Genomic DNA, 103,661 nt, shown 5'->3' with positions numbered 1-103,661 from the left:
TAAGGAAGCCAACCACTGTGAGCAGGGGTGCAGAGCTGGGCGCTATCATTTTGCACACAAGGATATATAATATATACCATTCGGCTCAGGGAACCCCGCTAGGCTGGGGCTGGGGATACCCATGTACTCCTAAAGCCTTGTTCCAAAGAGGCCAGCTAGGATTTTGACTCCCGCCTCAGCTGCTTGAAGTGTGGAAAGGAGGCGGTTTACACGCTTAGAACCCTGTCTGTCAGTGAGCTGTTCACACCTGCCTCTGAAGCTGGGGCTGGAGGGAGGAAATGTCTGGAATGTCCCCGGTGTGGCTTTGGGTGTGCAGTGGGCTCTCCTCAAACAAGAGCTCCTGTCCTCGTTCCAAGCAAACATCTACCCTGCCCTCGACTGGGGAGTCAAAGGGGATTTGAGTCTGTCGCCCGCCCTGCCTGGTCTTTTAGAAGGACCTGCAAGAGAGAAGAGCAGCACTTGCTGAGGGCCTGAATGGGGACCTGCATGCAGCAGGAAAATACCCAGAGGTCGCATGGTTTCTCCCTCCCCCATTTAGCAGAAGGAGCTAACAGAGAAACCGGGAGGTGGGCGGTGGGGGGGGGCTGGGAGGGGACACGAATAAGTGTTTTATACTCGGCTGCAAGCTTGTCGGGGCAGCGAATGGACTGGAACTGGAATGACATATGGAGGATGGCATGGCCCCCAAGGGTGACATGCAAATCGGTGAAGTATTTCATAGTTCTGGAATCCAGGAGACAATGGACGAACGTCGTGGACTTGCTGACAAAGCAAACAGCCCCTGCTCCACCTCTTTGAAGAAGAGATTCTTCTGAAAAGGAAGGCTAAGCAGGAGCGTTCTCACCATTTGCCGAGAGAAGCTGGAACCTGCAGACCCACACTCCAGGACCCTCGCACAAATTCTCCAGGGTGGAGGCGGGATTCCCTAGGGGAGCATGGGCTGTAGGAAGCCATGAGGATGCAGAAAAGGACACATGCTGCGTGAACAGCCAAAATATTAGCTCTGTGGAGCAATAAGGAAGGAATGCACTCTAGAAGCTGGGGTGGGGGTGGGGTCAATGGCGCCAGCAGAGGATTGATAAAACCCGGCCCTGTTCACCAAAACAGACCCCACGCTGGGCTCTCCAGCAAGTCTCAGCAGATCTCAAAGGGCTGAACTCCCACAAGAGTACGCTCAGACCACAGTGCAATTAAACAAGAAACTAATAACTGAAGGCTCATCGGAGAGTCCCCGAGGGTTCGCGAACACATTTCTGAAGAACTAGAGGAGAAACCACAATGGGAATTAGAAAAGTCTTTGGATTGAAGGGTAAAGAAAATGAACATACTGGAACTTGGCAGAGGCAGCTAAGGAAGAGCCAAGGTGGGACTTTATCTAGCAGTGTGTGCATCAGAAAATAGGGAGGTCAAGCCAGGCATGAGGACAGATGCCTGTCATCCCCCCAGCACAGGAGAGGCAGAGGCAGGAGGATGGCTACAAGTCTGAAGGAAGTCTGGTCAATATAGTGAAACTCTCCTGGGGGGGGGGCAGGGCACTTACAGACAACTTTAGGTCAATCAAAGTGACGACCTGGGCCAGACAAGATGGCTCAGTATGTAAATGTGCTTGTCACCAAGCCTGCTGACCAGAGTTGGGTCTCCAGGACCTACATGATGGAAGGAGAGAAATGACTTCCAAAATTTACCTTCTGACCTCCACACATGTGCCGTGGTACATTCACACACTGCCACACACACCCCAAGATAATTGAATAATAAAGCGGCAATCTGGAAACCTTCCTTTGTCCCCCTTGGTAATGGCCGTAGCCTAAATGACCTCTTAGCTGGCATCTACAACATCTCCTCCACAACGGGATTCCCTGTCACTTCTGCTGTCTTCATACGTAGGGACATTGCACTTCCTTCTGCTACCTACCTAAGGAATAAACCACCTGAATTACAGGTGGCTCACTGTTCCTTCACTGCTGCTTCGGCAAGGCCTTGGCCTCCCCTGGAATAGGACATTCTTACATGGTCCTGTGCACTGTGCCAGGAGCTTCCATAACCACCACCGTCTCTGTCTCCATCGCAGAGAGGCTCAGTTACTTGCTCCCATCACACAGCTTATCGGGGCAGGACCTGGTCCCCAGCATAAGTGTTTATCATCACACTTTATCCGAAATGTACATCCAGTGTTGCCAGGGAAACCACATCTCCGCCGTGCTTCAGGTTAGTCATTCTCTTCTAGCTCAACCCACAGGACTCTGGTCAGACCTTAGAAGGAACCAGCTGACTCTCTGCCTGGTTTCTATCTACCACCGAGCTCTGTCCTCAGCCCCTGGCTCCCAAGGTCCTCAGAGATGGCAAAGATTACAGCAAATGCCGATGACGTCCTGGCTAGATGAAGCCTTCTTTGTCCCATCTGCTACCTATCACTGTCATCATGAACACAGCCATCACCCCGTCTTCCTCTTCTCCAGAGAGAGATGGCTTCTGTTTGTCTTTGCTCAGTGTCTCTGTGTCCTAATGGCACCTTCCTGTTCTCCCCCACAGCCAACAGGCAAAACTGTGCGTGATGATTTAATATGACTAACAATAGGGAATCGGTGTGAACAGCCCAGGGCCAGGGACATACCAGTGGTGACAGCTGTTGGTGAACACGGCCTTTTGGTGGTTGGTGTCTTCCACTGAGGCCTTGAGGAACTGCTCCAGCCGGCCTGTGTCCTGCTGTTTCACACATGACCTCTGCTCTGGGGCTAGGGATTGCTCACTCATCAAATTCCAGTAGCAGTGTGCAAGCTGTGGTTAAAAGCAAGCCCGCGTTGGTAGTGTGGATGTGTCCTCAGAGAGACCTAGAACAGTGAACTTCTGGCAGCAGGACAGATGAATCAAAACATGGAGACTGCAGCAAAGTCCCTCTGCTGAGGAAAAAGGGGCGGAGACGAGGCCTGAACAAAATTCTGCAAAACAGGGGCTTCATAGTGGCCCACAGTCTTTAAGTCCTTTAAGACTTTATTTATATTTAGTGTGTGTGTGTGTGTGTGTGTGTGTGTGTGTGTGTGTGCATGTATGCACATGCGCATGGAGATCAGACATGTGGGACAACTTGTGGGATTAGGCTCCCTCCTACCATGTAGGTTCTGGGGATTGAACTCAGGACATTAGTCTTGGCAGCAGGCATCTTTACCAGATGAGCCATCTCCCTGGCTCCTTCTCCTTTTGTTTCTCATTAACCATCAAAAACTTGGTAAAATAGGCATGACCTAAAACTCACCTTAATACCTTCCACGAAATGTGCAGACCAGTGGCATGAAGCCTGGTCACGTTATTGGCCACCATCGCCAGGAACTCCCAGACTGCCACTTTTTCCTAAACTGATACTCCAAGCCCTCTCAACAGCTCCCCGGGCCCCCAAACACCCCCATTTTACCTTCTGTCTTTGTGAATTTGACTAATTTAAGAGCCTCATGTGGGTGGAATCACATAGGATTGGTCCTGTTTGCCTGTTAAATGCACAGTCTTCAGAGTTCATCGCTCAGGCAGCATGTATCAGAATTCCCTTTGTCATTTTTTTATTTTATTTTATTTTATTTTAAAGATTTTATTTATTTATTATGTATACAGAAGAGGGCGCCAGATCTCATTACAGATGGTTGTAAGCCACCATGTGGTTGCTGGGAATTGAACTCAGGACCTCTGGAAGAGCAGTCAGTGCTCTTAACCTCTGAGCCATCTCTCCAGCCCTGTCATTTTGTTTTTATGTGCAAGGGTGCTTTGCCTGAATGTGTGCATCATATGCATGCAGTGCCCATGGAGTCCAGAAGAGGGCACGAGATACCCTGGAACTGGAGTTAACAATAGGTTGTGAGCAGTCACGTGGGTGCTGGGAACTGAACCCAGGTCCTCTGCAAGAACAGCCAGTGCTCTTAACCATGGAGTCATCTCTCCAGCCTTTCTCTATTTTTTTTTAAAAGCTTTATTTTTATCTTTGTGTCTCTGTGAGTGTATGCCACATGCGTGCAGATACCCAAGATGGCCAGAAGAGGGACTATGGTGTCCTCTTCTATTGCTCTCTGTATTCCCTTAAGAGAAGGTCTTGCCCTGAACTGGGACTCATGTTTTCTCGGCTAGGCTAAAAGCTAGCAAACCTCAGCAATCCTTCTATCTTTGCGCACCCTTGGAACTGTGGTTACAGGTGTGTGCTAGGTGCCCAGCATGTTACATAGGTGTTGGGATCCAGGCATTAGCGCTCATGATGGCAAAGCAAGTGCTCTTAACTGCTAAGCCATCTCACCAGGCCTTTGGTTTTTGTTTTTTGTTTTTTGGTTTTTTTTTTTGAGATAGGGTTTCGATGTATAGCACTGGCTGGCCTGGAACTTGCCATGCAAATTGGATTGACCTTGAATTCACTGTGATAGTACTGCCTTTGGAGATGCTGACATTACCGGCATGAACCACCACGCCCATTTGAGTCAGGTGATTTCGATTATGATAATCCTTTTATCTCTCCCAGAAATTATTTCTAATTCATGCCTCATTTTGCAAGAAACTATGAGACATCTTTCCTTTAAAAATATGCTTTAAGACCTTGTATGATAACTCACATTTATAATCTCAGCATTTGGAAGGCTGAGGTAGCATGCTATGAGGCTAACTTGGGCTATAGAGTGAATTCTGGGCTAGCCTGGGATACAAGAGTTAGATCCTATTGTTCTGGTGGGAGCTCCACCTCAGCCCCTGGCACCCTGGCATCCACATACCCAAAGAGTCTGTAATGTTCTGAGGAAGGTCCACCTCAACTCCCCTCTCCCATCTCTTTCCCCAAACCCATTCCCTCAAAGCCCACCAAACAAGGCTCCTCCCTGAGAGATGCTCAAGACCACTCCCACAGGGTATTTAAATTGCACCCCAGAAATCAGACACGTGCTTTTTTGGATTCTCATCCCCATCTCCTCTCTGGAAATGTCACCAGGGGGGCTGGAGAGTCACCAGGGAACGCTTTACCCATTAAACTGGGGCTTTTTCTAATTTGGTCTGATTTGGTTTGATTTGGATTGCTGTGTCAGCGGAGAGGCCTATCAGGGTGCAAAAGCTTTTTATCAATTTCGAAAGTAAAAATTAAAGCCAGGTATTGTGGCTTATACCTTTAATCCCAGCACTTGAGAGGCAGAAGCTAGCAGATCTCTGAGTTCAAGGCCAGACTGGTCTAAAGAAAAAGTTGCAGAATAGCCAGGGATACACAGAGAACCACAATTAAAAAAAAAAAAGACAAAAAGAAAAAGATAAAGTGTGCTTTAGGGCTGGGGATGCAGCTCAGTGATGGAGCACTTTTCTATCATGTGTAAGACCCTGGTTTGCTTTGCTTTGTTTTTAAAGAGCTCTTGGAGGCTGGAGAGATGGCAGGATGGCTCAGTGGTTAAGAGCACTGGTTGCTCTTTCAAGGGCCCTGGGTTTGACTCCCAGTACCCACATGGTGGCTCACAACCATCTCTAACTCCAGTTCCAGGGCATCTGATGCCCTCTTCTGGCCTCTGTGCCTATTCACAGGTGCTCTGCACACAGAAGCATGAAGGCAAAATGCCCACACACATACATTTAAAAAACAACAACAAACTTTAAACAGTATGATACAGTAGGGAAATGGGGTCAGAAACAAGAGGAGAAGCAAGATTAAACTATTAGGTAGCTTTTATTCAAGTGGACATGAAGTTTAGATTTGATCTGAAGTCAAACTTTTTTTTTTTTTTTTTTTTTTTTTAAAGACAAGGTTTCTCTGTTTAGCCCTGGCTGTCTTGGAACTCTCTTTGTAGACCAGGTTGACCTTGAACTCAGAGATCTGCCTGCCTCTGCCTCCCTCTGCTGGGACTAAAGGTGTGCACCACCCACTGCCCGGCTATACTTTATATCTAATTTGAAATTAAAATGAGTTTTATCTTAAGCAGTTTGGTGCATAACTGATAAAATGATTAAAGTAAAAGTGATGGAAGCAAGCTGGGCCCAGCCGCACCGGTCTGAAACCCCAGCATCAGGAGCGCGGTCACAGGTTCAAGGCCAGCAAAGTCTCCCTAGCAAGACTGTCTCAAAACAAAGTTATTGAAAAAAAAAAAAAAAAAGGCAGGAGAACAGATCTTCAGTTTGAAGTAGACAGATGCAGCTTCCACTGGGCGGGAGGAACCCACCATTCTTCACAAACCCTTCTGATTAAGTCCCTAAAAGCATCCACTACGCTCCTTCTTCCTGTACATCTGGGGCTCCTCCATCTGAGCTATGTAGGAGACATGTAAGAACACAAGTGTATAAAATTGTTCATTTATTGGTGGTGGTGGTGGTGGTGGTGGTGGTGGTGTGTGTGTGTGTGTGTGTGTGTGTGTGTGTGTGTGTGTGTGTGTGCCTGTGGAGGTCAGAAAAGAGTGTCTGGTGTCCTCTGTCATGCTCCTCTATTCTCTTGAGGCAAGGTCTCTGGCTGGACCTGGGACTTGTGTTTTCTTTGGTAGACTGCTAGTCACCAAGTCCCAGAGATCTTGTCTCTGCCCCCTTTGAAAGCTCCAGAGATCTTGTCTCTGCCCCCTCTGGAGCTGGGGCCTAATACCTAAGTTCTTATGCAGACTGGGTGCAGGAATCTGAATTTTAGACCATCTGATTTCACACTCATGAAGGCCCAGCAAGCCTTCTTAACCACCAAGACATCTCTCTAGTGCCCCCAAAGTTAAAAAAACATGGGGATGTGCCGTGACATCCCCTGTGAAGCTACAAAAGCAGGTCCTGGGGGGAGGAAGGGGGAAGGCGGAGCAGGTGTTCGCTGAGCCCAGCCTGAGGACAGGTGCGGTGCCTGTGCCCGACGTTCCCAACCTCACCTCTTCCACACAAACAACAATCAGGGTAGTAATTATCGGGCCCATTTTGCAGATCAGAAAACTGACATGGGTGAAGAACACCCTTTGGGAGGATCTGAGAGAGAGATGCAGAGAAGTGCTGGAGTCCACACTGTGGGACCGGACCCCAGGGAGAGGTGAGGAGAGGCCTCTTTCTTAGTGATCAAATGATAACTTGCTCCTTGGGGATATGGACTGTGACCTCCCTGGTGAGGGGGCTTTAGTGCCACTGCTCAAAGCAATATGAGGCCAGCCCTGGTCTTTGTCCCTGCCTGTAGGCCTGTGTGTGTGTGTGTGTGTGTGTGTGTGTGTGTGTATGTGTGTGCGTGCAATTATAGTTCCTGATTATAATTTTCTATATGCTCAGGGATTTGAACTAACCAATGTCCTATGACTACTCCTGAGATTGAGGGGAGTATTATTTGCAGGCAAGAGCAGAGGGCCTCTGCGTAGGAAGGGCCCTGCTTTGGAGGCATCTCTGGGGCTCGTCGCTGCCCTCAGCTAAGTGGCCAGACTGACACAGATCTCAAAGTGCTGTGTTGCTGCTGCAGCACACACCCAGTTCTGGAGTTTCTCAAGGCAGCTTGTCCCGGTCCAGTGTGCAGCGACTTCCTTTCCAGCCTCTACTAGAAGTGACGCTGCTGCCCACAGGAGCCCGGAGTTCAGGTCTCTGAGCTTCTGCCGGCTGGGCTCCCTTCCCATCCCTACTCCACCATGGTTCATCCGGAACAATGAAGGACTCTTCCCCAAGTCACTGACCTTCCAGCTAGGCCACACTTCAACTGCACAGATTACCCAGAGTCCTCTACCACCCTGGCACCGTGAGCAACGGAAAGGTTGACAGGATGGCACACAGTCACGCAAACAAACAAACAAACAAACAAACTTCCTTGCATTCTCCTAAGTGAGCAAGCTCTGCTGAATTGTGTGGCACAGAAGTCTGAACTATGAAGCGCACCCTGGACTCAGAAGCACCACATCACAGGCTGAAGGCTTTTCCTTGCTCAGCAGAGATACTAACATAGCCCCATGTGTCCCGTCCACGCAGGCAGGCACCAGCATGCCGCCCTGGGGAACTCTGAAGTTTCCTTTGTTGTGATCTGGAAACAGTGTGCTGCAGTGTCCAAAGCAAGACTTCTGGAAGGTTCCAGTAGCTCCTTCTGGGAAGGCTTAGGAGAATCAGTTTCAAGCAGCAGTTCCCCTAATTTGGAGAGGTGGTGTGGAAAAAATAATATGGGGATGATTCCTTTGTGTCAAACCAAAATCTAGACTTAGCGGGGGTGGTGTGTGTGTGTGTGTGTGTGTGTGTGTGTGTGTGTGTGTCCCACTCAATGAGAAGTAGCCCTGCTGTGTATGGGGCCTAGCTCTGGCATGAAGTGACCTTACATGAAATCAGATAGGTATTGAGCCAAGATCACTCCACGCTCCACGCTGAGGTGAGGCAGCTGGGTAAGGGCCTGGTGCAGTTGACAAGGCCTTTACGGCATGACAAGGGTAAGAGTCATCTGCGGATGCTACCTTGTGTCTGGCTCCCGTGACCACTTAGACTTCCAATTTAGGCTGTGGGAACTTAATCCCGTAGAAGTCATTAACAGAGATGTTAGAGGATCCTGGGTTCCATCTCCAGGTGACTCCTTCCTTGGTCCAGTTCCGTGTCTCATGTTCCTTCCAGTTTAACCCGCCTTGACTCTTCTCCCTTCCTCCCTCTTTCCCGGTCCCTTGCTAGCGCTGGCTGGGGATGCACAGGATAGGTTGCTGGGCAATGGAGGGAGGCTCAGTGCTTCCTTGTACTAGGGCTTCCCCACTCCTGCTGAGGTTCCGAGGTGACCGGCCATAAACTGCCATCCAACTGTGCTTTGTCCCCAGGCCGGGGAAGAAGCAGAGGAAGAAAGAGTGTAACAGGAAAGGAAACAGATGTTGGCTGTCCGTGGATGGATGCTAAGCAGACAGTTACGCTAGGCTGATCCCCTCCATGCCCAACACCCTCCCAGCACCCACAGCTACACCAGATCAGAGCCTTGGGAAATCTATGTCCTATAGTGAGGCAACAGAAGGCAAGCATGGGATGAGAGGAAATTCCAAGACTCAAGTCTGTTCTGGGATCATTTCCCTGACTCGAACACGTTGTCCACCGGGGTCCAGTCCTTTGAAGATTGCCCTCCTGGGACCCCTGAGCCAATGTGTAGGTTTATGGACAATGAGGAGGCGATGGAGTGTACGTGGAAGCAAAAACCATGGGCCGTGCTTTCCAGAAACTTCAGGAAATGGACTGATCAATGCCCCGGGGAAGGCTGACTCGTTCCCACCTTGGGCTGAGGGGCCTGCTCACCCCAAGCACCCTGCAGAACCTCTGCTTTGAGCCTCTGACTTCAGCCCATGGTGTAAAAAGAAAGTGACAAGGTCTCTAGGTTCCAGCAGAGCTGTCCCCCTGAGGTCTCACGAGCATGCTAAGGCCCTCCAACACACTGGAGGCGCGTTCATGATGGGGTCTGCACAGAGGCTGCCTGGCACCTTTCCAGGGCAGTGGAAGCCTGTGCCCCCACTCCCTGTAACCACCTCCCCTGGGTGAATTACCTGCACACAATTAATTATGCAATTATCTAGATGGGGCTATGAAGAGCAAGCATCAAATTGCCAAGATGGGCTGTGGGATAAGACACTTCGACGTTGCCAAGTGGAAAACAGTCCCCACTCACTTCTGAGACTCCTGGTGGCTGCCACAGCTAGGGCCACAGTGTGGCCTTGGGGTGAACCTGGCTCGGCATGTCCTTGATGGGCTCCAAAGCCCAGCCTGTTACTCTAGGGCACTGTCATATAAACATCCTTGACCAGTGGCTCCACCTCTCCCCACCAGCCTGGCCGTTCTGATGACATGGAGAGGGTGCTATCTGGAGGGTTGCTTTTCTGGGATCAGGGTGGTTCTGGGTTTGGGGGGCCCAAGATCAGGGCCAGAGAGAATAGACCCATTGTCTGCCTGAGTTGCTGAGCACCGTCCATCTTTCAAAAAGTAGAAGGGTAAATTATGCATAGAGCTGAGAGTCAATACTTTGAGCCTGGTGTGGAGGGGACTGGAGGCTGTGTCTTTAGTTTTTAAAAATGAGCTATTTTCTGAATGAGGCTTAAAGTTATGAGAGAGGAGAGGATGCATAAGGTGGACTTGTCAGAACTCAGAATTTCTAGCAAGATGCATGAGGCTAGACTATCTGAATTGTGAGCAATGAGAAGCCGCCCCCAAAGAGCTGGAGAGAAGGCCCAGCAGTTAAGAGCACTTGCTGCTCTTGCAGAGGACCTAAGTTCAGTTCCCATGTTAGGCAGCTCCTAACTCCCTGTGACTCCAGCTCCAGGGGATCCAACACCCTCTTCTGGCCTCTTTGGGCACTCACACACATGGGGTATACACACACACATACACAGATAAATAAATATAAAACAAATGAAATAAGCCTTCCTAGAAACAGTCCTTCCTGAAAAACAGGTCCCTGCCCATGGTGTTCCTCGCCCATCAGGGGACAGATGCATAAGTGGGTATTTATAGGACAGTTACCGAGCCCCTTGGCCGTCCCCGACCTCCATTGCCTGCCCAGACTCTAATAAGCCATGTCACCTCATGGAATAAAGACCATCCCGTCCCATGCGTCTACAGTGGCCGTGCTGCCGACTGGAGACTTGTGTGCACCAGCCTTTCCGCTAAGCATTTTATGTCGTCATCTCATCCAACCACACATCCCCCTGTGAAGTCCGCATGACATTGCTGCATAGAAATCCTAGGTTCTCGGGAGCTGGAGAGATGGCTCAAAGGTTAAGAGCACTGCTTGTTCTTCCAAAGATCCTGAGTTCAATTCCCAGCAACCACATGGTGGCTCACAACCATCTGTAATGAGATCTGGTGCCCTCTTCTGGCCTGCAGGGATATGTGCAGGCAGAACACTGTATACATAATAAATCTTTAAAAAAAAAAAAAAAGAAAAAAAAGAAATCCTAGGTTCTGAAGACAAGTGTCACGAGCCCCAGGCCACAGAGCTTAAGAGTGGCTGAACTTGAACTCAAGCCTGCAAACTCCTAGGCGGTTGTTGTTCTGTGCTCTCTCACTCTGTCCTATCCTATGGCCACCTTTTCAACATGCAACTAAACCCTTAATACCCCAAGAGCAGAATCTAGGTGTGAGACGCTCTGGCACGCATGGAAAATTCTTTCAACCTTGCTGTATTGTTGCAAGAATTTTCTCTCTATGGGGCACTAAGAAAGCAACTAAGCCCCTCCTTCTAAGGTCCCCAATGACAAACCAAAGGTCCCCCAGGGGAACCGATGAGTTTACTAGGCTAACTTAATGGAGCATGGATGAGGTGTTACAGGCAAGAGTGTGGGTGACCCTCAAGCAGCCACACTGGGAGGTCTGCACCCAGCATGCATGATGACTCCCACACAGCTGCATAGACGAGGCCTCCTTCTCCGAGTACTCCTCAGACTAAACACTACACCCCCTCCCCAAGCCCCAGGGCTGCATCCAAGTAGGAGTAGAATTGAGAACTGCATACAACTGATTGGGTGGAGGGGCTGGTTACTCAGGGGAGGGTCCCACGGCCCTCTGCTTCCTCTCCTGTGAGGGAGTACCAATATTCAACAAGCCCAGCTGTGATGAACTTCTTGTAAGCAGGCCCAGCTGAACTCATGAGGCTAGCAGCTGATTAGCTCTGAGGATCGTGCCATGCAACATGCATATTTGAAAATTTAAATAAAATATTAAAAAGAAGAAAAAACCATACAGCTGATTTCAGATGTTTATTTGCTAGAGTAGACCCAAGAACCTTGCTAGGACTTGGAAAGGCGGGCTCCCCACTTTTGGTTCTGTCAACTGGGGTTGCGGGAGTGGGGGCAGAGGAGGGGTCTCTGCTTCCCTTTCCTGGTTCCTGTGTGTGTACATCAACGCTCTCAAGGACACAGCCTGGCCTGAGCATGTCTCTGCCTCATGCCACAGAGCTTCTGAGAGCAGTTGGGTAGGTTTCTTTCTGTTGGGGTTTGCCTACTAAATGTCTCTCAAAACTCCCGTGTTGAAGGCTTGGTCCTCAGTGCAGCAGGGGTCCATGGGAGGGGGGGCTTTGGGAGGTGACCGGATCATGAGGATTGTGACTTCATCAATAGACTCATCCATTGAAGGACTCATAACTTTAATGGTGTTTTGGAAGATGGCGGGGACTTTAGGGGGTGGGGTCTCGTTGGAGGAAGCAGGTCACGAGGACATGTTTTTGAGGGGGATATCTTGTTCCTTTCCATCCTTCTTTCTCTATTGCCTTCCATATGCTCTACCTTGTCACAGGCCTGGTAGCAATGGTACCAGTGGGGCACAGGTTGAAACTTCTGAAACTGGGAGCCTAGATAAATCATCCAACTGATTTCCCTATGTGCTTTATAAGAGCAACTAACTCAGTTTCCTTCAAAGCTGATAGCTTTCTATTAGATTAGGGCACCATGGCACCCCTTTCTGGAACCTTCTCTTCCAGGTCACTCTATGAGGTCAGCAAGTGATTCAGCCCGGTGTCTCTGTGTGTTCACTTTCTCGGGCTTATAAAGTACTTTCCATTTAGGAAATCTCAAATATTTAAGGAGGCAGTTAAGAGGTCTGCACCGTTGTTGGGGACCCTGACAATTTCTTTGAAGAATAAGGGTGCTTATGGGAACACCGTAAGCTCCACATAGGGTGTGGTATGAAATGTACACAGTTGGGGTTGAGTGCAATTTGCTCACCTGTCCATCATGTCTCTCATGGATGATTAAGAAATGGACACTAAGGCTGCAAAGCCACCAGGCTCCTGGAGCTCACTTATGTGGCTCCATCGCCAGTAATGCTGCTTCCCTTTGGCTCCATCATCATCACTCAGAAGGTCAAGGGAAGCAAGGTCAGACATGTGCACAGTACTTCATAGTTTGCAAAGGCCTCTGGTGTAGCCCTCTGGCACTCCTCACTGCCATCTTGGGATTAACATCTCCACTTTGACATGCAGAAACAGGCTAGGAAGACGGCAGTGACACCTGCCTGCCCCCCACCCCCCAAGTCCACCGTGGTCATCTCTGAGTCAGGTAGGGTCAGCATTCTGTTCTCTTCCATTCTGCTCTCCCACCTAGGAGCTCATAGTCCTCATCCCTCCTTTGACTGTTCTTCTGCCTCGGGGAATGAGCATTTCCCCCAGGAAGGGCCCCAGTAACATCTTGGGTCACATGCTTATCTACAAGCCAATCAGCATCAGGAGGCTTGGCTCAGTCCACCAATAGCAGCTCCCACACTAATGGCAATGGATTGAGTGAAAGTGTGGCTGGGAAGACAGCTGGGGGAAGAGTGCTTGCCATGAAAGCTTAAGGAACTGGGTTCAATCCCCAGATTCTATGTAAACATGCTGGGGGCATCCGTAATCCCAGTAATGGAGGGCACAGGCAGATCTCTGAGGCTCGCTGGCCAGCCAGTCTAGCCTATGCAGTGAGTCCCAGACAGATGAGAGATCCTGTCTCAAAAAACAAGGTGGACAGTGCCTGAGGAATGATACCCAAGTTTGTCCCTTGGCCTCATGTACATATACACATTTGTGCAATACATATATATGTATGTATACACACACACACACACATGCAGGTGCCCAAAGAGACAGAAAGACAGACACACACATACATACACACAAGCATACACACATATGCAGGTGCTCAAAGAGACAGAAAGACAAACAGATACAGAGAGAGAGAGAGAGAGAGAGAGAGAGAGAGAGAGAGAGAGAGAGAGAGAGATTGATGGAGGAGACAGAGACAAGTTCCCTTCTCTGAAACAGCCAGTGAGTCAGTCCTCTCAGCCCATTCCCACCATTCAGCCACTGGGAAGGAAGGAGAGGGCTCCCAGAATCCCCTTTGTTCAGTGTAAAAGGGCAGATTCAGTCCTCAGGCCACAGGTAACCTGCAAGGACTCACACACATCTCATATCCTACCCTTCCTCCTTAAGATTCCATTTTGTTGAAAAAGGAAAGAAAGAAAGAAAGAAAGAAAGAAAGAAAGAAAGAAAGAAAGAAAGAAAGAAAGAAAGAAAGAAAGAAAGAAAGAAAGAAAGAAAGGGAGTTTATTATTTAGTATATGAGTGAGTTTGAGTTTGAGGCCAAGCTTTCATAATGTCTCAGTGTTATTTGTGAACAGGTGGCCCAAGGAAAAATCCAACTCTCTCTCTCTCTCTCTCTCTCTCTCTCTCTCTCTCTCTCTCTCTCTCTCTCTCTCTCTCTTTCTCTCTCTCTCCCCCCCCGTCTCTCTCCATCTCTGTCTCTGTCTCTGTCTCTCTCTTTCTCTTTCTCTGTGTGTGTGTGTGTGTGTGTGTGTGTGTGTGTGTGTGTGTGTGTGTGTGCATATGCATACAAGTGCCCAAAGAAGCCAGAAGAGAGCATCAAACCCCCTGGAGCTGGAGTTACAGGCCGTTGTGGCCACCTGATGTGGGTGCTGGCGGCTGTCCTCAGTCCTCTCCGAGAGTAGGTAGTGCTCTTAACCGCTGAGTTCCAATTTCCCTTCCCCACTGAGACACTTCAGCATGAAGGAGACATTCAAATGTCCTCTGTGTAACCTGTCCCTGGACTGTCTAGTCCCACCGGGGTTATTTCCTAATCATCAGCTCAAGTTGCCTAGACATGATAAACCTTTGTGTCAGCATGGCCAGGCATGGTTTGGACAGAGCAGTGACCTAAATGACCTCAGGAACACTGTGGGTTCCCAGAGGCTGGGTCCATGTTCCTGAAAATTGAAATACCAAGTGGAATTGCCCAGACCTTCCAGCACTGGCCCCTCCAGGAAGATAAACATGGTTGTTGGCCCAGGTCTCAGTGAGGGTCAGGGCCCAGGACAAGAAGCACTGCATGTGAGAGCCTGAGACAAGATCAGAGAGCCAGTACAAAGGAGGAGCCTGACGCCGAGGCCCGGCCCAGCCCATCACTGATGCTGAGTGGTGTTTGCTCGCGGATACATTCAGCTGGCCTGGATCTGGTATTACATGGAGCTCTGGGGGCAAGAGAAGCTTTGAAATGGCCTTAGGGGAGATTTGCAGTCCTCTCGCTCTTGGAAGATCTTTGAGCTAGCAGAAGTCCCATCTGGAGAGTCTGTAACTGGAAGTCTGTCAGGAGGAGCCAAAAGCTTATTTTCTCCCTGTGAGGAATGGTGGCTGGAGGGTACACAATGCAGCCACGCCCACAGACACAATGGGATACACCAATCACCCCCACAGACACAATGGGATACACCAATCACCCCCACAGACACAATGAGATACACCAATCACCCCCATAGATACATTGGAACACATCGGCCACCCCCGTGGATACACTGGAACACACCAGCAACCCCCATGGACACACAAGGCCACACCAGACACCCCCACAAACACACTGGAACACATCAGCCACCCTCAAGGCCACACCAGGCCACACAAACCTTGAGGCTCACATCTTCACCAAGGGGTCCTCCTTCTTTGAACAAAACTGCAATCCACCTCTTAAAGTGCCCCGAGAGGCATGCTATCAGCTGCTTCTGGGGAGAATTTATTGTACATTTATTTCTGTGCCCCTCTATAGCAGCCATCAACTGGAAACACACAGAGCCTGATTTTTTTTTTTTTTAAAGTACCAAATGTCAACCCTCATTCAGTCATGGTGAGAACTAGCCACCTTTTAGCTTTCAGATGGACTGAGGCTTTCACTCTTTCCTTGGTCCTTAACAAGGCCTGGCCCACACACAGGGAAAAGGAACAAGATTCAGCCTGTGCATTAAAAAAAAAAAAAAAAAAGCAAGGATTCAACCACAGAGCTGAGCAGTTGGACTTAATGTTTAAACACCACAGTACATCAGCTGGACGTACTGATGTGGCTCAGCTTAATTCACATGGTCTTACAAATCAATATGAAACATCAAGAGATGCCCGAGGGATATAGACAGGCACCTGGCAGTCACTGGCAGCAAGGACTTGGCCAGGGGCAGGGGTGGGTGCACCCCGGGCTGTGCCGCGAACCAGCCCTTCAGAACCAGTACTCAGAGACGAAGATGTGCACATTGACGACATTCCGGTGGGAGACCACGCCCCCCAACACATAGTTCATCTCCAGCCTCAGGACGGCATAAAATGGACCCACGATGGGCCGCACTTGGCGCACGACACCTAGGGAGAGAGCAGAAGGCATGGTGTTGGATGTCAGCGGGCACAGAGCGACGTGGGTATCTGAGGAAGGGGCTTCCTCGTGAATTTCCCGACTAGAGGGGTAGCCCAAGGCAGATGCCTGGATCGCCAGGGTAACCATTCCCTTCCACCTGGTCACTCTGGGTTGTTTCCCATCACTAGGGACACGTGACAGTGAACTCACTACCTCCTTTCTGTCACGCACAGCTTGGAATGTGTGGGAAGCAGTGAGTCTGGGCTTTGGGGATCAGCAGGTCTGGGCAAGGCCAGCTCTCCTGCCCTGGTGCAGCCTGGGTTTCCTGCTCTACTACCATTTGTCCGACAGGGTTTCGAAGGCCCTAGAAAAGACCTGGCATGGAGTTGAGGCCCAACATATCCTTCCTTCCTTCCCTCTTAAATCTTAGGTGGGACCGCTGGGAAGGGGGAAAAACGGAGTAGTTCATCCCTGGGACATCTGAAGGTTACAAAGGATGAGTCCTCAACCCCCTTCTCCAGGAGGAGCAGCCCCAAGTTCCTACAGGTCTTTGGATCTCCTGCAACACATAGTCCAGATACCCCAGCACATCATCTGCCAACACTTGACCCACAGGGATTCAGGAATGGCCTCCCTCCAGATTGATTTACACACATGTACACACACACACACACACACACACACACACACACACACACACACACAGATAATTAAAAAGTTTCAAAGTGAACATACAGTGTGTAGCGTCACAATTATGTGCGGAGAAACAGCCACCAGTTGATTCTAGGCTGGTTTCTGGAAATGAGACTGCCACGGGTTTAAGAACTGTCCAAGAGGCAGCCTGTCCCAAGCCGTCGGTGTCCAGCGGGCAGCAGAGGCCTGAGGGAGAACTGAGGACCATGATGGCCTCTATCACTATGGCTAGCCATCAAGTTCATGCCCAGAAGGAGATGTTGGGCACAGCACCCTCCTTTCGCTATTCTGGGCCTCTGTTGCGGCAGCCATGGTGGAATTCCAGGCTTCTCCCTAAGCAAACCTGGTTTTAGCTTGGGAAGAGGGCAACACAGACCTCCATAGGCAGTCAGCACCCCGTTCTCATCCCCACCATGGCCATAACATTGCATCCTTGTTCCTCTGAAGGCCTATAAACAAATACGGCTCCTGTCAAAAGCTTAACCCTTTATCTGCCAATGGGCCCCAATAGCCAGAGCATTCCTGTCACCCCTCCCTGGGCTAGGTCTGCCTGTCAGGTTGGATGGGATCATAGTGCTGAGCCTATAATATTCCCAGCATGAATCCATGCATGACCCTGTTCCACTCCCTAGGTTCTAGGCCAACAGGATGTCTACCAGCCACTGTGGCTTTAGCCACCAGAGAGCAAGGGGTGTCCTTTTCACTCTGCCCATGGCTAAGAAGCCGCTGCTCAAAGAAGAGCCTGAGAAGCCAATGAGCCGGTGACCCATTACAGTGGCATCATATATGTCCGCAAGCTCAGCTCAGATCCTGCTTCGTCGTTACTAAGAAATATTTAAATATATTTTTATAGGGACTGGAGAGAGGGCTCAGTGGTTAAGAGTGCATACTGTTCTTGCAGAGGACTCAAGTTCAATTCCCAGCACCCATACTGCATGGCTCACAACAGCCTACAACTCCAGCTTCAGAGGAACCAAAGCCCCTTCTGAACTCCTGAACACATATCCACACACAGACTTATGCATATACACGAAGTTTTTAAAATAAAAAAACATATTTTATATAATACTGATATTTTATGTAATTTATATATTTTGTTCAAAATATAATTTAGATAAAGATACACTGTTGATTGTCTATAATGACATGTAAGATTTCAACACAGACATCATAAAATCTTATCTTTTTGTGGGAGTGGGGTTTGTAACAGAGTCTTCTGTAACCCAGGCTAGCTTCAAACTATGTAGTGGAGGATGACCCAAAGTTCCTGATCCTCTGGAGACCATTTTTGAGGATTATAGGCATGTACCACCATGCCCAATGTGAATAAGCTTGTAAATGCTAAGGACCATGTTATATTTACATGTTGGCATAATATTTACATGTTGATCATACCATTACATTTACATGTTGACATGCCTGTCAATCTATCTTCTTTGAGTGAGTGTTCCTGGATATTCATGGGACTCATCACAGGGTCTACAGTTCAGATACATAGTCATGTCTGGGCATGTGATAGGTGCCTGACATCCAACTACAAAAGGATGTAGAGAGGGCTGGTGAGATGGCCAGGTGGGTAAAGCTCTTGCCATACAATCTTCATCATCTGAGTTTGATACCTGGAACCCATGGTAAAGGGGGTGAGCAGACTCCTGAAAGCTGTCTTCTGTGCATCCACATGTGTGCATGCATGTGCACTAAATAAAACACAGTTTTAAAAAAGAATGTAGAGAATTCAACAGTGGTTGTGGAGGGCAGGTCTGAGTCGGAAAAGGTAAGAGAACTCATGTATGGGCATAAGGATTGAGTGTGACCAACCTGGGTTAGAGGAGTTGCTTAATGATTCTGAGTCTCATTGTCCTTTTCTGTGGGCAGAGATAAACCAGCAATCTTCAAAATCAGAAACTAAACAAACTGGTGGCACAGGCCTGCAATCTCAACTGCTTGGGAGGTGAAAGCCGGAGGTTCAAAAGCTCAAGGCCTCCTTGGCCTACAGTGTGTTCAAGGCCAAGTTGGGAACTTAATAAGATCCTGTCTCAAAACAAAGTTTTAGGAAAATGTAGCTCAGTGGCAGAGCACTTCCCAGCAAGTGTGAAGGTTAGTCTCCAGCACCACACACACACACACACACACACACTCATTCAGGAAGGACAAATAATATTTCAATGAGATTTCTGTGCTCCAATGGGTAGAAAATGTTTGCCTCTAAACCCACCCTCTGAGGAAATCCATGAAGGGTCATTTCTGTCATAGCTGAAGACTAGAACTCCATACTGTTGGCTAGTTGTTTGGTTTGTAAATGCCACACAGTGGGACAAGGCACCAAAGCACACACTGCCTCAGGGAAAAGTGGACTTCAGGGCCTCCAGGTGCCAGGCCATATCCTTGACATGAGTCACTTTCAGAGCCTGCTCAGGATCTTTGCATATAGCAAGAAAGATGAGTAAGGGTAGCCCATGATGCTGGCTGGTGTGGGTGCAGGCACAAGGAATGTGTTCCTTCCTGCTTGTCCAGAATCTTCTGATTTTTGCCCCTTTGACCTGAAGTCTGGGTGGTACCTCAGAGGTACTATCCACAGTCTCAATCAGCCCACAGCTGTCTTTAGCACACTAGACCCCTCAGAGGGCCTGGTTACCATCCTTCCAGCCCAGGCACACATTCCTGCACCTCTGTTTTCAGAGAACAGTTTCCCTCCATCTCACTAGTTCAAGCATGACCTCTGCCCTCTTGCCCTCACCTTGACTGAAACCAGGCCACAGTGTTTCATGAAAGATGACATAAATAACCCAGCTGGTCCCCAGTGCCTGGCACTCAACAGATGCCAAGTAAATGGCTGGTTCTGGTGCCAACTCTTTATCTATAGCTTCCTATCAACCATCATCCTTCTGTGTACCTACTTACCCACCAGTCAGTTGATCTATCCAGGGCCTATCCATCCATCCATCCATCCGTCCGTCCGTCCATCCATCCATCCATCCAATCTATTCATCCATCCATTCATCCACCCATCCATCTATCCCACTGACCCACTCATGCATTTATCTAACCCATCTATCTCATCCATTCCTCCAGCCATCCTTCAATCTACCCATCTATCTTATAGAGGTCAGTCTACAAAGGGAGAGTTGAGGAAGTTTCTACAGAGGTACTGATATTTAAATTGGGTACAGAGGTACTGATATTTAAATTGGGTACAGAGGTACTGATATTTAAATTGGGTACAGAGGTACTGATATTTAAATTGGGTACAGAGGTACTGATATTTAAATTGGGTACAGAGGTACTGATATTTAAATTGGGTACAGAGGTACTGATATTTAAATTGGGTACAGAGGTACTGATATTTAAAGGGGCCCAGAGAGCAGGAAGGACATGTGTTCTCAACTGTAATGCCCCACCTGCCTAGTTCAGAGGATGTTCCCACTAGCCTCCTATCAGGGCAGAGACTGCACAGTGCCCATGTCTGTTCCACCATCCCCAGGGCTTGGGCTGGCACCTGGCAGGAGTTCAGCCATAACCACTGAGGGAGATGAAGGAGAGTGGGAGGAGAGGAAATCAGTTCTTGAGGCTACACGTCGAAGAGCGCATCGCTGTCTGACCTCACAGGTAGCATTTCATTCTGTCTGTTTTAGAGACAGGGTTTCTCTGTGTAGCTCTGGCTGTCCTGGAACTCACTCTAGACCAGGTTGGCCTCGATTCAGAGATTCCCTCTGCCTCTGCCTCCCAAGTATTGGGATTAAAGGTGTGTACCATTACCACCCAGCTAGCATTTCACTCTGATTGATCTATCTAAAACTCCTGTAAATACTTTTTGAGAGCAAACAGTCTCTTCTTTTGTGGGGGCCCATAGACTATTGTGGGCTGTTTTACCCCTTGGGAGTCATGAGTTTGGCTTGTAAATTCTGGAGGCACTCTCTACAGTTTCTTCCTCCTGTTCGGCTGAGTTCAGCTCCCTTTTGTCCCACAGTCCCATCACCTTCCCATGAGGTCTGCTATGACCATCTTCTTTAACACTGTACTTCTCATTTCACGTGATTCTGTTCTGGACTTGCCCAGAGCATTTGCTTTCCTATAGCACTCTATGAAGGAGGCTAGGCTCTTCCACTGAAATGCTTTCCTGCAATGCACAGTGAGAAACCTTGGAGCAGCTAGCCCCAAATGGGATGTCTTTATCAACTCCCTCCCCTCAAGGTAAATCTAAGTAAAAGAGGAGACAGAAAGACTGTGGTGGGTAACTCCAAGGAAACAGCATCATCCAGACACAACAAGGATGATGCATGTATGAATTCACAGAGACTGTGATAGCACACACGAGACCTGTACAGATGCAAAGCAGCCAAATTCTAGCACTGAGAGGGGGAGTGGCTATGAAGTCCCACCCCTAATCAAGAACCCATTTGCAACTGATACCTTCTGTGAAAGTGAAAATCGGTTTTCTCCAATAGAATGTTACTGGGTTTATCAACTACACTCCAGGACAGGCTTCATACTCAGGAGTAGCTGACCCACACAAAACAGACTCTGTGCTTGTGTGTGTGTGTGTGTGTGTGTGTGTGTGCGCGCGCGCGCGCACGCGCGCGCGCTTTTTGTTGTTGTTGTTATCGTTTGATTTTTTTTTAGAGAGACAAAATTCACACAAAAAAAGAACATGAAGTTGGATGGGTAGGGAGGTGGGGGAGAGAATTTGGGAGGAGTTGGGGAACAGGAAAATATATGGTCAAAATACATTGTTCAAAAATTTTTAATGAAAAAACAAACAATAAATATTTGCCCTGCAAGCATTTAGGAGCTATGGAAGGCTTTGGCAAAGGGTGTCTTTGTTTGACTGACCAGTGTAGCAGTAAGTGGCCCATTTCCATCTAGTCTGACATGCCCATCCCATTGGGTGGGGTATTTCCACCTTTTCAACGGCTCTGGGAAAAAACCAAAGCGGGGCTGGGCAGGTGGTTCCCTGGTAAAGTACTTGCCTTGCAACCAAGCAGAGCTGAGTTAGGATCCTTAGCACCCACGGAAAAAGCCAGGTGTGGCGACATACATCTGTAACCTAGTAATGGCAAGATGAGGGGCAGACAGGCGGACCTCTGGAGCTCAACGGCAGCCAGCCTAGCCTACCCTGCAAAGCTCCAGGGCAAAGTTCCTGTCTCAAACAAAAGGTAGAAGGTGCCTAAGGACCAACAGAAAAGATTGCCTCTGACCTCCATATGAGCACTGTGCATGCATGCACCTGAACATCATGCATACATGCACCTGAACATCATGCATACATGCACCTGAACATCATGCATGCATGCACCTGAACATCATGCATACATGCACCTGAACATCATGCATGCATGCACCTGAACATCATGCATGCATGCATCTGTATTTGTACCCGCGCACGCGCACGCGCACACACACACACACACACACACACACACACACACACACACAGGTGGGGGTGCTGAATTCAACAGCTTTAACCTTCCAAATCTTCATCTTAGGCATTTCTGCTCCAGGTCCCAGGAGCTGCTGGTATCCCTCCTCAGCATGTCTGCACCTCTTAGAGATATAATTAAGCCTGTTTTTTTCCCCCATTGAAAAAATGTAGCCCCCTGGGGCAGTTCACCTTCATGTCTCAGCTCTGCTGTGTAACCTGAAGCTGATGTTCTGGGATCCTTAATGCTGAACACAAAATACACAGGTCCGGTAGGGGAAGTCTGTCTCTTGGGGCTGGTAGTCCACACACTTAGCCCCGGAGCCCATCTGACCTCCTTCCATGTACTGTATTCAGTTGTCTATCAACTGTTTGAAAAGACATAAACTCGTCTGGGCTCTCTGTCCACCTGACTGGCTTTCAGACATTCTGTCCAGATATCTGGGTTCCTGGGCTGGCTCTGCACTGGCCAGTTGTGTGACCTCCTGCAAGGCCTCCTTCATGTGGTCTTCAGTTCAGCTTCTGACACGAAAGTGCTGTGACTCGAACTGACAGAGTTTAATGGAGTGGACAGGGCTGTCAGAGTTTTTCAGCAAACAAGATTATGAATGCAGACATGGTGTACGGAGCTAGAGCCACAGAACAGACGGCGGCTTGAGCGGGAGAAGGGAGAGGTGACAGTCTGAAAGTTACATGTCACCACCGTGCAGAGCATAAGAAACTATCACTACCTGAAGCCAGACTAGGGGTAGGGTGCATTTTCCTCCTCACGATCAGTCTCCCCGCTCTCCCCGATGCAGAACAAAGCCAAAGCCCAGGGCAGTTTGTCTCAGCTGGTCCTGAATGCCTGGGTTGTGGGGCTCCTCTCTGCCTGATTTACTCAATGAATGGCTGCTGAATACATGAACCACACCGTCAAGCACTGGGTGTAACTTAGAAAGTTGGAAAGTATCACCCACAAGCGGAAGTATTGGGAAATAATGACCAACAGCGCACAGCATTGGCATTTCAGATGGGGACCACCTAGGAGGAGAAAGGGAAATGACAAAGAGTTGGGTTCACTGGCTGACCTCAGTGGCCACCATCCCCCGCTCCCCAGCCCCAACATGTCAGACAGACACCTGGAAAGAAGCAGTCACCAGATCTCAGCGAACCTCCCAGGATCAGAACCACAGGCTGGGGCAGGCAGCCTGAGCCAAGGATAGAGGAAAAGCCAAGGAAGGAAAGCTGTTGACTTAGGCTGAGCACTCCCACCCAGTACACCGGGACCAGAAGTGATGGGGACTTTGGGATGTTTGCAGTACACATGTCCTGTTCATCTGCTTCATATTCGCCTTCTAAACACAGTCAGGCATGCAACATCCTTCAGAATGCTACAGGTGAAAGAAGAGTTTCTCCATGCGGGATACTCTTCCCGTGGCCTTAGACACTCATTATATTTCAGCTCTTGGAGCATTTTGGAAGTAAGGAATGCTTGGCTTGAATCTACACAGCCAAGGTGCAGATGGGCTGGAAAAGAGGCCACAGGGCAAGGGTGGGGAAGATTCATTGTGACCATGCTGAATTTGGTCCCCACCACTGAGCTATGAGGATGATCATTTATCCACGAGGAGGGAGGAGCCAAAAACGAAGCTGAGGGTAAGATGTCCTAAATTCCAGCTACCAGGGCCATGGATCCCAGTCCATGGTAGGACTGGTCCTAAAGCGCAGCTGTCTGTCACCTCACAGCATGACACAACACATGGATGCTTCCAGTGTATACTGCTCTGGTCCGACTCAAAAATACTCCAGCAAGGGGCTGGGGAGATGGCTCAGGAGTTAAGAGCATTTGCTGCTCCTACAGAGGAGTGGGATTTGGTTCCCAGAAGCCATATGGTGGCTCACAACCATCAATAACTCTAGTGCCAAGACATCTAACACCCTCTTCTGACCTCTGTTGACACCAAGCATACACACAGTGCACATACATATAGGTAAGCAAAACACTCCACCACATAAAATAAATAATCCTTAAAAAAAAAGAAAAACACCATTCAGCAAACTCGGCAGAAGTTTCTGGAATTCTAGAGCCATCGCACCAGGAATTAGGGCTGTGTCTGAACTCCCCACACCCTGCCTTTCCTGCCTGCCCGAGAAACCCCATAATGGCCGGAAAGGAAGGAGGACAGGTGTCTAGGCTGCATATTTAAAATACCAAATGTCACTCAACATGTTTCAGCAAAACTCATCAGCCGTATTTTGGGATTATTATAAATGTACCCCGCCCCAAGTCTCCTGTGAGCAAAAGCAGATACATCAAGCAGACACCTGCAGGCAGTCAAGTGGAGGAGGAAAGCCCAGGGCACAGCTGCCCTGGGGAGAAACGAAGAGAAATGTGAAGAGCTCCAGCTCGGGTCTACACCTCCCCGACCCATGTCTGGAACAGGGAATCAGTATTTTCTGCAGCCTTCGGCTCCCATACAGCTCACACACTCAGTACTGCTGGTTGTGGCTGGGAACAGTACTATCGTTTTCTGTGGTTTGTTGGGGTTGGAAATAAAGCCCAGGGTGGCCGAGTGAGTCGCCAAAGATCACACAGCCAGGAAGAGGCAATCCAAGACTCTAATCGGACCCCGGGCCGCCGTGTCTTCCCCTTGTGCCGAGTGGCTTTAACATAAGAAGGGAAAGGAAAGCCTGGCGGTGGTGGCACACGCCTTTAATCCCAGCACTCGGGAGGCAGAGCCAGGCGGATCTCTGTGAGTTCGAGGCCAGCCTGGGCTACCAAGTGAGTTCCAGGAAAAGGCACAAAGCTACACAGAGAAACCCTGTCTCGAAAAACCAAAAAAAAAAAAAAAAAAAAAAAAAAAAAAAAAAAAAAAAAAAAAGGGAAAAGAAGGTAAGAAGGTTTGGGCAATGTTCTGGCAAGATGCGCTATGCGAACGAACGCAGCTCCTACTTACACTGAGTCGGTTAAAAAGTGTAACTGTGACAGAATGGGCAAGGCACTGTCTTCCCTTTTCCTGTGTCCCTGCCTTCACCCTAGCCCCACTTACCTATCTGCTGGGTCCTTTCAGCCCCAGCCCCATACACAACTACGTACAGATGGCCCTAAATGCACAGTTTAAACCCCAGCATACGGGGCCCTAACCTATCCCCTCCTAAACCTCTCTCCTCCCTCTCTGTGGTGGTCCCTCTTCACACTCGATGTAATTGATTTAGAATCACCTAGGAGACTTGAGGAGCACATCTCTAGGTTTCCCGGAGGAGGAACCGGGGTGGGGTAGGGCCGTCCATGGGACAGGGACCTCGACAGTATAAAAGGAGAAAAGGCAGCTGAGCACTGGCATCCCCTGCCCAGCCCTGCTTCCTAGCGGCCATGATGTGAGCTAACCTACCATGCCCCCTCTGTCATGGTGACCTCATATGGCCCTTGAGAACTTTGGGCTGAAAGGAACCCCCTCGTTTCTCTCAGGGATTTTGACATAACGACAAGAAAACCCTATTCCCAAGCCCTACCCAGAGCAAGGAACTTGGAGCCATTCTCAACTGACGCTGTGAGCCTCCCGGCCTTGGGGTCACCCTTCACCGAAGTTCTCTTCTCACCAGAGTTCTCTCCTCCACACAGGCCCTTGGGCCAGGACCCATCCTTTCCACTCGGGCTTGCAGCCCCTTCATCCTCACCTTCTAGAAGGTAAGTCCGGTAGGGTCCTCCAGTGTTCTGAGCACCTGATGGGTGCGAGGGCCTGGTACCTCCTAGTGTTGGTGTGTGTGTGTGCGTGTGCGTGTGCGTGTGCGTGTGTGTGTGTGTGTGTGTGTGTGTGTAGACAAGTACATATGTGTGTATGTTCAAAACACAAAGAGGGGGGCAAAAGGAGCATCACACCAGTCACCCCCTCGTCATCGATGAGAAAGGCACACAAACCCTCACCTGCTGCAACTTGTTCCTGGACCCTCCCCCACCCCCACTGTTATGTTCTGGCTGCTGGTCCCAGGACTGTGAATCCAGGCCCCAGTGGCCCCTCCAATGGGTCTGTCCTGGCTCCATGGAAACAGCCTTATTGAGGACACCAAGGCCTCAATATTGCCAACAACAACGGTGACTCCTTGGTCCTCATCTAGCCTGATTCTCAGCGGTACAGCTTAGCAGCCCTGCCTGGGTCCCAGGCCCTTCCTGTCACTCCTGCCAACTATTCCTTGTCTCTGTGACCTGTGACTGTCTTGTCTCATGTTCAGTCTTTGTCCTTCCTCTTCCCACGCTAATGAGCTCATCTCCTCTCGAGGCCCCAACTAGTATCTCTTCTGGAAAGATCCAGCCCATGATTCCAGCCACATCTCTGGGGGTGTTTGACAAGCCCCTTAAACTCAAGGACTGAATGAAAGGCTCATGACCTTATACTCTCCCGTCACCACGTCACTCCTTTGGTCACTGACAGCTTTTCAGAAGCAAATACCTGCCATCCAATGCGGAGTCCCTATCTGGGCCATCAGCAAACATGGCCTGCCTTTCCAATCAGATCCCCATCTGTCCACACCCCACCCTTCCTAATGGACCCCCAGGGTTAGAGCCACCATCAATCTTGGCCTCCTGGAGGATGGTGGCAGCCACCCCAGGAGGCACCTAGAGGAATCTCTCTCTACCTGTCATCTTCCTGCATTGCTCAGTGGAAATCCACGGCAAAGGCCTTCCCGGTGGCTTCAGGATCCCAGCTCCATTCTTTCTCTGCTCTAGCTGCCTCTCAGCACAGTGAGCACGCCTGTCTTAGGGCTTTGTGTATGCTGTTCCCTCAGCCTCCGGCGCTCCTCCTCCAGCTCGCCCGAGCCTCAGTTCCTAAGCTTCTCGGGTCTTTGCCAGTGTGCCCAGGATCCGGATTTGGAGTGGTATACCCTCCCTGCCCCCATGCCACCTCCCCTCCCTCACACTCCCTGAAGTGCCGGTCACCACTGGACTGTGTGTATCACACTGTTTGCTGCTTGCCACGGGGATCCAAAGTGGACGATGCAGGGGGCACATGGGTCCCTCTGACTGCCTTGTTCCTGAAGAACGGCCTGAGGTGGGTTGTATAAGATGGATAGTTTACTAAGAGGAAAAGGAGGTGAATGCCGTGGCTAAAGTCCAAGAGAGGAGAGAGGATGCTTTGGGGTGTGTGTGAGCATGGCTGGGGTGGGCACGACAGGCTGGAGGTGCTGGTGGGCAGCCCTGGGAATATCACAGCAGCCTGGAGCCTGGGCTTTTGGTTAGGCGCCGCTTAACTCCACAGTGATAGAAACAGACAGACTGTCCCTTCTGTTCTGTCCTGGGGAGGGAGCAGGAGGGAGCAGGTCTTGGCTGCAGATATCTCTCCAGGCAGGCAGCAGGGAGACAACGTTGACACTAGCTGTTCTCAGGGAGAGAACCACCCAGTGGGTCTCAGGTTCTGCCATGAGGGGTGGAGTCTGAGCTCTTTCCCCACGGTAGGCAAGTACAAGCCTCCAAAGGATGCTTCCTGCGCTCTGCAGTGTAGCCAGGCCAGGGTGTGACGAGGCGCAGGGGGTGTGCTGTCTGGGAGCAGCTGCCGGGCAGGAGTCTGGTCAACAGCAGCCATGAGGGCAGGAGGGGTCTGGTGCACAGGGCAGGATCTCAGGGTTCCCAGGTCTCACATCTGACCTCGTTCAGAGACTGTACAAGAGTCCGATCCCTGAACTGTGCTCACATGTCTGCTGGCTCTTCTGTCATCCACCTATGGGCATCATGGGGTCTCACCCTGGGATGGGTAAGGAGAGCACACAGCTCCTTTGCCATCACTGGTCCTTTGTACGCTCTCACTGATGCTGTGAGAGACACACCTGTGCAAGACCTATGCTTTTCATCTTTTCAGAAGGACACGCTGGCAGCTTACAGTCCCCGGGTACTTAGACACATGTCCACAGGGAACAAGTGAGCACAAAGGACGACCTCTCCAGACACTTGACAGGCCAGTCTTCCAGTCTAATCTTTTTTGTTTGTTTGTTTGTTGTTTTTGTTTTCCAAGACAAGGTTTCTCTGTGTTACAACTCTGGCTGGCCTCGAACTCAGAGACCCACCTGCCTCTGCCTCTGGGTGCTGGGATTAAAGGCGTGCACCACCACCCGGCTCTTCCGGTCTAATCTCAATGGTCACCACTGCCCAAGAGCGAGAGCGGATCAGACTGTTCCATCCTTCTTAGGGACCCAGGCAGTTCCACCCACACAGTTTCAACTGCCTGGCTCTTGTAACAGGTGATGGCCTATTTGGTGCTTAGCTTGGATGGGGCATCCCATCATATCTGTTCCTCTTTTAGGGTGGTTGCTGCAGGGGCTGCTGGCCACCAGCTAGGCTAGGCTATGGGCCTAAGGTTGGGTCCCAGAGCTGCCTCGTCAGGCAAGGCAACACTGCCATAATCGGACAAGTGCTCGGGCCACAGCAGGGTTCCAAGGGTCCCCTGGAGTCACCTAGGCAAGGGCAGGGGCTCCTGGCTGTTGCTTATGACCCTTAAGCATCACTTTAGTAGGCTCCAAGCAGAGGTCATGCCCCATTGAGATCCCCCACCCCCCCCATGCCTGTGGGTTGGGGGGGGTGTATGTCTCAGGTGTGGGAGGCCTTTGAGCTCTCCGTCTGTGAGCTTGGGGGGAGGGGTGGGCCATCTCCTAGGGTGCTCTGAGAGTCCTTAGGCTGTCAGATACATCTCATCTTTGCTCCACGGGGCCCCAACACAGGGAGCACAAAAAGTGTCTGTCCTTTTCTTACCCTTCTGTCTGGTCCCCTTTGAGAGATGTGCTCCCCCCCAGCCCCCGCCCCCGCCTGCACCTCCTGCCAGCCTCGTGGCCGTCAAGCCCTGGCCCATCCCAGACTGAGGAGGAGGAGGCTGGGCCTCTCACCGGGAAGCTAGTTGGCTGCTGGCCAGGGTGTGGCCCCGGGTGACAGGGCTGTGCCTCCCGGAGAAGAGAAGGCGCCTAATCCCTGGGATTTGCCGTGAAAGCCAGGACAGGGTCAATCACTCGTCACTGGGCAGGGATGGCTGTGCTGTTGTTTTAGGTGGAGTTTCTGAATGTCATTTGCAGTGCCCACTGATCCCAGGCCAAACCTGCCAAATTGGATTTCAGGGCAGGGTCAGTCTCCCATATTTAACCCCTTAGGAGGTGATGGTTTAGAGAGGCGGTTCAGATTCTTCTAGCTGGGCCAATGATGATGACGCGATGCCAGAGAGCCAAGGCAAGGTGAACGAGGTCAGTGTCTTCATTCCCAAGCCCCTATGCTGAAGGCCACTGCGTACAGCTGTACAGGTGTGTGCTGCATCTAGACGAAGCTAGGAACGACATAACTAGGGTTCTGTAGCGGGCAACACGTTCGACTGCCCATGGTAGTCTTGGCGCAACGCTACTCTCGCCCTCTTGAGATAATGCAGCCAACTCCTGAAAAACAAGTGCCTTCTCAGCTATGGAATCTCAATGGATGCAATGCATGTAGGGAAGCCGCCAGGCAGCACTCTGAAAGCAGGCGAGCGGCTGGCATATGCAGCTGCGTTCCCAGCGGTCAGTGCCTGGCCTGGCCCAGGGCAGGGTCCCACCTGCCCTGGTGGCATGAGTAAGATAATTCAAGACCGGCAGGACATGGGAGGCATGTCCTCTGTTTTGCTTTAAGCCAGGCCAGACTCACTGGCCCAGGCTATCGGACATGCCCGTTAAACAGTTCCCAGGCAGTGAAGTGAATTGGAGTGAACAGGCTTGCACTGTCCCATTAAAACCACTTGTGTATTGCCACCTAAGGGTGCTCTGAGCTCTCACCAGAAAGGTCCAAACTGCTTCCCCCAGGGGCTCATTTGTCTTAACAGCCCATGCAGGCAGACTGCTCTAACCTCACGTTTAAACATACACCCCACCTTGATCCTTATGGTCCCACCGGGCAAGAACTACCATGTTGAGCTTCTGAGAAGGGAGGTTGCGTAATCAGCGTGAAGCTACAAAACCGGAAGCATAGACCCCCAAATCAAGCCCAGCACAGCTTCTGATCAGGGCCTCTTGGAATCCATTGCAGATGACCCTAAAAAGGAGCATCCTAGCCCTTGGTATTTTTCCAATAGCATATTTCAGTTAATGAACCCTGTGCTCAGTGCACTCACAGATGAGACTTTAAAGGCTGGCTCAAAATGAAAAATATTTCCGTGACTTGTAAGAGGGGGGGTGTGACAGCAGGGAATAGTGGGTCGTGCCTATCATCTTAGCACTTGGGAGGCTAAGGGAGGAGGACTGTCACGAGTTCCAGGCCAGCCTTCAAAGCGAGATTCTATTTCAAAACAATAGCAATAAATAAAAAGATGGGGCGTAGGAATGTTATATGAGGGGGGTGGTGATACACTCAGGCTCAGGTGATGTCAGAAACACGGAATACTTTTTGTGTTAAAGATCAGCATCCAGTTTGAATAGCGGCTAGACCACCAATCACCAGCAGGGCTCAAATCCTTGGACACAGACTCCAGTTCTGTACTCCTCCCAAGCCTCAGTGTGGGCCACACAGGTGGGTCTCCTCTTAAGAGACACCTTCCTAGCCGGGTGGTAGTGGCACATGCCTTTAATCCCAGCACTCGGGAGGCAGAGCCAGGTAGATCTCTGTGAGTTCAAGGCCTGCCTGGTCTACAGAGTGAGATCCAGGATAGGCACCAAAAACTACACAGAGAAACGATGTCTTGAAAGAGAGAGAGAGAGAGAGAGAGAGAGAGAGAGAGAGAGAGAGAGAGAGAGAGAGAGAGAGACCTTCCTAGAAGACAGACTGCATGTACTATGCAGGGAGGCCTCAGTGATAACCCTTTAGTCACAGACTGACATCATGGAGCTCATGCCTTTTTGTTCTACATCTGCCAACGGCAGCCACGGACCTCAGAAAGCCTCTGGCCCGGGCAGCTCTCACAGCACTCTTCAGGTTAGGTGAATATGTGTGTCAGAGGCATTGCCCTGCTGCTGGTCCCACGAGACACCATCTCCTCCCTGGAGTCGGAGGAATCAACTGCACCTGCTCTTCACTGGGCTCAGTTGTGCCGCCTCCTGCGTCCCACCTGACCATGAACCTGGATCGACTTTCGGCCCAGGTAGGCATTCCCAGCCACTCTCAGATCCGACACCAGAGATCCTGGACCCCCAGCACCCGAACCGTCACTGTATTTCTGTAAGCCTCTGTGTACCTGGCCTGTGAAGGTCTCTCTCACATATCCCTTTCTGGGTCACACTGAAGGGACTGTGTAATCAGAGCGTCTCTTTCCTAACCGAACACAGCAACGGTGCCCAAGGGGAGCCAGCCCATCTGTCAGTCCTTCTTACACTCCGACTTTCCCAGCGCATGGGGCTTACCCAGCCACACCCATGCCTGGAGCTGAGGAGGCCACCCTTCTTCTTCTAGGGGTACCTAGAGACTGTGCCCCCAAAGCCATCTAGTGGGTGAGGAGCTTGAGGACAACAGAAAACAAGAGTTACAGCCCTGACTGTCAGCTGACCCGAAGACCCAGACAGACACTTCCCATTTTTCCTCTGTAAATAAGCCGTGCCAGCCAGTCCAAATGATTATCCTCCTCAAGACTGCATCTGGAACTAATGAAGGGGCTCAGTGCACAGGCTGGGTGACAGAGCAGCACCAGGGCCAGTGACTCCAGAGAAAAACTTGGCAAACTTTCCGAACCCTATTCCTTCACCTAAGGTAGCTACGATAGGGACATGAGGCCTGACCCTGATGTCGCACACCTAAATGACATGCCTTCTGCAAGCCAGAGCAGGGAACCAACCATAAATCAAGCACCATGTGCATCTACACACTCAGCCTCCTCCCCATTACCCCCTATACACACCCACAGCTGCTTTTGGTCCCCTACACTGTATCCTGTGTGCACACACACTAAGTCAGCCCTTGGGACTTGTCCAGAAATGAGCGTGAAGTGCAGAGATCACAGCAGCTTTTCCCCAGAGCTGTTTCCAGCTGGGAGGGTCCTGCTCAGCTTTTAAATAACCTCCCTGGATCATAAGTGACCCCAGGGGCCACCTGAGTTCCCCGCCCTGGAACTGCTCCGGTACTGGGGCTCTGGATGCCTGGCCTGCCAGTCCACGGGCAGATGGAGGCAGGAGGACATGACGCTGAGTGTCTTCACAAGCCCTGGGGTAGCACCTGCCAGAGCAGAGACACCGACCTGGGTACTAGCCAGGTGGAGAATTGGAATGGCTGCTCCAGAACCTTGCCCCACCCTGGTGAACCTCATCACTTGGTCACAGGGATCTGACAAGGTCTTTATTCCTAAACGTCAGCTTGGACCCAGAATCCCATGACTGTTTAATGGGACCCGGACCTACCTGCTGCTGGCAGATATCAGTGGGATGGATACCACTGGGTACATACTAGCAAGAAATGGGCTTCAGGTGGCCTCGTAAGAGTGGAGTGGGACAGCTCTGGGTCTGCCATGGTCCTCGAACACCTCCCAGCTATGCCTGCCAGCTGTGGTACCTCCTCTGAGACGCCTGCCCTGTATGCCCCACTGTCAACATCTGTACCATCACAGCTGTCACGTAGATAACTACTAGGTAATTTGTGAAGCTTCTAAGAGTCCTGCGGAGGATGATGGGGTGCAGGTCAGGATGGCAATGCGAAGTTAGGCTGCACACTCCCCTAAATCCTATCAACTGAGTGTTCTCCTCATGGCTTTGGTGAGGTTTTAGTAGAAATTTTGGCAAAGCCAACTCTCTCATTCTAGACAGATTTTTTTTTCCACTTCTAGAAAAATAGAGTTGAAAAGCTGAGTGGGCAGGGTAGAGGGGAGGCCTGGGGCCCAGGTACCCACTAAATCCCAGAGGCCTGGGGACTCGGGCTGACAGTGAGTGGTCCCACACTTGTCATGGCTAGGGCTCCCCATTAGTCACTATTCAACTTCTCAAAGCACCCTGACTGCAGCCTGGGCTCCACAGAGTGAAGTGTGAACCCAGAGCAGGCTAGGGAGGCTCTGTGGTGGCCCGAGCATGCCCCAGGCATTAAATAGAGCATTTCTCCACAGGATGGAGAAGCATTCTTCATGTCTCCCTGACAGCTGGAGAGAGAGGAATGCAAGGGGGCTTTGCAGAGGCATCAGCTCCGCCCTGGGCAGCATCTCCCTGATCCCCTAAGACCCAAGGACTACATTAGAGGAAGCCTGGCCCTTTCAGGCTTTTTTTTCTGCTCACTCAGGCACTTCATCGTCTTGTCATTTTCAAGGGCCTGAATGCCATGGCCACAGGGGCGCAAAGGTTCATCTGCTGGTTATTTTTCTGAGACTTCTAAACCTGGAGAACTTTGTCTATGCCAGCACTGGCCATCTATGGGCTCTAGCTCTGGGGAAGCCTAGGATCATGCCAGTTCTGGTCTCCATTGCCAGGTGGCCCTCTCCAGCCCTTGCTTCCCCGTCCTTGAGTGGAGATAATTTCTCCATGTTCCAGGGACTGATTGTTAGCTTCTGGTGTGTTGCAGGCTCACTGATCTGTGAGGCTCCTGCATACACGAGGAGACTCTATTTGGGCCTTGCCTCTCTAAGGAAGCCATCTGTAGGGAGTGCCCACATAGGTTATGGTCTAAACAGGAGGGTATTCAGCAAGCCTGGTGAGCAGGCAGGTGCTCTTGCATGGCCATATATAGGTTCATGTCCCTTGCCAGGGACACAGGAGCCTCCTGAGTATGGAAGGGAGCAGCAGACAGCAGGTCCGCATAGCTCGGAGCCATGCTCCTGTTGATCGCCAAGCCTTAGGGTTACTGTTCAAGGCAGGGCCTTACGTGAGTGCTGCACTGTTCAAAGTAAGTCAGAAGAGACCCACCCGGCCCTGGGTTTGGCTGTTGCACAGTCTTACGAGGTCATCTGACTCTGTGCCCCAAGGGAGATCTTCCTGTCCCGTTCCCAGCAGTCATGTTTGCAAGGACTGAACAAGAACGTGGGGGCGAGAGTGTGCAGCGGTGGCAAGAAGCCACGAGGGCTAAATCCCATTCCCAGGGTTGCCTCATGCAGGGCCGAAACTCGGGAGAAACTTCCATCCCCCAGGGGTCAGGTCTGGAGCCAGGCACAGGGTAGCATCTTAGGGGACATCCCCAGGTACCCAGAGAAGAAGCAGGCTACAGGCAACCTCAGGGAAAATGTCCCGAGCAGAGACCTGAGCCAAGAAGAGAATTCAGAGGGCGGAGCGCAACCGCAAACGCAGCCATGGTCCCCACTCCATGCAACCTGTCCCAGCGGGTGTCCTTCTCCACCTGGGAGGTGACCATGTGTACCAGATGGAACACCCTGCAAACTTACTGAGGTGTGGAAAAGCCTGGGCCACTCGGGAGGCAGGGAGATGAGCCCCAGGAATTTCTGAGAGCTGGGGGCCCAACCCCATGCCACCCAAGCCTAGAATTCCAAGGATCAGGGCACCCATGACCAAGCGCAGTGAAGGGAATGCTCATTCCCTGTGGCCTCCACTGCATTCCATTCCCAGGACGCCCACTGTCTGAAGGTTACCTGTGGTCACTCGTCACCCACCTGGGGCTACCCCATGCCCCCAAGTCACTAAGGGAAGACTGGCACCCTTGTTTCCCCTTTCGTGGACGTAGTTGGAAAGGTTGAGGCCTCCTGGCTCTAACACAACCCGAATTTTCTGGCCTAGCAGATGGGAAGCCAAAAAGCAGACACACCCAGGGTTGTTCCGTCTGGGGCGCTGCTGTAGCCCACCATGGGTGCTGGTGGTCTCGGACTCCGTTCTGCCTAACTCCCCAGCTTTGATGACTCCAGAACAGATTTAGCTGAGACTAGAAGACAGGGAAATGGCGAGGGCCAGTTCCCAAGAGGAGAGCTGGGGTGGGCCCAGGAGGCCTGCCACGGCCCCGCAGGCACAGCGTCTCGGTCTGTTGATGGGGCAGTGCTCTCCTCTGGGGGAAAGGTAAGAATGTGTGTGTGCACGTGCACATTCATAGGCGTGGGGGCCAGTAACTCAAGTGTCCAGAAAGCAAAAGAGATTGAGTCAACGGGAAGGTCCTAGGGTTGTGATCACAGGGGCCTGGGCTGTGTCACACACACACAGCAGCAGGTCACTCACAGGGCAGGCACGAGCGGGCTTCTGCAGGCCAGTGCTCACTGTCACCCACACTCAGAGCAGGACAAACCTCGAGCGCCGCCCCCTACGGCACCTCCCCTCGTCCATAGCTGGAGGTGAGGCTCCTGATGGCTGGCAGCCGGGCTGCTGCGTGCCCTCTCCTTGGAATCTCGGTGAGGGCTGCTGAACCATTAATTGTAATTAACTAATTATCCTTGCTGCCAAACAGCGGAGGAGGTGGCCGGGGGTGGTGAGCCCCCAGATGACTCAGTCGTGTTTACAACATGCAAACCCATTTAAGAGCTTGTAAAGTTGCTATAAATGGCTCTTTGGCAACAGGAGAGCAACGATTCCCTTTCTCTAGCTGCCAGGTTAGCAACTGTCAGGGTTGGGGGGGACACTGGGGATGGAGGTTCTGAGGTCCAACAGCGCCACCTGGGGACCAGGTGATCAAAGGCGCTGCTCCGCGATCCGGACCTCACAGGCTCCACAGCGTGAGCCTGGAACTCCAGGGCAACGGAGGTCCAGGGGAGAGCAGGGGCCGTCACTCAGTTTCCCAACTGTCTTAAAATGTTCAGAGTGTAAATGTAATTCAGAAATGGCAGGTGAGACTGTTTTCACGCTCCATGAATTAAAAACGACTTAAAGACAGTCCGGATGAGCGACAAAGGTCACAGGGTGGAGTGAGCCTAAAGGGCTTTTCAGGTGAGCAGGTTGTAGTCAAGGCCCACAGATGGCAACAGGAACCACAGCCCCCCACCACCTCCACCCCCACCCCCACAGAGCAAGTGCGGCTTCCTGGCTTCTCTCGCATGTCCCCTCCGGGAGTTGGCCAGCACCCGTCCCAGTGTCCGGCTCATCCTTCCCACGTCCTCTTCACCAAGCCCAGGTGCCCCCAACACACAAGGGTCCTTTGACTGTGCCTGCCTCAACCTCCTTCCTGCTTCAGAGACACTGGCCATCCTGGGAGCGAGAGCAGCAGACGCCACACACCAAAAGGCTGGGCAGTGGCAGCCTGGGTTCCTGCCCCATGATACGTGGGGAGGGGATGGCAAGTGGCTTGAGACTGCCACGGAAAGTCAAGGTCGTTCCATGGCTAGGACTAGACTGGAGGTTCGGGGGGGGGGGCGTTGGGGGGATGGGAAAGCCCGGTGTGTTTGTCTTCTCACAGCACCAAAGGGATAGCGACAGGGCAGCTCCCACCGACCAAGGCATGCTGCCTGGCCCTGGTACACTCAAAAAAGCCTTTGAAATTCAGTTACGAGATGCAGGATCTACTTAATCTACCCATTTTGTAAGTGGGGAGACTGAGGCCGACAAGGTTTACAGGAGAGTCAGGGGCATGGCCAGGGTATGCCAGGCTCCCCAGACTTGAGTAGGGGGCTGCTGGCTAGAACCTGGAGAACTGGAGTTGGGAAGGGGACTCCGAGGGGAGTGGAGAAGATGCAGAAAGGTTGTCCCCGCCTCCCCCCCCCCCCCCGTACAGATCACATGACCCTTGGCCCATGCTTTGGGCTCTGTGGAGGGGCACTCACCCACAGTCATGCTGTCCTCATAGCGTTTGACGATGTCGAAGGAGTCCCGAAAGTTCCCTTCTGTGATGTCAAAAATGATGTCGGCCTGGTTGGCAGGGTACAGTGGCGTGACAGCCCTCAGAAAGACGATCTCTGCAGCAAGTGAGAGGGTGGCACGGGGAGTCTGTAGTGCTGGTCCAGCCCTCCTCTCCCCAGAGACTTGTCCCAGCACCTAACATGCCTAAGGTGATGCCACTAAAATCACCAACCTCCTTGTGTGGAAGGGTAGAGGAGAGTCCTGACCATCAAGCCATAGCCTAGCTTTGTTTGTTTTTTGCTTATTTGTTTGTTTTGTTTTGTTTTGTTTTGTTTTGTTTTTTCGAGACAGGGTTTCTCTGTGTAGTTTTGGTGCCTGTCCTGGATCTCGCTCTGTAGCCTAGGCTGGCCTCGAACTCACAGAGATCCGCCTGGCTCTGCCTCCTGAGTGCTGGGATTAAAGGCGTGTGCCACCACCGCCCGGCCTATCTTTGTTTTTATCTGTGGGGAAACTGAGAGCTTAAGACAAAAAAAAAACCAAAATGACAATTTTTATCTGCCCCGAGGTCATGGGGCCTGTCGGCAGTGTGGGCTCAGCTGGGCAGTGAAGCTTGAGCCATGTTCCAGGCTGCCTCGTGGTAAAGCAGTCCGGGCTGCCTGAGCCTTGGAGCTGCCACACAGATTCCAGGCCGGCTCAGGGTAACCTTGGGGAAGTTCTTTTTCTGGGCCTCAGTTTCTCTATAAAGTAAGAGAAGAAGCTGGCTGATGTCCTCGGAGGCTCCTTTCGGCACTCTCTGTATCACGAACTCAAGACGTGGCCAGGTGTCTCGGCTGCACCCACGCGGGTAACCAACTCCTATGTCAGTACAGGGTAGAGCACCATAAAAATGGCTGCTGGAGGCCTGGGGATGGTGTGTATAGGTTTGCTGAAACTCCACTTTACACAAGGCAGATATCAGCTGTGAAGACTTCTGTGGAAGAGTGCGCCAGTGGGAAAGACGTGGGGGCTGGGGACTTCCCCTCAGGACAACCCTGGCCTTGTTGGGTCTCTCCTGTCTCCCCCCCCCCCACTGCTGTCTAGTGACCCCGCATGACTCTGTCACGGTGTCGGCGCAGGGGTCACCCTGGATGACTCGCTCACACATTCTCCTGGAGAGGAAGGGCCTTTCTTCTTAGTATGTTCCCAGAGCCTGGCACACGAGCTCACTGAATGTCTGCTAATAGACTTAGTCATGATGGGTCGGAGAGAGAGACTCCAAACACAAGAAAGGAGGTGACTGGGGACCCGAGAAGCCCACAGCCACACACCCCAGAGTGTGACATTAAGAGTGGTTCACCTAGAAGTATGAAACCCTAGTCTGACTCAGGAGATGTGAGGGCAGCTGCCATGTCCTTGGAGAACCGGGAAGGACAGGTGTTATGTGACTCCCGGGGTTACTGTTTCCAGTCTGTCTACTTTATCCATCTGCCCCATTCTCCAAGAAGATGCCAATCTCATCTATCAGAGCCTCCCAACAGGTCTCTGAGCCTTGGGGTGGAACCTCAGCTTGAGGCGGAGGCTCCTGCTCACCCTTCCAGCCCCATCCGTGTGTCTTGGTCCTCAATGCCCACACTGCCCCCCACTACTTCCAGACCTTACCAGCTGAGATCTGCTGGCCAGGCTCTTCTTTCTTTCTCCCACTTTGGCCAATCACCTCCTATCCACTTCCCTCAGGAAGTCCTACTCAACTCCCCGGTGTTCAGCCTTGCATCAACACTGAATGCTATTCACAGAATGAGTGTCACCCATCAGAAGGGACGGCTGGATAGAGAGAAAGGCTGTGCAGCCGAGGAACCCTGGTGGAAAAGGTAAGCATCCTGTCCCTACCACATCCTACAAGGAAGGGCTCCTGCAGGTCAGGCCCTCTGCTCACTCAGAATGAGGCTCTGAGGCATGTCCCAGGACCTTCGACTTGGTCTACTCACCCTCCGGACGGCTGAACTCTCGGAAGGTGGGCAGTGAGATGACCGTGTGGGAGACGGTGTGCACGGGGTCTCGTATGCAAGCCTCATCGGTGGGATGGCAGGACTTGATGCAGCGGACAGTGTCTGTTTTCTCTTGGCGGAAACTGCAGGAAAACAGCCCAGGGAGGTTGATGGCAAAGCCAGGACCACAACTCTCATGGGGACAGGTAGAGGGTGTGTCAGAGGCAGTCCTATCAGCGCCTAGCAGTGGCCTCTGTGGCCAGACTGTGGGGTATGGATCTGTGCATGGTCCTTCGTATGAAACGAGGTCACTATCTAGCCCAGCTGCTAATGTGCACCACTTGAAATGTGCCAGCGGCACCAAGTGGGCATGAGTCTACCACTGATGAACATGTTCATTTCTCAGTTGTTCAACAACAGGATTGAGTAGCTAAGAGTACCAGGTGCCATGGATACCAAAGTGAACAAGGGTGTCAGGGTCCTTCATCCTGGGAACCAACAACTGGGTAGCTAGCAGGGTTTGTGTGGGGGAGGGATATATAAACTGCTGATCTCAGTGTCCATCACAGAGAAGTCCATACTGTCAAGTCACAGGAAGGAAAAGGCTAACATTTACTGTAAGCTCCTGTTCCAGGCATTGTACTAAACTGTTCTTAAATACTTTACCATGAAATGAAACACAAGGTTAGAGAGATGGCTCATCAGTTAAGAGCACTGTCTGCTCTTTCAGACAAGCCACAAGGCAACTGGTTCACAGCCATCTGTAACGCCAGACTCAAGGGATCCAACACCCTCTTTGGGCCTCTGTGGGTACTGCACACACTGGTGCACAGACATACATGCAGGCAAAATACCCATATATGTAAAATTAAATTAAAACTTACAAAAATAAGAAGGTGGCCAGTGTCTGGGGAACAACACTCAAAGTTGTTCTCTGGCCTCCACAGGACACATGTGTACACATGTGTGCACAAACATACATATATATGAAATAATGAAATAAAAACAGATATGAACACAATACAAAATGAAGGTCTAGTCCAATGAGTTATTGTAAGGCAAACATCTTTATAATTATCAGCCATGTAAGGGGGTTGAGGCAGAAGGATTGTAAGTTCAAGACCAGGCTGGTCTATATAAGTGAGACCCTTTCTCAAAAAAACCCCAAAAATTCATATAAAGAAAGAAGCCTTGGCCAATGGCCTGAAGCCACCTCATGTGCACCAGACCAATATCACTTAATCTACAGCTAACCCCTAACCTGGGCCCACAGCAAGCACCTGCTGGGTTTCTTTATAGCTCCTGCCCACAGTGTATGTTTCTAGCCAATCCTGGACTTGCCCATGAATAAGTTACAGCTGTCTTTAAGTCCCTTTTGATTGAGGGTTTCCCCTCCATCCTTTCATTTTCCACCCGATCAGGTAAGGAATTTAGTGCATTTCAGCCACAGAGTCCCATAGTCAGGAGTTGGCTGCCTGCATCCATGTGGTGTGGTCCAGAGTGCTTCTCTGTCCTCTGAATTTCCCTCACACTGGCTGCTGCGTTCGGCACGGAGCCGGGTCTCATCGGTAACATGACAGAGGTGGTGTCTCCCGTCAGGTCACGTGGTTTCTGGTCTTCCTGTGACACTGAAAGCTGTTGGTGCTCAGGACCTACACCCACTGTCCTAGTTAGCTTTCATCACCTTGTCACTAGCTGGAGTCATCTGGGAAGAAGGAATCTCAATTGAGAAAATGCCCCCATCAGACTGGCAAGGTGGCAGCCCTGTGGGGCGTTTTCTTGATTAATGACTGATGTGGGAGGGACCAGCCCAACAGGAGTCTTGCCGCCCTTAGGCAAGTGGTCCTGGGTGACATACTGTTTGGGGTTTGTGTGTGTGTGTGTGTGTGTGTGTGTGTGTGTGTGTGTGTGTGTGTGTGTGTGTGCACATGTGTTTGAGACAGGTTCCCTCTACATAGTCCTGGCTATCCTGGAACTCAACACGGAGACCAGGCTGGCCTCGAACTCAGAGAGATCCACCTGCCTCTGCCTCTCGAGTTCTGGGATTAAAGGTGTGTGCTACCATGCATGGCTGGTCCTGAGTAATATAAGAAAGCAAGCCAAGCAAGCCAGAGAGAGGAGAGAGAGGGGAGAGAGAGAGAGAGAGAGAGAGAGAGAGAGAGAGAGAGAGAGAGAGAGAGAGAGAGAGAGAGAGAGAGAACCAATAAGCAGCACTCCTCCATGGCCTCTGCTTCACTCCCTGCCTCGAGCTCTTAGCATGATGGGCTGTAACCTGTAAGGTGAAATGAACCCTTTTCTCCCCACGTTACTTTTGGTCACAGTTTTTTATCACAGCAATAGAAACCCAACTAAGACACCCACTGACTGCACCTTGGGGATGGAAAGTTGCAGACACTTCACTCTCATTCAGTGGCTGGGCCTTCTGTGCAGGGAAACAGTCTCATATATGCTATTGCTATGCAGTCATGAAGAGGTACATTGGCCTGCTAGGTCCAATTCATGCTGGAAACAACCAGTGTTACAGCTTGGATAGGAAATAGTTCCCTTAGGCTCACGGGTTTGAACACTTGGTACTGAGCTGGCGGCACTGCTTTGAGAGGTTCAGAAACCTTTAGGGCACCGGGCAGTGGTGGCGCACGCCTTTAATCCCAGCACTCGGGAGGCAGAGGCAGGTGGATTTCTGTGAGTTCGAGGCCCACCTGGGCTACAGAGTGAGTTCCAGGAAAGGCACAAAGCTACACAGAGAAGCCCTGTCTCGAAAAATGGAAAGAAAAACAAAACAAAACAAAACAAAAACAAAAACAAACAAAAAACAACAACCTTTAGGGCAGTGGTTCTCACCTATAGGTCATGACCCCTTTGAGAGGGGTCACATACCAGATATCCCGTATATCAGATATTTACATTACGATTCCTAGCAGTAGCAAAATTACAGCTATGAAGTAGCAATGAAATAGTTTTATGGATGGGGGTCACCACAACATGTATTTAAAGGAACTTTATTAAAGGGTCACACCTACATGCTTTAGGCGATGGGGGTCCAGTGGGAGGAAGTGGGTAATGGGTAGGGGTTTGAGATTTATGGCCTGGCCCATTTCCTGTCCCGTTTTCTGAACTGCCAGGAAGTGTGCCAGTTGCCTCGTCTCCCGACCCCAACCAAGAGCCGCCCCTGCCATCACACCCACCATGATGGACCGTACCCTAAGTTGCTTCTTGTTAGGAATTTGAGAAAGTAACTAATACAAACGGGCATTTGTATCGTGAACTTTGCGGCTCTCTATTGCTCCTCCAAGGATTCTGAGGGAGGGAGGAAAAAGTTGGGGTGAACTCCTGATGCAATCCAATCTGATAGGTTTGGTCCACTGCCGTTTCTGTCCTTTGTTGAAACTCCTGGCCAGAGAGCAAAAGTCGCTCTGGGGTCCTTCGCTCCTCTATTGCTCTGCAGCTATGAGGTAGAACACGGTACTCTCATCAGGAGGGCCGTGCTGCTCACTGGAGCCGCTTCTCCAGGAAGCCCTAGGTTTGTCTATCTGTGGTTTGTGGGAAATGGTGATTCAGGATCACAGGCTGGATAGCAGCAATGCCTAGAGCATGCCACTGTTTCCAGGCACCACCAGTGGACGTTTAAAAAGTGAAATACATCAGTGGTGGCTGATGAGATGGCTCAGCCAGTTAAGGGCTAGCTGCCACGCCGATGGCCTCTGTTCGGTCCTTGGGACCCACATGGTAGAAAAAGAGAAACACCAGCCTTTATAAGTTGTCCTTTGAGCCCCTCTAAATTAAATATAATAAAAAAAGAAATACACTGTGAGCTCATAGTAATTCAAAACAAAGTTTACAAATTTTTTATCTTCTCCAGGGGCCAAGGGGATAGTTTTTGCTTTACATCATAATCCTGATTCTACAGTCACAGAGTCTCTCACAACAGTTCATCTGACAGATCCCATGTTTCATATCAAGTAGTCTCAGAATAACCATGCTAAAATGACCACCATCCATCAATCACTGTAAATAGTTTCTCTAATGTGTTCTTCTTCTACCCAGTTTAAATAGACATACTATATATGGCGATCGATATGGATGCTGCTTCCCCTCCAACACCCACTTAGCTGTAATGCCACCGTTGTGGTTCAGTATGTGCCTGTTCATAACAGCATGCACTCTTTTGTCAGCTTTACTGGGTATAAAAACCTTGGCTTACACTTCCTAATTATCCTAAAGACATTTTCTTTTTTAAAAAAAAAACTGTTTTTAAATTTAATATGCACTGGTGTTTTTGCCTTCATGTATGTCTGTGTGAGGGTGTTGATCCCCTGGAAATGGAGTCACAGACAATTGTGAGCTGCCATGTGGTTGCTGGGAACCAAACCCGGGTCCTCTGGAAGAGCAGTCAGTGCTCTTAACCACTGAGCCATCTCTCCAGCTCACATTGCTTCATTTTCATCTGAAGTAAAATGTTGTCCAAAAATCTGATATGCAGGGCTGGAGAGATGGTTCAACAGTTAAGAGTGCTTGCTGCTCTTCCAGAGAACCTGAGTTCAGTTCCCAGCAACCATGTTGGGTGACTCATTACACTTGTAACTCTAGCTCCATGGGATCCAATAACTTTCTTCTGGCCTACTAGGGCACCCAAATGCACATGCATGTGTATGCACACACATACATAAATAAAAACAAATCTTTAAAAAAACTCTGATACACATGTGAACACACAGGCACACACTCACACATGCACATACACATTGGGAGCTCTTCTAAAGGATTTATTTACTCAAGAATTTTCTTGAGTCCACCAGTGAGGTAGATGAAGAATTTCTGTATCTATAAAGATTTTGTTCACTGCTTTGTTTTACAAAAATCATTGGCATGTCTAGATGGGGATATACAAGTTAGAATCTATAGAATTAGATATCTAAAAGCAGGAGGGAAAGTGGGTCCTGAGTAGAAATCGTATTTATCTGAGAAGAGCAATGTTGAAGTTAAGGTCCTGACCTTGAGCTTGATGGGTAAAAATTCCCAAGGCAGTATAAATGATTAGATGACGTCATTCAAATGGCTGACTCTCACACAGGTCCTATTTGGCTTGTGGAAATTATATATAAACTTTTTACCCCAAACTCCTAGTTCTCTAAAACCAGTTGCCTTGATCTAATCTCCAATAGTTTATTTATTTAATTTTTTCTTCATTTTTATTTTTGTGTTTATGGGTGTTTTGCCTGTATGTATGTCTAAACTTTGCATGCATGCAGTGCCCACCGAAGCCTGAAGAGGGTGTCAGATCCCTGGAACTGGAATTACAGATAGTTATTAGCGACTATATGTATGTTATAAATCAAATCTGGCTCCCCTGAAGCACAGTCAGTGTTCTTAACTGCCTGTTGAGCCATCTCTCTAAATAAACAAATGCGCACGCGCACACACACACACACACACACACACACACACACACACACACACACACACACACTAGTTATTTGGATAAGTAAACAGCAACAATAAAATTCCATGCAGGGACCTACACTCAAGTACTTGCTGCTTATGCACAGACACAGAAAAACCAAAACTTAGCAGGTTTGGAGCACAAATGCGCACCTCTGGTGTCTAAGTGAACTATTGTTATCTCTGCATTGTCTAAGCTCAATGGGGTAACGTCAACTGGAAGAGGGTATGAACCTCATCAGTTGATTGACGGGTTTAGGTGACCACTCCTCGTCCCAAAGCTCTTCAACCAAACCAGCTAGTTTTTCCATTTGGGCAACCAAATGATACTGTTTCCCCCGTTTAAGGGTGGGCGCTGCTTGATAACTAGAAATGGGTACACGGAAGACTCTCAGAGTCATCTCAGTGGCTTTGGCACTTTCTCTCTGGGTCAGAGAGAAAGACAGAGGTGTGCCTAGCTTTCTCAACACCCAACAAGAAGCAGTTTGAGGAACGTTAGGCTTATTTAGGTTCAGGGTTTGAGGCTACAGACCATCAAGGTGGGGCAGGCATGGTAACGGGAGTGGCTCCCAGCTGTGGAAACAGGAGCTAAGGCTGCTTGCACACATCTGGGTAGATCATGAAACAGAGAAAGGGGATGCTGGCCCTTCCTGTCCTACTTCCTGTTCAGTCCAGGGCCCCAATCCATGAAATGGCCCCACCCACATTGAGGGTGGGGCCTCCTCTGTTACTCCTCTAGAATGGCCCCAAAAGGCCTACCTCATTAATGCCTGAGGTGTTTCTTAATTCAATCAAGGTGGTAATCAAACTTAACCATTACATGGTGACTTACATTTTTTCTTAGGTGTCCATTGTTTGTTTGTTTGCTTTTCTACCCAGTAAAGTCCAGTCATTTTACAAGACTGTCTTTGTGTTAGTTTTTCTGAGTTCATCTCAGGTATGTGCTGTGTTCTTCAAAGCTTACTTTTATGAGACTTTTTTTTGGTCAGTTATCACTTACAATACTGACTTTTTTTTTTCTGTTTAGGGTCACCATAGACATTTTTTAAGCAACAGGAATTCAGAGATGCCCGTTATCTGCATGTTGGACCTTCTCTGCATACAAAAGTGCCTGTTATCTGCAGGTTGGATCTGCTTTGTGTACCTTGAATATCTGTTACTTTTCCTTAAGACTTTCCTCTCATTGTTCTACTTTGCTTCTCTGTTACTATGATACAACATTAGGTCCAAAAGTGACTCGGGTGGGGCAAGTTACTTGGCTTACTATCCTAGGACACAATCACCCATCACTGGGGAAGTTGGAGCAGGAACTCAAGGCAGGAACCAGGGAGGAATGCTGCTTGCTGGCTCACTCACAGGCTCATGCTCAGCCAGCTTTCTTATCCACCTGTCCAGGGAATGGTGCTGCCCACAGTGGGCTAGGCTCCCCTTTATCACAGAATAACCTGATAATGACAATCACTCAACTGAGACACTCTTTATCCCCCCGGTGACTCCAGAGTGTGTCAAGTTGACAGTGTTAATCAGGATGTTTACATTATTTCTCTTTTTATTTTTCCTTTTCTAACTTGTTTCTCTTTAGTGTTTAATTTTTTTTTTTGCTCCATTTCTCATCATTTATTTTTACTAAAGAATTTATTTAACATTTAAAAAATGACACATTAAGCTGATCGCTTTGTTTTTATGTTTTAAATTCTAATTCATATTGTTCTTCTATGTTTTGGTCTTTTTCTGAACATTTTTGGCTTATTTTCACAAGGGTAATTTTGTTTTTTGGTTGTGTTTTTTGTTGGCTTTGTGGTTTGAGATCCAGGAGACAGGGTCCCACTCTCTAGCAACTCTCTTACCTCTCAGTCTTGCAAACACCAGCATGAGAGGTAAGAACTACCATGAGTTGTCTTTCAAATGAGCTTTCCACACTTAAGGGACAGCATACTGGTTCATAGTCTCTGTTCTTAAAGGACACGGAGGTTAGAACTTCAGTGTGCGAATTTGGTGACATGGTGACATTATCCCTTCGAAGACATGTCAAAGCGCCCAGCCCTCAGTACCTCAGAAAATGACCTTATTTGGAAGTAGGGTCATTGCAGATGTCACTAGCAAGAATGAGGTCACAGCAGAGCAGGTGGACCTCCCCCCCCCCAATCCAGGAGGACATCAGTCCTCCTAGGAAGAGACCCACGATGAGACAAAGACATAGGAGGAAAATGCTCTATGATGGCACAGAAAGAGCTGGGGGATGTCAGTATGAACCAAGGCATGCTGGAGGTGGTAAGCAAGCCACCGGAGGTTGTACAGAGCCATTCCCCTCCAGGACAAAGGTGCCCCACTTCCAATGGAGCAGAGAGTGGCAACAGGTAAGTGGGAAACAAGACACCTACTATGCGCCACCTCATTCACAGTCCTTTGCTACAGAAACTAGTAAGTGGAACCTGACCGTGATGCTTTTCGGTTAGTCCTCTTTATGAGGCATTCACTTTGCCGGCATTTTGAAGTCTGTACAGTTCATCTTGCATTTCTGACCTCCTAGGGTCTCCTAGTCTGTCTCTGAGGTCCCCTCTCTGACATGCCTCTATCCCATCTGAGACCTTCCTCTTCAGTAGTGTTCGTTATCACTGTCAATTTTCTCTTCTGTTCCCACAAGCTCTCCCTAGAGAGACCTGGCCACTAAGGAAAGCCGTGGCAGCTCAGTCCCCAGGCTCCAGCCTAAGCCAGTGCCACCCTGGGCTCCCACACACCTTGGCCACTGGGGTGTGAGAGTCAGCTCTCAGCTCCACTGAGCTCCCAACATTAACCCACTGCTCTTTCCAGGGGTGTCCGGGAGCTTTTCGGGATGCTCCAGTGTTTTCCCAGTCATTTCCCACAGATGCCACCGACATGCAGAGGCCCCGACTTGCATCTGAGCAGTGTGTGGAGATGTTTTTTTGCTTTGTTTGGTAGGAAATATTTCCCATGGATTTTTAATCTTCCTGCCCAGTTGTTCTGAGTGTTTTGGGGTTAGGATCCAGAGAACTTCAAAAACTCTGCCTGCACCTGTCTCTCAGGCTGCCCACTCTGCACATACTTCTGCATTTTTAAATTTTCCTTCCTTTTAATTTTATGTATATGATTGTTTTCCCTGTATGTATGTCCACTGTATGCATGCTGTGGCTAAGGAGGCCATAAGTGGACATCCGATCCTCAGGGGCTAGTTACAGTTGGGTGTGAGCTGCCACGGGGGTCCTCTGGAAGACCAGCTGGTGCTCTTACCCCTGAGCCATTTCTCCAGCCTGTATTTTATCTGTCGCGCTCTGTTCCACTGTACAATGCCTCCTCCTTTTGCTGACAGAGTATCTTACTGTGGATCTTGGGGACCACAGAATGGGGACAACCCTTCAGAGCCATCTAATTCCAGGCATGTTCCTTCTTCTTCTTAGGTGGTACAGTTCAAGGCAGACCCTGGACCGGGGTGTGAGCTTCAATGCTGGCCCCAGTGGACACCAGCAGTGGGATTTGGAGCAATTTACCTAAACTGTATGCTCCTGTATCCTGCTCACAAAACGGGGAAATGAATAGTTTGAGTCCCATAGCCGTGGTGAGATTGATCAAGTCAAGTGATCTTATGGATCACTTGTGGAAATAGGGACTCGGGACAGCACTGGACCCACTGTGAAAGCCATGTCTCATCACAATACTGATAAATATCTTTATCTTTTATCTTTGGGTTCTTGAATCACCACTTTGACAAGGTGGGATAATCACGGATCTTGGAGGCATAGTCACTTCTCCTGTGAGTAACCACAGATACAGCCAAACCCTCAGAGCCTGAATTTCCCACTTAAACCAAGAACCACAGGAGCCTTTGGCGACCTCCCACCGGGAAGCCAATGCTCACAGTCCACCAACTAGACACCAGACATGACCTCATAAGTCACTTCATGACTCTTCAAAGCATCCCCAAGGTGTCCCTGGATGCTCTCAGAGGACAGTAAAGCCAGGGCAGAGCTAGTGTGCAGGAGGCAGGAGACTCAGAGAACTGCTCTTGTTTGTCCTGTACCATCTCGTCTCTCAGCAGCAAGATCTGGAAAGACGCTCTGCAGCTCTGGGAAGCTTTCCAAAAGTGGGGGTGGGTTAGTGAGACGGCTCAGTGATTAAGAGGGCTTGCTGCTCTTCCAGAGGACCTGAGCTCGGTAACTAGAACCCATGTTGTGCGGCTTAAAACCACATGTAACTCCAGCTTCAGGGGAATCAATCCAGTGACTTCTGGCCTCTGTGTACACACACACACACACACACACACACACACACACACACACACACACACACACATTTAAAACTTGTCTTAAAACATAAAGAGGTAGAGGCTTCACAAAGGAGTTCAAGCAGAGGTAGAGAGACACTTGAAGACACCGTGGAGGGGACTGTGGCAAGCCATGGAAGGTTGCTAGATACCTTCTGAGACCTCTGCAGCACCCACCCCGTCTTAAAAATCCTGTACCCATGAGAACAAAAGTACCCTTTTGCCTGAATAATCTGGACCATGATGGCTACCAGACTAAGATCTTTGGAGCCTCCATTCCAACTAGGATCAAGTTCCTTACAGACCTTTGCTGGCTTCACTGAGGACAGAATTGAGCTAAACCTTGAAAAGGCTTTCCATTCATCAATCCACCTACACACCCACCTACCTGTTCAACCATCCATTCTATCCACCCATCCATTCTCCCACTCACCCATCTCCATCCACTCATTCATCCATCCATCCATCATCCATTCTCCCACTCACCCATCCATCCATCCATCCATCCATCATTCATTCATTCTTCCACTCACCCATCCATCATCCATTCTCCCGATCATCCATCCATCCATCCATCCATCCATCCATCATCCATTCTCCCATTCACCCATCCATCCATCATCCATTCTTCCACTCACCCATCCATCCATCCATCCATCCATCCATCCATCCATCCATCCATCATCTATTCTCTCACTCACCCATCCATCCATCCATCATCCATTCTCCCACTCACCCATCCATCCATGCATCCATCCATCCATGCATGCATGCATGCATCCATCCATGCATCCATGCATCCATGCATCCATCCATCCATCCTCCCACCCACCCACCCATCCTATCCAGTTGCCCACTTATTTACTGAGTTGCTTCTTCAGGCCAAAAAGCCCAAAGGTGCCCCAACTAACCACAGACACTACCCCTTCATTCAAAAGCCCACAGCCTAGCAGGTACAACAAACAAGTTAACAACTTTAAGACACCAAGGTAAACACACTAAGAAAGGATGTCTGGGGCCAGGGAGTACTAGCCAAGAAAGGCTTCACTGAGGAGGTGGCTTTTGAGTCTGTAAGAAGAAAGGCCGTTTGCAAAAAGAAGGCAAGGCTCAGGCTGAGGCCAGGAGCCAACATATTCAGGAAATAGCAAGGAAAGGAGCAAGCTGCCCTATGGGCCAGGACACAAGAAAAGGGCATGAGCCAGGGAATGGGAGGTACAGCGGAGAGGGTAGGCAAGGGCCAGATCATACTGGGAACAGAAACATTTCAAGGGTATTAGACTTCATGACCTAGAAAAGAGACCCAGAGAAGGTTCCAAGGAGGAACTGGACAGCGAGACTAGTTCTTCAGAATCCTCTGCTGCCACTTGACGCATACTCTGGGCGACATGCAACTCGAAGGCAACCCAGTACCCACATATCAGATCAAGGTCTGGGTGATGGAGTAGGGGGCATGGAGAGAGCTGGATAGAAGGCAGGGTCCACTGCACAGTCTTCCTTTCCATCAGTCAGGAGCATATCCTAGCCCTCTACAGGTAACAGAAGGCCCTGAGATCCTTCAGAGTCCTTTACTCCATTTCACCCTACCCACTCTTCTTCAGGTCTGCTCAGAGACAACACCAGCCATCAGATCCACTGAAAGATTGAAAATCTAAGCCAGTGTCGGGGTTTTGAATGAAAATGGCCCCCATTGGCTCACAGAGAGTGGTGCTATTAGGAGGTGTGGCCTTGTTGGAGTAGGCGTGGTCTTGTTGGAGGAAGTGTGTCACTGGTGTGGGCTTTGAGGTTTCAGAAACTCAAGCCAGGCCCAGTGTCACTCTCTCTTCCTGCTGCCTGCCATCCAGATGTAGAACTCTCGGTTACCCCTCAAGCACCATGCCTGCCTGAATGTCCCCATGCTTCCCAACATAACAGTAATGGATTAAACCTCTGAACTGTAAGCCAGCCCCAATTTAAATTCTTTCCTTTATAAGAGTTGCTGTGGCCATGGTGTCTCTTCACAGTGGCAGAAACCCTAAGACAGGGTGTATCACCATTTTCTCGATAAACACAGAGTACCTGGTGTGTGCTGGGCACCTTGCCAGGAGACCAAGACAGTCACTGAATGAGACAGACCCAGTCCCTGCCTTTGTAGAGCCTCCTGGATAGTGAGGAAGACAAAATCAAAGAACAGAAGCAAATGGGCATCTCAGGCTGTTCTAAGCACCATAAAGATAATGTCATAATCAAGAAAGACAGAGAAAGCACAACCTGGGGTGTTGGCCAAAGCTCCCATGATAACGAGACTGTGGTGTGAGTACCCCCCAAGGCTTCACGTGTTGACATTTAGTCCTTATTGAGGCATTAGGAGAGCGGGCACTCACTCCAACTCCAACTTCTAGAGATGGGGTCTGAGGCAGGTGATTGGGATTAGACAGTCCTTACAGTGGAACCCCATAACTGAATCCTGGAGGCTTTATAAGACCAGAGACATAGATGTTTATGCATGCTCCACCTCTTTCCACGTGATACCCTGAGACCCATCAGGACTCTACCAGCAAGAAGGGCCATCACCAAATGTAGACTCTTGACTTTGGATCTCCATAGTTAGGAGCCAAATAAGAAGCTAAGCAAACATCTTTTCTTCAGGAAGTTACCCAGCCTCCAGGAGCTTGTTATCACAATAAAAAGTAGACAGATACAGTCTGAAGAGGAAAGCTCACTTAAACTGAGATTTAACCACCTTTCAGGCTAAGGGTATAAAATGACAACATTACGGCTTAGGGGAAGTGAGCAAGGGGAGAGTGATTTGAGGTCAGGCTGGATTGTCACCCTAAGATGAAGTTGGACCCACCCTTGAAAATCCCACAGAGAGGTGGTTCAGCAGTTAAGAGCACTGGCTGCTTTCTCAGAAGACTGAGGTTTAGTGCCCAGCACTTACACGGAGACAGACTCACAATGTCTAAAATTCCAATTCCAGGGCACCTGGCACCCTCTTCTGGCCTCCACCAGGCATGCATTCAATGTGTGCACATACATTCTGATAAAACACTCAAACACATAAAGCAGCTATTAAAAAAATAGAACTGAGGCCACAACTACATGCAATGGATGCCATGAAGGATCTTAGGCAAATTCTTCCATACGCCCCAGTTTCTGAGCAGAGAAGGAACTATGAAGAGAGCTGAGTGCATGACTTGACTAGAATCATGATGGAGAAGACAGAGGCAGGAAGACCAGGACTCACAGAGGAGGTACAGTGACAGAACAGAAGAGGCAGGGCTGTAGAGCTAGGGTCCATATACACCTGTGGTGTATGTGGTACATATACCAGTTCCTCAGGCCAAGTCATAAGAGCCAAGCCCCTCTCTTTCTTAGGGCTGTTTCTGTATCTGAAAGATGAAGGAGGCATCTCTCTGGGTGAGGTCCCTTTCTCAGCCACCAGTGCTACCCTTTGGGGTAACACAACAGGAAGAGATAGTCCATAGGTGCAGACCCACCTCAGCCTCATTCTTCCCTTGCCTGGGATGTCTGATAGAGCAATAATGAGTTCTATTGCTGGGGTTCTCAGGTACCCAGACCGTATGAAAGGGATTCCCCAGTCACTTGCTAGGGAACCAATTCTGGAAGGGGCTCAGCATACCCCGGCAGAGAAAAAGCACAGACACCACGCCAAACAAAATCAAGGCACAAGAGGCATGCTGGTGGGATGGCTGCTGGGACTTTATTAGAACCCCAAGGGTAGGAAAGCGACAGGAGGGGGTGCCCAAGGGCCCAAGCAAGCACTCAGAGCTCGGCAGACACAAAGATATAAAGCTTGGCCACAAAGGAGCTGACTGTGCCGTGGCGATAGAGATCCATCTTGACGGTCAGGAGCAAGTCCCTGGGCTCAGGGATGGGCTTGGTGAGGGCCACCACCCCACTGTGGTGGCTCACCTTTCGGGTGGTGAAAAAGCCCTCCTCATTGCCGGCGGTGATGGCTAGCTGCATGCTGTCCCCAGGGACAGCACTGGAAGGGCCCATGCGGAAGACCACCGCGGGCACTTGGATGTTGGTGGGGAAAGAAAGGTGGTAGTAGGTTATTCTCAGAGGCAGCCTGGGGCACTCCTGGTTCTCATGGCAAGGCAAGCGCTCGCAGCGGCTGAAAGACAAGTGGACAGAGAGACAGGAAGAGGGTTAGCGCCACCTCAGCAAGCAGAGAAACAACAGAGTGTGGGCAAGCGGCGGCGGGCGCGGCGGCTCACTGGGTGGGGGCTCCTGCTACCCCTCCGGCCAATGCAGCCAGCACAAGGAGCACCCTCACTCACCTCGGGGGAGGTGCCGTAGACCTCCAGGCCGCAGACTCGGGGACCAGCCTCTTCCTACACCCTCTGGGGCACTGGGGGCCGGGGTCAAGCCATACCCAGGGCGAGATGTGTTCCCCTTCTCAAGGCAGAGAATCACCTTGGGCACACTCAGCCAGGGCCTCACCCAGACAGTGGGCAAGGCTCCTGGGTGGGTCTAGAGACTACCCAGAACTCATCATGGCTGTTGCCATTTATTGCACGTGGGGCTAATCCTCATACATTTATTATTTACTACCAGTGTTCAAGATGGTGGCTTGAGCGCCATTTGTCAGATGAGGAAACAGGTTCAGAGAAAGCCACAGAGTGAGGGAAGAAGCCAAGTCCATGCTCAGGGATGAGATCAGCTCCCCAGACCCTGTCGTTCAGCTGCAGACACCTGGTCCAGTTTGTCCACAGAGACAGAGACAGAGTGGGGCTCAGATTGGAGGTGACAGGTTCTAATGTCCTGTGACAAGACTGAACTTCCTGTGGCAGGATGGGGACAGGTCCTAACTCCCTGTGTGGTGGAGATGAAGACAGGTTCTCACTTCCTGTCACATGATGGAGACAGGTCCTAACTACCTGTGTAGTGGAGATGAAGACAGCCTCTCACTTTCTGTGACGGGCTCTAACTTCCTATATGTGCTATAGACAAAGAAAGGTCCTAATTTCTTGTGTGGTAGAGATGACAACAAGACTCTCATTTCCCGTAACAGAATGGAGACATGTACTAACTTCCTTGGAGTAGAGATAAAGACAAAACGTGACAGGATATAGGATGGAGACAGTCCCTAATGTCCTGTGACAGGAACTGACTTCCTGTAGTAGGGTGAGGGTAAGTTCTCTTAGTAACTTCTAATTACAGACCCGAACTTCCTACAACAGGATGCAGACAGTATATTCCTGTGACAGGACGTTGGCAGGAAAATGGACTGTGTTCTATGTCCCAAACACCGGGCCCAGCACATTCTGAAGGCAGTGTGACAGGACCTTGAAAAGAAGCAGAGCCACGATGTCGAGCCCCATAGGACTTGGCCAACCTCTTCTCAGGAAGTTCTGCCATTTTGACTTGAGTATGGATTCTCCACTTGGGGGTGTTTTCTCTCCCGGTCTTCCATCACACCGCTCCTTTGGCTTTTTAAGTCTCCATGCCTTGTCCTAGTTTATATCACACTGGACACTTCTTGTGCGTGGCGTTTCTGTCTGCATCTTAATCGGATGCTTATCGGAGCTACCAGGAAGCCTTTCGTTTACCTGACTATTTACCATTCTGGCTCCGAGGAAAGAACAGCCCCGCAAGTAAGGTCCTTGGCACAGTAACAGGAGAGGGCCATGCACACTAAAGAGAGCAGCGCCTGGGAGGGAGGCCAGGGCTGGTGATGGGGAATAAGGCAGGCATGGGCCTTGATGAAAGGCAGCGACCCCTAGAGATGCCAAGGACCAGGTCAAATGGGGGTGCTCCACATGACTGGGAGGTCTCTCTATCCAGGAAGGGCCTTGGATGATGGGGAGCAGGGAGGGCAGTGGAGAGCCAGGGAGGCAGCTGGGGTGCATGAGCTATGTTCCTCTGGGGCGTCAATGGCAGAAAGCAGCAAATTTGAGTTTCGAAGTCAGCCTATCTCCCTGCAGAGGCTACACGCACCCACGCACGCACCCACCCACCCACGCACCCACTCACCCACTCAGGAGAGGGGCCGGGCACTCAAGTGCTTTAGGAATAGTCTGAATGGGTCTGGCCAGTAGGTGGTGCTAGAGTCTCCTCCGTGAAATCTGGCTTTCCCGCTTGTCCTGTGGGGCCCTCTACTGACCAAAAACTAGGTCTTGAGTTGCCAAATAAGCTCCGCAAATGTGAAGGCAAGAAATACGAGGCATGCATGATGTCCTGGTCCAGCTCCTATCACCATCACATTCTGGAGATGTGGATGCCGTCATCCATCAGAAGAGAACCCAAGCCCTCCCTGAAAGAGGTGCCTGGGCCGGCTCTTTTTAGGCCACTCACTTCCCAGGTGGGGTAGTGGCTCCTTGGCTTTATCCCCAGTGCCAGTACAGGGCTCAGCTTCTATTGCACTTTGTAAATGGCCACTGTACAGGCCGGCTTGGTCCGTGATTTTTCCTTCTCTGTCTCAAATTTATCACACATCCTAGAAGTCATAACCACCATGGGTGGCAAATTGCTGGTCAGACTAGGGGCAGCAATGAAACCTGTTAGCTGAATCACCCAGATTTGGGGGGGGGGCAGTCACCACTGAATCTATTACAGAGTAGGGCAAAGGGGAGCTGCACCTGGGACCTGCCCAGCACAGGGACCAGGTCACAGCTTCCACAGACACATTCCCTCCTCACCTATGCATTATGGTGCAATGTGCCCCCAATTCTCTAGCTCAACATCTTTGATTGTAGCACCCCAAGTTCTGTGAAAATGACCAGAAGCCACTACAGATGGGAGACAAAAGCCAAGAGGAAGGCTGCTGGGACACTCCTGTGGCCATCTGTTGACATGTCCCTCACATGAGCCATTTGCCATTCCTGAGAGGCCCAGGACCTGGCCAAGTCTGTGACCATAGATTCTCACTTATGTCGTGTTCTATGTCACAGTACCCAAGGCTACCCAAGAACCCAGCTTCCCTTTACCCCAACAGGATTGCAGGGATGAGTGTGTCCTGGAACACCTGTTCCTGCCCACTGCGCAGAACCTAGGGTGGGGTCTATGTAAACAAGCAGAGGGTGATTCTCAGAGAATCCTGCAGAGCACCCCACCATTGCATCTTACAGCTGAGAACAAGAGCTTCAAGAAACCCAGGAACCTGAAACCCAAGTCAGCCTGCCTCCCCAACTACGCTTTTTCTAGACTGTCACGGCGTCTCCACGAGGCTCGAGTCTCTGGGAAGAGGAGCATTCCCAAGGGGGGTTCACTTTGGATTCCCAAAATCCTCAGGGCAGAGGACTCCACCCCCCATCCCCACTCTCTGGCTCTTGGTAACACAGAGACAAAGGACAGAAAGTGTCACAGGAAAATGGCCATCTTCCCAGGGTTGAAGCATCGCGTCCCACCTCCCTCACCCCTGTGTCCACATCCAACCTCTTTTTATGGAAAACACTTTCCTCTTTCAGCCCCAGAAACAGGAGGATGGGGCAGCTGTGACCTGGCGCATCAACCCCACACTGGAAGGAAATGCACCCTGAGGATACCCCATTTCAGTGTGTGTGTGTGTGTGTGTGTGTGTGTGTGTCCCCAATCTCTCCCACTGCCTAATTCAGCTCCCACTGATCTTAATTCAAGCCTGGCCAACACCATCCCACTTGTCCACCCCTCCCGCGGCCAGGCTGGCCTCTCTCCACTCTCTCAGAACCCTGTGTACTCTCTGTTCACTGTCTGGCATGTGCTCCTAGAAGCTGGCCCAGCAGGCCGGCCATCCACAGCCCTTTGTCTACCCAGGAGCCTGTATACAGTCAGCCTACCGGTGGCTGGATTTTGCTCACCTTAGCAATCACCTCAGCAAGCAAGGTCAACCTGCCTGCCCATGGACTCATGTGTCTTGCCCCAGGTAGGGCAGCCTCCTCCTCTTTCAGCCTGGCAGCTGCACAGGAATTAAAAGTAACCATTGCAACCATCCTGGCTTCTGGAATCCTGAAACCCATTTATAATGGAAAACAGAACACGGCCTCAAACCAAGGGTGCATAGCTTTCCTGGTGACTCAGGACAGCTCTGCCACTGCCGCCAGGCTATTGCACAACTCGTGAGCTCTTGGGGATGTGACACATTTGCATACCCACTTCTAGAGTAGCTTCTCCCTGGCGCAGACATAGAAAGAAACAAGGCACTTGGTGTTGTTAGGACAAGGTCTCAATATGTAGCCCAGGCTGTCCTCAAGCTAGTGATCCACCTGCCTTTGCCTCCTAGTACTGGGATTACAGGTCTGCATCAACACATCAAGAAAAGTGATCAGTTTGTGAGTAGATTAAAAACACACTAGAGGCCGGGCGGTGGTGGCGCACGCCTTTAATCCCAGCACTTGGGAGGCAGAGGCAGGTGGATCTCTGTGAGTTCGAGGCCAGCCTGGTCTAGAGAGCGCGATCCAGGACAGGCACCAAAACTACACAGAGAAACCCTGTCTTGGAAAACCAAAAACATACTAGGGAAATACAGTAGGTCAGGGGATGAGGGCAGGGCGGTAGGGAAGCAGCTCTAAGGTCAGAAAGACCTCACAGTTTCTAGGGTGGAGCAAGAGCAGTCCCCTGGGTCAGGGGCTGAACACGGGAGCCCAAAGCACCATCAAAAGGAAACACTGACCACTGAGCAGGAGCGGTGGCAGGTCAAAAGCCAAAGACAAGCACGAGGTCAAGAGAGCACAGTGGGAAACCCAGGTGTCCACCCCCATGTGTGCTTTGAGAGTTCCTGTGCTGGCGGGGAGGGCATCGGGCCACACTCCCGGAATGAGCTCCCAGAGTGGAGCTTGCCCTGTAGCAAGTAAACGGGGTTCTCTGGGTAGAACGGAGATGAGGGTGGTTGCAGGGAGAACCATGGCCTGGGAGTCCTCCAAACTCCCCGAGGAAGGAGTTCCTGGACACCGCAGAGGACACCACGGTGATCGGAGCTTACAAGGACACATGGTCACCCAGTTTCTAGTATAGGACACAGGATATCCCATGCTGTTCCTACACATCACTCAGCTAGAAGGAAGGAAGAGGCCTTAACAAGTCACCCTGAATCCTGGATTTGGGCCAAGACAGTGACGTTGCCACCTGCTCATCTGGGTCAGCATAGTCTCACATACGCATGCTACAGATGAAGTGACTGATGAAGGTCTGTCTCAACGACAGCATGCCATCTGCAGTCACCCCCACAGCCTCCTGAGGATAGTCTCACTGGCCCTCAGGGACCTCAGCAGCAAGAATCAGCAGGTTCTTAAGGCCGAATAAGAGAACGCTAAGGCCACAGTTTTGTGAACTACCTGCCCTTGCCCAGAGTGGGGCCTTTAGGGAGCCCAATACAGGCAGATGACAGGGGGGCCCCAGGGACTTACGTGTCTGCGGAGCGGCGATAGTTCTCCGGGCATTCAAAGGACAGACAGCGGAAGCCGCCCTGGATGTTGAAGCAAGTCTCATTGATGGAACAGTTGTGGATACCAGTCACACATTCATCAATGTCTGTGGAGACCCAGAGACAGTGTGGTATAGACTAAAGCCATGAAAGCCATCCCCTTACCCACGCAAACCGTGTATTAACCTCCATGCCCTCCACGGGAGCAGCGTCTGGTGCCGGATCTTCTGTTTACCAAACATGGAGGGTTACAAGAGCACTAGCGTATTTAAATCCCTGGAGTGGGGGTACGCAACCAGAGCAGATACCGTGTGAAGGTCGTTGAAGCGCTGGCAGGGGTGGCCATGCAACTGGTGTTACAATCCTCATCTTAGAGAGGGTTCACCGAACTTAAGGGACCTGGCCATGGTCACACATTCTATACAGACAGAGCCAAGCTTTGAACCCAGGCAGGTAGGCATCAGGATCTGGTGCTCCAACCACTTAGCACCTTTCCATGGCTCTCAAGGAACACCACCCTGACCTCATGTGTGACTGGCTATATCGTGAGGGTCAGGAAGGGTCCAAGACTATGGTCCCACATCACAGGTGAAGAACAAAGCCTAAAGGAGCCATGCATCTTGCCTTGGGTCTCAGGGAGGTAACTAAAGTGGTTAGATGGCGTGTGTGTGTGTGTGTGTGTGTGTGTGTGTGTGTGTGTGTGTGTGTGTGTGTGTGTGTGTTGGGGGGGGCAGGCCTAGAGATGCTGCTACAGGGCCTGGAGCCTCTAGAGGTGGGGGAGCCTCATACGACATTCCAAGTGGGTGGGGTTCAGGGGTATCACCAAGCCTAGGAGGCAGCTGTTAAGAAGTGTCACATGTCTGATTGTCCCTGGCAAAAGCAACCCTTGCCAATCTCAGAGACCACAGCTCAGGAATGTGGGTTGGTGGTTTTTTGTTTTTTGTTTGTTTGTTTGTTTTTAAACCTTTTTATTTGGAGGGTGGGGGTGGGCATGTCCCTCAGCATGTGTGTGGAGGTCAGAGGACAACTTGCAAAAAGTCTGCTCACTCTTTCCACCATGTGGGTCCCAGGGATTGAACTCAGGATCACCAGGCTTGGCAAAAAGAGCCTTATTCAATGAGCCATCTCGCCAGCCCAGGAATGTGTTTTTGCTGCTGCTTCTGGGCAGGACTCCAGGCTGCGGTGAGGGAGAGCCGGGCCAAGGGAGCAGAAAGCAGGACTGTGGGGAAAAAAACAGTCCTGTCCAACCTCAGAGAAGTTGAGCGGGTCCCTTCCAGAGATTTGGCTGGCCGCCTTCTTTGCTGTTGTTGTTGGTGGTGGTGGTATGCATGTGTATGTGTGTATGTGTGCTGGGGGGAGGTAAGTGGGTGCCCAGGCACGAATGTGTAGAACATCGGGAATCTTATGCTATTACTCCCCACATTCCGCCTCCACCCCAACCCGGTGCCCAGCACTTGGTTAGGTTGGCTGGTCAGCCAGCCTCAAGGAACTGTCTCTCTCTGCACCTGCGGGGGGTGGGGGGGGGTCACTAGTGACCATCTTCATGGGCAGGACCTGGGATTCTCTGGAGCCCCTGGACCGCCAGCTCATGGGGACTTGTGAAGAAGGGGGCTGGACAGCTTTGCCCGTGATCTGCTCCTGGTGTGAGCCGGAGTGCACACTCGGGACCATTTGTTCACAAGTTTGTCCTCAGCACGGTCAGTCGCCAAATGGGTGACCATGGAATGCTGGGGACCCCAGCAAGTTCTCAGAAACAGGGAACAAATACAGATAGAGTCTACTAGCTCTCACCACCAAAGCCCATGCCGGAGCTGACCCTAGCTCACTAAACACTCACAACCACTAGAGTTCCCAGACCGGACCACAGCCAGCCCTTTGCAGGAGCAGAGGCACCCGACACCTGCTCAGGTCTGTAACCTAGGCCCTGGCTCACAGTCTGTCTGTCCAATGACTGGGTGAGAGAATGCATAATTAGACTAAGCTGAGGACAGGGTCCCTGTGTCGCTCTTCCAAGAACCGACAAGGACAGAGTGGGAGAGTTCAGGTGTTCTTACCTCACAGGACCTTCAGACCCAGACAGCCCTGAGGACAAGCTAGGTCTTCTGTGTAGGAGACCAGGACACTTTTCCCCAGTCCCTGAAATCATTCCCATCCGTGGTACAGCCCTGCATCTGAGAAGCACACTCTCTCCCCTGACACTGTGCGACTTGTAACACACATGGATGACCCCAACGCAGAGAGTCTGCCTCACTCACCTTGGCAGTTGCGACCATTGGGGGCTAGCCTGTAGCCAGATGAGGGGCAGCTGCACTGGAAACTTCCGGGGATGTTGATACAGCGGTACGAGCAGATGTGACCCCCAGTGGGCAGGGCACACTCGTCAATATCTGCAACAGGAGAGTCAGAGTCCGCCCTCAGCATCTAGCTCTGGTCCATGGCCATGACTGCATCTAGGCCACGTGGCATCCCTAAGTGGCCAGGCTAGGCTGGGAGGGCAGCAGCAAAGGCAAGCCTCAGGCACTGGGGCTGAGGGTGGCCACAGAGACCATCATTACAGAAGGGGAAACTGAGGCCCAGGGATGGGGTGGGACTAGTCTAGGGATATTTAGTCTAGGGACAGTATAGTGTGAAGTATGCACAGAGAAGGGGAATAGAGAGCAATTTGCTAAAGGAAAAAAAAAACAAAACACCTAACTCAAGCAGCCATTCAAACAAACAAAACTCACTACACATCACACAAAAGCACAGGCTGAGTCCCCCTCATCTGAAATGCATGGGGCCAGAAGTATTTGGGGTATTTTGGAATACTGCCACTTACATAAATAAGATGTCCTGGGGATGAGAGTCAAGTCTAAACCCGAGCTCCATTTGTCTCACACACACAGACTAAAGGCATCTCTATACAGTACTTTCAGTGCTCCTGAGTTTGGACTCATGGTATAGAATTTTCCACTGTGGAGTCATGCTGGTCTCAAAAAGCTTCAGGTTTTAGGTCTAGGGACACAGCATCTGCCGAGCAAGGCCCTGGGTTGGCCCTGTGTGTCTCTACACACACACACACACACACACACACACACACACACACACACACACACACACACAGCATTATAGCTCTGGAACTGGGGATTCTAAGCTTATTATTATAACATCAGTAAGATTTGTCCTCGAAGTTTCCAGGTGCTCCTGGACTGTCATCTGGTTGGACTGTACCAACAGTCCAGGAGGGAGTACTGTATTTGACAGAGAAGATGAGGGCCAGGCCTGGTGAGGATGGAGCTCCAAAGGCCAGAGCAGTCTCTCAGGGGTCGGGTGGCCCTCAGGTCACTCCTCACCTCTCAGACACATACTGCTGCCAAGCCCTGTGCCCCGTGGCTCGGAGTGCCAGCACACGGAAGGGGTTACCACCACAGCACGCGTATTTAAGAGCAATCCGAGGACTGGTTTGCTCTTTTCCTAACCTCACTCTCAACCCCAGAAAAAGGTCTTTGAGACCTATCAGAGGAAAAGCAAGGGTTCAGCCCCGCCTCTCTTCCGGGAGCAAACGGGAACTTCACAGGGTGGAGAAATCCCGGCAGGCTTTCCGAGCCATGGATTCTGAAATGCAGCCAGAGGCTGCTGTGGTGGCAGGATCGGGGTGCTCCCCACAGTACACAGGGTGCCCTCACCTTCACAGGTGACCCCATCCACGTCACTGAGCTGGTAGCCTCGTCGGCAATAACACTGGTAGGAGCCGTAGACGTTAGCACACTCCTGGCTGCAGGGGCTGTTGAGGCACTCGTTCACATCTAGAAGAGAAGAGGTTCCCAGGGTTCAGGGCTCAGAGCCACACCTCAAGCCCCTGCCTCCACAGCAGGCTGAGGACTCGGTGAGCAGAATATTTCCTCATCACCTCCCTGATGCGAACCAAAACAGGGAAGTCAAGTCTCAAGCTGCAAGACTGAGATGCCCAAGGGGAGAGAGGCCTCCACCGCAGCCCACTGTAGCTGAGAAATCTGGCATTTCTCCAGCTCTGCTACTGCCTGCGTGAGGCCACACCATCTCCTGGCAGGATGAGTGACAGCCTCCAGGCTTGGCTCCCCTCAATCCTGTCCCTGCAGGGCATGGGCGCAATATGATAGCATATCCAGAGTCCTATCATGATCACAGCCCCTTCTAGCTCTCAGCGAAAATCTTTCCTGCTCTCCCCACTTTCATCTCCTAGATGGTGACCCAGGTGACCTAGCCTGTGGGACAATGGCCCTGGTACTCCTAAATCTCTGAACTTTGGAGCTACTCGAAACCCAGCTATTGATTACCAATTCCCTTCACCTAGAGCAAGCTCCAGACCAAGTTTGGCCCCCTACTTGTTTTTTGCAAATAAAGTTTTATTGGCACACAGCTATGAACCCCTTTGACCAGGACCTATGGCTACTTTTGTGTTCCCACAGCAGAGTGGAGTACTGTCTACAGACTGGCCAGAAAGGTTTAAAATAGTAACCATGCAGCTGGGAGAGAAAAAGCTTGCTGATCTCTGGCTTAGAGATTCCTTCTTACATACATTTACTCTGTTTCTGAGAGGGGAGAAGAGATAGGCTACTAGCCTCTCGCTCAGTGTTTCCTATCTGTGGCCCCAACATGCCTGGCCAGGTCACCTGCTCAATCTATGTCCAGTGTGGTTTTCCATCACATTATAAACATACTCCCTGACACAGGAACCACATCTTGCTATACCCACAGTGCATGTGCTTAATAGCATATAGTAGAGGCAAGGCTAGCTAGGCCTCAGCACGGTGTCCTCAGTATTACCCAAGCACAAAGCTCAGATGCCTAAGCACAGCCAGGAACAATAACCACAGCTGATAACACAAGACACTCTGTTATCTGTGCACAGCAAGACTCACGAACCCAAACAACTGACCGAGCCCTGCCAGGGAGCTGGCCGAGTTTCAGTATGGCAGCCACTGGCTTAGAGTCACGTCCCTAGGGTGAGGGTCCTAGCATCCTTAAAATATCTGCCTAGGAAATTCCAAATGAGTCTGTAAGCAATGGAGGGACATGGCCAAGGCTCCTGACCACCCCGTGCCCCACCCTCACCTTCACAAGACCGGCCATCCACAGACAGCCGGAAGCCCGCCGAGCAGCTGCAGTGGTAAGAGCCTGGCGTGTTCTCACACTTGTGGCCGCACAGGCGCCCGGGATAGCGCTGGCACTCATTGATGTCTGAAACAGAGGGGCACAGTCAGCTCAGAGCATGGCCGCCGGAGTAGTGCCATGTCCCAATGGCAGCCGTTCACGGTCCTCTGCCCCTAAGTCCCTTCGTGTCTCAGATGGAAGGGCTGAGGCCTCTCTTGACTGTGTCTGTGTGAAGCCCTGCACTCTGACAAATGTGGCGCTTCTGGACAGATGCCCTTCTGCCAGCCCTCTGCCCACAGGAGAGTCTGCTGGGATTTGCTGGGGGGGGGTAGGTGTGTGGGGGGGAGGGAATCAGGGCAGCTGTTGGCCTCCATTGAGTATCCTGGTTTGGTAACAGCAAGCTCTAGCTGGATAGCGTTCTAACTGCCTCAGGGATTGGTGCATCCCAAGCCGTGAAGCCCTAGAGGTCTGTAGCAAATCTGGGAAGTCACTGACATCTTGCCAGCTGCAGACCTGGACTAGAGTCTTAGTAAACCTTGGTGGCTGGGGTCAGACAGAACGCCTGTTCCATGAGGAAGCAGGCTGACACCACTAGTGTCCTCAGGGTGGCCCAAGGCCAGGGTGGTGGCAGAGCTGCAGTGAGACAGTGTCTCCTGACTGCCCACACTCGGGACCTTCTGAGATGAGGATGGGATGGACATGGTCACCCTAGGTGCCACAGATTGTCCCCCATGTGGAGTCACCTGGCCAGGACCCCTAGGACCAGAAAGACAAGTCACATACCCACACAAGTCCTGCTGATGCCATCAAAATAGTACCCAGCCTTGCACTCGCAGCGGAAACTGCCAGGGGAGTTCAAGCAGTGGTGTCCTTTCCCACAGGGCTCCGCTGGGGGTGAGCACTCATCCACATCTTGTGAAGGAGAAAGGAAGACACAGCGAGAGCCTGTTAGTGTGCACACGAAACTGTACACTGGCACCCTGTTCTTCACGGAGCATCTACCATGCGCTGTGCCCAATCTAGAACAGTCGCTGACCCCCCAGGAAGCCAGCCCCCGATCTCCAGGGAGACAGGAAGTACCCAGGGTTGTGAGGGTGGTGCTGAGACGGCTTAGGGGGGAGGGAGGCCCCTTTCCTGGCAGGGATCTAGGCCAGCTGACTGCCTTGGCCCAAAAACAACACAGCATGTGGTGGGGATAAACAAGACACCACCCGGCGGCGGCGGTCTTGTAGCAAGATTTATGTCATCTAGATTCGCTGTGACCAGTTTAGGAGAACTGAATTCTGGGTGTCCGAACTTAGCCACCAATAGCTGTGATCAGGTAGCCTGAGAACACTGGGCAGACCGGAGACAAGGCTAGAAGTGTTGGGGTGCTACTGTACTAGTCTGCGCATGACAGCAAAGGCCTGTGCCGGGGGAGGGGCAATGGTATGGATGGATGCATGGATGGATGGACAGGCAGAATGTCTTCACTTTGGGGACCAACTATCTCTTCCAGAGAAGGGAAAGACTGTGCTGGAAACAGACAGAAATGCCAAATTTCAGAAGTGTGTTTGTGTGTGTGTGTGTGTGTGTGTGAGTGTGTGTGTGTGTGTGTGTGTGTGTGTGTGTGTGGTGTATGTGTGTGTGTGTGTGTGATGTCTGTGTGTGAGTGTGTGGTGTGTGTGTGTGTATGTGTGTGGTGTGTGTGTGTGTGGTGTGTGTGTGGTGTGTGTGTGTGAGTGTGTGGTGTGTTTGTATGTGGTGTGTGTGTGTATGTGTGTGTGTGATGTGTGTGTGTGGTGTGTATGAGTGTGTGTGTGTGGTGTGTGTGTGTGAGTGTGTGTGGTGTGAGTGTGTGAGTGTGTGTGTGGTGTGTTTGTACGTGGTGTGTGTGTGTATGTGTGTGTGTGATGTGTGTGTGTGGTGTGTATGAGTGTGTGTGTGGTGTGTGTGTGTGTGTGTGAGTGTATGTGGTGTGTGTGTGGTGTGTGTGTATGTGTGGTGTGTGTGGTGTGTGTGTGTGTGTGTGTGTGTGTGTGTGTGTGTGTATGTGTGTGTGTGTGTGTGAGATACCAACCAACACAGCGAGTCCCCTCCTCGTTGAGATGATAGCCACGGCCACAGTTGGGCACGTTCTTCTGGCATGTGTAGGAGCCCTCCGTATTGATGCATGTCTGCCCCACGGGGCATGGGGCACTGATACTTAAACACTCATTGATATCTACAGAGAAAAGAGACAAGATGCACCGTGGTTAAACACAGGGGCTATCCATGCACACAGCCACTGAACCTCCAAAGGAGCTGTCCCTTCTCTCAGCAGGCTACAAACCAATAGGCCCTGATCCCTTTGCCTATACAAGGGCAAAGGTCAAAGGACAAGGTAGCCTCAGGTCCCTCCCTGTCCTCTCCCTCCTACTTCCAATCTTTTGCGGCACCTGCTGGCGTGGCTTTCCGACCCACACAGGTAGATGGGGCCCTGCCCTGGGCTTGATGCCCACTCCTCTGTACCAGCCCCAGACAACAGTGAGGCCCTAAGTTTGGTGGGTAGTCTACTTCACCTGTCTAGGCCTTGGAGGTCCTAGTAATATATCTACAACTCCTGGACCAGCCACTCAGGGTCCCACCCCCAGTCAGTGTGGTAGCCATGCCTCTGGCCACCTTCTCCACAATAAACTCCTTCCTGTGTCTCCCATCTGAGTTGACTCCGGCCACTCAGAACTCCCCGCATGGGGTCTCCTTCCACACTATAGTATGGGGACCACTGGCCATTCACTACTGAGGGACACACACATACACACGTGTACCAGTAAATACTGAAGGAACACTAGGCTATACATCCGTTTGCTCTTTATGCTAAACTTCTAAGCCCAAACCAAGCCTCCTCCTTAAGCATGTCTAGAAGAATCTAGCTCTCAGAAAGTCAGGAGCAGTCTAGTTCACACATTCACAAAGCACACCGGGGTCAGGGGTCAGCAGGAAGGGGGCAAGGGTGGAAGACTGACAGCTGAAATGACAAGAAGAGGCCTGCTCCATGATGGCCAAGACCCACCCTCCTCAGGCTGTCTAAAGAATCATCCCTGACTCCCTCCCATCCCCGGAACGGGCCTCCACATCGACAACGCAGCACTTCAGAGTTTACAGGGGCATGCACATCTGTCACCACTGCGCACTGCAATAGCCAGCCTGCAGTGGCAGGGCCGGCATTACTGTCTGTATGTTACACTGGGAACCCAGACCCTGGAGAGAGCAACCCCTCAGGCTCACAAGGGGCAGAGAGGGCAACAGAGACCAGGTCTGGAGCCCTGGCATCCATGCTCACAGTCACTCCCAGTGTCCTTCCTCAAGAATCCCCCCCCACTCCAGCCAGATCTGGCCCACTGCTTATCCTTGTAAATAAAGTTTTATTGGCAGCCAGCCAGACCTGCTGCCTCACATGTGGTCTACAGCTGCCTTTGCATTAGCACGGCAGGAGCCTGGTGGTTAGAACAGGAACCAGATGGCTGGAAAGGTTGATATCCATTATCTAGCCCTTTACACAAAGCTTGGCAACTCTCGCCTGTTGTCAGTGGTGAGTGCAGAGTGGCCAGCAGGGACGCCCTCGGCCCTGAGTGCTCTTGTCTGGGGTGATTTCCCAAACTGTTCATTTGCAAGCCTGGTGTCTCTTGAGACTGTGTGCTCCTCAGAGAAGAGTCTCCTGGCCTGAGCTCCACGGAAAGTCAGACGATAGATGAATGAATGGAATCAAAAGTGGATCAACAAAGATATGAATAGAGAGGAAAGGCCAGGGAGGGTCTGGGGACACACTGCGTGCTTTTCCCTCGTGGGTTCCCACGGCACCAGCACAGGCACTCCAGCTGTCATTCCCGGCTCACTTGGTCTTACAAAACACTTCTAAGACCAGCTGGGACCCTTGACGGCCCCAGAATCTTTGAAAGAACCCCGCCCCTGTGGGCTAGCATACAGGAAGCAGTGCTCTCCCCCCTCCCCCCCCCCCCACCAGGGAATGAGGGAAAAAGGGGACTTGAGGTAGAGGGTGAAGAAAAAGAATAAGAAAACCCCGAAAAGACTTCCTCACAGTGTGCTGGAGTCAACTCAAAGATCTAAAACATTTTAATTTTGTCTCGAGAAGGCCTCTGCTTTCTCAGCCCCGCCTTCCGTCCCCTGTGTTCATCTGACGCGGCAGGGTGCATCTTTCCTTGCAAGGGGCAGGGAATGGAGTGGGGTCCTAGGAAGGGAGATCCTGGGGTCAGTGTTTCCCATCATAGATGGAAACACAGGCGAAGTGTGTGGGTTGCCGGCCCTGGATACAGACAGAGGAGCAGAGACAGCCTGCAGCTCTCTCCTGGATGGCCTCCACCCTTTTTTTTAAAGGTTTCATTCTGAAACAGGGTCTCAACATGTAGCCCAGGCTGGACTCTAATTCCTATAGAGTCCAACGCAGGGCATTCCCCCTGCCTCAAGCTCTGCAAGTGCTGGGATGACCGGCGTGCACCATGGTGCACGGCTCTTCCCCTTATTTCCACACTGCCTCCAGATAGCTATTTCTGCTGCTGATGTTATTATTTTAAACATGAATAAAAATGCTGGCACAGAATGATTTCTAAACATGTTGTCAAGAGGGGAAAACCGACTAGTCCAACAGTCCGGTTCTGTTTCCATGAAAAAACAAACTGAGGGAGCGGTGCCCAGAAGGGCGGCCCCGCCCACCTGGAGGCTGGCCCGGAAGGCAGGGCATTATTTCCTGCCCTTAGGTTTTCCTGGTTTGTAACCAGGTATGCACGGTTTTTACGCTAAAAGAGGTAATTTCTTGAAGAGCAAGCCCTTAACTTGGTTGTGAACAGTAAGTACAAAGGGCGGGGCTCCCCCATGTCAACTTGTGTGTGTGTGTGTGGGGGAGCCTCTGTGCTGAATATCCTTGATGTCACTGTGGACCTACACAGAGGTGATGGGAGAGGTCTATGCCACGAGGTTGGGATCTGGCCAACATCCTGGGCTGCTCCACGGCTTAGATCTGTGTGTGTGTGTGTGTGTGTGTGTGTGTGTGTGTGTGTGTGTGTGTGTGTGTGTGTGTATGAAAGAGAGGGGGGAGGGGTTACACAGAGGGATGGCTCACTGAGCACCTCTGCCCCTGCACTCTGCGGAGGGAAACCCGGGGGCATGCTGAGACCCGTAAAGATTTTCTCATGGAGGAAAGCAGGGCCAATTCTGCCATGAGTCAGGGTTTCCGTCCTCAGCTGATGCGTCCTCCTCCAGAGCCCCCCTGAGCAGGCTGCAAGTCTTGGCAGGACCCTCTTTCTTCCCTGCCCCAGGGGAGTCACAGCCCCCCCTGCTCACTGCACGTGTGCAGAGTGCTGACAGTCTGATCCCAGGAGGCTGGCAAGGGGCCAACTCATGAGCCAGCCGAGGTCGCCATAGCTCAGACAGATGTTAGACACCAGCTAAGACCCAGGGTATGTGGGTGAGGCTCAGGTGTCCTAAAAGGTTCTACCTTGGGGTCAGTAAGGCAGGGACAGGGAAATGAACTTTCAATCCCATTTCAAAAGAAGGACCAGGGCAAAGGTTAGCTACAAGTCAAGAGAGAAATAAGAGAGGAATTTGCATATCTAGTATCCAATATTCTCCTTTAAGAGGGGACAGAGGGAAGGCTGGGTTCCAACCAGCGACACCTGTAGCTTGAGGAAGGGACTCTCTGACCTCAAAGGAGAGGTTTAGAAGATCTACGGGGCAGATCTGGGCTCAAACGCTAACAGGCATGCGGGCGCCCCAGAGCAGCACCAAGACAAGAGAAAAGAGAGAGAGATGGGTGCCCCTCCCACCTGAGCAGCCTTTCATTGACCTCTTTATTGTCACCCCAGGTCCACATCATCTCCTCTCCTTTACACAGTGGTCCATCCGCTATCAACCCATCCATCCCCGAGCCCCTTCATCTTCCAGGCGGAAACTGTCTCCATCGAACACAAGCTCCCCGTCCCTGGGCCCCTGGTGACTACCACACTATTCTGTCTCTATGAATTCAACCATTTGCCGTGAAACAACTTCTCCAGGCCTAAGTGGCTGTGGCAGAGAGCAGTCACATACCAAATGCTGCTTCCCACATCCCTGTCCCACCACAAGCACCCGCCTTAGTCCTTGCTTCTAGCCTCTCAGACAGATGTCATAATCTCTCCCATCTTATATGGGAAGCACTTGAGGCTTCAAGGAAGGAAGCAAATCTTAGGACATGAAGTTCCAATCTAAGCATCTCTGACCCTAAAACCCACCCTCCATCCAAACCATGGGGATTAGACCCTTATACCAAAACCAGCCCACGAGTAGTTTTATAAATAAAGTTTTATTGGGATACCATGCCACCACCTGTGCATCTACTCTGAGACTTTCGAACTGTAACTGCCCAGTCGAGTCCCTGTGACCCGGACATGGCTCACAGCGCCTGTGACATTTGCTATCTGCCCCGTAGGGAAGCTCGCCAGCCCCTGATCTAGGCCGACTGCCGCCGGCTTGGCGGGCCATCCTCCCTAGCGGCAGCGTGTCTTACCAATGCAGTTGCCTAGAGCATCCTGTATAAAGCCGCTCTTGCACTGCAGCTTGGGTCTGCAACGGAAGGATCCCAGAGTATTCTGACAGATAAAATCGGGGGGGCAGTTATGAATACCACTCTCACACTCGTCAATATCTGGTGCATCATAAAAAAAGGAGATCGTTAGCAAGGGTTCCCGCCAGAAGCGTCTCACAATACTTTAACATCACAAGAAAGTCCTTTTTTTTTTTTTTAAAATGTTCATTTCTCAGACTATAACCCCAAAACATTTCAACAGAAAGGGTGTTACGAAAAGGCCTGCAGTGAGCCAAACTGTGTAAAAATTGCTAAAGACTTAAAAAAAAAAAAAAAAAAACACTCCCCCTCCCTGGCTTATGAGGCAAGCTTTTTGTTATTTAACAAATGACCCAGGCATTCTTCTGGCAGGTACTATCACTCATTTAGAAGTGTATGTTTAGATTAGATCACACGGCAATCATCTCAGCAACAATAAACACAGACTCCGTAATTCTTTTCATCCTGAGGTCTTCATAATATTCCAAATATTAACAATAGTTACATCAAGAGAGGACAAGATGGATTGCCCTGCCTTGAAGTTCACGGCTGTCAAAGGTTCAAGTGTAATCTACTCAGCTGGCTTGGCTCCCAGGCTCTGGAGTCCGAAGACTCAGCCTGCAGGGTGGGGCTGCAGGATTGCTCAAGGGCTTGGCTGCCAGGAGAAGGCGTCTGGCTCTTGGGTCATCCCACATAATTCAATGATTGACATTTTTTTACACAAGACCTGCCCTAGAGTCTTCCCGGGAGCCTGGTCCGGTACTGCCTGGGTTTTGTTCGTAATGGAAACACAAGTGAGGCCCCTGAACTTGTTTGTCAGGGCTCAGGCTCCGAGCATCATTAACTCAGCAGCACCATATTAAGGTAAACCTGCTCATCACAGACCTGGCTCTTCCTTTATTTCCCGTGTTCACACCCTTATGCACTTGCAAGAAAGTTGACCACCTCCTTCTTGCAGTAGCCCAGGCAGCCACATAGGGGCAGCACCACAGAGCCCAATGGGCCCTTTCCCACACCCACAGCTGGGGAAGGGGAGGTTTTTTAGATGTGGATGGGAGCTGTACCTTTGCAGTTATTATCCTCTGTGAGCTCATAGCCAGTCCCACAGCTGCTGTCCCGCTGACAGCGGAAAGAGCCTACTGTATTGATGCAGGATTCTCCCAGCCGGCAGTTATGGCTGCCTGTGATGCATTCATTGATATCTAGAGAGATTAAGGGGAGACAGAAGTAACCATTGAGAACAACCAAGCCTTAAGCTTGAGCACAAGAAATGTTCCAGAAGCCACGGTGGATCTGGTTTCCTGCATTCATCAAGTTTGCCTGATCAAACTGAGCTGAGTCTTGCTGTGGGCACACCGGGAGAGGGGCCCATCACCAAATCAAGCCCTGTGAAGTTTCAGACCACTTTGAGTAAGTGCCAGGCCCCAGGATCACAGCATCTTCAAGAATCTCACAAAGGAGGAAACATCATCCCCATCTCCTAAACAAGGGGAGAGGCTGAAGGACTTGCCCAAGGCCTCACGACAGATCCTGAATCCAGAACCCAAGCGAACCCCCATGCAGCCTCATTCCCACACTGCTATCTATATCTTCTAGAAGACAGCCTAGTCCCAGAGCCCAGACTCCAGGCAGCAATGGCAAGCACGTCCTGGCTGTCCTCCAGGAAGGGGGCCAAGGCTGTGCCACACAGGCCGGCTCAGACCTCCAGCGGAGGCTCCCAAGCACGGTGACCAGCCCTCAGATGTTACCTTCACAGGAGACACCATCCAACTGCAGCTGGTAACCCACAAAGCAAGAACAGACCACCTCGTCCCCGGTGTCATGGCACTGCTGCTTGCAAGGCCCGCCACCTGCAACCAGAGCCCACGGGAGTGAGTGAACACACCGAGAGACCTCCGGAGACCCTCTGTGGGGGGAGGGGGGACAACTGATACAGAAGACAGGCTCCTTGCTGCGGCCACATGTGGTCCTCGGGGGAATATTCCCACGTGGTCCTCGAGACAGTCCCAGGCCTAGGCTCTGGGTACCTCTGGGGCGACTGAAGAGATCTGACAAGTCTTAGGGAACAGATGCTTGCCTCTGTGATTCGAGCGGACCTGGAGAGGCATACTGCTCCCTGGAGCAGGCTCCACCTGGAGGCCAGGCTCTACCCAAGCCCACGGAACTCTCAGGCCTTCCCAGCGGCCCATTCCCACTAACTCTGGCCCAGGCCCGAGTGCGGCCACAACTGCTGGCACGGTCTCTTCCTACCTGGCACCTCCCCTGTGACCCACAACTCCCTACAGAGCAGATACGGTGCTCCTTTTAAGTATAAGCCCACTAGGGACAGGCCTGTGCCTGCACCTTCTTCCTTTGCCCAGCTACCAGGGGCACACAGGCGTCACCATCCTGGCTAACGCGTCCTCCTAAGTTGCACACTCCCAGCTGTCACCCAGCTGTTACCCTCCCGGGAATCATCTGGAGCCACCCAGAGAGGATGCCAGGCTTCCCGGAGCTCTTTCTCTCTCTCACTCTCTCTCCCCGCCCCTCCCGGCCTCAGTGCCGGGTGACACGGAATACTAACACCATCATTTTGTGATTAAGCTGCCTCCGTAATTAACACCCAATCACAGGGTGAGCCCTTGGGTGAAACTGAAACAGACTTGCCAGGCTAGATGCGCCAGCAGAATGCTCCCAAAGGAAACAATTTAATCAGGAAAAACAGAGCTGCCAGGCCATTCTGACTGAAGCGCGAAGGTCTCCTGGGAGATCACGACTCTAAAGGGACAGCTGGGGCTCCAGGGACACAAAGGCTACTCTCCTGGGGCATCCCTGCCTTGGACAAGCATCACCGTCACAGAGCCTGGGTGCTTGTTGGTGCTCACAGGGCTCACACCAGTCCTGCCTCCATAAGCCACCCTCCCACACAGACACCGCCCCCCCCCCAGCTCTAAGCACTCATGGACGGAGAAGACAGGGGCCACCAGGGCCACAAGAGCGGAAGTACTTCCCAGGTGAGTCTTAGCAGCAGTCAACACCATCCCCCTGGACTTTGCTAGCTGCCTACCAACGGGCTCCCACAGGCCCCAAGGCCTCACCTCGACAGCGGTCATTCAGGTAGGGGTCTTCTTGTTCCTCGTCATCAGGAATCTTAGCTGGGGGTAGAGAGATGAGACACGGTCACACAAAGAGCATCCCATCCGATCTTATCGTAGGAGAAGACACACCTACCTCTCTTGTCAGCATCGGGCAGGAGGCCCATTCACACACTCTGCGTTCTTTCATCCTTATTAAATGGGCCTTCACTTGGAGGAACAGGAAAGCCTCTAAAAGATGCCCTGAAACACGGACTGAACTGAATACTGCAGTCTGGGAGTATAAAGTCTGGGAGAGGCCAGAGTGAGACAAAATCCCCAGCAAGCATGGTGGGCAGATGCCTGCACCTCCCCAGGGCTTCCCCATGAGGCTCGGGAGCTCACAGTGTTTAGTGAGAGCCGATTAAAGAACCAGGAGCTTGAGGCTGGAGAGAGGGGTCAGTGGTTAAAAACACACGTTCTTGCAGAGGACCTGGGTTCAGTTCCCAGCACCTACAATGAGCTCACAACCACCAGTAACTCAAACCCCAGGGGCTCCAACTCCCTCCTCTGACCTCCAAAGACACATGGTACACATACATATATGCAACGAACATTCATACACATAAAAATAAATAAGTTTAAAAAACAAACAAACCCAAGAAGTCCCTATAACACAAAGCCATGCCCCTCAGGGCTTCAAGTACATCTGGCTGTAGGCAATGGGGAGAGGGAGAGGTTGTAACAGCAGCTTCCAGATCTCCGGGAACCACTTCTGGGGTCCCACACTCCTCTGAGAAAGTGCCTGCTACTTGAACACAGAGGCACCCAGCTGGCCCACACTGGCCCCCAAACTCAAAAGGCCAAGTTCTCTTCCTTCCACTGTTCGTCATGTAAACTTAAACATCAAGATCCTCATGGGAGAATCAGATCAAAGGGCAATTACCCACCCTGCCCAGGGCTGGGACCAGGGCAAGGTGAAACCTCGAAGGCCAGACACTTGTGGAGCCAGATGCCTGCAGAGCAGTTGGTACTCATCCAATCTCTCAGCCATGATAGTCAACCTCACGTGGCAACTTAATGGGATGCCATTATGAAGGCAGTATTTTTAAGATGAGATTAGAATTTAAGTCGATGGGCTTTGATGGAGATGATCACAGGGCCCTCCTGAATGGTTAGTGGATTTACTTAACCAGCTGGAGGGCCGAAGAGATGGAGACTGAGGAAGAGCATTCTGCCAGCAAGAATTCTGCTCAAGCTTGTGGACTTGGGCCACATCAGCTCTCCCCTGGGGCTCTGGCCCAGAGGCCTGCCCTCCAATCATCCAACCCCTATCAGACATCAATCTCTCTACACAGCTGTCCTTTGGTATCCATGGGTGTTGTGCAATATTTAACTATGTAGAGATGTATTATATTTGTTTATGCTGCAGAATATTTAACTATGTAAAGGTGTGTTACATTTGTTTATGCTACATTTTTTTTTTGTTTTGTTTTGTTTTGTTTTATGAAAAGATGTGCTGCTGTTTCACCTTGCCTGCCTAAGGCACCTGACTGGTCTAATAAAAAAGCTGATCAGCCAATAGCTAGGCAGAGAAAGGATAGGCAGAGTGGGCAGAGGTAATAAATAGGAGGAGAAATCTAGGTTCGTGAAGAAGGAGAGAAGAATGAGGGAGAAAGAGAGGGAGATGCCTGAGGCCAGCCAGCAGACACAGAGTAGAACATATAGAAAGAAAGGAAAAATGCTCTGTGGCAAAAGGTAGATAAAGAGAAACAGGTTAATTAATTTTAGTTAAAAGAGCTAGCCAGAAGCGAGCTAAGCTAGGCTGGGCATTCATAACTAATAAGAAGTCTCTGTGCCATGATTTGGGAGCTGGTTGGTGGCCCTAAAGAAAAATCCTGGCACACGTGGGGATTGATTCCAGGACCCTGGAGGGCATTAGAACCCACATACAAGGAGCTGGAGAGATGGCTCAGCAGTTAAGGACACGTGCTGTTCCTGCAGAGGACCCAGGTTTGGTTCCAGCACCCATATGGCAGCTCACAACCATCTGTAACTCCAGTTCCAGAGGATCCAATGCCCTCTTCTGAACTTCATGGACACTGCATGCACTTACCTAAATATAGACAAAACACTGGTACAATAAAATAAAAATAAATTATATATGTTTTAAATCCACAGACATTCAAGTCTCTCACACAAAACACCATAATGTCTGTCTGTAATCTATGCACATCCTCTCATATGCCTTCATCATCTCTAGATTACTTTTGATACCTAATGCAATATCAATGCTATATAAATTGTTGTTATTTCTGTTCAAAGAATGACAAGAAAAATGTCTGTGCACACCCAGTACAGATTCAGTATCTTTTCTCCAACATTTTCTTTAGGTGTGTGGTATGTGCATATGTGTGCATAGGTGTTGCACCCGTGCACGCACATGTGGAGGTCAGAGGTCAACATCTAGTGTCTTCCTCTATTGTTCCTATTTTATTTTTTGAGGCAGGGTCTCTCACTGAACTGAGGCTCTAGGTATCCTCCTACCTGCTCTATACCCTGAGGCCTGGGTTAAAGATGCATTGCCCCTTTGCCTGGCTTATATATGAGTGCTGAGGATCCAAACTCATGATCTTTCCTATAATACTTTTTTTTGTTTTTTTGTTTTTCGAGACAGGGTTTCTCTGTGTAGCTTTGCGCCTTTCCTGGAACTCGCTTTGGAGACCAGGCTGGCCTTGAACTCACGGAGATCCGCCTGCCTCTGCCTCCCGAGTGCTGGGATTAAAGGTGTGCGCCACCACCGCCCGGCTCCTATAATACTTTTAATCTATGATTGGCAGAATCCAGCAATGTGACAGGCACAGAAAGAATAAACCAACCGTGTCATAGACACACAGCCTGAAGTATGGACTGTGTCATAGAACACGTGGCTCCACATCGGAAAAGGGAGGAGTTACCTGGGTCCTGAAGGTCCCCACCGTCACCACGGGGGAAGTCTGAACTCTCTTGGCCCTTCACGCAGCAGGCACGGAATACCAGCCCACACTGGTAGCTTATCATGAGATTGGGCTCACAGGTCTGGCTCCGGGCCTGGGCCGCCCTTCCCAGCATGCAACAGTGGCAGCATCTCTGTGAAGAGAGAGATTCTAGACTGGGGACAGGGGAGCTGGACAAGAGGCCCTTGGGACTCCACAAGAACCCTAGGGACACACCTGACACCCCCCTTGTCCATGTTCCCAGGACAGCAAGAAAACATCCGATATGGGCAATTTATCTAAATGTCAGAAGTACATTGAAAAGCATTCTGGGCCCCTCTGAGCCTCTTAGGTCTGTTGGAAAGGAACTGAGAGAGTCTGGGCGCCTCGGAGGACTCCACCTCCCCACCCCACCCCTGCTGCAGGACTATCCCCTGGGACATCCCTTTCCTGACTAGCAACTCCCAGCCCAGCCCAGCCATCTCTAGGAGAAGGGAGCAAACCACTGCCTGTCCGCAAGGTCTCATTGCTCCGCCAGAAGAGGGTACACGCTGTCTCCTCTCAACCCCAAGTGGTGGGCATAAGAGCTTCAAGGCCCCAAGCAAGGCGTGAGACTTGGTCACTGTCTTTCACAGAGACCCCATATCCCAAAAGTCAGACCCGAGTCCTAACCCAGGTCCTGGGGTACACATGGAAAGCCCCCCGTCAGTGCTATATAGACAAAGAACATTCCAGAGAGCCCACAGCAAGAGGCTTTGCGTCAGCATCTGTGGAGGCTGAGGGGTCTTCTCCATGTCATTCTACCCACAGCTGCCGCAAAGAGCGGCTGTGATCTCACCCTCCTCTAGGGTGTGAGTAACCTTTCCAGGAAACACACTTCATTAATTTAGCCAGGTAATCTGTTCCCTGTCTTGCTAGAATGTTCTAGCACTTCACACCTCTCCTTCCTCAAGTCTAGGGATGGAGCACAGCTGTCTGCCAGGCACACAACATAAGCAGAGCCCCGCCTTCCCCAGCGAGGTGGTCACTGTATGCCGGAAGTCCTGGATGACAGACCCCTTAACCGGCCACTCACTCCAGCCCTGCCTAGCTTCCCCACGTCGGTGCCGCCTGTGCCCCCAGTAAACACCATGGTAAGCCATGGCTGTCAAGGCAGAGCCCCGGACCCAGGAGCAGTCCCTGCCTGTCCGCAGACACTCCCACCCACCCTCCCAGAATCCAGACTACAATCAGATTTTCACCCCTTGATTCCACTACCACCTTCCTGGGGATAGTTGGTGTCCCAGGAAGCCACTTTCATCAACATTTCTGGCAGTCACCAGGGTGGTGGTGGTGGTGGTGATGGTGGTGGTGGTGAGGGGAGTCATTTCTGGCAGTCACCGGGGGTGGTGGTGGTGGTGATGGGAATCATTTCCAAGTGGAGCTTCCCACACCACTGGTTTTTCTCTTGGGCCTGACCATTGGTCTATTTGTGTTCAAGTTCAAGAGAGGCTGTGCTGACCTCCCAGGCACACAAGCAAGATGTCCACAGCCCTAGCAAGCTCAGCAACCTGGCCGGGACCTAGGGTCCCAGGAGCATTCAGGAAAGGAGACCTTGCTACTTATTTTGATTATATCCCATGGAGAATCCCCACTGAGTCCTCGACCAGGCTGCTGAGAAGCCACTGGAGTGTGGGCCTCTCTGAACTCCAACGCCCCATGTTATTAGAGGCCCCAGTGTAGAGACTTCATGTGAGCTCAGAGCCTCAGTTCACCTGAGGAACAGAGAGGCATCGGGGCCTCCTAGGCAGTAGGAGGATGCCTACCCTGAACTGAAGATTCTGGAGGCCCCAGAAAACCCCTGCTCTGCCTTCTGCCTTCTCTCTGTCTAAAGGCTGGGACGGGGTAACCCTCGGGCTCTTCCTGTTCCCCCAGGGTGGAGCTGGGTCTTCACGATCTCACCCTTTCCTATCTGGAAGCCTAGCTGGAAAGGCTGACCCCCTAAATGAGAAGGGGAAGACACCTGAGTGATCTGACGTTCACCGGGCGAGATAACCAGGGTGGTCCTCAGCCTCACTCACCTTTATGAACACGGTCTCCAGGCTACTGTTGGAGCTGTGCAGCGTGGCGCAGCCGTCCGGCTCGCTGGCCAGGTTGATGCCCGTGGTACAGTGCAGCTCCTCCAGTTGGTTGTGACAGCATTGTTCCTGGACCATCCTGCAGGCAGAGCAGAGGCTGCGCCAGGACTCTTCGGTGGAGCCAAGCTCAGAACAGAAGCCCACGGAGAGGGATGAAGCACATCCTCTGGAGGATCCCCCTCCCCGCCCCTCCGCATCCCAGCTCCCACAAGGAGAGAGACACACAGCATCTGGCCTACAGGAAGCACTTGGCAGGTGTTTACTTAGAAAGATCAAATGCGAAGTGGTATGTGGGGTGGGAGTCTAGAGAACCCTGCTCTGCGTAAAGTTGAGAGCCTTTGCCAAGGCTGGTTATGGAACATTCTCTCCCCTATTTACAAGCAAAGCGGCCTGCTGCAGGCTCTGGGCTACACCCTCCCCCTCTTCCCACCTAGCTCAATTCTTCTCAACCTCAGCTCCGTTTTCCAAGCTCAGCGGGGGACGTTTCGGAGAGTCTTACGACACAGTTTGTTGAAGGACCCCGGAGTGAGAGACAGCAGCAACCAGGATGCCCAACCCCAGCCTCCCGCCACCCACAGGCTCGGCTATGAAAAGCTTTTTAGAAAACAGGGGCTCGGGTAGAACCTGAACTTGCCAGAGTCTATTCCTCAGATTCAGACACATGTGACATCTCAGAGACCAGAAAGCCAGCCCCACAGACAACAAGCAGGAAGGACGTCACATGTGGCTCTCATCCAGACTAAAGTAAGCCAAAGCCAGAGCCAGTAAGGGCAGAAACAGCCACCTAATCTATGCCGTCTGCAAGATAGGATAGGGGCCTCCCTGCTTCCTGCTGCTGCCAGCCAGGTTGCCTACACCCATGGCCAGCGACCCTGGCCGGTCCTTCCTCTAGCTAGAGCTCAGAAGTCTGAACCAGCTTCCCATGTCTCTCCAGAGCCAACCTCCAGATCCAGGACAGACGTGTCTACACTGTGCCATTGATTTCAAGCCTGCTTCATTGGACTGGTAGACTAGAGGCATTTCACTAAATGTCCACGGCGCTAAAGAGAAAGCAACAAGCGCTGACTGTGGTGGCTTGAATGAGAATGGCCCCCACAGGGTCATATATTTGATACCAGGGTCCCAGTGGGTGGAACTGTTTGGGAAGGATTAGTGGCGTGGCCTTGTTAGAGGACATGTGTCACTGAGGGGCAGACTTTGAGGTTTCGAAACACTTGCCCCATTCCCAGTGCGTGCTCTCTCTCTGCCTCCTACTTGTGGGTGTAAGATGTGAGCTCTCAGCTGTGGCTACCATCAGTCCTTTGCTCCATCATCATAGATGCTAACCGCCTGGAACTGCAAACCCAATTAAAAGCTTTCTTTCTTTCTTTCTTTCTTTCTTTCTTTCTTTCTTTCTTTCTTTCTTTCTTTCTTTCTTTCTTTCTTTCTTTTTTTAAGATTTATTTATTATGTATACAGTGCTCTATCTGCATGTACACCTGCAGACCAGAAGAGGGCACCAGATCTCATTACAGATGGTTGTGAGCCACCATGTGGTTGCTGGGAATTGAACTCAGGACCTCTGGAAGAACAAGCAGTGCTCTTAACTGCTAAGCCATCTCTCCAGCCCTAAAAGCTTTCTTTTAAGTTCTTCTAAGTTTCTTCTAAGTTGCCTTAGTCATGCTGTCTTGTCTCAGCAACAAAAAAGTAACTAAGACACTAGTAAAGATGAGGAGATGTGGGAAGACTTGTCCACAGCTGGAAGGAAGGAAACACAGACAGCTACTTGGAAAATAGCATGGTGTTCCCCAAAAGGCTGAAAATTGACTGTCATAGGATCCAGCCATCCCACTTAAGAGAATTTGGAACAGGACCTCTGTGGTGGTTTGAAAGAAAATGGCCCCCGAAGGGAGTGGCACCTTTAGGAGGTTGTGGCTTTGTTGGAGTGGGTGTGGCCTTGTTGGAGTGGGTGTGGCCTTGTTGGGGTGGGTGTGGCCTTGTTGGGGTGGGTGTGGCCTTGTTGGGGTGGGTGTGGCCTTGTTGGAGGAAGTGTGTCACTGTGGAGGTGAGCTTTGAGGTCTCATATGTGCTCAAGCTTTGCCCAGTGTCTCAGACCACTTCCTGTTGCCTGTGAGTCAGGATGTAAGAACTCTCAGCTCCTTCTCCAGCACATCTGCCTACATGATGCCTTGCTTCCCACCATGATAATGAACTAAACCTCTGAACTATAAGCAAGTCATCAATGAAATGTTTTCCTTTATAAGAGTTGCCATGATCATGGTGTCTCTTCACAGCAATAAAAACCCTAAGACAGTCTCCAACACTGCCCACCCAAGTTCATGGCCGTGCTATCTGCAACAGCCAAAATGCAGAAGGAACCTAAACGTGAGCGGAGGGGCGAATGGGTGAGCACAATCACACGACAGACCGTGACTCCGCCTCAAACACCAAAGGAAATCCTGACATATGCAGCCACACAGAGGAATCTACAGGGCCCAGTGCTGAGACAAGCCAGTCCCACAGAGACACAGGAGAAGTCAAATTCATAGACAGGAAGCTGATGGGTTAGCCAGGGGCTGAAGGCGTGTGGGGTCAGAGGTTCCGTTTGCAGGACTGGAAGGGTCTCAGAGAGGGACAGCAGTCAGGGTAGCAAAACCGTGTGCATGAGGTCTTAAGATGGTGAGTTTTAATTGTATTTTTTACCACATTTCACTAAGTACTGTTGTCTGCAGCCTGACTGTGTGCTAGTCAGCCGTGAGGGCTCCAGGCATGCGAGCCAAATTGCCTAGTGCCCACAAGCACTCTGGGACACATATATAAACTCTGCTCTGACAGGGAGGGTTCCTAGGGAGCTGCACAGGAGGAAGGAGACTGAGCAGGGCTGCTCAGGTGCACCCCTGCTTCAGGGCAGCCAGGGGTTCCCAAGAATTGCAAAGAATTGCTCTAGGGAACCTAGTTTGAAAAACCAAAGAACCAACCAGTCTAGGGTCACTCAACCCTGCCTGTTCCAAACCCTCCTCCTGGATGGGAGTTCTCTACGTCCTGTCCGAACCTGGTGAGGAGTGGGGCGCTGTTGCCCCGGTGAGACTTAAGGGAGAGGGACTCATTGGGCACTTAGAGTGGGACCTTAGCACTGGGGTTTGTCTCTCATACTCATGTCCCCATCTCCTCCTCTGAGCAACACTGCTGAGCCTCTCTCCACACTCCTAGCAGGACTAACAAGCCCTTGGGCTTCCGGGTGTTTAAGGCTACCTTGGCTGATTCCACTCCCCCAGCCTCCACCTTCTGCTACCAGCACCCTTCCTCACCTGCTCAGCCATACAAAGCAAACCTGTGGAGCTGCTGCCAACACCCCTCTGGATCCCACTCGACTCCCCAGGATTGGATCGACTGCTTGCCTGGCTCCCTTCCCCTACTCTCCTCCACAGGCAGCCCCTCCCCCATCCCAGTCTACTGCCCAGCTCCCAGCCGCCTCCATCCCTCCTACCTTCAAAGAGCCCCTTAGTGTCTACTCCCTCCTGTCAATGGCCTTCAAGTCTGGACAGAGGCGCTGCCCCCCCAACTTATGCTCAAAACCTCCATCAGATTCGTACCCTGCTCCCCGTGAGTTTCTAAGATGGCCACACTACCGGGGGCAATGGGTAGCACTATCCCCATGCCCACCTCTCTCTGGCTTTGTGTCTTTCTGCCCCGCTGCTCAGACATTCTAGCCGCCTGGCTGCTGCCCGGTAAACCTGCATAGACTTCCCCTGAGCATCCACACTGGCTGTTCCCTCCCTGGACACCCTTCCCACACTTCACATATGACTTCAGGCGGCACAGTAGGTGCTTCGTAAAGATTTGATAAATTTTTTTTTATGATGATCAACATAACCTGTTATCGTAGTTTATTCTAAGGTTTTACGTATCCCAAGTTTTGTGAGCACCTGATTTAATCTAGAGAGAGCATACAAGACGTGTGCAGAGGAGCTGTGTGGACGAACCATTTCAGTTCTTGGGGTCTGTAAGAAGGCTCACGTCACGACGTGGTCTCATCTGACAGTCTACTACAGACCTTTGTTTTGCTTGGAAGACTGACTTGCCCAGAGGTAGACAGCTGTGGCAGACAGGGCTGCACACCTGGATCATCTTACTTTTCAGGCCAGGGAAAGCAACAGATGCTCCAGTGAGCACAGAGCAGCCTAGGACAATGAGCTCAGAAGCACAGATGAAGGAGCAGCAGATGGGGGGAGGCAGCCCCCCCACCTCAGACATCTGGCCCATGTACCTGCACTCCTTGGATTCTGAGGTGTATGGCAGCGAGCAGTCTCTGTGCTGGTTAGCCATTTGATTTCCCTCTGTACAGCAAGCCTCCATGGAGACATCAGCAGTCACTGTGGAGGGAAGAGAACAAGCCGATGGGTGACCTGCTTGGTACCCCCACCCCCCCCACCCCAGCCACGACATCAGAATATCTGCCTCCTGCAGCCCCAATGACAACATCAGGCCAAGTCTGGAAGGGCAGTGAGAACACACAGCACACTCTTAATCACTTTGTAAGCCAGGATGAGAACGGCCAACTCCTCCCAGCTGGAAGCATCCACCTATTCCCCCCACAAAGGCCAGGGCCAGCTCTGAAAGCACTAAGCTCAATGCTGAGACCCAAGCACACAGGCCACAGCCTTGCTTTTCTGGTCCAGAGAACAAAGGTGAGTTGCGCTGACAGATGCAGGGCCGGGCACCATCGACCTAGCATTCAAGGGATGACCAGGGCCTGACTCCTCCAGAAGGGAGACAGGAAGAGGAGTCTTAAAAAGCGGCAAACCCTCTCTATCTCTGGACCAGTCTCTGGGGCCCACTTCCAGTGTTTGTGCCGAGCTGGGGGAGGGGCTTCCACCCTCAGGATATATACCCGGAAACCAAAGCTGGTGACAGTTCCGCCCTTAGGGACAACAGTACTTTGTAGAAACAGTGACCAAAGTGAGGACCGTGCTGGCTTGGCACAGAGTGCCAGGCTCAGAAGTAAAAGCTGTCTACCAGGCAGCTAGCACAGGCCCTCGGCAAAGGATTGCGCCAGAAACTTAGGTCCTTGTGGCAGTCCAGGTGTCTGGCCTCACTATAGGCTGTGCCTCCTCTGCTAATGGCAGGTAAGAAGATCCCCACGAAGCCCAGGGAGAGGTGATGGGTCCTAAGGTGCCACACGCCTTGCTCTCGGCCCAGGGGACGAACAGGACAGGAAACATCAGTGCCAACAGCATTGGTGGCTAGGCAGAAGACAACTGTCTGTCAGAACCTTACAAAACTCAGCTTTAAGAGATTCCATGGGAGCTCGAGACACGGCTCGGAGGTTAAGAGCACTAGAGGCTCTTGTGGAGGACCCGAGTTCAGTTCCCAGCACCCTCATCAGGTGGCTCACAACCACCTGTAACTCCAGTTCCAGGAAGTCTGGCACCTTGCTCACCTGCATATACATGCCTGCAATACACATTCATACATATAATTTTTTTTTTTAAAGGAGAGAGACACCATAGAAGGGTTGGAAAGATAGCTCAGCAGTTAAGAACACATATTGCTTTTACATGTCCAGAGTTCAGTTCTCGGTACCCACATCTTAACTCATAAGGGAATCTGATGTGCTGGCCCCCATGGGCACACACATCCCCATGCACACACATATACACATAATTTTATATAAAAGTAAATCTTTTTTAAAAAGTAGACACTATGAAGACTGTGAGGATCGCTCAGCCAGTAAAATGCTTATCCTACAAGCATAAAGCCCTGCGTTTGACACCCAGAACCCATGTAAAAATGCCGGGCATGGTGGCATATACTTGTAATATCAGTGCTAGGGAGATGGAGACAGGTGGGTCCATGGGGGTTTGCTGGTCAGCCATTAACTTACTGAGTTCCAGGCCAGTGAGAGACCCCCCCCCCACCCCATCTCAAAGGTGACAAATGGCATTCTGAAGATGGTGCTTAAGGTTGGCTTCTGGACTCCATGCACACACATATACACATACACATATATATAAACATATACACATGTATACACACTCACTCAGACACACATACACACAAATGCAAATAGACACACACACACACACACACACACACACACACACACACACACACCCCACGAGAGACACCATGCTGTCTCACTACTAGCCTTCCAGCATCCATTCAGCCCAGCAGAGCTTCCCAGCACCAGTAGCTGTGGGTGCTTTGAGTTCTTTACTTTTCCAAGACCGGTTCCTAGGGGAGGTCCCCGAAGAAGGATTACTCTCATGTGAGACTGGGGCTTCCTAAACCACCCCTCAGAAAGGGAAGAGGAGGAACTTCCAGAAACATTCAGCACAGTGTGGTCAAGGCACACATGAGCTAAAACCATTCCACATGGCCAGAAAGAGGTTGCCCTCACTTTGAGCCACAAAACAGACACTCCTCCCGTGATACTGTCAGACTTTCCCTTTTTCCTAAGGACGTCTGGAGAACACTGAGTTGTGTTCTACTGTGAAAGACGTGCCCATCCCGACACTTACAACTTACAGCTTACAACTGTCGGGTTCCCCGAGTTCCAGAGGGCGTTCTTGGGGTGGGTGAGGAAATGATGGTTTGTCCCACAGCTGGGCCTGACAATCTGCACCGAGCCTGCTCCTCAGCCCACTCCCATTTTGCTGTTTGCTCCCCAGTCTCCCATGATTCTGTTTAGTGACCACAGACAGTTCACTGCTGGCTGGAGCTCAGCCATCAAACCCTCCAGAGTCACAGGCCTCGCGGAGCCAGGGTGTCAGAGTGAGGGGCGCATCATGATGCCAGCCCTACACGCTCATTCGCCCACTCACTCGTTCAACAAGGTGGAAAGTGACCGACACCAAGGTTGTGCCAACTGATACCGAGGGTTACACACACACACACACACACACACACACACACACACAAACTTCCTGTCCTCAGTCTGTCTCCTCTAAGCTCTTCTCAGGACCTAGGCCCGCCCCCACGCTGCCTGTCACCTCCCTGCAGCCTGCTGGCCCAGTCAGTCTTAGGGTCATGGGTTCTCATCTCAGAATCCTTCACCCTGGGCACATCTCACTGTTTCAAATGTTCCATTTATCCGACACACTCTCCCATCCAGACATCCTGACAGTGAGTCTGTCCCTTGTGACCTTATATTTTGGCAAAAACTGTGACATGGAAGCCAAGAGTTGAGATAATGAGCTAGGAGGCTGAGGCAGGAGGATTTCTGCAAGTCTGGGTTCAAGGCTGATCCAGGATACAATGAAAACTCTCCCCACCCCAGGAGGGGGGGAATGAGAGCAAGACTGCCTGAGGGGCACAGCTTTGGAGCCAAACAGACTTGGGCTCTGGTGCTGGGACTTTCTCTTTGTGACCCTGGCCAGGCCACGTCACCCCTCTGACCCACAGCTCATTTGTGTTAAAATACAGCTCATGAGACAGACCTCTGTGGTCTCTGAGAAAATGGAGCAGGTTGGTGACGTTCTAAACAGTGGCATGGCAACTTGTCAGATGATCAGAGGGGATGCCTGCTGTCACCTGCCGGAGGGGAGCCTCTGCCAGGCCTGGGTGTAGAATCCCCTTAGTGCCGCTGCCCTCTAGGTGGATGGGTGGGAACCTGAGCTGCAGGAAGGCTTCTAATGTGTTTTGAAATGATGCCTGTTAGGGGACCTTGGACACGATGAACCTTGTGCTCAGCAAGACAACCACATTAAAACTTCAGGCAGTCTGGAAACTTGGAATGTCCCTGGAACGTGGCTCACATTGTTTGAGCAGGGTGTCCCGGACTTGATTCCTGCAGAGCAGAGCTGTCTGAAGGCTGTGGGGGCGGGGTGGGGGGTGCTCTCCTGAGGCTGCATGGGCTCAGCTCATCCTCCTTAGGCTTGAGGTGTCTTGTAAGCCACAGAACAGTGCCTGCACACCCCCCTCAGAGACCAGGAAGAGTCAAGCGGGGAACGCAGCCATGTTAGACGATGGCCAGAGCGGGAGGGAGTGTCTCTGCTGCAAGAAACCAGCCTGGGCTGAAGGCCTTCGCAAACAAGGTCCTGCTCAGTCCCCTTTGCAAACAAGGTCCCGCTCAGTCCCCACGTCCTGTCTCCTCAAGCTCTGAGCTTCACACTGCCATCTCAAGCCCAGCACATAGTGTGAGTGGAGTCAGTAACAGGACTGAGAAGCTGCATTCACTTCCTGCCCTGTTTGCCCCGCCAGGGCTACATAACTTCTAACTTTTCTCTCCCAGGAAGGAGTACCCAAACCCAGGAGAACGCCTGGGGAGAACACGAGGATTTAGAAATCTCATTCTAAGCGACCATTACTTGGTCTGGCTATAGCCTGGGGAGGAGCGTAGCCAGGCCAGGGACAGCAACGTTTCCTGAGGACACACAGCAGACCATTGCCCAAGAAGCGCTCTACAAACCCAGTCCCATAACTAAATGAATGGTGAGGCCACAGGGGTTGCCAGGCATGGCCCGTGTCACCTGGAGCTGCACTGACTGGCCCGAGCTCATGGGCTCCTTGATCCCAGTGGAGTTGTCTGTCTAAGGATGTGCTGGGAGTTCCAGGCCAACAGGAAAGGAGTCCATGAGGACCAACGTTAGTCTAGAAGAGTGTGCAGAAGCTTGGGAAGCTGAATGAGGGAGGAGGAGAAGGCTGGCATGGGCACAGCTGGGTCTAAGCTATTGCCTGGCTTCTCCTCCTGGACACACCCCTGCAGATGCTGTGCCTCCAGGTCCCCATCCGGGTCTGGTGCCATCACCCTGCAGTTATGGGAAGTCCACATGGGTTCTTCCTCCTTCTGCTCCCCCCTCCCATAGTCACCAGTCTCTCTCAGATACCTTCAGTGCTCTGCCACCAAATGGTCATAGCAAGGAAGGACTTCAGAAACAGAGCTAGGAACTGAAGCTGAGTTACATCACCATGAACAAAAACAATGCTCAAGTGTCCCCGTCCCAGCTCGAGCTATGCTTCACCAACCCCAAGCAACATGGGGCCAGCTCTGGCCAGGTCTCTGCAGACACCAAAACCCTACAGGCTCCTGCTCCCTGGCCCATGCCGCCCCTCCTTCCCGAAATGGATCTTCTTCATGGGCAAGAGATGCATCTTCCTCCCCTTACTGTCCCACGGCACCTGTATGACCAGCATACCCACTGAGGCTCATGAGACACTAATTCCATAGAACGAGGAGCTGATGGGCATGACTACCCCCAAACACAGATCGGCTGTTCCGGCAGGATGCTCTGCCTTCCTAAAGGGGCTCCATCCTCGTTCATCCCGGGATAGAAGGAGAGAGCAGAGAGAAGGTTCCTAGGCTGGTGCTGACCACAGCAAAGGGCAAGAGTGAAGTTCAGCAAGAGCCAGAGTCTAGAATCGCCCCTTCCAGCCCTGGAGATGAGCCTTACTTTCCCTGGTGGGCTAGCACTAGCCATCTCCTCCCCATTAAAGGAAGACTGAGCGGTAAGGGAGAGGAGAGAAAATGGAGAAATGAGACATTCTGGAGGACACCCTGGTGTCACAGCGCAGGATGCCAACAGAGGCATCCATCCTCTGGAGCAGGTTGGTCTTTAAACAAGATGTGTGTGTCTCATGCAAGATAGGTTCTGTAGGGCAGAGCCAGGCTGGATGAAGCACACAGATGGACAGACACACAGACACACATACACACACACACACACACACACACACACACATACACATACACACACACACACACACACACATACACACATACACACACACACACACACACACACACACACACACACATACACTCCTCCCCTCCAATGCACTCTCATTCTGATTGGAAAGGCAGATGGCTGTGTTCACATTCAATCCTTTTTAGATAAACCAGCTATACCCCCCTTATGAAAATCCAATAAAATCAGGGAGGTGGGTTTGGTGCCCAAGACCAGGGCATGTAGGAGGTTCCCTGAAAGTTAAATTCATGGACAAGGCCAGCAGACGAGTCAGTGTAAAGGTGACTGCTGCCAAACCCGAAGACCCGAGTTCGATCCCCGAGACTCACGTGGTCGAAGGAAAGAGCAGAGGCCTGCAAAATGTTCTCAGACCTTCACACACGCACCACTGCACAGGCCACCCATACACAGACACTTGTTTTAAATGTAAAAAAAAAAAATTATAGACAGTAAGGAGGTGCTTGCCAGGGGCTGGGGGGTGTGGAGTGGGGAATTACGATTTAATAGGTATGGGATTTCTGTCAGGGAAAATGAGAACGTTCTCGAGATAAAAGGTAGGGGTCTTCGGAAAACCACTACCTCCCTTATCCACCCCAAAGGCTACCACATCCAGCAAGGTCGTCTAGCTCCTGGTCAATCTGAACAAAGTGTACGGCTCAAAGACCACTACCTTACTGACCGTCACAGAAAATCCACATGCTTTCCCACCCAGTTGCTGCTCTCGATTCCTGCGAGACAGCCTGGCAACTTGATTTCCCAAATAAACTTTTCTTTCTACCCACGGAGTGGTCCAGATGGGTGGTTTCAGTGTACCCTTGCTTCCAAGGAAGGCAAGCAAGGAAAGGCGGACCACCACACCTGCGCAACTGTGGCCTCCTCCTCACACAGGTGCAGTCCCAGCTGAGTCACCTGGAGACGGGAGATCAGGTCACCAGGTCAGTGTCAATATCTGAACATTGGCATCCTGTGTCTTACTGTCCCGACACAAACTCTAGGGACTCGACCCGGGCGGTGGTGGCGCACATCTTTAATCCCAGCACTCGGGAGGCAGAGGCAGGAGGATCTCTGTGAGTTTGAGGCCAGCCCGGTCTACAGAGTGAGTTCCAGGAAGGGTGCAAAGAGAAATCTTGTCTTGAAAAAACAAAACAACAAAAGAAAGAAAGAAAGAAAGAAAGAAAGAGAGAGAGAGAGAGAGAGAGAGAGAGAGAGAGAGAAAGAAAGAAAGAAAGAAAGAAAGAAAGAAAGAAAGAAAGAGAAAGAAAGAAAGAAAGAAAGAGAGAGAGAGAGAGAGAGAGAGAGAAAGAAAGAAAGAAAGAAAGAAAGAAAGAAAGAAAGAAAGAAAGAAAGGAAGAGAAAGAAAGAGAGAGAGAGAGAGAAAGAAAGAAAGAAAGAAAGAAAAAGAAAGAAAGAAAAAGAAAGAAAGAAAGAGAAAGAAAGAAAGAAAGAAAGAAAAAGAAAGAAAGAAAGAGAAAGAAAGAAAGAGAAAGAAAGAAAGAAAAAAAGAAAGAAAGAAAGAAAGAAAAAGAAAGAAAGAAAGAAAGAAAAAGAAAGAAAGAAAAAGAAAGAAAGAAAGAAAGAAAGATAAATAAATAAATAAATAAATAAATAAATAAATAAATAAATAAATAAATAAATAAATAAATAAATAAATCTAGGCACTCCCTGAGGCTCACAGAGGTACCTATCCCTTCCTTCACCACATGGCTCATTCACATCACACCCAGAGCAACTTCTCAGTGTCTACCAATGAGTTAGAGAGCAAGACATTCCATCCAAGTCCACATTTCACAGGTACCCGGAGCAAACCCCAGCATGTGGCCCACTGGCAATACCTTCAGAGGGGTGAAGGGTGAGCATCCAAACCTCCAGCACCGAGCAGCATCCTGCTGCATCAGCAGAGTGATTTGGAGCCCGTAAGAATTCCAGCATTGGGGTGGGACGGGGTGGGATGGGACGGGACAGAGACAGAGGCAGAGGTACAGTGCCCCCCCTCCCCCCGCTGTAGCCTGCAGCATTTGGGGACCTCAACTCGGGCCAGAATTTCAAGACTGGCCAGAACTGGGGGTTAATAAGAGTATGATTTTTTAAAATACAAACTTAATATGAGGATTAAGAAAGAGAGGCGCTCAGATAGAAAGATAAGACACACCCAAGCCCATGGGCTTCTCAAATGAGAGTTTCAGAACAGAAAACACACCCAAGTGTGGGTGTGGGTTCCCCCAAGGGAGAGTGAGAGCTAGCTGATTTCGGAGAGTCATGTGTATCATCTTTGTAGGTTTTGAAGTTACTCTCTTCAAAGACTTGCTATGAATCCTAAATGCTTACCTGAGGGGCACCTGACAGGATCGCAACCGAAATATAAGGTAGAAAAGTCTAGCCCAAGGGGATGCAGGAAGATAGGAGAGTTATACTGTAAACAACCTTATTAGGCTTGACATCCCCAGCCCCAGCCTGGGGGAAGGAAGGAGGTCCTATCCAATGGGATATTGCTCAGGCCTTAAGCCTGGCTCATCCCACTTTAATAAAAAGTCTCTGTAAATGAAAGAAGTCTTAACTGCATGTGCTGGGCTTTTTTTTGTTTTGTTTTGTTTTTTTGTTTTGTTTTGTTTTTCGAGACAGGGTTTCTCTGTGTAGCTTTGCGCCTTTCCTGGAACTCACTCGGTAGCCCAGGCTGGCCTCGAACTCACAGAGATCCGCCTGGCTCTGCCTCCCGAGTGCTGGGATTAAAGGCGTGAGCCTCCACTGCCCGGCTCATGTGCTGGAATTCTTGCTTCTCGGCTGACAAGGGCTTCAGTCAGACTCCAGGGTGAGGGTCTCCTCTCCTCCCCATGTCCCCACAGGTTCTGTCTTTCTATTCTGCTTCCTGGCCACCACTGCTGCCTCTGTGCGGCCAGCCCCCAACAGCTCTGAAGTCTGTCAATCCACTCACCCTGAGTTTCAATACCCCTTCCCTGAGCAGGGCCCTCCAGCCAACCCAGAACCTTCCCTCACTTCATGCTCCTTTGCTTGTCTTTTCTGAGAAGAAATACCACCTGTCGACTAGTTTTCACGTCTGACTCTGTCATCTGACTGTGTGACAAGCCCACAGGCAACTAATAGTCAAAACCAAGAATCAATGCTCTTGCCAAACATGGCTGACCTCCAGTCAACGGTCCCAAGGCAAGCAACACTGGGTGTTAAAAAGTGTCCTCCATCCTCCGTGGGGCTGGAGAGATAGCTCAGCAGTTAAGAGCACCGTCTGTTCTTGCAGAAGACTGGGGTTTTAGTCCCAGCACCCAGATGACTTACAACAATCTGTAACCGCCCAGGAGATGGCATCTCACTATGTAGGTTGCTCGAGCAACCTAGGGAGACGCCATCTAAAAGCAAGGTACCACTACACGGCCTCAGAGAAGCTGCCACATCTCTCTAACCTCTGGGGCCCGCAGTTCCTCAACCTGTTGCGCAGGCATGGGGAGGTGAAGGAGGTAATCCTGGGGACATGACCGACCACAGGGTAAAACAGAACCCTCAAAAATCAAACAATAGGGCAGCTATTCTCATAGGCACAGCACATTCCGAAGCACCCACCCACCCACCGCCTGGCCCGGAGCCCTCTCCGAGAACATGGCGCCGACCCACAGAACTGCTGTGGCAGTGGGCAGGACTTGGCTCCCGGGCATCAGGCTAACTTTCTTCTAGGTGAGTTAACACGCCCAAGGGGCTGGGAGACGGCTTAGTCAGTGAAGTGTGTGACTAGTCGTGCAAGTGTGGGAACCTGACCTTGAGCCCCAGAACTCACAGGAAAGGCTGACCCCGGTGCCATGCATTTGTAATCCCGGTAAGGTAACGGCGAGCATCTTAGTGGGGGTTTCTATTGCTGTGATGAAACACTGCTGTGCCTACGTCACAAGACCGACCCCCCCACCCCATCCCCCACACCCCCACCCCTGCAGCAAGACCACCACAGAGCCGATATCCGATGCAAAACACACAGGGGTTTATTGATAACAAGCAAGCCCAGGCTTGGTCTGAGTCCAACATCCGACACAGCGGGTAGAGGAGGACGGCCCTGAGCTCTCAGGCTGAGGGGTTTTTAAAGAGAAAAACCTCAAGCAGGGTGGTACAAACCTTGGCGTCATATGATTGGGTGAGGGTGTGTAACCTTTGAATTTACTGGTTGGGGGTTACAGTTATCATTTTGGGGCAGGCCTGGACAAGTCCCAGGTTTTGTCCTTGAGCTGCCATGGAGGCTGGCTGACCTGGCACGTTCACACTGACCCAGGCATGTAGCTCTAAGTTGGTGAGGGGTCCCAGACAGTAAACAACTGGCTGAACCTTGAGCAGTCAGAGTACGTGCAGAAAGGGAGCTACTGCAAGGACTATGTCATAGCCCTCCCAGAAACAGCTTGCTCAAGTCTCAGGGAAAAACTGAAATTGAGGCCTGATCTCTGAGAGAAGACTGAGCAGCCTGTTATGGCATCTGCTTGGTCCTTTCAACACCATGACCATAATGCAAGTTGGGGAGGAAAGGATTTATTCAGCTTTCACTTCCATATTGCTGTTCACTACTGAAGGAAGTCAGGACAGGAACTCAAATAGGGCAGGATCCCGGAAGTAGGAGCTGATGCAGAGGCCATAGAGGGGGAGGGGTGCTGCTTACTGGCTTGCTCCATGTGGCTTGCTCAGCCTGCTTTCTTATAGAGCCCAGGACCACCAGCCCAGGGATGGCACCACACACCATGGGCTGGACCCTCCCTCACTGATCACTAATTAAGACATGGAGGCATTTCCTCAGTGGAGGCTCCTTCCTCTCTGATAACTCTAGCTTTCATCAAGTTGACACACCAAACCAGCCACACACACACACACACACACACACACATAAATAAAAATTAAATTACATTAAAAACCAAGACAAACAGCTCCTAAGGAAACAGCACTCAAGGTTAACCTCTGGCCTCCACAGACATGGACACCTGCACACACCCACACATAAATAAGTAAACCTCATAAAGCTGACAGGCATCAACAACATGCTACATGTGTTCCTACACACAGATGCTCATGGCTTAGAGAGAAACAGCAGACCCCACCCTTGATGTGTAACATCAGGGCCACTTGGTCCTCCCATGACAGTACAGATACTGGACTTGGGATTACAGGAGTTCTGCACGACTCTTCAGGTAGAGGCTCCCAGAGTATCCGCCTGCTAGCCATGAATGCTGCAGAGGCCTTGCCTGAGTGTGTTTCCCAGTGGCCCGGGAGTCACCGAGACCTAACGTTCAAGGTTTCTCAGTGCGTCATGTGGAAAGACAAAAGGCCAGTTTTGGCTCGACCCCAGCATAGAGGGTTTTCTCCCTGGTGCAGCCCTGGGTCTCAGTTTCTTCAACTGTATGCTGTATGGAGGACTTGCAGCTTCCCCTTGACGTGTGCGCCCCAGGCTGCTAACATTATAGCTAAAGCAATGGTGCTTCCTGAAGAACCATCTTATTGAAACCATTTTTCTTCTGAGACTGTCCTTCCAAAAACCAGGGCATTAAATGTCCTCTAGTTCTACAAAGTAGGCGGCGTGGGTGTGGATCCCAGATGACAGTGTACTGGGTTTCTATGAGAGAGGATGTGTGGGAAGGGCCAATAGTGAGGCTAACCTCAACTGACTCCCTGGGATTCTGGTCAAGCTCAGACCCTCGAAGAGTGCTGAGGGACCTGGTGTTCCATTGGCTGGAATTCCTGGCCTGCTCCCTGGAGCCTCCACAGTCCACACCTTGCAAGGATCCTGCCCACTGCCCCATCCACTGCCTTCTCTAAAGCTACAGCAGAAGTGGGGGAGCCTAGAGGGGCCTCAGGCCAGGGATGACAAACTCCGGGTGGTGGCGCATGCCTTTAATTCCAGCACTCAGGAGGCAGAGGTGGTAGATCTCTGTGTTCAAGGCCAGCCTGGGCTACAGAGCGAGTTCTAGGACAGCCAGGACTACATAGAGAAACCTTGTGCCCCCCAGTGCGGAGGAAATAAAAGAAAAATGATGGGCCAGTGATGGTGGCGCACGCCTTTAATCCCAGCACTCGGGAGGCAGAGGCAGGCAAATCTCTGTGAGTTCAAGGTCAACCTGGTCTACAGAGAGAAATCCAGGACAGGCACCAAAACTACACAGAGAAACTCTGTCTGGGGGGGGGGGAGGAGAAAGTGGTGCTAGAGAGATAGCTCAGCAGTTAAGAGCACTGGCTGCTCTTCCCGGGGACCCGGGTTCAATTCCCAGCACCCACATGGCAGCTCACACCTATATGTGACCCTAGTTCCACTGCTTCTGACACCCTCACACCAACATCATGCAGACAAAACACCAATGAACATAAAATTAAAAACAAATTTTTTTAAAAAAGAAGTCAGAACTGCAGTGAGATGCTATCTTCAGAGACCCTGACAAGAAAGCCAACCAAGCAGAATGCGCATGCCCAGCACGTGTCACAGACAGCACAAGGGTCTAAGGTAGAGAAGCAGCCGAGAGGTAGCAGAAGAGAAGGGGCATGTGCAGTGCACAGCTGGGAAGGCGAACTGTCTTCCCCCTGAAGCTCCCTGGAGCAGGTCCAGCCCAGGCAGCCATCTCACGTGCCAAGCCTAACACTCACTTGGCCAGCCTCACCTCTGGTCCCTCTGTAGCATCCTACCCAGCCCCGAGAGTCCTTTGAGCTTCCAGGACCCATCTCCCCTGGGTTTCCTTCACCTCTCTGGCCACCTGTCATGTGTCCTCACACGTGGCCTTTAGAAGTTGCAGCCGGGTGGTCCTGGGCCAAGGCACTCCTGCCAACAGCCCTTCCTTCAGGGACTCCTAACCACCCTCAACTCGCTCGAACACGCAGGCTCCCAGCAGATCTGTTTCCTGTCTCGCACAGCCTCTTTGTTCTCTTAAGTTCCCAGCACTTAGCACAAATGATTATACTTGAACTTAACACCTGGAGGGGCGGGGGAGGCGGGGGGTGGGGGGGTGGGGGGGTGGAGGGTGAGGGGAGGTGGAGGAGACAGGCTGTGTTTCACTGTGTACTTTGTCCCAATGCTTTTGTAACAGCCACCACTTGATGTCTGTGAATAAACAAATGATCTCATGAGACCCTAGCAACTCTACATGGACCTTAAAGAGATTCAGGGAGAAAAAAGGAGAGGTTGACCGGACCTCAAGCCAGCTCAGCGTCTAAAGTTCCACTATATAAATCCACCACAAAAGCCCAGAGAAGCCCCATCCCCTCACTAAAGCTGGAATTCGGAGAAAGGTGAGGCCACCAAGCATCCTTGTTAGACTGAAATGCTAGGTGGGGCTGCCTGCGATCCTTGGTCTCTGTGTACCTGTGTCCCTGTACAATGGGGACAATGACAGAGGCATTTGATGTGCCACAAAATCCTACAGGTGAAGTGAGGCCCAGAGCTAGTGTCAAGAATCCACGCTGTCAAGAGAATAGCGTTGCATGATCACTCGTAGCCAGACTATAGGCAGTACTGACTCCTAGGAATGGAATTCTCCCAAGAGATTTTTAAGCCAAAAGGGAAGGCGAGACATGTGGCCAAACTCAGTCTATCTTAACTCCAGCAGATGACAAAACACAGAAGGAAAAAGCGGCCCAGGAAAAACACTGGGCCACCTACCTCATAGCGCTGTCAAGATTATGTCAGCTTCTGGATAGAATCCACTTCAGTTAGCCTAACCGGCCCGAGACAGCATTAGCCAGAGTGAAGCAAACTGACTCGGAGAAATACAGGCTTGGGTCATTCACCATCTTGAGCCACCTTCAGAACTGAGACTAGCTGCCTCCTGCTTCCTACTGGGGTTGGATACCCTGTCTATAACTCCTCGAAACACAGAGACCACTGGAGTAACCTGCATCCGCTCCATCCCTGACTCAGCCTTACCTAGGACTGGCCTTGGATGGAAGGAGATGAGGTCTGTCCAGCCTAGGAAACAGCCCTGCTTGCCCTGTGTGGAGCAGATGTCTTACCCACATCTTGAAAAAGGTCCCTTTCTTCACACCCCATTTTGTTACGCAGCCATGGCTGAGATCATTTCAAAGAAACTGGACCCACACGAGGTACATCAGAGCAGCTATTAATCAAATTGTTATGATCCGATATTTCACAAAAGGAAAATATTTTGTTGGATAAAGTGCCCTGGGGGCGGGTGACTGGAAAGATGACTTAGAGGTTAAAAGCACTGGCTGCTCTTGCCCAGAACCTGGGTTCTGGTCCCAGCAGCTCACAGCTATTCCTATGTAACACCAGTTCCAGGGGATCTGATGCCCTCTTCTGGCCTCCTCAGGCACTGCACACACATGGTACACAAACAAGCAGGCAAAACACTCATACACATAAAATTTAAAAACAAATAACCTTAAAAGAACAAAGTGCACCGGCAGAATTCCATGTGCCCTTTGAGAACTGTTTCCCCAAAGTGTTATCTGCAGAGCTGCCCGTCCACTGTGCCCTTTGCTTAGGCTGCTGGGCCTTCAGGGAGTTGCAGGCAGGGGACTCCCCCAGGCACCAGGGTAGGGTAGAGCCCCGGTAAGTTCCTGACGACCTCACTGTGGTGGTTTGAATGAGAACGGCCCCCACAGGCTCATATATTTGAATACTTGGTCCTCAGCTGGTGGACTGGTTTGGGAAGGATTAGGAGGTGTGGCCTTGTTAGAGGTGTGTCATTAGGAGTAGGTTTTGAGGTTTCAAAAGCCCATGCCATTCCCAGTTAGCTTGCTCGCTCACACTCCCCCTCCCCACCTCAACTTGTGTGTCAGATGTAAGTTCTCAGCTACTGCTCCAGCACCATGCCTGCCTGCCTGCCGCATGCTCCCCACCATGATGACCATGGACTCCAACCCTCTGGAATCATGATCCCCAAATCAAATGCTTTCTTTTATAATTTCCCCTGGTTATGGGGTTTTGTGGCACTTGTCATGTTTCCTTTCTCTGGCAGGACTTTTTGCTCAGGCTCTTCCTTCCGCTGGGAAATGCACCCTTTCCTCCCAGCCCAACCCCCCCCACCTTCAAGTGACTGGTGAGACGAATTCCCTCCCGCAGTTGCACACACACCGCCTCCTCCAGAAAGTCTCCCCTGACTCTGCCAGTAGGGCTTGGCTCCTCTCTCTGGATCTCCTGGAAGCTGCGAACCACATGAAGGGAAAGGGCCGAGTTTGTCTCATGTCCTGCCACATCTGGGAAACCTCAGTGTCTGGCGCTGAGCTGTCCCTCGGCAGCTATTGAGTGAAATGCCTCTGCCTGACCTTCTCCACTAGGGCTGGCTGTGAGGGCTGCAGTCGGGGGCTTTGTGGGGCCTCCTTCAGGAAGGGTTTGAAGTTCGATGTTGAGCAGAACTTTCTAAGCATGAGCAAGAACGACACAAGGGCACTTCTGAGGCTACTTAGTCCTGGGTTCTCTTCCTTAACCTAACAAGTAGGAGTCTATTATCTCGTTTTTACACACAGCCATCCCACTGGATTCTTCTGTAGATAGGAAGATTGGTTTCCAAAGCAATAGGTACCCAGGTACCCCGATGAGGGAGCTGAGTAGCTGGGTTCCCCGACTCCTGCCCTCCACGGTACAATGTGCAGGGGTTGGGGGTGGGGGGGTGGGGGGTGTGAGCATGCAACTCAGAGTTAGGAAGTCTAAAGCAGTGCTGGAGGTCTCAGTGCTGCCCCAGGGACCCCCAACCCCCAGTCTCATCTTCCTGCCTCCGGTCTCCACCTCCTGACTGGGAAACTTCCAGGAGCTCAGCTCACAGCCACATGTTTCTGCCAAGTGCTCTCTGCCTTTGTTCTCCCTCCCAACAGGACTTTCTTTTAATCAGTCGGAAACTGCAGGCTGGAGCCAGAGGCCAAGAAAGCCTTGGAGAAAACACAACTGTTTCTCCCAACACCTCCCCCCTCCCCACACCCTCAGCTGGCCCAGGAGCAGCCAAGTCCAACAGGACAGATCAGTCACAGGACAACCATGCGCTGACTCTGTCCGTTGGCAGGAAAGACCACACGGTCCTTCTGCATACAGGTGGCCACATAGCCCACTGGCGGCCAAATGAATGGGAGCCGATTAGCAACAGGGTACACTCTCTGTCTGTCTCCTCCAAGGTCTTTATTAGATAGCGGCTTTCTTGCCAACCCCACAGCTCTCTGGAGCCTGAGATCAGGGTCACCTGGCCGGCCCTACAGGGCTACAAGCAGCAGGAAGAAGCCAACAGCTTCTAACCCTTTTCCAAGACCACACCAAACTCAAGGCAGCTCCCCCAACAAGAAACAGAATGGGTCCCAGGACGTTCTATTCTGGCTGGCTTCAGATAGAAGCTTTCCTCTGAAGGGATGATGCCTGCAACACTGAGAGACTCCGGGTTAGCAAGTGTGGGTGCTCACACACATCACCGTGAGCACCGGCAGGAGGCAGGGAAGACCGGCCTCGGAGGCCCTGGCCCCCACATCTCTCCACCTGTTTCTTCTGTGCAACATGTGGCTATCAGAGGTCCCTGCCACTTTGGCCCCCTCCCCAACCCCCATACATCAAAATCCTCTCTGGTTTTCACTCTCCCCGGCAGAGACTCAAATGCCTTCTCTGGCCCACACCCACCTCACTATCTCTGCTCCAAGCACAACCTCCTCCAAGAAGGCCCCTCTCCCTACGCTCTAAGGGGCTGCAAAATTCTTGGCACGCACAGTTTCGAGCCTATGAGCCTACCGACCCTGTCTCCTACCCTGAGAAGTGACCCAAGATGTGCCAAGGCTGCAGCCAGTGCCCAGAACTGCCAGAACTCCTCCTGGATTCAGAACCAGCCAGTCCCTTCTCCCTCCCCTCTGCCTCTCCCTCCAACCCCCGGCCAGCAGTTATCTACAACCCATGACCTTTTGACCAGGAGTGTGGCTATCAGAGAATTCAAAAGAAGCTAAGCTAATCCAGGGATAAAGAGTAAGAGATCACAAGGGTGCTTTGGAGCTGGGCCCCCCGCTGAAACAAAGACTTGAGAGAAAGGCCAGGCTTGGCTGATGGCCCCAGAGTCACAGAGGTTAAAGGTTCAATGCACAGCCGCACAGCTTCTCTGATGGTCAGGTGAAGCGCCTGCCCCCGGGCCAGGAGGATTATGGACTGGGAAAAGCACAGCCCGGTGGACTCTAGTCCATTCTAAGGTTCCTGGATTGGGGAAGTGTGGTTCTGGGCCACCAATCTGCTAGAGGGCTCTCCTGTGGCCCAGCAGGGAGGAAGTGGCCAAATCTTCCAGGATGGTCCTCTATTTTCTCTTTTCTTTCTGCCCCCATCCCTGAACAACTTACTGCTCCTGCCCTCCTGCCTCAGTTTGCTCAGGAGTAAGATGGGTGCAGCAGACCCCCATCAGAGGGTAGGGGCTGGAGGCAGTGGACAAGTCGCACTAAAACTGCTTCCAGTGCGGAGTGCTTCCCACCCCCACGGCCCTGCGGGCGGTCTTCGAGCTGTCTCCACCAGCAGAGAATGTGGCTGCGAGAGCCCGCTGGAGGATCTGTTTGGAAGATGAAGGAATTTAAAACAAGTCCCCCTTGTTTTAGAGGAGGGCATTAGGGCCAAGCCGGAAGTGCGGCTGGGGAAAGGAGGTCGCGGGCCTGGATTCCACGCAGCTCTGGGGACCATGCGATGACGCCCGGGGCGCAGCAAAGCGCAGCGCACGCGCTCCGGAGCACCGGCAGCTGCAAACTTCTAGGGACCGCGGGGCCCGGGTGGGGACCTAGAGGGGGGCCATGGGCCCGGGGCGCCCCTACCTCGGGCCGCCAGCAGCGAGAAGCTGCTGAGCAGCAGCAGCGGCAGCGGGACGGGGCGAGACGGCGCGGGGCGCTCCATGGGGCCGGCAGGCTCGAGCGGCGGACAAAGGCACGGCGGGCAGCGGCTGCACGCTCTGGCTTGGCCTGGGCAGCCAAACGCGAGGCTCCTGCGCGCCGCGTTCAATTATCCCGCCCGGAGGAGGCGCGGCGGGGGCGGGGCCCGCGGGGACCCTCCCTCCAGCCCTGCGCCGCGGGGGCGCGCCGCCACCCAGACTCTCCTGCTGGGACGTACTCGGGGCGCCTCTCTGTGAGACTTGCCCTGCCACCCACTTAGGCGCGGTGCCCCACACTCATGCACATCCCACCGGTCACCTAAAGCCGGCCTGCGGAGAATCCAGACCTCTCAGGGGTTCCCCTTTGCTCGCCCCCGCACCCTACAACGGCTCCTTAATCGCCGCGCGATACTCCGGGACTCTGCAAGTCTGCGGTTGGCACCAGCAGCAGGGATCGGACCGGCCGGCCAGGACTGCCAGTCAGGCCAAGCAGACTCCTAACACCAGGGGTATAGTCTGGGCTTCCCACAGCCCGGAAGGTCACGTGGAAAAGAGTTTGACCTGACAGATCAGGAGGGCAAGCAGCTAGGCTGGACCAGCAGAAGCCAGTTTGTGTAGAATGCATGGCAACCACCAGCCAGCTAGCTTAGAAAGGACTCTCAGATAGATTTATTTAAAAAATAAAATAAAATAAAATAAAAAAGAAGCTGGGAAGATGGCTCAGTGGGTAAGGGCACTTGGTGTGAAGACATGAGGATCTGAGTTCGAATTTCCAGCACTCACATAAAATAAAAACAATGCAAAAAAAAAAAATTAGACTTTTAGCCAGGTGTGGGGCACTCCAGAGGCAAGGACAGGTAGATCTCTGAGCTTGGTCTACAATCGAGTTCCACAACAGCCAAGGCTACACAGATAAACCCTGTGTTGAAAAACTAACAAAAAGATTTTTTTTTTTTTTTTTGGTTTTTCGAGATAGGGTTTCTCTGCGTAGCTTTGCGCCTTTCCTGGAGCTCACTTGGTAGCCCAGGCTGGCCTCGAACTCACAGAGATCCACCTGGCTCTGCCTCCCGAGTGCTGGGATTAAAGGCGTGCGCCACCACCGCCCGGCATTGCAAAAAGATTTTTAAAAAAATAAAAATAAATAAATAAACAGTGCAAATAAATTCGGAGGACCTTAGGATACCATTTAGCTGCTTGTGTGGGACCAGTGATTCAGTTTTAGGGATCAGGCTCTGCTGGAATAAACGTGCCTGTCTGCACCCAGAGACTGTCCATAGTGTCCGTGGGAGCCACCCAACATCATCCACAGTGAATGAGTATGTGGGCAAGTAGTCACACACTAGGACATTCAACTCGGACGGTGCACCATAGGACCAGCCACAGATGAACTTTTACTACATAGGTCTGTTTGTAGGAAGGACAGGGCAGGGCAGGAGACTGCTGCTCCTGGGGTGGGCGGTGTCTGGAGGCAGCCATTGAGTAGTGGTTTCCTTAATATACTCAATGTGGGAACACTTACCAGGCCGTTCAATTACAAAATGTGCCCTTCTGTTCGATTTTGAAAAGGGGGTGTCATGCGCTGTTGCCCAGGCTAGCCTTGACCTCCTGGGCTCCAGGGACCCTCCTTCCTCTGCCTCCTGAGTAGCTAAAGTCTATATGCGTGCACCACTGTGTCCAGTGCCTCTGAATGAAACCTTATCTCAAAAGATATCTAATGCTGGAGGTTTGCAGAGAGGCCAGGAAAGGGCCTGCTGGCTGAGCCTTGGTTCAGGAGGCTGCCCAGAAGTGAGGCTGGGCTCAAGTGTAGCTCAGCTGGTAGAATGCTTGCCAGGCATGCCCAAAGCTCTGGGTTTGATCCCCAACAGCGAACATAAATCGGATATACTGGTACACACCTATAATCCCAGCAGTTACAAGGTACAGGCAGGAGGATTGGAAGTTCAAAGTCACCCCCCTTAGCTACATAGTGAGGTCAAGGACAGAGTTGGGTGTGTGAGAACCACCTCATAACAAGAAAGAAAAGGAGGGAGGGTAGAGGGAACAGCCTCTGCAAAGGCTTAGAAGTTTGGGTGCCGATGGTTCGGGAGGCTTGAGCATGTGCAGGTGCAGGAGAGGAGGGGCCCTGAGCTGTGAGCAGATTGGAGACTCCTTAGTACCTTGTTATGCATTTGATCATTGTTGCAGAGTTTGGAGGACTAAGAGAAGGTGGCTGAGGGGAGGTAGGAGATCCAAGGTCTATTCTCAGCCCTTACCAGTCTCTACCAGTTCACTCTATTCTCATATCTCACTTATTAGGTACTTGCCCCAAGCCCCTAGTGACTTGGAAAACCAGGCAGCAGATGTCAGGGAAATGGGCCAGTCTGAAAAGTCCCAGGATGAACTAGAGGTGGTGACCAGGTCCAGTCCAGGCTGGACCACTTCCTGGCTCTGTGACCCTGTGTGAATCACTCATCCACTTGGTGTGCTGTGTCCTCTGTTGTGGACAATTGCTTTATACTGTGTAAAGATGTGTTGCAGTGACTGGTTTAGTAAAAATCTAAACGGCCAATAGCTAGGCAGGATTTGGGGGCAGAGAGGACGCTGGAAAGAAGGCAGGAGATGCCAGGAGACACAGAGCAAGCAGGGTGGGCAACACAGAGATGAGGTAATAAAGCCACGAGGCAGAAAGTAAGTTCATAGAAATGGGTTAATTTAAGTTTTAAGAGCTAGCTAGAAACAAGCCTAAGCTGTGGGCCAAACTTTCTTAATGATAAGTCTCTGTGTCATTATTGGGGAGCTGACAGTAATGTGCCTACAGTCATCATCTGTTAAATGTGGTGATAGGACTGGAATTAGCTGAGAAGTAAAGGATGCAAAATTCCTGTGACAGGGTCCCCACCAAGAACGCTGTGGCTCACTAGCTGTCAGCCATGGGACAGTGGCTGCAGCAAAGGGTCCTCACGGCACAGCAGCACAATGTCACTTGCCACTTCCTCTCCATTATCCAACCCCTGCCCGGCCCCAGACTCAATATCCCTGTTTGCAAAATGATCTGCTTCAGATTAGTGTCTGGAAAACCACAGACCCCAAATCCTCTGTGACTTCGGGTTCCTTATCCCATTCTAGGTAGACCCCAGCTCTCAGATGTCCATGGAAAGACTGAAGGCCTGAGCTTTTTTTGCAGATGTTGACAGGGGCTGCCTATCCAAAAACCCCAGGCATTCCCATAGTCTGCACAAAATGCAAAGCCTTGGCTACCCTGTATCCATCTATACCTCAGGGTTGGTCCATAGCAAGCAGCCTTGAGGGTGGCACACAGGTGATCCCAGCACTTTGGAGGCAAAGGTAGGAAGATTGTGCATGTGAGAACCGCCTGGAAGACACAGTGAGGTGCTACCTAAAAAATAAAAAAATAAAAAAATAAAAAAAAAAAAGTTAGGAGTGGGCAGGAGGGGGACAAAGAGAGGAGGAAATGGAGTATGAAGAGGGGGAAGAAAAGAAGGAAGAGGAGAAAGTGGAATCGGAAGAGGATTGGGAAAAACAGAAAGAGAGAAGAGAAGGAAGAGGAAGCTGTCAGATTCACATGGAGTCACTTCTGTCGGGCCCTGATAACAAGAACTATTCCACAGGAGGTGTGAACGAAGGAGGGGCTCTCACACATGACTGCCCAGTAGCAGGAACCATCCATCCCAGGAGACTCTGCCAAAACCTCAACCTGGCACAAAAGCCATGCCAGCCTTGCCCAGACAAACTTCTGCCAGGATGTCTCTAACAATGGCCTCGGCAGCGTTGGACAGACACCACCCTTGGGATTGATCTTTGTGGCCAACGATTACTGTTGCAAAGTACTTTTTGCAATCCCCCTCACTTCTTGTTAAAACGTCCCCTAGCCTCCAACTCTTTGAATAGGATGAGAGTTCACCACAACAATCACGGCCCCATCACACTGCCACCCCACAGGGCACGCTGTCACTGGAGAGTGCTTTCTATCATTTCGATCAGCATTTCAAGTTCCATGCTCTCTGAGTATATGAAGGCATGCAGCACTGGCCCTTGACCTCAGCCTGCTGGGGTGTGGGAGACTCAGGGAGCTGGCTACTCTCACATCTTTGACCGGGAGTCTCAGACTGGAGAGCGGCGCCACAGGCTTGGGACTCCATGTCCTCTGACGCCTATCCCAGATCCACTTGGCATCTGGGCATCTGTTTCCTACCAAACACCAGTGCAGAAATGTGTCCCTGGCTGGGTGAAACTCTTTGTTGTACACCTAGTGAACACACTGTGTGTTTATTATGGGTACAACTAGTGGCCACTCTCCTGGCATGAGATGTTCAGATTTTGCTCGGTTAGAAACTACGGCAGTGTGAGATCTGTGCTCTAGCCTGGGCTGTCTCTGTAGTTTCTGGCATAGGTACCCTGGAAGCCAGAAAGCGAGGAATTCACATTCAGGCAGAAGGGACCCAAAAGTGGAGTCTCTCTGTCTCCCAACCAGTGTGGGCTAGCTTTTCTTCACACAGGCTATTTTCACCAGCAAAAACAAAAACAAAGAACAGTCTAATTTCCATGTTCAGAAAGGACCAAACATTTACCATGTGTTATGAGCCATTGTATTCTCCTCTGTGTGATTTACTTCCTTTTATTCAGTTATTGCAATGGAAGAATTATTATAACAGCAA

General features: G+C 51.2%; 1 protein-coding gene across 2 annotated transcripts; it reads right to left on the bottom strand.

Moving 5' to 3' along the window:
- Positions 1 to 15,355: 15,355 nt before the first annotated feature.
- Positions 15,356 to 99,200, bottom strand: Fbln1 (fibulin 1). Of its 2 annotated transcripts, XM_006980277.4 has the most exons (17): positions 98,954 to 99,154; positions 81,805 to 81,910; positions 77,502 to 77,637; positions 75,424 to 75,595; positions 72,491 to 72,547; positions 71,162 to 71,263; positions 70,478 to 70,615; positions 69,357 to 69,494; positions 64,899 to 65,042; positions 63,623 to 63,751; positions 62,801 to 62,926; positions 61,393 to 61,512; positions 59,983 to 60,114; positions 57,711 to 57,834; positions 38,667 to 38,809; positions 36,687 to 36,818; positions 15,356 to 16,015 (listed from the first exon to the last, which is right to left on the bottom strand). In XM_006980277.4, exons 1-17 carry the CDS (start codon positions 99,030 to 99,032, stop codon positions 15,876 to 15,878), a joined length of 2,118 nt encoding a protein of 705 aa, XP_006980339.2. In that variant the 5' UTR covers positions 99,033 to 99,154; the 3' UTR covers positions 15,356 to 15,875. The 2 variants fall into 2 exon arrangements, with proteins under 2 accessions (XP_006980339.2, XP_006980340.2); XM_006980278.4 differs by lacking the exons at positions 15,356 to 16,015; positions 36,687 to 36,818; positions 38,667 to 38,809 and adding an exon at positions 52,063 to 52,501 and having other exon boundaries at positions 98,954 to 99,200.
- Between the last annotated feature and the right edge of the window lie 4,461 nt (positions 99,201 to 103,661).

Source organism: Peromyscus maniculatus, chromosome 20, assembly GCF_049852395.1.
Source record: "Peromyscus maniculatus bairdii isolate BWxNUB_F1_BW_parent chromosome 20, HU_Pman_BW_mat_3.1, whole genome shotgun sequence".
In the NCBI taxonomy this organism is placed as follows: Eukaryota; Metazoa; Chordata; class Mammalia; order Rodentia; family Cricetidae; genus Peromyscus; species Peromyscus maniculatus.
The sequence above is the reverse complement of the archived record's forward strand: the minus strand, read 5'-3'. Positions and strand labels throughout refer to the sequence as shown.

Excerpts from the sequence above, each read along its gene's own strand:
- Fbln1 (XM_006980277.4), bottom strand. The coding sequence starts at position 99,032 with ATGGAGCGCCCCGCGCCGTCTCGCCCCGTCCCGCTGCCGCTGCTGCTG. Across the intron at positions 70,616-71,161 it reads GGATGGTGTCTCCTGTGAAG|ATATCAATGAATGCATCACA; the intron begins GTAACATCTGAG and ends TAATCTCTCTAG. Across the intron at positions 65,043-69,356 it reads TGCTCTAGGCAACTGCATTG|ATATCAATGAGTGTTTAAGT; the intron begins GTAAGACACGCT and ends TTTTCTCTGTAG.